Source organism: Enhydra lutris, unplaced genomic scaffold (assembly GCF_002288905.1).
Source record: "Enhydra lutris kenyoni isolate GAN:26980312 unplaced genomic scaffold, ASM228890v2 scaffoldscaffold39, whole genome shotgun sequence".
NCBI classification, from domain to species: domain Eukaryota; kingdom Metazoa; phylum Chordata; class Mammalia; order Carnivora; family Mustelidae; genus Enhydra; species Enhydra lutris.
In genome coordinates this window covers 3,176,288-3,320,466 of record NW_019154123.1, presented here as the reverse complement: position 1 = coordinate 3,320,466, position 144,179 = coordinate 3,176,288, and the positions used below count along the sequence as shown (strand labels likewise).

Genomic DNA, 144,179 nt, shown 5'->3' with positions numbered 1-144,179 from the left:
AAATTAGCTATGGTCTCTAACTTCATCACATGCACAATCTAAGAGTTTACTGTTTTTGCTTTCCAGACCTACCCATTACAGCATCCAAATATCCATCTTTTCCTTAGAGACTCAGTTTTGGACTGCTGTCACTTTACCCCATCTCAAAACTGCTTTATGATAAATGTCTTATAAAAATAGACAAGAACCTGGGAATTTAATGAATAACTACAGCTCAGATCCTTATTTATGAAATCTAGTTTTGCTTTATCTGGGCTTTATAGTGTTATAAGTGAAAGTATTCAAAAAATTGTAGGGCTGGTGGAGCTGGATTTCACAGAGAGCTTCTCAAAGTCAATTCTGGGGCTATCTATAAGGATTATTGTATTTTAAAGAAGGATGCATGCAATATCTTCTTATATTCTAATTTTCCTGTGTTAAATAAGATTTACTAAATGAGAGTAAACACATTATATAAAAACATATAAAGATAACAGAACTAGATTACAGCTGTGAAGAATTTGTACACTGAGCAAAAAAGCAATGCAGATGCGATAACCTTTATTTTTAGCCCCCAAAATATTGTAATGGATTCACTTTGGGTGGCATCTCAGCTCTGAAAAGTCCTTTGATTGAGAAAACTGGAAATCTCCAGCCTTTGATGAGTACTTTTAGACTCTATTTTGCACTATGAAATATACAATTTTGTCATGGTCTTAAATGTAAACTACAACAAAATATATTTATACTTGAGAAAATATCTTAATGAAGGTGTAAATGCTGAGGTCTCTTTGGGTTAGTAATTTCCATTGGCATCAAAATCTCCAACAACAACAAATTTCCAAGAACATGAGCAGGAAATGGGAGAAGTGATTAGGGAGACTTTGTACTCACTACAGAAGGAAAGAAAGGGGGGAAATCTCACAAGGAAAGGGATTAGGCAAAAATTCAACTCAGGATGTAAATGACCAGTATGTTTCCTTTGGCTAATCTAATAGTGAACTCACATAAGAAAATAGGAAATAATAATAAAAAAAGAAAAGAAACACCTATGTTATTAATAAAGGAAGAAAGAAAAAGAAGCAACAATGATGATTTATTCACAAGTTCCCAGGGACTTAATGGAAAATGTTCTTGGGCAATGAGATGATTTTGATTGTGTTTATCTCTCACACTTTCTATTCAAGATGATCTACGGAAAGATATAAGAATAAAAACAATTAGTGAATATTTTTCAGTTTTAAGACTTTATATCTGAAATTTTGAATGATAATTTAAAGTGGGGAACACAGTTTTGGAGGTAGTATTGTTATTTCTTCTTGGTTTAATTCATTGGAAAGTTAAAAATGTGTTCATTTTAGACTAGTCTCTGAAAATACAGAGGCAACATTTAATAATATGTATAAAAATAATATAAATATATTTATATCAATATATCTATTTACAAAATTAGATGGGCCTACCTTAGTTAGGCATAAGGCTAAGTTAGGCTTAGCTAAGTGTAAGGCTTAGTTAGGCATCTGGCTGATATATTTTGCTGCATTTGTACCTTTGCTCTCTCTTTATATTACAAAGCAGAGAAAATTCCATGGAGTTCTGACGTTTTCAGAAATTTCTGTACACCTTTTGTAGTTTTTATGCCCCTGGAACATCAGTATCACCTTATCTGCACAGTTCATATGTTTCCAAGACCCTAGCTAACCCTGTCTCCCTGGTATAAATCACACATGTAACAGCAACGAATGGCTCTCAGTGGTCTGTGAGTCCAACATGGTTTCACACATCTATTTACATAGTCAAAATTTTTTTAAGTGGAGGTACAACATTTTGCTAAATAATACATTTTGTTTTCAACCTAAGATGTTGTTCTCTTCAGACCTCAAAATCCTTACCAAGGAATTCGAATATGGAGGAACTTTCTAAGGGTGAAAGAGCCCCAGGTCATAGCATGGGCCCATGTGAGTCACGTGGCTGAATATGCTCAAAATGAGGCTGCATCACCACCTGGAGACTGTGTGTAGTTAAGGGATGTGTTACTGTGTATGCTGGAACAAGATTAGTAGTTTATTTTATCTTTTTTTTTTTTTAATATATCACAGTTTCAGAGTTTATATTCTTCAATTCACAGCATACAATCATCACCATCCACTCAAGAGTTTATTTTTGTTTTGTTTTGTTTACTGTCCACAGTGTTTGTTAGTTGTTTACTTATAAAGGGAAACTATTCCATAACCCAATATTCATGTTTCATAGTTCAGGAACACAGGTGAGTGACAAACTTCCATAGAACTCAACCCAAAGAAATTCTATACATTGCAAAATCACTTTGACTCTGCAAGATACCGGCCTTCTTCATCTCCTCAAAAATCTTTCATGAGTCATAATTTCTGTAGAAATCTGCATATGCCTTCTTTTTTGGTGCAGTCACAGCACACTTATAGAAAGCTTCAATCCCCAGAGATAAGGGGACTGCTCCAATGGTATGCGATCTCAAATGCTTGACCAGAAGACCTCACATCTGAGGTATCGTCAAAGCACTGGAGGACACGGTAGTTATTCTCCTCAACACCACCCCCAAACCGAGTGTCATTCCTAATTGATACAATGAGGGTTCTTTTTTTCCAAACTTTTTTCATTTGGTCCTCCCTTTCTTCCCCAATCCTTACCTCATTTTATTCCCTCAGATGGGAGTGTAGACTTTATGAGCATCCATGTCTTAAATGCATACAAATGGTGTTATTTAGAAATCTCACTTACTTTCCTAATGTAGATATTTGACAATATTTATTGACAGCTGATTATATCTAGGTCATAACTGCTGATTTTGAAACTTTAGTTCTGGCTTTAGAATCCTTTATTAAAGAAGAATTTTATAGACCATCAGATAGGATGGACAGATGAAAGTAGGGGTGCTTTGTCTAGGGTAGATGTGTGGGGGTCTGGAGCCCACCCTCAATCTGCTCGGTCTTCCCTTGACTCCCTAAAGTGGTCTCTGAAGTATCTCTTCTGAATAGAGGGCCCTTTGGAACACCATATGGCAAATCTTGGACTAGATGCTTTTGAAATCATACTCCTACTCCTTTTCCAAGGTCTATCCTTGCATGAGATGCAGTGTATACATAAGCTTATATGAACCTTCTGTCATGCCAGCTAACCTGTGTAAGCAAGATCTTGTTTTGGTATCTTCAGTGGATCTCCTCAGTGCTCCACACACATTTTAAAGGAGTGGTGGGCACTTATTTCCGTTGACAAGGAGAGATACTTGGTATGTAGACAGTTGATATAACAGAGTACTTTGGAATAGAAAAAATATCACCAGGTTATCTCTTTCTATATATGAAGGCTCCTTCATTCCTTTATCAAATAAATGAGATATGGAAAGTTAGCACCTGACGAGATATCATGTGGAGTGTCACCCTAATAAAACTTCAGCACCAAGCATATATATATGTATATGGTGTATATGTGTGTGTATGTGTGTGTGTGTATGTATATATCTGTATATATACATACCTATATAAAATGACATTCAAGTGAAGGTCTTTTCAAAATGAATTCTACAGTTTTCAGCCTTCATACACAGAGTATAGTGAAGAGAAATATGAACAAATTTTCTCCATGCTGTGAGGCCTCTGAGGCAGTTTGTGTCTGCACTACATGACCCCAAGCTGAAAGGATTTTGAATTAGTGTCTTTGTCCATGGATTTTGGTGGTGGTGGTGGCGTTTCTTTCTTGCACTTCTTGCAAATGTCAGCCTGTCTATCATTAGCAACCAGTCTTTTCCACTTCCTCTTAATTGCCATTTCTAATCTAGTATGAATTGGGAAGCCAGATAAGCAAGACTTTAAAAATTGGCTCCAAACAGCACAAGTTGCCTGAAGGTTTTGCTGCCCCCTGAATAAATTGCACAGTATTTAAAGTTTTGATTTTATAGTAGCTCTTTTGGATGCGCAGAGGTTTTTGTTTTTGTGTTTGTCTTTTTCATCTTACTTTCTGCCTCTTATCTGCCTTTTGGATAGTGGAGGTTGCTAGATGAGTGCAGGAGGGACTCAGTCCGCATTTACCATGTTTGTTTTTTTGTAGAAAAATACATATTCAGGGACATTGCAGCTCCCATTATCCTTCTGCTTTGCTTTGATTGGGATTAATTTGACTTGAGGAGCCAGATATCTTTTTTGGTGTTAGTGAATTATTTTTGGTTTACTGAAAAAAGTTGACTCCTGAGTAGTTCCCAAATTTACTAGTGGGATGCTTCTTAGATAATCTGTGGTTATAATTTATTGCTTCTATCATGATAACTAAAAAATTTCAACCATTAGAAATCTTCTTCCCTCACTGGCCCGAAGACTCTCAGTCCAAAACCATGGTGGTAATTTGTTTTGTTATTTTATCTGTTGTATTAAGTAAACGTCTTTCAGAGACTGCATAAAGACTTTTCTGGTGACTTTGTAATGCTGAGAGATGAATTTACGTATTAGTATTAAAAATGGTGATGTTAGTGAAGTCTAATAGATATTTTATTGACAGGTCTTCTAATAACAAGGATTTGATTGAATGCTATTTGGTTCAATTTTGAAGAACGTAGTTCAGTGTACAGTGCATATCAGAAAGAGAGCACATAATAATTCCTGTATTTAATGGGGTTCCATCATACTCCTTTAAATAACAGCCTGCCATGGTCTAAAAGGAAACATGGTTACATGAGTATTCTCAAGTTCTAGCTAAGACATGATGATGCTAACGTGCCGCTATAAGCATTGACAGAGTCATTCTTTCTGTCTCCTTCTTGACCTGAGTCAACAACCATAGGAGTCACAAAGTCTGTGCCCCCAACTGCTTTGCCATTGCTTTTCCCCCCCATTTTCAAATTATTTGTTGTTCTACTTTGCTGTCCAGCCCTTACTTATTCTGCCCTGAGAAAAGACATTGGTATAAAAAGGCAAGAACCCACTTCTCCAGTAATTCTCCAGAGTTCTCACCAGAAAGAAATGAGACAGTGGAATTTCATGTATTTGTTTAGAAAAGACAAGCTAGATGGACAAACTTCTGTGCCTATGGCAAGGGGCCATAATACATGATTAAGTAAACAATGGTGGTTGCAAAAGAGTATTATGATCTCATATTTGTACAACAACAGTAATACAAAGAAATAACAATGCAGCAATTCATAAGAATGTTTCTGGAATAAAAATCACCCTACTATCAAAAGTACCTTAACCGGGGAAGGGGGACCAAGAGTGACAGATTTGAAGAATGCATGGTTCAGCAGTGTATCTTTTTATAAAACAACCATGTGTTACATTTGTAATAAAATAATGCCATTTGGGGAATTATTTTATAGAAAATACTGGAGAAGCTGAAGGATGGATTTATTCTGGGTGCTTAAAGGAGGATGACATAGAAGGACAGGTTCTCCTGGCCAGAATCATTGATAGATGCTTACTCTGTCCATACTGGAAACACTATATTCTATAGGCTTAGCATTGAGACCGCCTAGCTGCCAGTAGTTAAATGATAGGATTGAAGGATAGACTTTCTGTCACCCTCCAAATCACTGAAAATAATTGGACTGACCCTCTGATTGGCCCAGAAGAATTTCTCACAGAGGTGCATTGACCCAATTCTCTACAGTCATTTTCTGACAGTGGTTATGTTACAAGTATTTAATTGGATTGGAGAGATGAAAGGAGTAGAGTTATATATTTGGAATGATGTCTGTGTGGAGATGAACTCCCTCCAGACATGTGTGGACCTGGGGTTAGCCTCGGACTGACCACTAGGAAACAATCTGGAGTCATTTTCAAACATTACTTTTAAATATCATGGTCTGCAAATGTGTGGTAGATAACCAGACATTACAATTACCATTTGAGCTGTTTTCATATTTTCAGTATAAAAAAATCTCTATTTCATTTGTTTGAGAAAGAAAGAAGAGTCTGACTCTGTCTATCTGTTTGTGGGACACAAGAATAGCAAAACCTCTTTATTACAAATGGAAAACATAAGTGTTTTTTGGCTTTAGAGTCAAAGTGAAAGGTCAGCCAGAGAAAAATGTCCTTTTAGTTTTCTTACTGTAAGAAAAAAAAAATTAATCATAGGTACATAGGAGTTTTCATATATTAGCGGTTGGAGAGTTCCGAATGGTATAGCCATCTTGGAGCTCAAGTGGGAAACACTGATTAACAATGAAAATTAGTATAGCTTCTGGTTCTAATTATTTATAGCTACATCAAAAAAAAAAAAACCCTCAAAATTTAGTGGTTAAAAAAATCACTATGATTTCTTATGGCTCCTATGGATGGTCTGAGCTCAGCTGGGTCATTCTTATTGGGGTATTTCACGTGGTTGCATTCAGAGGACAACTAGGGTTGTACTTACCCAAAAACTCATCTGGGGAGGACCTCCAAGTTACTTTTTCACTCATAGTATATATGGTGCCTCAGCTTAAATATCTGGAATGGATGTGATTTGAGTGGTTTCTCTCTCTTTCTCTATTCATATGGCATTTCCAAATGATTGGCTTGAGCTTCCTCACAGCATGGGAGTTTCAAGGTAGCCATACTTCTGATGTTGTGCCTGAAAAAGCCAACTGCAAGGCTTCTGAAGACCTTGCCTCAGAAATTCAAGGATTTCTGAAGTTCAAGAATTTCAAGAAATTCAAGATAACACTGGCCTCAGAAATTCAAACACACAGCTCCCACTGCATTCTGTTGGTCAAGTAAACAAGTAAGGTCTGCTCATTTTCAAGAAGATGGAAAATTAGATTCTACCCATTGATGTGAGGAGTAGCAGGAGTTTATAGGGACGTGTAAGGAATTGGTGTAACCATCTCCAGAGACCACTTGCCACTCCTATCTATGAATGGGCAGTCTTGTGTCTTTCTAATGGCCCTATAAAAATGAATGCACTTGTACTCAAGAAGACAGGAATAAAAATACTCATTGTAGCATTGTTTATATTCACTCCTCCAAATTAAGTGAAATACTCATCAGTGGGTGGATGCTTAAATAAAATGTAGCATTTATGTTAATGCTAAAAGGAATGTACTAAATCTATGTAAAGTAACATCAACATATATCCAATATACATTACTGAGAGAAAAAGAAGTTGTAAAATTGTTACATAATTTCCATGAAATCTACCTCTATAAAGTTACAGTTGTAGATGTATATTTAAAAGCATATTTAAAAGAATTTAAGTGCTAAAGACCGCTTATACTTAGTGGCATATGTTGGGGAAAATGAACTAATAACTTTCTTTGTAAAAAGTTACTAAAAATGAACCAAGATGGGATTGGGAGGGAGATAAACCATAAGTGACTCTTAATCTCACAAAACAAACTGAGGGTTGCTGGGGGGAGGGGGGTTGGGAGGGGGGTGTTGGGTTATAGACATTGGGGAGGGTATGTGCTATGGTGAGTGCTGAGAAGTGTGTAAACCTGGCAATTCACAGACCTGTACCCCTGGGGATAAAAATACATTATATGTTTATAAAAAATTTAAAAAAATTTAAAGAAAGTTACTGGAAATCTTCGGTAGTTAAATAAAGAGGCAGGAAAAGAATAATGCCCTCCTCATACAGGTAGAAGTGGCTTTTCTATAAACTGATGTCCACTGCTTTGAGAACAGCCTGGTGAATATCTAGTGGAGGATAAGTTAAGACAAAGTGTTTTAAAATGTTTCCACAGCTTAGATCAAGGAACATCTTTTTCAAAGTTACTGGAACTGCCACAGAGAGAGAGTGAGAGAAATTAGCATCTAATTTTCCTCCAATTTTTCTACCTCCAATTGTGTTTTGTCAGCATATTTCACTCAAATCCAAATTTCTATTAATGTTTAGAGGACTAATAATTGGCCTGAAATCTGGAGACCCAATATTCCAGCAAATATAAGTGAAAGGTAAAAGGGTTTTGATTCTGCTTTTCCTTTTCTCTCACTGCCTTTAGACCTTGCCAGGATTTGTACAATGAAATATATTTTCCAAAGTTCAGCTGCTCTGACCCAGTTCCTTTCTTCTCATAGTAACCCTGCTTTGGACCCAGGTTATGCGTCTTCAGATCTATTATCCACTCTTCTCCCCACCTTCTTGTCCCACAGGTTGATATGTGTAGTTTTCATCACAGTGTTCCCAGAGCCTCTGGATTCTGATTGGATTTGGCCAATGAGGAGACTTAGCACAAGGTTAGGAGAGCAGGAGAGGGTGCCTGTGTGGCTCAGCCATTAAGTAGCTGCCTTTGGCTCAGGTCATCCCAGGGTCCTGGGATCAAGGCCCACATTGGGCTCCCAGCTCAGTAGGGAGTCTGCTTCTCCCTCTCCCTCTCCTGCTCCCCCTGCTTGTGTTTCCTCTGTGTGTGGGGGTGTGTGTGTGTGTGTCTGCCAAATAAATAAATAAATAAATCTTAAAAAAAAAAAAAGAAGAAGAACAAAAAGAAAAGAAAAGAAAAGAGAAGGAGAGGTCCAGGCATTAAATCCTTCCATGAAAAATTTCCTTGGGTTGGCTGTGCCCATCCACTGAAGGTTACTTCAAAGTCAGCTTTCTCTAGTTATTTAATTCTCCTCTATATCCTTCTGTCATAGGGTGGTAATGACTTGGCTGCTACTAATCCCAGTTACTGCATTATCCCCTGGTGTCACCCTACTCTTATACTTTGTCATAGTCTCTTATAAATCCTCCACAACGTATCTCATTCTATCTCTATTTCTGAGTGTGCCATTTGTCTTCTGTTGGGATGACTGATCTATGACCTATCTATGGGGTATGCATGATCTATAGGGTATGGGTACTATTCCCCTTTTACCCCCCAAAACTTCATTTTTTTTTTTTTTGCTATCTATCATGATAAGGACATTCAGTGTGTGTGTATGTATATATGTATATATGTATATGTATACACACACACACACACACACACACAGACACTGTAGTGGGTGTTCTAGGGAAGAAGAGTAGGATCAACATTCTAGGTACCTAAAAGTCTGGGAATGGCTGGAGGAGTCTGAAACTTTAACAACCTACTTAGAATGTTAGAAAACAAGAGATGTCAATATAGCTGAAGAAGAATGAGAATTCAAGACATTCTCCCAAAAAGTAGACATCAACCCACCCTGTTTCTATTTCTATCGTTAACCTGCAAACTGTTTATTCTGGGCTGTAAATTCCTGAGATCTAGGGTAGGAGGAGGGGCAAAGCTCACTTGAGTAGGGTCTGAAGAAGAGTTTACTGACTGAGTTGATTCAGTCAGAGTTCAGTTTTGTGAGTTAGGCTTGACACAGGGCATAACCTACCTGTTTCTACTAGGTTCCATAAAATCAATTCAATATTGAAAGATTTTATGAGCCAGACCAATTTTTATTTGCACTATGTTTCCATGGGCTTTTAGAAAGTAAGGAAGTGGGTACCTGGTGCATTTTAACTTATTTTCTAAATATACAAGAAAATCTTGGCTTATGGAGTTCCTATTTTGTAAATAACACTAGGGAATATATTGTATAATTTCCAGCAAGAGCCTGCTTCCTTGTGACAGAAATTGTTCAGAGAGCATTAGTCCCGGCTGAAATGAATAGCTAGCATTCGTTAAGCATCCTGTTATTTAGGATTTTTTTTCCCTTCAAGTAATAGAGTAGTCAATTAAAGTAGCTTAACAATGGGACATTTAATTTTCTGATATACTAAATTGTCTACAGAGAGGTGGTTCCAGAGTTGTTAATACAACAACTCAAATGAGTCAGGTTCCTTGAGTTGGTGTCTTTGTAATTTTCTTAGCTTTCCCCTCATGGTAATGAGATGGAGGTCACACCTCATAAAACAATGTCCACAGAAGGAAAAGGGGACAGTCTTTTTCTTCCCGAGTCTGTTTTCATGAAAAACAAAAAACCCAGGAAACTGCCAGCAGAATCCCCTTAAGTTGTATGAAGTGGGACTACGTGTTAGGCCCACCCCTAAACCTGTCATGATCAAAAGAGTTCCCTTGTCTGAGTGTGAGGGATGGGTTTGCCTTCTCAAAACATACTGCTGCCCTATAGTAGAGTAACAGCTAACATTTATTAATAAGAGGGATGGTTTGGGAGTAGGTAATCAGCCTTCTGCCACCAACTCCTTCTAAAGGCCAGACGTGCTGATAAACATTTTGCATAGTCGCTCTATTCCTGCCCACCATCAATGAGGTTTCTGTTATTAGCCACCTATGAGGAAACTGAGGCACCGAGAGACTACGTAACTCATCCAGGATCACGCAGTGCTTAGTGGAGAATCATTCATTCTACAGATATTTGTGACACCTGCTGTGTGCAAGAAGAATGTGAAGAGAAAGAGAGGACAATCCCTGTACTCAGGTTGCTCCTGGCTGAGTGGGGGAGTTTAGACTAACAAAGTAATCATGGCACTGACAGTGGCGAGGGAAGCTCATGCCATTGTGCATCAAGTCCACCAATAGTACAGGAGAGAGGGTCAGCCCTCCCTGAATGGGTGTGCAGGGGTTTCCCAGGAAGCCGAGTGCTAGCAGGGTGGATTGATGGAAGCCCACACGGAGAGGTGGATTAGGGCAGAGAGGTGGCTTCAGGCCACGGAACAGCATTGGAAAGGTATTGCTCACCATGGGGAAGAATGTTCCTTTTCTATTTGTCAAGCTTTCCAATGTTAATTGGAAATTGTGGCTCTCAGGGAATTAGAGGAGATAGAAGATGCAATGATCCTAAACCAATTTAGAAATGTACTCCTGCACCTTCAATGAAATGACTGCTTATAAATTGCATTAAAGGTAACCTTTCTCATATTCAGATCTAAAAAGAAATTCAAAGAAAAGGAAATTTTCTTTCTTAGATAGACTCTTTAGACAGCTCCAATCTGTTTTCAGAGAACAAAATAATTAGTTGTAAACTCCAAATGGCACAAAATTTTATCATTCCTCCTGGAGTAGATTTCCCCAAAGAGAAAATTTCTGATTTTTTTCCAATTGATTGGAGAGGGATTAGGTGGAATTGTGGTTAGGGAATAGGAATAAAGGTAAAGGAGAGGTGAGAATTAATTTAAGAAGAATCAAGAAGACATGTTTAACTAGGATAGCTTCAAGGGCATTAAATAAACCTTTTTCAGTAGGGCTTAAAAGTTAATTATATTTCTTTCTTATGAAGTAATACACCACAGTGATGAAAGACTAATAAAATATTTACTAAAACAGTAAAAATCACTATAAGGAGTTAATAGCATTTCCCCCATTAGCTTTATGTTCTCTAGAACATTCTGTGTAATAGCCTTTGTATTTTCCATACTAGGGTTAATGACTTCTAAATGACTGCCATATTACTCTGTCCCTCTTGCCAGTCCTTCTTATCATTTTCTTGTCCCAACCCATCCTGTGGATGGGCCAAGGCATCAAGTATATATTGCTTGGTAGTACACACTTGGAGAGTTTGATCTTCAAAAACAAAAAACTGAAAGAGTTTGCCTCCTAGCAGTACATTTCAAAGAAAGGAGCAAGAGGTATATGGGGTGTGTGTGTGTGGAAAACAGATCAGGAAGTAGATCTCTGGCTGGCATTTCATGTTATAATAAACAAAATGCAACCCAGCTGGTAATACATCAATACATCAGCTTTCTGTTTATTTTAAGAGGTTGTTCTTTGTTTTTCAGGATAACAGATTTAGAGCTGGCTAGTAAGAATCGAACCCCCCATCTTTCTTGACTCTATCCTTACTGGAGGCCTAAAGACATCACCAAATGAGTGCCCAGCGGATTTCCTGTAACAAATCTGCCCCAGCACTGTCATAGATCTAGGTGAAATGAACATGCTTTAAATCCAACTGGAAAATGACTGATCATGAAGGAGAGCTTGGAGATGACATAGGAAGCTATAGTCTTAGTACATCCCAACTTCATAACAATGCAAATTATTTAAGGAAACATCCATTATTTAATACAAATATAGCTGGGGATCCTGAGAAAATAAATTCACTTTTCTTCATTAGAAATGACAATGATGTATAATTTTTTTTAAAAATAATTTTTTAATCAGAGAGCTTTTCACTTGGAAATATGGAAACTATGAGATGTAGACATATTTATACTAGTTTATCCTATTTTGTGGATTGAATAAGGGTGATAGATCCTACTGCAAAACTTAATAACCATGACCTTCAATAATGAATATTCCAATCTTTTCTCAATAAAGACTGATGATTTTATTTTTTTTTAATTTTAATTTTTATTTTTTTTATTTGACAGATCACAAGTAGGCAGAGAGGCAGGCAGAGAGAGACAGGAGGAGGCAGGCTCCCTGCTGAGCAGAGAGCCCGATGCGGGACTCGATCCCAGGACCTGAGATCATGACCAGGACCAGGAGATCATGACCTGAGCCGAAGGCAGCGGCTTAACCCACTGAGCCACCCAGGCGCCCTGAAGCTGCTTCTTGAAGAGGGTGTTGGATTATACTTTTAAAGGTGATGGGAGGGATGCCTGGGTGGCTCCGTTGGTTAAGCAGCTGCTTAACTGATCGATATGATCGAGTCCCATATCAGGCTTCTTGCTCGGCAGGGAGCCTACTTCTCCCTCTGCCTCTGCCTGCCTCTCTGCCTACTTGTGATCTCTGTCTGTCAAATAAATAAATAAAATCTTAAAAAAAAAAAAAGGTGATGGGAAATGGGAGTAGAAAGTAGAAACGTGGTGAGGGAAAAGGAAGGTATAGTGTTGAGAAATGTGGTGAAAAGTCAGGTCTGTTGGAGACTGAGCAAAGCCTCTGAATCCCAGGAGCAAAATCTCTGAACCCCCACAACACCTCAGAGCATCCCATTCCAGAGGCTGAATCACTCCGCTGGTATTCCACGTCTCTGGAGTTGTGGCTGTGCCCTCTCATCCTTCTGTTACAGAAAATAAACATCCCTGATCCTCTCACAGGGCAACTCTTCCACTGTGCCTTGGGTTCCATTTCTGTCACATTCTTAGAGTCACTTTCTGAGCTCTACCTGCCTGTTCCCTTCATAACTGGTATTTCCAGCTATAATGAATTCTTGCTATCGGTATTCAAACCTCTCCCATCTCCAGCTGGTATCAATGACAAAGACATCAGTTGACTATGGCCCTCTACCCACCACCCCCTTTTCGTGCTCTTTCACAGAAAAAATTATCAAGTCAGTATTGCCATTGTTCTCTTTTCCTCCCACCTCAGCCTCCTTACCTGACTTCAGTTGAATTCTTTTCTTCCCAGTCCTCTGAAGCTGCTTTTGTGAAGGTCACGATTACCTCTGTATTGCCAAATCCAGTGGGGACTGGCTATATGGATCTTTCTTGACCTCTCAGTGAATTTGGACACAGTTGGCTCTGCCTTTGTGACACACTTTGTTCTCTTGATTTCTGTGATACCATGCACTTGGTTATTTTTCTACTCCTCTGGCTTCCATATTGACTTTCCTTTTCCATCTCCATTTTCTTTACTTTCAGAATGTCTCACAGCAGTTACAGGTTCTGTATTCTTCTTGATCTCTATTCTCAGGTGGCCTCCTCATCAAGTCTTATTACTTTAAATGTGTATATTCTTTACATCTAGCATAACCTTCCTCAAATTCCAGATTCACTTATGAACTACCTGTTGCCTACCTTTACTGACTAATATGCCCTTAAAATTCAACATGACTACATCAGGACTTCTGATGGAGTTTCTCTTCTCTCAACCCTCTTGTCCTGTGTCTCAGTGTAGAGTATCAAGATCTCTTATGTTCGACAAGCCATAGCCTAGGAGTTATTCCTCATTGTTTACTTTCTCTCACATCCATAAGCAATTCCACAAAGTTCCTTTTGCCTCTACCTCCAAAGCATATCTGAAACCCCTACACTCCCTTCTGCCTTTCCACAGCTACCACCCTATTTCAGTCTGTCATTAGCTCTTTCTTCACCTGCTGCAGTGGCCTTCTGACTGGGTTTCATCAGACTGTTCTTTCTCCACAATCATTCTCTATGCAACAGTGATCTTTTAAAATATAGAATAGATCATGCCAGTTTCTCTTTTAAAATGCTCAGGGTGAGTTGCCAATTGTACTCAGAATAAAAGCTCCTGACCATGTCTTAAATGTCTGAGACCACTCTCCAACTCCCCATGGTTCTCCTTTTGCTTACCATGCTACAGCCACAGAAGCCTTCTTTCCGTATCTTAAACACTCCAAGCTATGCCTTCGAACTGGCTGCTGAATATTCCAGACACATGGCTGGCTCCTTCTTATCATGTAGACATCAGCTCATAAGTTACCACCTTGCTGAGACCTTCCCAGATGATTGATTTTTAATTAGCTCTCCACTTTTTTCCATTTCCCAATTACCTAGTTACTGACTCTCAAACCACTTAAAAAATTTCTTCAGACAATAAAACAAGAAAGAGGAAGAAGATTGACAATGGAATAAATAGAAAATAGGAGATTAATCTACCACTTGATTTGGTTTAGTTAATTTGTATTATTTGTCAATAAATAGAGTGAGAATTTTGAGGCACAATCAGATTGGTGACCTCTGAGCTTGGAAGTTACCTTTTGGGGAAAAAATTAGTGTGCTCAGGAGTCCCATTCTTTGGTTTCATCAATAAAGTTCTTCTGAAGCTGTTTGTTTAATCTGCCTCCCTAGTTGGAAACAAAACATGGAGGTATCATGGTGCCTTTTCAAATGGTCAGAAAATATCCACAACAGTCTGCTGGATTCTCCATAATTAAGGAGTGAGCCCGTTGAAGCATTGGGAATTCCCAAATGTTGTGTATTAGGGAAGATGGAAAAATACTGGTTGCAACATCACAAAAATGTTCTTCCACTTGCTTTCATAAATGTAATGGTTTTAGTGGTCCATTTGGTGAGCTCATATCGCCTCACTAGCATGAAATGTCTGTGGCAGCGTCTCTAGATACAGTCTTGCTTAGTAGCTGAGTAAGTTCTTACCTGGTTTGTGAACTGATGGAGCTGAATACTATTTAAATTTGTGCCTTCTATAAATCTGGCCTAACCTCTTTCTTGAGTCCCTAAAGTTGAGTGTTATTCTTGATTGTCAGAAACTTAAGTTTGGTTTACAAATTCCTGGATGTATGTGCATTTATCTGGCAGGATTATATGGAGCGTGGTCTGGGTTGGTGCCACTAGCCACATAGAAAATGTAACTTAACAGATGCTCTCTGTCCACCTTCTGAATCATCAGGGATGACTTCTTTTTGTTTTTTTACTTGAGGAGGCTTAGGGTAGAAGAGACATCAAGCAAACAGTTTGCTCAAGTATGATACTGAAACCATGCTCTTGTTAAAAGACTTATGGTCACCAAGATATTATTAGAAAATATATCACATTCAGATTTATTTTCAATTACCAAGTTTTTAACTATAGAAGTAAATTAAAAAGAGAAAAAAGAAAAAAAAATGTAAAAATCCACCAATAAGTAAATGATTAAATGAATCATGGAATATCCATTCAGAAGTTTCTAGAATCATTAAAGTCTGTTACGAGAATATAGAAACATGGAAAAAGTACTATAAGTATAAAAAGCAAAGGAGTACAGCAAACTATTTATTATAGGAGCATATCTTTATGAGAACTATGCATAGAAAAAATTGGGAGAAAATATATTCATATGTGTGGTAAAGGCAATTATGTATTAATTAGGGTAGTGTAGGCAGTGGTAAGAAATAAACTGCAAAGTGTATAGTAGCTTCAACATCATAGTCCAGAGCAGATAATTGTTAATTAGAGGAAAGCATCACTCTGTATACTGATCCAGGTTCCTTTTATCTCATGGATCTGTCACTACCTAGGACCCAGATTCCTCTCTTGCAAATGCAGATGGGGAAGACAGTAAGAAGAAGGCAACCTGCATCTGAACATTCTTAGCCTGCTGCATGTCATTTGTGAGAACTAGTTAGATGGCCCCACTTAGAATGCAAGAGAGTCTGGGAAATGTAGTCCTTCACTGGGCAGCCACTTCCATTATGCCAAGGCAAAGCACAGATTTGTGCTAGGAGGTTAGCAATTTCTGTTAAACTTAGTAAGAGCAATGGAACTAAATCCGAATCTAGGTCTCTGACTCTGAAATTTATGCTTTTACCTACCATGCTGTTTGGAGGCTAAAAACCTAGTAGTTTCCCTACAGAGTACAAATGATTAATGGGTTTCAGCCAAGCACCTCTGAGCCATTAACTCTAATAACTTAGGGGATTGTGTTGTCGGTTAGAAATTCCATGTTGGTGTCAATGTCTTCTGATGTTCCCACTTCCCCTAGCTCCTGAGCAGTCTCCTATTCCAGGAAAGCCCAGAAATCCTGCCTGGAGCCCCTCCATAGGGAGACTTAGGGAAGAAATTGCTGCCTTGCCAGTGGAATCAGCCCTGCTGCGAGGGTCCCAGGTCTCATGTGAAGGAGAAAGAAGCCATCCTTGAGGGTTGGAATTGATTGAGATGATGACTGCATCTGAGCTCTAAGACCCTGCCCAGTCTCATTAGTTGCACCTTCTACCTTTTCTGAGGGCTACCACGCAGATGTTCCTTCACTCCAGTAGAGAAAGACTCACAGTGTATTTGGTACATGATTCCCAAGCATAAGGGGGTTTCTTCTTCTTAGACTGAACATTGGAATTAAGGCTTTTGACTGGTTTATCATCCAAAGCATCCTCTAGAATGTTGCTATGGAAGTCATGAGTTTTAAAAGAACAATCTGACAATCAGGGAAGAGGTGATTCTAGCAGATATCATCCATGTCTTCTGGAAAAACTGAGAATGATGCCACTATTGCTGCTGATGGTCTATCACTACTTTGTCATAGTTTAAATGCTGAAGATTTTTGTACATGTTGTTTTATCTGCACTTTGGAAGAAATCCACAAAGCAGATGTTATGTTCATCATCATACGCATTATCATCTTATAGATTTAAAGACTGTAATTTGAAGAGAAGACATAATTTGTTCAAGGTCACGCACTAAATAAGTAGAGTCTAAATTCAAAGCCCATGTTCTTTTGCTAGATCACTTGTCATTTTAATTTGTCCAGAATCCATTCTTACTTGTCTTAATATTCCAGTTCCTTTGAGAATTTATCTGTCTTTCATTTTCTTGGAGTGAAGCTGCTCATTTCCCAATACGAACATGAAGAGAGCCAATCTTTCCATTCCTTCCTGTTCTCTGCATTACCCAATGGTAGAATGTGACCCAAGCATGGGCAGCTACATACTGAATCGTGGGTAAGGGAAACAAGAATGAGGAAGGAGCCATCTGAGACTATAAAGTCTGTTATGGCCCTCTTATGGCTTTCTAAATCATGGCCCTGTATTATCTCCTAGATTTCTGCTAGTTTCTAAGCCTGTTCTCTCAGACTTTAATAAGTCCCATGATCTCTCAGGTATCTGCGCAATATACCTTATCTTGGTTAAGTGACCCAGAGTTGGGTTCTGTTGCTTTTCATTAAGAGCAATATATTATATATTTGGATGCTATTTGTTACAAGTAGCAGGAATTCCATCCTTAAACTGGCTTAGACAACAAGGCAGTGTATTGATTCCCATAAAAAGGGCAGAGAAGGTGTCAGGGATTTCTCAATCCTGGGTAGAATGGGCCCATCCACTATCACCCAAACACTGATTATAAAACTCTTCTCCTTGGCTTTCTTACTTTCTTGTCCTAAAACTCCTGGGAATGATGAGTCATAGTTGGACTCAGTGTTGATAATTAGAAGTCATAATGTGGAAAGTATATCACCTTAATGAGAAGCTCACTTAGATTGTTTTTTCTAGTAATAATATGCCCTGTAAAACCTGAATTACACATTTTTACAGTTTTACTTCACAGGGAGAAATAGCATTAGGGTTTAGATTTGGGGATGTTTGAAAGAAGTTTTATACTACTGGTTTTGTAAACCATTAAATTATGAAAATTTACTACAAGGGCATATATTCAAAATGCAGCAAAAGAAAAGAAATAGTCCTATAGATTCAATAACATACAACACTAGCTTCTTAATTAACCAAATATGTGTAAATGACCCTCATTTCCCAGATTCTCCCAGCAAGAGGTACATGGTGACTGTCTGATCTTCTTCTCCCTCAAGTAACTAAATGTGGCTGATTGCATTCCCTCCTGGAGAGGGAGCCTTTTAGGAGGGAGAGGAGTTTCTTTTCTTTTCTTTTCTTTTCTTTTTTCCCCCTCTTTTTCTTTTTATTAAGGGCTTCTAGGAAAGAAATACTTTTCTAAATCATATACATGAAAGTAACTACATTCTTTCTTTCTTTCTTTCTTTCTTCTTCTTCTTTTTTTTTTAAAGAGAGATATAAACCATTCTTTACTTTCCAGACTAAGAGCTAGAAACATAAATACAAAGGTAAGAAATATGATGTTCCCATTTGAAAGTCTCATTAGTTACAGATAGAAGTTATAGAGGAAGAAGAGAGGGAAAGTAACACCAAGAGGAAATGACAACAGAGAAACGTACAAGAGAGGACTTTCTTCTGATCGTTTTTTTCCCCACAGAAACACAAACACACACTGACAATGTCAAGGAACGCAGGTTGCAGAGTAGATGTACCCATTCCAAGGGGCACAACCACAGCGGATAGATAAGAGACGTTCTTTGGAGTAACCTTACTGTCTTGATAATTTTCAGGCTGTCTATATTTACTTGGGAAATTCTGCTTGCATATGCTTGGGAGCAGAGATACCAGATTTCATGCTATCCCCTTTGTAGATATTTAGGTGAAATCTGGAGGAATTCATTCTAAAAATAATGCCTTTTTTTCATCAGCTTCTTTTTTGGGGGGGGGGGTGGTACCAAATTACTTTATTTGAAGGAATGGTACAAATGAAAGAAGTTAAGTAGATGTACTTGGGGTAGAGGTAACCCCAACATGCCACGCATGGCCTCAGGGACCAGGTGGCTCTGGGAAGACAGCCTAAGGCTTAGCTCTCACTATCACTGTTTCCCAAGGTGTGCTTGTCAAAGAGATACTCTGCCATGCCAGATTTGGGGGCCCCTATCTTGCACAGATTGGTTATGTGGCCACCCAATTCTTTGATGGATTTCACCTGCTCATTCAGGTAATGAGTCTCAATAAAGTCACACAAATGGGGGTCATTTTTATCAGTGGCCAGTTTGTGCAGTTCCAGTAGTGACTGATTCACACTCTTTTCCAAGTGTAATGCACACTCCATTGCATTCAGCCCATTCTCCCAATCATCACCGTCTGGTTTCTTGATATCCTGAAGGAAGATTAGGCCACCTCGTTGGTTCTGCAGCTTCATCAGTTTCTCAGCATGTTCCCTCTCCTCATGAGACTTGTGAAGAAAATATTTGCCAAGTTCTTCAAAGCCACATCACCGTGGTGAAAGTAGTAAGACATGGACAGGTAGACGTAGGAGGCGTAGAGCTCCAGGTTGATCTGGAGGTTGATTGCGGCCTCCGAGTCCCGAGTCCCGAGTCCCGATGGCGCACTTGTGAGTGGGACGCGGTTGTCATGGCGGCAGCTGAGGAGAGGCGGCGGTGGGCGGCGAGCGGCGGTGGGCGGTGACTGGGTGGCGACTGCTGGGCGCTGGAGCTGCCACGGGGCGGGATTGGAGCAGTCTGAGGGCACTGAGTGGAGATGGCCAGGGTGAGGGGACGAGCGCCGGGTTCCGCCCAAGCACTGTTGAAGCAGGAACCCGCGGCGACTCTCAGCGGAGACTCTCTTCATCAGCTTCTTGATAAGAGAATTCATCAATGAAGAAGTGAATAATGCCTCCAGTTGACACGTTGACAAGAGTATTTATAAATAATTGAGGCTAAAATGAGTCCCAAAGTCCTACAAAACAAAATTAAAATTGTGTTCTTTGAAGACCAGAAGTTCTAGCTAAACCCACAAAGAAATAAGTTAGAGGCATCTAACAGTGATCCAGGCCAAAGGGGCAGGGGAATAAACTACAACCAAATATTGAGACTACATAATCGCTTACATCTGATTTGCAAGATAAAGCAATTTAACCTTCTTCAATGGGTTTCAAAAACACATCGGAATAGAAATAAAATCTGATAGAGATAGGAATACAATCTGGTAGAGATGTGGCTGAGCTCTGAAAGGTATTCAGTGTCCCAGGAAACTAATGCTACCTTAAAAAAAAATGCAGCCTAAGAAACAAAAGTAGGTAATTCATACAATAACGGAAAGCTCAGGATTATTTCCCATCTGGGTCTTCCCTTTTCTTACTTTTCTATAATTTATGCCAACAAAGATAATTTTCAGATGAGTGACAGAGGACAAATGCTTTTCCTTTTTTTTTTTTTTTTTTTTGGTAAAGCAAGGATAAAGTGCACTATTTCTTAAGCAACAGAATCACTATTTTATAATAAATATAAAGAGAGCTATATCCCATAGCTCTCTTTGCAACAGAAAATGTCCATCTGCTACCACTGGGTTTGCGTTGCACAAAGCTGCTTTGAAAACAACATTGTATTGTTAATTTAGACCTGCTGTGGATGTGAATACTTATGATCGGTTCTTCTTTAATCTACACAATGGAAAAATATCTTAATTAATGGAAAATGCTCAAAGGAGTGACCAGGGCACTGTCAGCCACAGCACTCACAAGACAAATTGTAATGGGAGATGTTTTAATGGAAACTTTTAGTTGGCCCTGACATTTTCTCTAATTATTAGCATTACTTTTCCCTCTGTTCAGCTGTGTTTTTACTTTTATTCCACATTGACCTCTCCTATCCACTTAACCTGATCAAAGTAAAAGAATGTAGAAATCCTAACTTCACAACGACATACCCCAAATGAACAGAGTCATTTTAAGAATATATTGTCTAGAAGGCACACATGATGATTGCTCATTATCAGTGAAATGAATAAGGTATAACCTCATTTTTGGTGTCACTGTTTCCTGGAATGCATCAGAGAGTCAGAAAAGGAAAAGCATAAAGAATTTGATTTACAGGTACCCCCTGCCCCTGAAAGTTCGCAGTACTTTCACTTCATTTTTATGAAAAACCTATGTTAGTACCTTTTTCCAAGAGGTATACGCCTTGCTTTAAGCCATTTCTACTTATGTTTCATAGGAACACTCTTTCTTGCTTTCTTTTTTTGAGAGGGAGAGATTGACAGAGCATGCATGTGCAGGAAGAAGGGGAAGGAGCAAAGAGATAGAGGGAGAGAGAATGTCAAGCAGAATCCCCCAAAACCCAAGGGCCCCACACGGAACTCTACCTCATGACCTGAAATCATGACCTGAGCTGAAATCAGGAGTTGGATCTCAACCCATTGAGCTGCCCAGGCACCCCAGGAACACTCTATTCTCAAATAGCAGGGTGGGGGGGGTGTCTATATTTAGGAAGGACTATGCTAGAGAGGCTCTCATATACCAGGGTATATTGGGAGAGCAAGACAAGCCTTGCAAGGGGCACTAGTCTGATATTATTCCAAAAAAGGTTTGAAAAGGATAATTCATCCAAATATCTTTCTATTGGCCAGGAATTTCTTTGGCTGTTCATCCTTTCGGATTTTGATGCTTTTTAAATCATTTCTTCAGATGTATCTTATTGCTTATCGCTGCAGACATTCTCTATCAGATCATCTTCCTCCTAATATATTTTCTGTATGTAATATGTGCTTTTTTGAAAGTACTTCTTTGTAATTTATTTCTCCCAGAATCCTATAATTTAAGATTATTATGACCATTTTACAGTTGAGAAGACTGAAGTTCAGAGTGGCTGAGAATTGTTTCTTCTCCAAAGCCTGATATTAGAGCCCGGAGTTTCTGGCTTGTGGTGCAGGCTCCTCTCCTTCCATAATTTATGATCAAAACTTCCATGCAGGAGACTTGGGAGAGGCTCACAGGCTAGGAGAGGGCAAGAAGCAAAAAGAGAAGAGCGGAGAATGAAAGAATAAGGGGAACAGAGGTGGGAGGCTGAAGAATATAACACTTTAGTTCCTGTATGAACCCTCAGCCATCCCTTTGCACTCTGGGTGGCTATTGTCCATTCAGGAAAAACTCTTAATTTTTTTTTTCTTTTGTTCATAGCTGTTGATAATTATAGGTTGAACTCTAAGCTCCTTATTCCCTGTTGTGTGACCTTGAGCCAGTCACATAATCTCTCTAAACTCAGATTCCTCATCAATAAATGAGAACAATGCTAAAAACTCCATCCCAGAGTCAATTCAATGAGATAAGGTATATAAGGCAACTCAGTAGCAAGAGTGCCTCGAACACAGTAATGGCTCAATAAACGTTAACCGTCATTAATATATAATAGATGTTTGTCAGTTTCTGACTGCCTAATGCCTGAATCCCCTTTATATATTTGGCAACTCAGCATTAGTGTTGTCCATCAGGTATTTCTGATTCTTTTTCTGAGCACATGGTAGAATTATCTTTCCCTATACCCTACTTCTTCTTGACTTTGGCTGTGGCCATGTTGCTTGCTTAGGCCACTAAAGTTTAAGCAGGGATGACACTGTCACTTCCAGGTAGAAGCTTTAAGCACTGGTATGTGTTTCACCACACTCTCTCTTTGCTATCATGTCCTTTAGCTTTGCACACAGAGGCTGTCCTGTCAGCCTAGGTCCCTTGAGTGAGAATGAGAAGAGGTCTCAGGCAACTAGTTATAGATATGTAGTTTGATTGGGGAAGAGGAAAGGAAAAGAAAGGAAAGGAAAGGGAAGAGAGGAGAAGAGAAGAGAAGACAAGAGAAGAGAAGAGAAGGGAAGAGAAGAAAAGAGAAAAGAAGAGAAGAGAAAAGAAAAAGAAACAAATATTTTGTGTTTAAGCTACTGAAATTTTGGGGGAGTTTAGGAACATAATTTGGCCTCTCCTATCATCCAGCTCTCTGAGTCTTGGCAGAGCCCCATTCACATCCTGGAAGTGCAAAAGGATAGACACTTTTGTCATCTCTCTTATAGGCACTCGTTCCATAGTTGACCAATCAGTACATCCACCTAAGTATATAAACTAGAAGATAGAATTGCAAAGAAGTAGGGATAGTGGATAAATGATTCGCACTTATTCTGGTGGCAATAGCAGTGCAGGAAATGTACATTTCTGGGAAAATCAGGGATAACAGGTAAGGGAATAACATCTGGGATCTGGGGCCATTGGTGGAAATTTTTGTAAACTACTGTGCCTGGTTTTCATGGACATCAGAAGCAGAGTCCCCGCTGGATAAGTCATGTTGTAGGACTCTGGCCCTGGTTGGGGTATGGTATAGTATCCCTGTTCCTGACCAATTTCTGACCTTCGTAGCAACTCAACTCTGCAAGCAGCTGATATAATTTCAATTCATTCATTTCCTGATTAAATCAGCCAGAATGTAATACTTGCAAATAAGATTCCTGAGTAACACAATATATAAAATAATTTTAGAATTTTCTTTGTTTATGTGCAGAGTTATTTTAGTATATTTCTGGCAGTTTGAAATAGTTGCTCTGTGTGCCATTGCTTGTCCATGCCAACAGTATACTTATTTTAGAAATGCCCACACTTTATTTTAGCAATTTCTTTTCAACATATTAAGTTCATGTTTTTTTTAAAGACTCTTAATGGATGAAATTCCACATTTAACTTACAGTATAAATTATGTTAAAAATCTGATAGACCATTTCTTTTACTCTTTCCTTCTGAAAAGTGTAAGGGAGTTAATTGTCCTGTTTGTTCACTGATTGGAACATTGTATGACTAGGAACGACTAAGGAATCTTTGTTTTAGGTGAAGTTCACTTGTTCTCTTTATTTTGAGCTTGGTTTTATCTACACATGAAAATGACCTAGAACAGCTCAGAAGTTTCTTTCCAGCTCCATGATTCCTAAGACCCTGATTTAGTTACAGGAGTCATAATTCCCACTGAGGGAGATATCTTTAGTTTGTTGGGCAAGATGATTACACTTCTAAATGGTTATTAATCTTGCCACGACTTGACAACTAAATGGAACTGGAAACCATGTGCTAAGGGACGGGAGGAGAGAGAATCCTTACAAGTGCCCAGCAGAGATGTCATTTTACGTATCCTGGGTTTACTTTTTGAACTTGGGGAAAAAAATCAGAAGGGCAAGTTTATTCCCAGTGGCTGCACCAATACGTTGTTTCCTTGCTGAGTTCAAATACCAGAATATTTGATGGCCTCTCTGCCACCCCTTTTTGCCTGAGGTTCACCAAGTCTAAAAAAGAAAATTAAAAACAACAACAAAGTCTGGAAATATAAGCAGCCGGAGAGCTAGTCGGCATGACTCAAAGTAGAGGAGACATCAATAAGGATTTCCCCTATTCTGCAGTATGTGTTTCTGGAAAGGTGGAGAAGAAAACAGTGATATGGGGGAGAGGGGTTATCCCAGGATCAGGTCCCTTATATTGAAGGCTTAAACGAGAAAAAGTGAACTCTTGTGACATGATGAGACTTGGAGCCATAAAGTGAGCAGGTTAAATCCAAAAGTGTGAGTTAAGGTAACTGCTATATGTGAAAGCAAAGGCTTTTCATTTCCAGAATTGCCAGTGAATGTGTTTTACAATATTCTGACTCATGGAAAGTGAAGCTAAAGGAAGGAAAAAACCCACAGTAAGCAATACATGGAATGTGAGTATAGAAACTTTAGGTTGATAGAAGGCTCACATGTTAGAGAACACACGTTTCAGAAGCCAATGTTTAAGATCTGATGACTTGTCTAACTTGGCTATCATATTTGTTCTGCACATATAAAGGAGCTGGGTTGAGAGTCAGCAGTTCTCCCAGAGCATTCAGGTAATATGAAAATGGTCAAAGATTTTTTTTTTCCCCTTAGGAAAGACTCTCCCCTTAATTTATAGATAGACTAAAGTCTGGAGACGTCTAATGACTTTCCAGAGGTCCCACAGCTTTTCCAGAGTAGAATCTGGAGTACTGCTCAGGCTCTGAGGATGAGACCCTGATGTCTTCAGTTTATCTTCATTTCATTCACTTGGATCCCTTGTTGGGTACAATGGATGCTCTTCAGATAGCTGTCTGTCTGTTGAGATTCAGCATCAGGACCCACTGCTCTGCCTCAGGGGATGTGCAACAGCCTGTCAGGGGCACTTTAACAGAGAGATAAACAGGTAGATAGACAGGTGTCTTAAAGTTCATTTTTATCCCAAAGTAACAGTTTATAAGGGAAATCTGAGAGATGAGCATCCTAGAGGGTTTCATACTGGCTCTGGACCCAGCTTTTCCAGGATGTAAATTCCAACTCTGCCCCTTACTCTGTGTGTCATCTTGGGAGTGATAATGTCCCTAAACCTCAGTTTGCTGATGGTAAGATGGAGATAAGGATGGTTCTGTTTCCTCACATTGTTGGGAGCATTTATTCATACAAGGGAAGGATGTGCACAGTCTAAAATCAGAGTTTGATGAACAGCAGGGGAAAGGCGAACCAGCTGTAAAAAGAATAAGGAGTATGATACATATTAAGAGAAAGGAGAGAGAATATTTGTCCTCATACTTATTAAACTTTATTTTTATCTTAATATTCATTGACATCTATTGTTTTTCCTTCCTCTACTGCTGAAGTGCTTTTTTTTCCCCCAAATATGCTTACGTTTGGTTACTCTCCTTGTAGGCATCAAATTCACAACCAACTCAAAAACAGAGACTTTGGGAAATAATAATTCTTCTTGTTCTTCTTCTTTTGTTTATTATTATTATTATTATTACTATTATTTTAAATCTGTAGAAGTTTTCCTTTGGGAATATCAGCAGGAAAATGTAGCCAGAGATTAAGTAGTGGTGATTGGACCCATGGTGACCCAGCATAGCTAGGAGAAGAAAGGCACCAACTGTGGTGAGAGATTTATAGTTAGAGAGCTGGAATTGGTCTTGAAGGTCATCTTGTTGACTCATTCATTTTAAAGAAGGGAGAAGGGAAGTCCAGAGAGGTTGTTCGTGTCCCTGAGGTCTCAGATCACTTTCACTCAGAGCACATCACTCTTGACTTTTCAGTTTTCTATTTATCTTCCTTATTTCCATTTCATTACATTCTTTGGAATGTTTCCCATGCTAGATTGGTATAAGCGTTTAGAGCTTCTACATTCATTGGTTCCTACCTTATAAAACTCAACACCCCAAAAATGAATAATCAAATAAAATCCAATAAATAATCCAATTAAAAAACAGGCAAAGGACATGAATAGGCAATTTCTCCAAAGACAAATGACCAACACACACACATGAAAAGATGCTCAGCATCACTCATCATCAGGGAAATGCAAATAAAAACTACAGTAAGATATCACCTCACACCTGTCAAAATGACTAAAAGCAACAACACAAGAACAATGGGTGTGGCGAGGATGTGGAGAAAGGGAACTCTCTTACGCTGTTGTTGGGAATGCAAACTGGTGTAGCCACTCTGGAGAACAGTATGGAGGCTTCTCAAAATGTTAAAATAAAACTACCCTCAAAACAAAACAAAACAAACAAAAAAACCTACCCTCCAATCCAGCATTGTACTACCAGATATTTACCCAGAGGATACAAAAATACTAATTCCAAGGGACACATTCACCCTGATGTTTATAGAAGCCAATACAATAGCCAAATTATGGAAAGAGTCTGTGTCCATTGACTGATGAATGGATAAGGAAGATGTGGTGCAAACACTAGAATATTACTCAGCCCTCAAAATGAATGAAATCTTGCCATTTGCAATGATATGGATGGAGCTGGAGTATAATGCTAAGTGAGATAAGTCAGAGAAAGACAAATGCCATACAATCTCACTCATACGTCAAATTTCAGAAAAAAAAAAAACAAATGAGCTAAGGGGGAAAAAGAGAGAGAAGCAAGCCAAGAAATAGACTCTTAACTCTAGAGAACAAACTGCTGGTAAGGGGAAGGGGATGGGGGCATGGGTGTGAGAGGTGATGAGGATTCAGGATGGCCCTTGTTTTGATGAGCACTGTATGGCAGTATTGAATCACCGCATCATACACCTGAAACTACTATAATAGTGTATGTTAATTAACCAGAATTTAAATAAACTTAGAAGAATTGTTCAATGAAAATTTCTTTGGCATTCTAGGCACCAGCTGACTTGTCCTGGGGCATGGGCAAGTGGGGTGGGCCTTTCATATGCTGAAACCTGTTAGGCATCGGTTCAGGGCTCTTTAAGGCGGCACCTGAATTTTTTTTTTTTAAAGAATTTATTTATTTGTTAGAGTGAGAGAGAAAGAGAGCACAGGCAGGCAGAGTGGCAGGCAAAGGCAGAGGGAGAAGCAGGCTCCCTGCGGAGCAAGGAGCCCGATGTGGGACTTGATCGTAGGACACTGGGATCATGACCTGAGCCGAAGGCAGCTGCTTAACCCACTGAGCCACCCAGGCGTCCCTATTTCATTCTGATGACAATTTATCCCACTTGCCGGGGAAACTGTTTTCATGCATCTCTGAGGTAGAGAGGGTTGTCTGGCTTAGACTCTCCTATGAAGCTCTTTTTCTATTAGTGGTATGGGATGCGTGGCTTGCTTGCTAAGCCCAAGAATCTTTGTGAAGACTGCCAACAAAAGGGTCCTCCAGGCTGAGGTTAGCAGCTAAGCATGTAAATCATCTGGCTGTGCTGTGGGGTTCTTTCTTAGGCAGGGTGCCCGAGGGTGGCATATTTTCTGGGACGGCCTCCCAGCTTCTTCTCATGCTTCCCTCCCCTTATCCAGGGTGGCCAGGAGCCCCCCTAGAGCCGTGGGCTGGGAATCAGACACATCCACAGTCATGAATTTTGCAGCATCATTTGCATGTTTAACCTTCTTCTGCTTCTCTTATTCTCAGACAGATGCAGGCAAAGCCATTTCTGTAGGTGTTTCCGTGCTTCTGAACAAGGTTGGGATGGGGATGAAATAATCATTTGGACTGTCTGAGTCTTCCTCCCCAGGTCTCCTCTAAGAAGAGCATATTGAAATGAAAAAAATAAAAATAAAAAATAAAAAAGAAGGTCATGTTGAGCCATGGTGTTGCAAAGATACCTTATCAGTAAATATATCATGGATTTTTATTTCACCCCTGACTTCAAGACCATATTATGGTTTATCTTCCACATCTGTACAGAAGCACTAACGTTGTGCATTTCTGTTCTGTGGATACAGTACTGATAATGGAATCAGATCTGGCCTTCAGTTGTGGCCTCCCACTTACAAACCGGGTGAGCTCCCCTGTGACATGTGCTAAGATTGGTTTTGCTTACTCAGTATGGTCATTGTGAGGGTCAAATGCAGATAAACCTACTTGTGAGACTGTTAAGGGCCATGCAAAATAAGTGATTTAGAGGATAGAAAACACCACGTAATTGTTGATTATATCAGGCCATTGTGATCACTATCAGCCCATCCAACTAAAAGGGATCACTTTCTGCTCTCCAGGTGATTTTTGTATCTAGATAGACCTAGGATCAAATCCAGATAATTCTCCTTCCAAGCTACCTAATTCTATGAAATGTATTGCAGCCCTCTGGATCTTGGTTTTGGTAAATTTGCCTTTTCAGACGTGGTAAAAATTTAGCTAGCATATACATGGAAGTGTTCCTGCCACCCAAGCAATGATTTTTTATAATCATTTAATTTTTGACTATTGTCAATTACAAAGGAAATCATTGGTACCGTATGGAACAAACTCTTCTGGCAGGAAGTACTATCACTAAGACATGAAATTCAGTTACGAATTTCTGTCACTGTTTTCATTTATTTTTGTTTGTTTGTTTTGTTTTTCTTTTTTTGTATATGAATAGGGTCCATTGTTAGTTTACCTGTTGTTTTGCCCACCTAGACTTAGTTTTCTCCTCCCTCCAGAGCTACCTGCTCCTACCTTAGTCACATTAATAACACAACCTTTGTAACCATATCTACAATAAACAGGACACAACATCATCTCTCCTGTGAGCCCTTCCCTTGGTAACAGCCGGGCCCACGGCTCCTTCTTCCATAATTCACTTTGCAGTTACTGCCTATTACTCAAGAAATTCTTATCTGTAACTCAAGTAGTACCTTATTATTCTTTTCTCGAATTATCTAGAGCACACAGCGCAGTACTATAGACATACACACACAGCTTGAATTTTCTTTCTTTTGTGTTTTAACTTCAGAAGATACATTCCGAGTGCTTTCTGGAGGGGCCATGACTTTCCTAACTCACATAGTTAATGCAGAGTGGGCAGCCCCATGGGGGGCACATAGTAGGCATTTGGTATGAGTTTTTTGTCCGGTGGGAAGGGAACAATGGTTTCTATGGTGAATACCTGTCCATTTCATGCTATAGGGATGCTGTTAGATTGGAGTTTTCTCGGGAGGTAGATAAATTGCTTTGCTCTATTGAAGAGTTTCTAAGGGTCCTTATAGATGTTTGTTTGATAAATGAAAACAAGGAGTACCAGCTGGGCATTGATGTATAAAATTCTTGTTTTGAAGGATGCCAGACACAAAGGAGCACATACAGTATTACTTCATTTAGGGGCACCTGGGTGGCTCAGTCGGTTAAGCATCTACCTTTAGCTCAGGTCATGATCCCAGAGTCCTGGGATCAAGCCCCACATTGGGCCTCCTGCTCAGGAGGAGTCTGCTTCTCCATCTTCCTCTGCCCCTCTCCCCAGACCCTGTCATGCTCTCTCTCTCACTTTCCCAAATAAATAAATAAAATCTTCAAAAAAAATTACTTCATTTAATAAGGGCCCAAATAAGTGAAACCACATCTTTGCGTGATTCCTGGGAGGTGTAGTGACTGGCAGAATATGGGAGGAGGTTTGTGGGATACTGTGATATGTTGTATCTAGGTCTGAAGGATGGTTTAGAGAGGTGTGTTCAACTTTGTGAAAGTTCATGTAGCTGAGTGCTTACAATCTGTGTGCTTTTGTTCCTGTATATTATTAATTGATAGAAGAAAAAAATCTCATTTGTGTTCTCTCATTTATTTTGGTAGCACAAGAGTAAAAGCAATGTCAATTTGGGTTCAAATAGAGATGACGCTATCATGACCTCTATTAAATACTGTCGGCTCCACATATCTTGGGAAAGAGAACTTTTGCTTGTGTGGGATGTCTCTAGGACTTAAAAACACGGTTTACAGAGAAATAGAATAAAAGTCAGTGGTGGACAACCCGCAGTTTGTCTTGCCCGGACACAGCAGAAGTGGCAAGGGCACTCCTCTCGATCATTGATTATGAAAACAGCCATCAGTGGGTCAGACAGCTAGGTCCCCGCTTAGATCTGCAAGGGCTCGGCTGTCTCTCTGGGCTCACAGATGGACAGCTTTTGTGGATAATGTTGGCAAGGCATTCATTCACATATGCAAACCTCATGGTGTATTAAGCGAGACAAAATGACTTGTGGCCTAATTTTCCTTTGAGGAAAGAAATCTTAATTTATACAGAAACTAAAGCTTAACAGTCTAACAGCATATTTTTGCTAAACACATATTTTTTTTGGGTGAATAAGAAGTCATTTAAAATGTTTCTTCTTTCTGGAGAGTTTGCACACAAGCTTTGGTAACACTATTTTCTATTGCTTAAGTGCCAATTCTTTCCTAGGGGAGAAAAGTATTGAATGCCATGATGAAACATATTTTGCACCCACATGACCAGGATTCGGCATCGTGGTTTTCCAGTTTTACCCTAGGCTACCTGGGATGGTGTTTTTCAACTATGCATCAGAACCACCTGTATTATTTATTAAAGAAGTAAGCATTTCTGGGCCCCAGTCCACATAATGAATTTCCAGTGGGCAGGCCCAGGTTACTACATTTGAAATAAGCTCTCCTGTTGATTCTTTTAATTTTTTTTAAAGATTTCATTTTTTTGAGAGAGAGAGAGAGGGAGCACAAGCAGGGGGAGGGGCAGAAGGAGAAGCAGGCTCCCCACTGAGCAGCGAGCCCAATGCAGGGCTCAATTCCAGGACCTTGGGATCATGACCTGCCTGAGACAAAGGCAGATGCTTAACGGACTGAGCCACCGAGGTGCCTGTCTCCTGTTGATTCTTAAGCACACTGAAATTTGAAAAACATTGGCCCAGTAGCTACTGGCATTAGTCAAACATACTCTAGTGGGGTAGGGGGATGTTGACCTAGGAAGCCTCCCAAGAATCTCTTGGAAAGAACTTGTGTTGGGAACACAAATTCTAATTTGTCTCAGAGAACCTCTAACCTTAGGTGAGAAAGATGTGCAAAATGTCCATAGCATGTCTTCTGGGGCAGGGTGAGACAAGAAGTTCTTTGTGCATAGATAAAGAGCCTGGCAGCCTTACCTTTCCAGTGTTTGCACCTCTGTCCTGTATTGGCAGGAATTCTGACTTTTGCATTCTTTTGAATCAGAAAATTGTCCTTTTCTGTTCATTTCTTTCTGCCACAGCAGGCTATTTCTAAAAGAACAGTGCTGCCTTTCTTTTTGTGGATTGTTTTCTTTCTTCCCAAAGACATTTGAAAGTCTCCTCCCCTCTGAGTTTTGCTCAGTTGACTTTATTACAAGGACACATCATTAAAAGTACATTTAGTTGGGGCGCCTGGGTGGCTCAGTGGGTTAAAGCCTCTACCTTCAGCTCGGGTCATGATCTCAGGGTCCTGGGATCGAGCCCCGCATCGGGCTCCCTGCTCAGCGGGGAGCCTGCTTCCTCCTCTCTCTCTCTCTCTCTCTGCCTGCCTCTCTGACTACTTGTAATCTCTATCAAATAAATAAATAAATAATCTTTAAAAAAAAAAGTACATTTAGTTGAGGGTGGGGGGAACTTTGTTGGAAAGAAATTGCTAGAAATAAACTGTGAGGGAAAAAGATTACCTCTGGTATAAATAAACATTTCTTGGAAAGGGCTGCAAAGAATAGCCCAAAGCAAACTCGTTGGTTTCTTCCATTCCCAGAATCAGCATGTGTATTGGGATTAGAAGCATTAAGAACATCAGACTATTGTCTCGTGATTTCACTATTTTCAATCGGAACCTTGCAATCTGAGAAGCTCTGGGAAAAGAAGGTGTTCAACTTTTCTTCAGTGAATTAAAAACTGGCTGATTTGCAAATGAAATAAGGAAGATGTCAGATCTGAGAAATAATTTCTAGAAGCTATAGAGTTGGGAGTTTGGGTCCTCCATGGAAGTTTCATGGTAAAACCACGTATAATCCAACTGCTTGAAAGTATTAATAGCAAATATAAGTGTGACCAGTCTAGAGATGCCAACAGGCACTTGTCAAGGAAGGTTAATTATAATCTAAAAATTTTGATATATGATTTTGAAAATTTCCCAAAACTAGGATGTCAGCTGGGGGCAGTATCTGAAGATACTTTCAAATTATGGTAACTGTGGGGGTAGGAGCTGCATGCTACTGGCATCTTGTGGACAGAGGCCAGGGATGCTGCTGAACATCCTACACGTATAGGACATGCCCTCTACCCTCTAACAAAGAACTCTCTGTCCTCAAATGTCAAATGGTCAAGATTGACTGTGAAAGCAAGCTACAGTACAGTGAAGATTATGTTAGGAAGGGCATTCTCGAATTACAGTGGCTCAGAAGGCTGTTTCAGTGATCTTTATAATAAGTCCCTACCTTGGGGGAAGTATCAAGGCTGCAAACTGGGGGGAAAAAAAGATTTGTTTGTTAACATTACGAAAAGAATAGAGAACTCAAAATTTATATTTGTTTCCATTGTCTCAAAATGGAAAGCATTTCCCAACTGAAAGGAAGAAAACTAAAAACAAAGTAAAGCACATTGTGGCCTAAGAAATCTGACAAGTAAAAGAAGATTCAGTTGATTTAAAAGAATTCAAGTATCTGAGAATGAAAAGAACTGTATTGCTACAATGCTAACACAACTTAGAAATGTGATTTCTGAATGTCAGCATCATTGTTGTAACATCTGAGGGCTCATAAATATGTTCCAAAAAAATGGAGACAGTCAAATAATGCCATTATTCTCACAAAGGCTAGATTCTGGTTGATATAAACTGGCAATCTTGACATTTATAACCATACAACATTTTGAAATAGATCATGAAATTGTTCATGTATCTTCAGAAAAGGCAAGGATCCATAGCCTCCTGTGTGTTTTCATTAAGAGGAAAATATCTCAAGCTGACTTCAGTTCCTTTACAGATACCTTTATGAGGATGGTAGATCCAAGGAGCTCTCCAGTTATAATTTTTTTTGAGGTCAGCAGAGCTAGTTGTAGTTGATTTTGTGGATCTATGCCCACCCCATTTGGAGGTCTCTAGTGGGCTTCCACAGGATCCAAACTTTGTACTGCCTTTTCTTTTTAAAAAAATTTTTTTAATTTTTTAAGCCAAAGGCTGAATGAGATGATGCAAATCAAGAAAGAATAACACATATATCGTTTAAAATAAAAAATTCTACTTATCTCCCCCAACAAATTGGAATGATGATTCCAAAATCTCCAAACGGAACTTTAGGAGTTTTGAATACATGGTCTTTAATTTTCCTAAAAATGTTATACGTAGATGCAAAAATAAGGAAGAGTTGGTTTGCTAGCAGTTTCTGAAGAACATTGGTGGTGGAAATGGACCACAACATGAACAATATGAGATCTTTCTGTTGAAAGATAGAGACTAATAAAATGCTGGACTGCTTAGTGGGAGATCATTAAAGTGATTGTTTATGCTAATCAGGCCACATGCAATATTGTAGTATGTAGAATGTAGTTGTAGAATATAATATGTAAAATGTCATAGTATGAATTTTGAAGAGGAATATTATGATTGAGCTAGTGTTTAAGATGAGGAGCAGATGATGTTGAGTTGGTTTGGAAATGCAGAATGGGTGAAGGTCTTCCTTGAGATTTCAGTAAAATTATGGCATAAGAAAAGTTGTTCCCTGCTAAGAGGTAAGATGAGGGTGTAGAAATTATAGGACTTTTAGGCCTCATAGAAAATGCTATCCAACAATTGAAACACCAGAGAAGATCCTATCTACTTGAGAGCAATGCAGGGCCCTTAAAAGGTTGGAAAATGGATTTTGAAGAAGAGATTCCTTCATTTGTTGGAAAGTTAGAGTACATCAGAAGGTCCCACACATGGTTGCTTACAAGAATCTCCTGGGAGCTATTTTTTAAACATACTAATATCAGGAATCCATCCAGAGAATCAAATGGAATAGATGTAGGGAGAGGCTTAAAATTCTAGATTTTAAAACAGTTGTGCAGATGATTCAGATGTAGAGTCAAATTTGAGAACCACGAGGCCTCTTCAGTTTTGTGATTCTAAGTGAAGACAAGACCATATGGGGAAGATCAAGGTCCCAACAACACCTCTGTGAACTTACACTTGCTTTCTGTCTATCTCAGATTTCAGTAAGGTTTATCAACCTCAGGCACCTTGGTGAAATGTTTACACAGATTATCTCACTTAATCTTCACAATAAACAAATGAGCAAGGTCTTATCTTTAGAACTACACTAGACTTGTGGAAGCTGAGATTCAGAGCAGTTAGATAATGACTTGGTAGCTGAACTGGGATTCAAGCCCAGATTGTCTAATGGTGAAGTTGGTCCTCGCCACTCATTTGGTCTTCTGCCTGCCCCTATGCTATTCTGAAAACAAAGGAGTGTTAGATATGGATCCTGGAAAATGATAAATATCAGAGATACACTTGTTTTTCCTTCCTCATCACCCTCTTTCTGAGACTTACATCCATTCTACAGGTTCCTCATGCTTTTTTTTGACACATTAGTGAAGCCAATGTTTCCTTCATTCTTAAGATAGACTGTATTTCTTAAAATGTCAAAATCTTCCTGGACCTTTGATTTTGTTTTCAGATCAACACTAGCAATATTTTTGTGGCTTATCGAGAGCTTCATTTCTCTGTGCAGAGTTTACCTGAATCGATTGGAAGGAAAGAAACTATTTCAAGAAATAATCCCAACAGACATAACCACCATGCCTTTGTCCTCACAAGCTTCCTATTGTAGGCAACAATCCATAAGAAGTTCCATGTCAAACAAACGCACTTAGGAATATATAGGAAGAAACACCTAGTCAACCACCAATATAATGTGAATATTCTTTGTAAATATTCCCCCACCAATTAAGCACAGCATGTGTGTTGGCATAACCTTTCTCTGAATCTTAGGATAATACATGATCCACATCATTAAGCAATGGCTTAGAGTCATGCCTTTTCAGCTATATCAACTATCTATCTATCTATCTATCATCTACTTATCTGCCTATCTGTCATTTTATCTATATCTATCTATATTCTATCACCTACTTACCTACCTACCTACCTATTTCTACAGACTTGAATTGATTCATTAAGACACTTGAACTGGGATTCTAATTTCCCCAAACACAACTGCTAGAAGAGTGGATATTCTGGAAGTATGTACAAACAATATGTCTTTGAACAAGGTTTCATGAACAAAGAGGGAAAATTGTCCCACTATTTGTCAGCTCTCAACTGCTCTCCTTCCAGGCTCTGAACAACTTTCATATAGCTGATGACCTTTGAAACACAAATCACACAAATCACATGGCTTCTTCCTTCCAAGCCCAGGCTGAATTTTTTTTTAAGCCTTTTAAAAAATACAGTAGATTTAAATAAAATCTCCAGGTAGGCTGTGCAGTCATGTCTGACCTTTTTGTAAATACGATGAATTGAATATTAGTGTAAACACTGTGCCCTGGTAAAGTTCTGCACTGTGGAATGGCAGGTCTCAGGCAGAGGCAGATTGGTTTTACTGAGCTGTTTCAAAAGGAAGAGAAAGGTGCGGGCCAACTGTCAATCCAGGGCAGGCTTGCCAGGGCTTTTTAATAAACCATTATTAGGCTATAGAATTTTTTCCAGGCTTTCGACTCTGCTCACGTTTAACTGGTCACGCTCAGTCTTCACAGCTGCTTCTCACATAACATCCTCGAGCACTTGCTGGAGATAGAGTGGGGTTTGAATTTCATCCAAGCATTGGATTTTCATTAAATTAAACAAAGAGCAAAAGGTGGGAAGGGAAAGGTGTATTTAATGGAGATTAGGCATGCTGTCTGATTTATAGGTTCTCTGAGAAATCCTGCTTCTTTCCAGTCACTTACCAAACGTCTGTTGAGCTGTGACTTGGGGAAGAGCAGAGCACAGCCCAGAGAGTTTGGGGGCAGTCCTAATGCTGCTGGGAAATGGGAGGGGCTTGTCCTTTTCCTTCTCAGGGCATTGTTTTGTTTCTGTTGTTGTTTTTGAATCTTTATAATCAGGATGCTAAGTAAGACATTTTTTTGGCTGCTTTGGGCTCCATAATTCAAGTGCAGGTGTTGATAGATTTTTCTCTAAAAAGATAGCAAATATATTTGGCTTTGTGGATCAAGAAACAAAATAGAGATCTTGTATCAGCGTTTACATAACAAGAGAGAAAAGAAATGTCCATAAACTTTTACTGAGATATTTCAAAATTCATTAATAATAATTAAGTAAAGGTTTTTTGAATTGCAGATCTTTTAATGAGGAGAATGGAATTCTTTTATCATTTTATTTGTTTTCTTTTGTTGAGGTTGGATAACATCTCAGCTGGGATTCAAAGTCATTGTTCCCTATCATTAGATGGATTATAAATGTTCATCTGTAGAAATCATTCTCAGATCATGGGCCATGCAGAAACCAAATTTGGCCCATGGGATATAGTGGGTCAATCCCTGCCTAGTGGTGTAGAAAGAAACTTAAAAGAGGTAACATGGGAATTGAGTTAGAAGAAGGCATAAGACCACCTGAAAAGAAAGGATGTGTCAGGAAGATGGGAAAGCATGAGCAAAAGCATGGTAACAATTCATGGTAAATAGCATAGGTCATAGGGCAGTGGGAACTCGGGAAGGTGAAGGGGATTGATTCTAGGTGAATAAGTTCTCAAGCAAATGTCACAGAAGACAGAAAAATTCATCCTAAAGCCAACCAGTTAAAAATCAGTTTTGCCTAATTTGATTGGAATTTTTCCACCCGTGTCACATTTCCTCTGACTATAATCATTATTTTGATTTTTTGACTATTAGTATCCATGGCAAATTTACTTTTTTAGATCTCTATAGCTTCTAAAATTCTACATACCTGCTGTCAAAATTTAGTCACTGAGTTCTGATGGCTGATATTAACAAGTACCCCTAGGGGCTCAGAGTGCTTCTGAATCCTGATAGGATGAAGTCAGGTAACTTTGATTAGTTTAAATGTCACCAAGTCAGCTAGTGATATACATGCAGGAAGATTTTGATGTGGTCTCTGCAGTGAAGTATTGTTATATGTTTTATTGATTTTCATATCATAGAATAGTTTTACATTTTTGTTGGTAAATATCTATATCCAGTTTAATGATTTATGCTGTTGAGATGTCCCCAAACAAAATCAGATCTTCCCCAAGTGGCCTGAAAATATGTACCCATTTCTATGGTATACTTTATGCAAGCTTCACTAATGGAGCTAAAGCAATAATGTTCTACACTAGATGGAAAAAAAATGACTGGTAGTCCAGAAGGACATGTATCCCATCCTCTCTGTGAGGTCTGTCATAGCCTGAGTTCTAGAAGGCAGAGCCTGAGGCAAGGGTTAAAATGCTTTATTAGGGAGATATAGTCTAGGGTGAGAGGGTGAGGTAGAGAGAAAAGGAAAAAAAAGATATGAAGCAATGTGAAGTACTACATTACCAAGCTGGCTTTGGTCTTACAGTGAGCTATACAAAAAGACACTCCGGAAAGCTTGGTTAGTGCATCTACTGAGCCTAAATGGTATCCCAGACAGTTAGTTTGAAAAGAGTCTGGCTCAGAAAAGTCTATGAGAGAGATAAAGGAGAGGAAGGTTTTGTTTTGTTTTGTTTTTAATCTACCCTGCTCTTTCCTACCTCCTGTTTCTCATTGGTTCAAATTCATCTCATGGGAAATTAATTTCCCTACACTTCTAGATTACATAATGTGGCTCCTTTGGCGTCCTCTTGGAATGCCAGCTCTTTTCACCTCCAGTGTGGGGTTTCACATAAGTCCAGAAATAGTGGAGAGCCTGAAACTCCAGATGTGTTGCCACTGAGGTCAAATGCATGGCCATAACCCACGGGGAGGGTTAAAATTCCCAGAATGAGTGACTGGTCAGCTCCTGGTGGTGGTAGTATAGTCTGAGAGATAGGCAGTCAGTGGAGTTTGTATCACATACAAATTCTTTAGTCAGATGCCAAGTTAGCCTTACATGAGAGCTCCTACTAGAAAGAGAGAGAGATCAATAAGCTAGAGGTTGACCTGAAACTGGTAAAATTTAGATTTCTAGAGAAGTAGCAAATGGCCATTCCTTCCAAAGTAATTAATAATAACGTGATACAAAGACAAAAGTCTGGCAGGCAAATGCTTAGGACCCTTAGTAAGCTTGGCTGGCTGGAGTCATCTTGGACTTGTCTTCCCGATGTTATTTATTTACTCCTGTTGTTTCTTGCCCCCTTTTCCTTTTGCAACTGAAGCAGAGTCACATAAAAGGATATTTTAAAAAAATCCCTAGGTTCTATCCTTTCTTAATGCCATCTTTTCTTTTCCTACCATAGGCAGAAATTAGAAGCCTATTGGAAAGATGCAATGAGGTTTTGTGTATAAAGCCCTCAGGACACTGTGATCAATGAATGTCTTCTTTCCCTTACAGCATGCTTATTGACATTCCTTACACTGATAAAAAAGGACCTTTTCTACCATTGCAGAGATTTTGACTTTTTCTAAATGATCACATGTGAGGGTCTATAAGAAAGATGCTAACTTTTTACTTGGCTTTGACCACACTCAACAATAAGCAATAAGCAATAAGCACTTTCCAATCATGAGAGTCTGTGATTTTTTTTTTTTTTTTTACTCCTAAGCTTAATAAAGGCAATGTTTAATTATCTGAGATCTTTTCCTATTTATGTTATAGAATTTTAGCCACAGAGAAAGGTTAATATCCAGTGTATGAATAAGACATTTTGGGGGTATGTGTACTCATATGATCTGGCTCATTTCTAAAAGCAGAGAACTTTACATAAGCTAATATCCTAGAGTTTGCAATTAGTTATATTTTTCCATCAAAATTTAATTTTAAGACTTGTACCAGACTATATTGACATGGCATAAATAATTTATGTGAAACATAGTTGGTACTTGCTGAATCTTAAGATTCCCTTTGATTAATCAACCTGGCTGGACTTATTCCATATTGGATATGACTTTATAGTAAGGCTCCATAAACTGACTCCTCAACCTAGACTTCATTATCGTCCCCGGAATCCACCATTGCCATTTTCTCGTGTGTTCTCCACTCCAATGGAAGAGCCACATTCGGCTAGCTTATTCACTCATCTTTCCACAGATCCTGCCTCTGTGTAGGCTAGAACAGAGTGGCAGTCAGCTGAAGGCTGTAGCTAGTCTCAGAAAATATTGTGGATGATAATGAGCAACCAGTAATATGCATTTGAAAATAACCTTTAGTACAGAAGTAATAAGTTGTCATTATAGGTCTTTCAGAAAAAGTAAACAAAACAAAACAAAAGAACCACCACAACAAGACACCCCATTTGGAGACAGATATTCTTTATTTAAAAAAAAAATTTTTTTTTTTGAAGATTTATTTATTTGAGAGGAAGAGAAAGAAAGGTAGAGGGAGAGAATGCAGCAGAGAGAAAGGGAGAAGCAGACTCCTTGCTGAGCAGGGAGCCTGATATGGGACTCGATCCCAGGACCCTAGAATCATGACCTGAACCCAGGGCAGACACTTAACCAACTGAGCCACCCAGGAGTCTCTGGAGACAGATAATTTAAACATTTTGTTGTCTTCCTAACTTTCTTCCTTCCTTTCTTCCTTCCTTCCTTACATCCTTCCTCTCTCTCTCTTGCTTCCTTCCTTTCTTTATCCCTTCCTTTCTGTACCCAAAAATATATACACAAAGAGTTCTTTTGTAAGAATGAGGAAATTGTATTAAAATACGTATGCTAGGGCACCTGGCTGGCTCAGTGGGTTAAGCCTCTGCCTTCGGCTCGGGACATGATCTCAGCGTCCTGGGATCGAGTCCTGCATTGGGCTCTCTGCTTGGTGGGGAGCCTGCTTCCTCCTCTCTCTCTCTGCCTGCCTGTCTGCCTACTTGTGATCTCTCTCTGTCAAATAAATAAATAAAATCTTTAAAAGAAAAATATGTATGCTATCTTATATTCTTCTTTTTTCTTTTCATATGTGGATTTCTTTCTATATATGTTTACTTTCAAAGGTTGCATGCACTCTATCATCATTATGCATTATAACTAATTTATTTCTTATTTCTCTATTGATGGAGATTCATATTATTTTCTACTTTTCTTCCATTACAAACAATATTGAAATAAAAATACTGGCACACATATCCCCTGGCAAAGCTAGGGGAATCTATTGAGAAGCTATTAGAAAAAATAAAAGCTCTGAGCAAGGTGGTCAGTTACAAAATGAATATATCAAAATCAATAGCTTTCTTAATACACCAACAGGAACTGGTTAGAAATTTTAATGGAAAAGGAGATACCATTCACAATAGCAACAAAAGCATAAACTACCTAGGAATAAATAATAAGTTTCTAAGACTTATGTGAACAGAATAACCTTCTGTATAGAAAATAAATAGAGAAAGAAATGTTTGTTCATGTATTGGGGAAATTAGTATTACAAGGATATAAATTCTCCTTAATTAAATCTATTCTGCCAACCTAATCCTCATGGAAATCCCAACTGTATTTTTATGTACGTGGGTGCAAGAGAGGATTGGACACAGTGTTTCCACAATCCCTCTGCCAAGATTGGATTATGAGAGTGAGCTGAGCACACACACCTGTCTCCCATTCCCCCTCCAAATTCCTAGAAATAACATGAAACACAGTATTTAAATACACATCCATAACAAGAATGGAAACCAGAAGGAATTCTCTAGACAGACATGTATCACAAGAAATCCCTGAAATAGTTCAGATTGGATTGAAATGGGAAATCCACAGCATACAACGTCAACAGAATGTGGGATCCATTTCAACTGAGGTTTGGAAGTCAGGAGAGACAAGAGAGAAGAGGTGGAAGAGGCCCAGGGAAAACCCTCAGAGTAACTGTGTGAGGTGTCGCAGAAGGAGAAGCCACAAGGCTCAGTGTTATCCCCTCCCCCGAATTGTGTCAAAAGTATATAGCAGAAATATCTAGCTTCCACTCTACTTCCAGCAGAAGTGATGATTAGGGTCACTTGGGCCTGAGGGAAAGGACAGTCTCCAGGGTGACTGCTGACATCTCATGGAGGAGAGGGTCCCAAAGGTAGTAAGAAAGTGAGCCTGCCCTGCCAGGCAGCACAGTCTTCTCTCTTCACAATGAACCATGACAAAAGCACAGTACTCACAGACAGGCTAACAAAGAATCACAAGTCAAGGATGAGCGTACTCCCAGGAATCGCTCAATAGTTTGGGAAAGCTAACATCATGAAAGAAAGCCACCACAATCAACAAATTGAAGAATGAACACAAACAATCAGAATTAATAGAGCAAACAGAAAAAGAAACGTATGTCTTACAATTTTCTTAAGAGTCAATTTCTCTCTACGTAGTTCTTTTAAATATGTGTGTAGTATTCTAAAACGTGCCACACATTAGCTAACCATTATCTTGTTGAAGGCATTGGAATAGTACCTCCAGTTTTCCATTATTATATATAGTATGCAAAAATGATCCTTGCATAAGCCTCTTTGAATGTATATGTGAATATAATGTCTTCAGAGAAATGTGAAAAGATAGTGTCACACTAAAACATCAATTAGCTAAATATGTTTCTTAAAGAGACATATCAACTGTTCTATGATGACTGACATTTTGTGATAACATTCCTTAAATTGTGATTATTTATTACATATCAATCCCATAGAGCAGTGACCTAATTAAATAGCTTTAGGAAGCATTTGGAAATAGGTATATTTTTTCCATTGTAGGAATGAATGTCATTCTAAGCTAAGAATTCTTATTTTATTTTTGAATCTTATTTTGATAAAGGCAAGATTCCTGTTATACATGCCTCAACACTTTTCAAGCAATGAGTATTGTATTCATATTCCATAAAATAATTCAACATGGAGCAGAATTTGGGGCCTCACTCACTTGGTCACCTGTGACATAGAATTGACTCAAAACTGTTTTCTGAGGAAAAACTTGACTGGCCTTGCCTTTGGATTAATGGGAAAAAAGGAAACTCTGTAAGTTACACAATTCTTTCTGAGCAGTTGATTTGCTTCCTTTCTTATGAACACTGCGAATTGTGTAGCTGACCTGGTTTTCCTTTTCCCATTGGCTGCCAGCCACATCGTGGGTCACAGGCTCACACTGTGATGTGCATTTTAAACTCCATTTCTGTTCCTTGTTTATGTCTCTGATGTGTTTTTCTTTTTAATTCTCTTTTCACTTCACTTTTAATTTTGTTATCTCTCAGATTTTAATTTCTTCTCATAAACCCTTTTAAATTATTCTGAAGCAAAGTGTGATAAAGATGAAAAACTAGTATAGGCCTTGACTAAGTAAAAAATAATAAACATGCAACATACAGGCTACAAGTTATACTTCTTAATGATACTGATGCCTTCAAAATATTTATCTTGAGAGAACATAAATTAGTTACAATTGATGATATCACTGACGAAAACATCTTTGAAACTTCTCTTTTAGAATTTCATCCAAAGATGTTGGCACAGAGCATAAGCTTTTCCCATGGTTCATAAGATTTTGTGGGTCATTTCAGTTTTTGGAAAAAGCCCAAAGTGTTCTTCATGGTGAAACCTGCTAACCTAGATGGCTCATTAAGCTGGATAATCATTGGCTCTTTTTGTGTGTTTTTTTTCCTTGTTTTGTTTTGTTTACAGATATGAGATACGATATAAACTGATGAGACTTTTTTTTAATGTAGTTAATAAACTGGCATTAAAAGTGTATCCCAGGGGCACCTGGGTGGCTTAGTGGGCTAAAGCCTCTGCCTTCAGTCAGGTCATGATCTCAGTCAGGGTCCTGGGATCGAGCCCCACATCGGGCTCTCTGCTCAGCAGGGAACCTGTTTCTCCCTCTCTCTCTGCCTGCCTCTCTGCCACTTGTGATCTCTATCTGTCAAATAAATAAATAAATAAAATCTTAAAAAAAAAAGTGTATCCCAAAGAATAGCTTTATGTGAGTTTGCAGTGTTGGAAGGACATGCCCTTTTAGGAAGTGCATTAATTTGAGTGTATTTTTCTTAACTGTTTCTCAAAAGCACTCATCACCCCCCAATCCCAAACCCAATCTCACACCCACCAACTGAAGTAAAAAGAAAAGGTTCAATAAAGTATAATTCATGGTGATGAGTGCATCACAAAGAAAGTCTATATGGATGGATTCCCTTCATATTCTATATGAATACAGAATACTGCTTAGGACCCTGGGCATTTTTCTCATTCTCTAATTTACCTTGATGCCACAGGAGACATAAGAGATTTGTCATATATGCTGGGGACACAGGTCTCATGCCTTTCATTTGACTGCCACTAGTGGAATCATGTAGTTATTTGAGAGTGGGAAAGCTGAAACCATTTTGTCCTAATGAAGGACTGTTTATAAAGTTTTGCTCATGTCCTGTAACTGCTGCTCCTGGGCATAAGCCACTTCTGACATGCGCTCCATGCTTGATGTCACTGCTTTCGTGTCCACGACATTACAGAATATTACATCTAGAAGGGATTAACCAGTCTGTTGGGCTCCAGGTTGGTATAAAACTATTGGGTGCACTGTGGTACGTTGTTGGAAGGTCCTATGCTTTGCATTAAATTTGATGCTTGTATTGAAGTTGCTTCAAGAACTGTGGGGGTAAAAAAGAGAACCATGAAGCATACTCAAAATGAGTAACATTGGAGAAGATTGTTTAAGAGAAGGGGATCCCAATTTAAACATAAACAAGTTTAGGGTGCCAGTGGAAGAGGGAACAGGGACTGGAAGACCAGGAACTGACAAAGTGACAAGAAGGTGCAGTGTGCAATATGGCCCCAGATGATCTCCATGTGTAGTTTGAAGGATAAGATACAGCTATTTAAACATGAGGTTTAAAGTAGGGTCATGCAATACCAACTTTTATTTGAAAAACAGGGTAAAATATCAAAGGGGGGAATGATGAGATATGGAGTAGAGTTCTGCTGGTATAAAACCTCTTCTATGCAGATGGAATGATGAATTATATGTAGAGTTTTGTCTGAGCAGATTGAATTAGAGTTGCCAAAAAAAAAAAAATGCTCAGCATCTCTTTGGATTAGACTAAGTAGGATTAAGAGGTGTCCTTTGGCACCAATACCACAGACTCAACACTGTACTGTAGAATGTACAGGGAAAAGTGATTCAGTGTGTAACATAACCCACAATTTTAGACTTGAAGACCCTAAAACCAAGGAGATGACTGATGAAACTGAATCAGATTGTCAGAGCAGAGTTTGAGTCACCAGCTTGCCTCTCTCTGCTCCCATTTCTGCTCAGGGCTGCCTGTCCAAAGTAGGGAAATCCCCTTTGTAACTATTCTGAGGTTCAAAACATCCTGTCCATGGGCTCATTGATGTTGATGAGTTCTCCTCGTCTCTGCTTTGTTTAGAAATCCCTGTAACACTCTGGAACATGTAGGATCTGCAACTACTATTTCTAATTTCTGAAGAGAATTCTGCCTGTCATAATGTTGATCCCGCTGGATATTATATATCAGAGCAATTATCTAGGGCACTCCTTTGCCCTCTTGCTTCATAAACATCAATTGAAATGGGCTGTAATTGAATAGGAATGAATGCTGGTTAACCCTGCCCTCCCCCTTTGCGGTGTTTAGGTTTTGAGCTAACTGATTGTCTGTACTTATTAGCAATTTACTTTTGAAAAATGTCTCAGTGACTTTTTCTGTATTCCTTAAATAAGGATATGGCAGAGGGGGAGGAGCAGACTGCAGGTGATAAGGAGATAGCAACTAGAGAAAAGGGAAAAGAAGGATCACATTTATGTCTATTGTTCTTTCCATGGTTTTTCAATTTTGAGTCCTACAAAGCCATTTGTAGCGTTTGTGGATAAGCACATCAATTTTAATATTGAACAGACAGAGTTTGAAATCCCAGCTAAATGACCTTGGGCATGTCACTTAACATCCCCAAGACTTTTTCCTTCAGCAAGATAGAGATAGCTGGGTGCCCCAGTCAGTTGAGCACTCGACTCTTGGTGTCAGCTTGGGTTGTGATCTCAAAGTCATGCAATCAGGCTCTGTGCTCAGCAGGGGTCTGCTTCAGATTCTCTCCCTCTCCCTCTGCTCCTCCCTGGCTCATGCATGCTCTCTCTCTGAAATGAATAATTTTTTTTTTTTAAGATAGGGATAGTAATAATGCCTATTTTATAGGGCCATTGTGAACACTAAATGAGATGAATGAAACATGGGTATTATATCCCAAGACTGTAATATTTGAGAGTGATGTTCCTGGGACCACGCCCTTCACCATCTGGAGAAGTCAGTTGAGAGAGGAGAAAAGGAGCCTTGACTTGTTCAAGTCCTTCATTCCAGTCTGCCTAAAAGCCAGTCCCAATTCCTTCCTCTTAGGCTTTGTTTATGGGGTTAAAGAAATTCTCCTATTTTGTTTAAACTAGTTCAGGTTGGACTTCTGTCACTTATTACCTAACAGTTCTCATACATTGGATATGTGTACTGAATACAAGTCTGCGTCCAGTTAAGTGAGGATAATACAGTCAAATTTGAGTCTCTTCTCTTGTGGCAGCATGCCATCGATTAGCTCTTACCCTTCGACTAATCAATCTCTCCAACCTTCAGTTTCCTTCTTGAAAGTGGGCAGAGTAACATCATGGATCACGGATACTGAGATACTTTATCTAATGTGCAGACAATGATGCATAGAATACAGTAAGTGCCTATTAAATGTATGTTCTCTCCCTTTGCATCATTTACATACTAAGGAATAACTCATTTTGAAGGAAATACTTTGGAGCATTTCTTGGATGCTTCTTGTAGGATAATCTTGAAATTTGGGATTTGGGATACTAGTCTTGAGGTTTAGAAAGAAGTCTGCCTTGAGCTGTCAGAAGTTGAGATAAAAGATGCAGAAAATGTTGAAAATGTAAAATATTTGAAATGGTCAGAATACGGAAGTCTACAAAACTTGTCTCCACTCACACCCAAACAAATATGATGAGTTTTTCTTCTGAAGAAAGGAGGGAGAGCGAGTTGGGTAGTAACTTCTAATATTTAATATGTTGATAGAAGCTTCTACTTTCCATGAGGCACATAGTTTTTAGAGTATATAAGGCAGGCAGTTTGATTCATTTTTTGGTTTTTGAGTTTATTTTGCAGACAGTATTCCTATGAGGTTCATATTTAACAGATTACTACATTTTCTTTTTGATGGAACAATGTCTCTTCCCTGGTGCTTCTTTATGAATCTGACAAAAAAACAAGACCAGGTAAGGCCAAATGGCTTCCTAGAAGGGATTCTTAAGTTTTGTCACACTGGAATAAAAAATGAATTTAGATATTCTGGGAAAGACAAATTTAGATGTTCTTTCCTAGAGATCCATTCACTTTGGAGATTTAAAAACTGTAGCCCTAAAATGTGAATTCGCAGCAAGAAGTATCTTGATATAGTACAGTAATTTCAGGAATTTTTTGGTTTTTTTTTTTAATGCCACCAAAGAGTTGTATTTTGAAAGATTTTTTTTTTTCCTAAACTGCACTCTTTTTAATTAGTTTCATCTGTGTTATTACCGGTTTTCCATTTAAACATGAATCCAGATTTAGGCCAATCATCCAAGTTTATCATAATATTATGAAATTGCATAAATCATTCCTTCCATTATAATGCTACTACATAATGAAGGTAAGTAAAAATACAGCACTAAACACCATTCATTGCTATGGGTAACTTTATTTTAGCTGTTTTCTGCATTTGGGTTTGACTGAGTAGGCTCTACTTAGATAGAGGTATCTTCTGGACTTGTGTCAGAGTCAGGTCCATGTCCAGAAAATCCTATGATGAGGCAGTTTGTTATACAGGAATAGTTTCTAGAATCTTTTAAAGAATCTTTTCAGAGTTTCTGGATAGCACGAGGGTATCCTGACCTTATATAAAGCAAAGAAAGTCAATTTTTACATTTTTCTTCCATAAGCTTATGATGAAATCCTCAAATTTCAGATGTCTAGAAATACGGAAACTAACTCATAAGCTTGTGCTTTTTCTCTTTCACTAACCTGAAATCCTCAGCTGAAAATCATTGGTTTAGCATAAAAAGAAAAACAAGAAGAAATTGTTGAAAAGTATAGTTTCATTCCAGCCCAGTTATTAGTAAAGCGGGTGTTCTATGACACCACTTTCTCCCTCTGATCAACTTTAGTGATCCACTGCTGTAACCATGAGGGCCTTGAACTGGGTAATATTATTGGGTCATTCCCAGCAATGAGGAAGTCTCCTTCCTAAAAGAACCTTTGCTACTTGCTAAGCATCTTGCGAGTTGCTTGATATGCTTTACATCCAGTTGGCTCTCCCGGCAGCACTAAGGGACAGGTATTATTAACGTCTACATTTTACAGATGAGGAGACTAAGGCTAATCAAAGTGATTTGTAGGAATCCTCATAGCTAGTGAAGTAGTGGGGACTAAGACTTGTTCCCATAATAGCATCCACACTTGAATTCAGATTCTATTTTGCTATGTAACTTGTACTCTATTCTACCTGTCCATGGTGGGAAGACAAATGCTCATTGTTTCTTCCTACAAAGACTCCTTGTAGAGTTTCCATTGATCATGAGTCAATAGGTCCCACCTTCAGAATCCCCCCACTATAGGCTGATTAGCCTCAAAAACACCACCCTGGTCTTGATCTGTCTGTTTCTCTTGTCGTTCCCATTCTGACTGACATGTGTTTTATATTTCCTATGACCTCAGCATATATCTCCACCAATTCTGCTTCCCTTACCAAAATTTGGGGGGCTGGTCATTTGTTCTTTGAATAATCCTCTCATAAACCCTTTCTTCCTGAGCATTGGTACTAGATGGATTAGGTAGAGGATTAGAAAGGGTGGAATTTTGGAAATCTGGGCAACATAAGTATGATTTTATTTCTGGTCCATAGTAAATTCAGTGGTTCTGATAAAATCTGAAAGTCCGCTTGTAGTATGACTTCAAAGATTGGGGAAAATGATGTTTTGCTTATCTGTCCTTGGTAAAGCCTTCTATTTATATACAACAAGTTCGTGTTCAAATCTATACCTTTCAAATTAAGGCCTGGTTGGAGTTTCATTGGCATCAGTGATGCCCAGGCTAATTTGCCTGGATGGGAGAGCTGTTATTTAATATTTAATGAAAAACTTACAGTATTAATCCTCATCTCAAGTTAAAGACATGAACTTGATTCAGATGAGATGTTTGCTTTGCACTCATTACCCATAACTGCAATGTCCTGGTGCTTTTCTCTTCATAACAAACCTTTCTGGTATTTCGTTGACTTTACTTTAGGAAGTACATGTTTTTTTTAACCTAATACTCCTCCATCTGCTTCCATTTATAGTAGATTCAGTTATTGGTCCCATTTTTCCCCCTTTGCCAGTAACTTTACGATTCCTTCTCCTTGACTTTGGACTTGATCCTGTGACTTGTCTTGGCCAATAGGAAATTACCACATGCAACATAGGGAGGGGCTTTAAATGTACCTATGCACTGGGCACCTGGGTGGCTTAGTCAGTTGAATATCTGCCTTTGGCTCAGGTCATGGTCCCAGGTTCCTGGCTCAAGCCCCACTTTAGGCTCTCTGCTCCTCAGCAGGGCGCTTTCTTCTCCCTCTCCTGCCTGCTGCTCTGCCTGCTTGTGCTCTCTCTCTTTCTCAAATAAATAAATAAATAAAAAGTCTTTATAAACAAAGAAAGAAACAAACAAACCTATGCACTGGGGTGATCCCTTTTGCACCCCTGCCCTCTCCATGAGAAGAACATTCTGTGATGAGCCTGTGATCAAAGGAAGGGGAGAGACAAGTGGAGCAGCTCTTCACATCTGCAGCCTGAAGTAGAGGCAGCCCAGCAAACCCACAGATTTATAAGTACAAATAAGTATTTTAAGAAATTAAATTTTTAAGTGATTCATTCTACAGCAATAGTTAACTGACACAGTATTTTTCTTTCTCTTTTCCTGGTGTGCTCAAGAGAGTACTGGGTAAAGAAAGCAGAGTTTTGAGCTACTATCTTAGTGGTTTGACAAAAGTTGCTCTCCCCTTTGAATGTTAATGTACCCCCTTCCATGAAGAAATTGCACTGAGGTAGGAGCAGAAAGCATAGCTCTATTCAGTTCAGAATACTTCCAATGTGGGAATATCACCAAAGTGGTATTGTAGTGAAATTTTTGGAAATAATGAACTGGCACACGTAAGTCAGTGGACCTGGCCTCCTGGTAAATACGGAATTTGTATATCCTTTCAGCAGGAAAACAGAGGTGTTTGGAAGGTTTTACTGGTGTAAAAGGAGGGATTTGATGTGAAGCTACCATTTTATCAGTCATCACTTTGGCAAGTCAGAGTCATTGAATGACGTCATGATGGAAATCACCAGAGACTAGATGGTATTTCTCTGCATGTCTTATTCCTTTGATTGTTTATGATTTATTCACTTTTAGAAGAGTCTAACTAAAAAGGATTATCAATTTCCCAGTGATGAATAAATGAGCCCCCATCACTATCCTTTATTACTTCAGTTTAGCTAATTCCACATTTCTGTTTTTAAAATCTGAATACTAAAATACATTCAGTTCACACTAACACAAATTAGATTTATGGTTTGCTAATTTAAAATTCCAGTGTGGAGCAGCCTTTGGGTGTAGTTAAACTGAGGTCTTGAATCTGTTTCTCAGCAATTCTCTTTGCTTTATTCTTGCTATGTGTTGAGTTCATCCTCAGGCTGGCTTCCTTATGGTCACAAAATGGCCACCAGCAGGAACTCAGAATATGTGTTTCTATGCTTACATCAGGGATGGGAAGAGAATAGCTTCCCACAATCATTTGGACAAAGGTTTTCATCCCCTCTCTTAACCTCTCCTAATTCAGCCACTTTGGCAAGAGGTATGAGATTCTCTTCAGTGGCTTAGAGCCATTGGGATACATTCCGAAGCGTGGGGATGGGTCAATCTTATGCAAAAATCATTATTGCTACTGCACAATGGGGATGGCATAGAACGAATGCTTGGAGAGATAACCATACCATCCTCTGAAGAGCAAAATATGTGTACCTAATGTAAGGACCTATTTTATATTTTTATATTTTAGCAAGAGGCTTTCATTGAGGTTAAACAAAAACCTTGTTGTTTAACCCTTATACTGTCCCTGCTCCCCTTCCCCCAGGGAATTCACTTAAAAACAAGTCCCAGAAACCAGCTCCAGGTAACAAAGCCCAGATATAAGGGTGGGTAAGGCCAGGTGGAGACATTGATCAGTGGGGGGTTGCATACTGTCTCCCTAGCTACCAAGGAGTATGGGCCCCTGCCCTTTGGGAGCCTTTTTGGCGCCAATCCTAATCAAGGTGTAATAGGCTGGTTCAAATGTCTACTAGGGTAAATTGTAATTCAAGGGTCACCTAGCATCACTGTGGAGTTTCCTGTGTGTCTTACAATCTCATTGGTCACCTGTGCGTGGCCAGGCCCAACCGCATGGCCTTTGCCCTTAAAAGCTAGTCTGTGAAACAGAGAAGGGTCACCCTCTCTTGTAAGAGGTACGTCCCTGAACGTTGGGTTAGATTCTTGATGCTTGGTGCAAAATAAAGCTTTGCTTGGCCCTCGCTTTAGATCAGTCTCGCTCCTTTAATCACGGACCCATTATTGGGGCATAGCACCTAACTTATTTCAATATGTGAAATAGCTAAACATATGTGTTGTAAACATTCATTGAGATAGTTAACTGAGCTAAGCCTTCAGACATTAACATTTTGGAATATAAGGGCTGCCAGAGTTCAAATCTGCAGGATATCCTAGGACTTTATAAAGTTGAACCTTGTCACTGATATGATACAATGGACTTGAAAATGCAGGAGGTCATGAAAAATTGCTAACTTTCAACAAAGTGCAGAATAGAAGCTGTCCTCATTTTTCTTTGCCAAATTGTTTTCAGGGCAAATAAATAGCAGAATTTTGAAGAGTTGAATAGCAGTTTGTTGAAAAAGCAGTCATTGTTTCCAAAGAGATTTATTTATTTAACAAACACTTATATAGCATTTACTATTTGCCAACCACACTTATAAGCACTTTACAAATATTAACTCACAGATTTCTGTTTCTGTAGCTGCTTTAGGCTAAATTATTAAGCCTCTAAATTTAAAAGCACCTGAGCCAAGCATGCCATGCTCACAGAAAAAATGCAATGTCCTTGGAATTTTAGAAACGAGAATTTTGAATCTCAGAATTCATATAAATGTTTTGACAAGGTAGACAAATTTTTAGCCAAGTTTGAGCCCACTTAACACTGTGGAAGTACATTCTTTGTCATAACATCCCTGAGGTGGATAAGAAGAGTTAGCGTCAGTGACATGACCATTGAATTAGAACTGAGATGGCTCCAAGGAATAAATTTCAAGTTTTAGAGAGTAATTTATTCTGCTAAATACTATTATTCTTTATAACTATATACCTTTGTACATATCTTATGTATAATTCCTTTTTTACAAAGATTTTATTTATTTATTTGAGAGAGAGCACAGGCAGAGGGAGGGGCAGAAAGAGAGGGAGAAGCAAACTCCCCACTGAACAAGGAGTCCAAGGTGGAGCTTTGTCTCAGGACCCTGAGATCAGATGCTTAACCAACTGAGCCACCCAGTTGCCCCTCTATAATTCTTTATATATTCTTTAAAATATATTAAATTATATTGATCTAACCTTGTATTTTTTCATTCTAATTGTAATATTTTGGACCTGAAACATTGGATGAATAAAGTACTTAACTGATTACCCACTATCAACATTTAAATATATATAGTGATATTTATTTACGTATTTGTTTAATAAGATAATTAGAATCTACAAGACTGACACTGAACCCAAAAGCTAATTCCATAACAACTTACATCTACCTATGTTTTCCTTTCCCATAAAACTTGAATTACATAAACATTTGAATAAATACATGTGTATAAAAGGTAACTCCAAAGGGAGGCATGTGTTGCCAAAATAAGAGTTTGGCTAATTCACAGGCTGTGTTGGGCCACTGGCCCCTGTTGGGTTTTATGATAACAATCAGCATCAACATTATTAACCATCATTGTAGCAAGTCATTTTTATGGGCACCACAGAAATCCCAAGGTCTGTTTTAAAATGACTTACTTGCGTTTTTTTTACTTCATTCTCCCATCTTATCAGGAAAGGGCTGTTTTTATTCTGGTTTTAAAGATAGCAAAATTATGACTCAGCAATGGTACATGACTTTCCCAAAGCCATGCAACTAGCAAATGGAGGATCTAGGATTCAAGCCTAGGTGGTCTGAACAACACATGGTTCTCAGGATAGATCAACATACAACAGACTATAAGCAAGAACTCACTTTGAGGCATGTCTTATCCATGAATGATGATGATTTGCTAGGGAAACTGTCCCCCTGAAGGCCTATCTGTCATTTGGCTTGGAAAAAGCAGTATAGCCCCAAGTCCTAAATCCTGGATTCCAGTCCCACATCACTAATCAGCCTTAAGAGTATGGGCAAGTAATTTAACCCTTTGAAACACAATTCCATTATCTCTAAAATGGGGTTGAAGACATCTGTCCTGCCCACGTTTACTGGGTAGATATCAGGATCAATTGATATAATGTGTGTGAAACTATGTTAGGCAATATCAGACTTTCTAGAAGTTTCAGGGGAGATGGGCTTAGGGGATAAATTATTAATGTCGAGAGAACTGAACTCTTTAGGACAAAGGAAGATCTTCTGTGACCTTCCCACTACATCTTCTTTTCCATCTATTCTAGTTTTCACTTTCTTGCCTTATGATTTTTTTTCTTTTATTTCTACCAACACATAGTTACGGGATTTATTTATTTATTTATTTATTTATTTATTTATTTATTTAGTGAAGGGAGAGTTCTGAAAACTTTAACAGAAGAAGCAAAGAACTCAGGACTTCGCTAGGATAACTGATTCAGATCAGAATGTATACTGAAAGAGTGTGTAGTCATTCCCGTCTGTATCTTCAGCAATTTTAGCAAAAAGTAAAGACACCTGAAATTCAGAGTGCCTTTTTAGATCCTCAAATGCCTATGGAGGTTTCCAGCTGTCTTCAGATCATATCATGTGGTGTTTGGAATTTCAAGTGCTTTCCGGAATCTCCTACCTGGAAAACTCTGGGCAGCCTCCTCTTGGCACCACATCAGTGTAATTTGTATATGCTGATCTCCTGACACCTGGGGAGTGAATGATGAAATATTCACGCTGGTGACCATTCATTTTCCCTCCACTAAAAGCCTCTGCTATCATCCTCTTGAAAGGGAGTTGGGGAATTTGCCTGCTGCTAAATATGCTTGTGCTTTTGTAAAAAAAAATCCCAGATAGAGTTCACAAAATCAGGTTTCCAGTTTGAATCAGATGCTTGGAGCTAATCCTAGATGAAGCTCTGGGAGGCTTTCCTATAATACTTTTAGTTTTTTCTAACTACACCCCAACCCCCCACCACCCCACCGCCAGATGAAGACATGGTTGACTTTCTGTTTCTGGAGCTTCCCTATGGTTGGTTGGAGATATGTCCTTGTCTCTCAGGTTAATAAGTTTGCCATCTCAATGCAATGCAGATATTTTGTATCTCATGTTCTAACATCATAACATCCAGGTCTGACATCATTTTGAATGTCTTTGAGGGATGATGGGATCTCGAACTTCTAGATTATGCTAGAGGGAGGGGGCTGTCATTTAAAACTGTAAAACCAAAGTGGCAAAAATCAAGAGTCAATGTTAAGTAAGTAAATTTGTCATTCGAATTGAATACAGCCTATTATGTCTTTAGTGATGTAAATGCCACTGTGGTCTCAGGGGGAACTGTCTAATCTGTCTTCTGCAAATCCATTGTTGCTGCAGGCCATTGCTTTTGAAATTACACCACCCGGTCAGACAAGCATTGGAGAACAGCATAGCTAAGACTGTGCTCTATGTTTGCTGGGATGGGAAGGTATCAGTTTGGGTTTCTGAAACAAAGATCTAAATGCAGGTAGTTTATGTGGGATGTGATCCCAGGAAAGAGAGTTGATGTAGGAGTAGAGTGAGAGAGGGGAGGATAAGCCAAGAACAATGATAACTAATGAAGGTTGTGTTATTGACATGGTTTTCATTGTGGCATTTAGGTTTAATTCCATGGTAGACCCTCGGAGGAATCCATCTCCAAAGGACAAGATGCTGGGTAAAGCACCCACTGAATCCTCTCCCCCACTGTTTAATAATGGCCTCCAAGTCTATAAACTGGACTACCCTTCTGGCTGCCATTGCATATATGATGACACAGTTTCTGCACTTTGGAAGACCTAAGATAGAAAGGTAGAAGCTATAGAACATGACTGATGTGGGTCTTAGTCGTGTGCATGGGACCTGGTACTACAGCTGCCCAGAAATAAGAGGTGGGCTAAGTGGGTGGATGGTGGCCCCCCAAACACCTGCCATAGTTCTAGAAGCTCTTCAGATAAGGGATATTCAGATTTTCTAAGGAGGGAAGAAGAGTGAGGGTAGAGAAGGAAGAAATAAGTAATCAGAGGAGAAATAGATGTCTCTAGGAAGTAGAGGAAGGAGAATCAGTAGCAAATCGGCTTCTGGTCGTGAGGCAAGGCTCAAGTAGAGGCTTATGAAATGTCATACATACCCACCTGCTTACCATCCCCATCAGGCGCAGTTCCATTCCCTCCTCTGTGCCTTTGCTATGCTATCCTCTTAGCTTGGAAACTCCTCCAGTCAACCATTTCTCTATAAAAATCTTATTTGACCTTCAAGGCGCAATGTCACTAGGTCCTTGTTTGATCCTTCTTCAAATGGCAAAGCCTATCACGAGAATAAATTCCCGCATTCTATGTCCAGACATACTGTATCCATTCCATTTTTTCATTCATTTATTTATTCATCAACTCAACAACTATTTATTGAGCACTTATTACCTATCGGGTACACAGATGGTCTTATCTCCAGATTAACTGTATCTTATACTAAGCTTTTTGAAGCAAGAGCTAGGTTTTCACCTTCTATGATCGTGGATCTCAAACTGGTTCCTAGACCAGCAGCATTAGCATTCACTGGAAACTTATTAAAAATTTCTGGGTTTCATTCCAAACCTACAGAATCAGAAACTTTGGGAGTAGAACCTAGCACTTTGTGTTTTGACAAAACTTCCAAGTGATTTCTGAAGCACATAGTATTTTGAAAATCAGAATATTCCCAGTATCTGGCCAGAGTAAGAAATCAATACATTTTTGTGGAATTGGATTAAGTTGAATACATTGGGAGGGGAGTCCTGGTCTAAACATGTAGGCTCTTAAGAGTAATGAATTTTTTTAATGTTCAAAGGCTCAATGAAAAAAGGGCCCTTCCATGTACCAAAAGAATGGCATATCATGAAGAAGTTGGCTGTTTGGGCTCTTCTTAGTTAATATGCTATAGAGGCATATAAACAGAGTACAACACTGTTGGTCAAAGCAACATGAACCTTCTCCTCTTACCCCTCTCCCCACCCAGAGGTCTCTAGGACCACATGTTTGTCTAACTTGACTGACAAGGTCTATACAGGGCAGTGCCTTTGCTGAGCTCTTTGGGCCCTGCCAATCATCAGGAGGGAATATCCAGTTCATGCAGGGGAAGGTGTGCCCTCCAGAGGGAGAGAAGCCCTCAGGATGACTCTTAAATTTGCAGTCTAAGTCATTGTCTTGTTGGTGGAGAAGCTCTCTGGGCAACTGCCTCAAAACCGGTGGTTTTTATGCCAATGCTTGTCAAAGTAGTGAGTCCCAAGTCTGTATATGGGCTCCTTGAAAATAAGGTTCTTTAATTAGTGTCTCCTCTTGCCTCTCTTGCTTCACTATCCCTTTGCACTGGGAACTGAGAAATCACATACCCTTTCTGAATCATTTGCAAAGTATTTCAAAGATGCTTTAAAGATAAGAGGTAAATGGAGAAATTCCAACTGACCTTTGTAGTTTAATGGAGCAAAGGTTAGGGAAGGAGGGGAACTTTCTCCCGAGCTACCCCCAGGGAGGCAATTTGCTGTAGCAGAATCTGCCTTGGGTTCGACATTTGTGGCTGCTCTGGAGACATAATGATCCATTTTGGAAATTATACGTGAGCACAGCGGGTAGGAACCCCTGTGGCTAAGAATGTTGCTTTTGGTCACGATTCTTGGCATCTGCCCTTGGGATGTAATCATAGCTATCTGTAATCATTTGCAGAGGCCATTTCCATCTTATGCTTTCCGAGGGGGGTTTTCTATCAAGTGGCGGAAGCCGTTTACCAATAAACACAGGTGGCTCAATCTTGCCTTCTCAAAGAAATGCTGGGGGGGACAGGGGAATGAATAGACAGAATCACTAAGAGGCAAAGCTTGTTTTGCTTTGCTGTCCCACATAAACAAAACAGAACACTTGGGCCTCCTCCTCAAATACTAATCTCTGGGGTCCCTCGCTCTGTCAATTCAACTCACAAGATGTTTTACATCTTCAGAATTGTGATTTTCCTTTTTTTTTCTTTTTTGTTTAAAGATTTTATTTATTTGACAGAGAGAGACCACTGTGAGAGAGGGAACACAAGCAGGGGGAGAGGGAGAGGGACAAACAGGCTTCCCACCAAGCAGGGAGCCTGATGCGGGGCTCCATCCCAGGACCCTGGGATCATGTGAGCCGAAAGCAGATGCCCTACGACTGAGCCACCAGGCGCCCCAGAATTGTGGTTTTCCTAATAAGATAAATGATCTTTCCTAATAGAGGCACCCGAACGTAGTACTCTTTCAAGTCTGTTTGATAAGAATTTAGTTTTGCTAAGTCAATGATTTTCAAACTTCAGTGTATAAAAGAAAACTTAGCAGATGGAAGTTAATTAAAACTGTGAGTGACCAGCATCTCCTTCAACCTTCTGAAACTGAATTTTGATAGGAGGTGGTGGTAGGATTTGGGGAAGAGAGAAACTTGAAGGCCCAGCAGCCTCAACTGTAATTCAGGTGATCCCAATGTAGTCTTTCTATCACACTGTGGGAAACACTGTATTAAGTCATCATCATTTTAATAGTGGTCTTCTGTACCCAAGAGGAAGACTCTACTTAGCATATTCAAACATTGCACCAAGAGAGTAGAAGTATATTATGAGTTTATCCAATTGAGATTCTGTTTATCTGTAAATATTTAGTAAGGGAGACAGACTAGTGTACTACTGAGGAGAATAGCCTGGTTGCTTTTGGTCTTGCTCTGACATTTGCTAGTTGTGTGTCCTTGGACAAATTGCTTCATCTTTTTGAGATTCCATTTCTGCGTCTGTACAATGAAATAATACATGTGAAATGATTGGCACATTACCTACTTAGAAGCTATTATTAGTGTAAACTAGAGAAGAATGAGAGGAGATTTAGAGTCATCCTGGTGTGTGGCTGGTAAAAAAATCACTTCTCATCGCTCATCACACAGAGAAGTCTCAGGGTCAACAGAAGACAACTGAAAGATTGAAGAAAACTGCAAAGCTCCAAATAGAACTGGGCTAAGTTCTTATAGGGGAATTCTAACAGAGATGAAGTAGGACTTCATTCCTTCCATTGTTTTGTTTTGTTTTGTTTTTTGACCCATCCAAAGCTGTCAGAGGTAGGCAGGGGACTTGCTTCACATTATTCTTTGAATTTTAAACCCAACCATATAATAGGAAGAAATGGAATAACCATCCCAGCTTGCACATCATGGTTAATCATTTAAACTCTTTCCTTGCTATCATGTTAAAGTTCCCTGTCTTCTGTCTTTATGTAGTATCAGTCTGGCAAAACCCCATCTCAAGAAGAATCTTCCAATGCATTGTTTCCTTCATCTTACCAAGCAATCGGGCGCTGCTGGGCGAAGCCAGGGCAGATTGGTATCACTAACAATTCCTGATCATCAACATCACATGTGCTTTCAAACTGTCTGGCATTTTCCTAACCAGCTGCTAACCACATGTTTCAAAACTTCCAACCTATCCTCAGATCTCCACCTCCACCATCTCTACCTGCCAGTGACCAAGTTCATTTCCTCCTGCCATAGAAATTTGAAGCCATGTTATGGGCACCCTTATCTTCTGACATCACATCTGCAAAACAAACTGCTTATAATTCTGCCCCTTTTGTCCTAATTCACACCTGCTACATTAGAGAAAGGGCCTTAATCTCTCCACCTGTGCCATGGAGTCCATCCTCTTCCCCTTCCCCTTCTCAGGAGCCACAAACTATCTATGATTCCTTTCCTCGTTTGTATATTCACTTGTTCCTCTTCCAACCAGATACTTTTCGTTGATACTTTTCTTACCGAGGACTTTAACATCCTCAAAACTAAACCCCACCATAAATGTCACTTCTATTCCATAACTCTGTGTCTCCTCCTTTCAAAGCCATGTCACTTCTCACTTATTTCTTAACATCCAGCCTGACCCTTAGCCCACAGCTTTGCAGAACAGGTGACTCATGAAAGTCGTTGATAATTTCCAGGCCACTTTATCCAGTGAACATTTTTGTCAGTCGTCATGCTTTTGGCCTGGTAGCTGCTTTTGGCTTTGTAGACTTCTTTTTCAAAACTGTTTTGTTCTGCATTTGTCTAGACACTAGCTCATCCGATTTCTGCCCCTGTCACTGGTCACCCCTTCTGTTAGCTCATCATCGTCATCTGGGCTTCTGAATATTGGGTTTCCTTAAAGCTGAGTTTTAGGTCCTTTCCTCTGCTTGTATGTAATGCTTCTTCCGGCAGTGTTATCAGTCCTCTTTACATCCATTATCACTAATAATCTGACCTTTAAATAGTCATGTCCAGTACAGAATTCTCTCCTGAAGCCCAGACTCATATATCTCAATTGCCTGCTTACTTTCTTGGTCTGGATTGCTCTAAGGTATTTAACAAGCCTAAAAATAAACTCAGGGGCACCACTTCTCAAACCTTGTCATTGTCCAAAATTCCTCTGCTAAGGGAATTAGCTGAATACGTCAGAAAACTGGCCATCCTCCTTGACATCTTCCTCTTCCTTTTCTTCCCTGATCTCCCTTACCTAACACAACCAATCTTCTCCCATGTCCTGCAGATTGTTACCTTCAGAACAATTCTTGTATATGTCAACATCACTCAAGTCCACTGCCATTATCCCAGGGAAAAATACCATCATCTTTTACTTAGCTTACAGTCATAGCCTACAATCTGGGCTTTCTTCATAATCTCTGGGCTCGCTCCTTCAAAGCTTTCCCAATCTTCAAAGCATTGCTACTTTCATCCTTACTCTGAAAATAAGGACCAAAATCTTTAACATGACCTCTGAAACCTTCCGTGCTTTCTGTGAATTTTGGGTGGTAGTCACTTTCTATCTTTCAACACCCTGCCTGAATGATCCTACTCGTACAGATCTCAGCACAAGTTACTTTTTCAGGAAAGTGCTTCCTAATTCTCTTCTGATCATGATCAGAGTCCTTTACTATATACTCTAATAGAACTGAACTCCAGTATATCATTGAATTTGTCTCAATTTCTGTATCCATTAATGTGATTGCTTGATTATCATTTTTCTCTACTAAACTGTAATCTATACAAGAACAAGGACCATGTCTACTTTTTGTTCACCATTGTTTTTCTGGTGCCAAGCACATAAGGGGCCCATAATAATCATTTTTTAAAATTTATTTATTTATTTTGGGAGAGGGCAGAGGGAGAGAGAGTCTTAAGCAGACTCCACGCTGAGTGTAGAACCTGACTTGGGGCTCAATCCCCAAGATCACAAAGTGAACCAAACCAGAGTCAGATGCTTAATTGACTGTGCCCCCCCAGAGGTCCCCATAATAATCATTTATTGGATAAATGTATGAACATTTGCCTATTAGCCCACTTGTGTGTCAGGACACTGACCCTACCTAATTTTCATTCTAGTCTCCATGTTGCTATAATTCCATGCTTATTCTGTGGCTACAAATATAGTGGGCAGATATAACCTTCTGACTCACAGTCATATCTTTGGTGCACGGGAATTTAGGGGCGTTTATTAAAAAAATTGCTGGAGAAAGTGAATAGCACTATTTGGGAGGGAGAAATAAATAAAGGAAGAAAGTTTAAAAATAGTCACCCTTTGAAAATCCAGTGTCCAGTCCCTGACACTCTGGAGGAGTGTTCAGAGAAAAGCATGTTTTAATATAACTGATAGAAACCCAAATTAAATGTAAAATTTTATATCCTATGAGAAATAAAATGGACGATTACCTGTATTTTAAATTTTCTCTTTGCTTTTGAGGGAAAACCGGTATTCTAACTAGAGGAGATTTGTATGTGTTTTTGACCCATGGCAGGGGAAGTAAAAATTCCCATTTACTGAGCACCTACTATTTTTAAGGCACTGTGCTAGCTATGTTCTTTTGATGAAAGATGGTCCTTGGTTTTGCCTTAGAGAGTAATTTTGGCAGGCCCAAAGTTCCCTTTGCATTCTCAGTAGTGTAAGTGGGCTCGGGGGAAGTAACCGGCTGGGGAAAGGTGTGGCTTGACATTTGGGAAATGTAGCAGTTCTGCTGGGTTGAAAGAATTACCCTGCCCAACGGCCCTCTGCTTCAACACCAGTTTAACGCCCAGCGTTCAAGAGTGTTAGTGCAAACTGGAAGGTTTTTATTGCCAGCTCAGGTTTGATTTTTGACATCTGAGTTCAGTGACCTGGAGGGTGGTCTTCAATGGAAAAGGAACGATGCAGGAAGAACTCCATTAAAGGCCAAATTCAATGACTTAGTTTGGGTTCCTGCCTCTCCAGACACAAGGCAGTATCCGGTGACCTCTGCTAATTGCTTTATCAGACACCTCTCTGTCAGCCGCCCTTTATCACTTGCTACATGATGTGTGTATGGTCTCAGGGATAGTGTTAAGAAAGAAGCTTCCATCAGAGCTTTACAAAAGCACAGGTAACTATTAGTCATTTCAATTTTCAGGGGAGCATTGAATGAAACCACTAATGCTGCATGAAAAATCATAGGTGTCTAGGGGAATCGCCTATGGGTTGGGAGGTACCAAATGGATTTAAAAAATACATGAGGTGCAATGTAACCCTTGGGTCTTTTTTTTTTTTCTTTTAGTCTGACCCTTGCAGTGTCTTTACATTGAGCCATGAATAATTCCCAGGGCATTTTGCACTGATGCTCATAGCTTATGCTTTTAGCCAATGTTTTTAGTATGAATTATGCTTTCTCTTACAGATTCAGAAAATATCCCTAAGGCTCTAAGAGATCCCAAATTTCACTTCATTCATTTCTCCACCTTTTGAAAGGAAATACTACCATCCTGAACGAGTAGGGAATCTGATATTTAAAATCTATCTGCTGAGTATTGGACTAGGTACTTTACTAATATATAGGTGTTTCTTTATAATGTGACTATACAAATTAAAAAAAATATTTTGTTAAATTGTGCTTTAGAAATAACAAAATAATGGGATAACACACTTTGGGAGGACCACTCAGAACCTATTCAACTTTGTAATGAAAGCATTAACAATCTAATAAAAACAAAATACTAGCCTAATTAAAACGAAGACTTCAAGTTTTTAAAAAAAGGTAAAGATAGGGCTATGGGAAGGGGTATAAAAAAGAGCTGCAACTGCTAAGTTTAGTCAAAAGTCAAAAACTTAGCTAAGTTTAGGTCAAAAATCAGAGAAAATTACTCAATAAACACCTTCAAAGCAGAGAACTTGGATAAACTAAGCCAAGAGGCAGAAGATAGGGGTAAATGAGCATAATGTATACACTACTGTATTCCTTGAGGCTCGCGGTATTTAGCCGTGTGGGTGGACTTGGCATATAACCACAGTTACTTGGTGCAAAACAGCATGTGACCAGGAAAAAAAAGGTCTATAAAACAACCTGATTTCTGAATTATACTGGCATAATTCCTCGATTTAATAATCACGTATCAGCTAATTCCCATTATAAAAATAAGCATTGCAGCAGAAAGACTATAATTTTTAGAATAAAGCTTTTTGTTAGGTGGTATATATAACCGCGCGCGCGCGCACACACACGTAAGAGAACTGATGTTCAGAGGGCTTACATAAACTTCCCCAAGGTCATCCACTTCGTAAAGATGCATCTGGGTTTAGAACTGGGTTTTTGCTTTCCTTCTTCTGAGGGCTGTGGGGCATTTCAATGTTGAAATTCCATGACGCTTCCTAGGGAGAAGGTAGAAAACCAATATACAGGGACTGCCCAATGTATGCCAGCCCTGAGTTGCACACACATTCAGATGCACAAATTTCATTAGTTCTTTTGAGGTGAATTACTGTCTATACACAAAGAGCTTATGTAACTACCCACCCACACTCATAGTAAATAGTCGATCTGGAACATGACAGTTTCTTGACCTCCTTCTTTGATCATTGTTATCATTTGGTTCTCCCTGGCAGTCTAAGACAAGAGAGAGGAGGAGGAGTGCCTATTTGCTTGTAATTCTGGGAAAACATATCATTTCACTTCGAGGATCTGCTCGCTTATGTGTCTACTACTATGTCGTCGGGAGGGAAAAAATGTATTACTAGTATGAAAAAAACAACAACCCTTACTTTAATGTCAAAGTTTGACATTGATAGCCAATTCTACACACTCCTCCTTCAAAATGACCTCAAAGAGTAAAATATGGATTACGTCCTGTTCCTTTTTTTAGCCCCGGTTTTTTTTAAGAAACAATGGACACATCACCATATAAGGTTAAAGCATACAGCTTGATGATTCTATTTACATATATTATGAAATGATCACCACGATGTACTCAGCTAACATCCATCCTCTCAGACAGATAAAATGAAAAGGAGAGAGAAAAGCAGGGTAGGAGGAGTGGGGATCCTTCCCGAGAGCTCTTGGGATTTACTCTTAACAACTTTCCTGTATATTATTACAGTGCTGTTAGCAATGTCATTGAATATTGTACATTTCATCCCTACCATTTATTTTCCTTATAATAGGAAGTTTGTACATTTTGACCGCCTTCCTCCGGTTCCCCCTTCCTCACCTCCACTTCTGGCAACCACAAGTCTGCTCCTTTTTTTTTTTTTTTTTTTTCCTATGAGTTTGGAACACCCTGCTTCTTGAACCAAATGATTGGTTCTGGACATAAAACTTGCAAGCTGTGCAGTCTTAGGGAACTAAGAAACAATACTGATATGATAAGGAAGGGAGCTCTTTGTAAATTGCATTGCCTGATTCAAAACTAAAATAGTCATTATCATGATTACTCACCAGACTGCTACCCTTTTGTCTCGGTTTTATCAGTTAGAGGGATGGTGCTGATGGGTCTTTTACAGGGTCAGTACTAAAATGTAAATTATTTTAGCTTAAAGGGATTTTTAAGTGTTGTCACAGAAAATCAAGGCTGCAAGGGATGATAGGAATTACAGAGTCCAGAGGCTTATTGTACAGACACTGAAAAGAAAGCCCAGCAACGTGAAGTGTCTTTCCAAAGGCCACCCAGCTGCTTAATGATTGCTAGATCAGCGTTCATTCTGATCTAAATTATCTTTGATTTCTAGCTGAGTGGAGATTCCATTCTTACACTTGTCAGAGTTATTCTCCATCAAACACACTAACGAAAATCAAACAGAACCCAATAGACATGTCTCTATTCTTTGGCCTCACCTTTTGGAATTGGAAATTTAGCCATAAAATAGATCTAGTTCCAGCTAATTGTCTTTGTTTTAACTTGACATTGTCTTCAGAGACTTGAGACTTGTTAAAGCATCTTGTGAAGTTGAAGTCAGACAGATTGTGTAATTTGCTTTCTACAAAATGGTTTCTAATTTTCAGTAGAAATAAGGTTCATTCTTTCATTTGAGAGCATTTGGAAGCCTAGTATTTGAAACCATATTATATGATATTACACCTTTGTACAAAAACAAGATATGGAGAATTACCTAAATGCCAAAAATGATTAAAAAATAGGATGTTAGTTTAACGCTGGCTTATTTCAGTAAGCCAGTAAGCTTATTTCTGCACTTCTGGCTGAAGCCGAGATAAAGGTGTAGGAACTTTGTTTTGAGCTCTAATTACTTACTTTTGCCTCACTTCATCTTTCCTATCATTTTTGAGAATCAAGGTGACACCAGTGTTTCCTGAATTGTGTCAATGGAAGGACCTCTTTCCCCAGAAAACTCTAATTAGGAAAACTCTTCAGGGAAATAAAAAATAGCTCTGCACAAATTAGTTTAAAATACTCAAACTGAGAATAAAATGACTAGTATACGCTTGTACCCTTGTGTACTAACATGCATTTTCCTCAGGCTTTGGTAATGTCTTGAAGTGACTTTTTCCTGTCATACACAGAACAAAACAATATGGGTTAGAGAGAGAAAAAGAAGTTTCTTGAAAGTCTAGAACTTAAAGTATGAATGCCCTTCTAATACTCAACTGAGAGACAAGATTTGAAACGCTAATGGCTCTAAAAAGAATTGGGACATTTTTTAAAGAAAAAAAAAAAACTAAAAGAACTATCACTAGATATATTTTGACCTCTTCAGTGGGCAAGCAAGTATTCTTTAAATTTCTCAAAACCACTCTTTACTGTGCTTCTAGAAGGATAGACACTACATATAAACCTAGCAAGGGCCTTATGGATCTTCCTTGTCCTTGGTCAGTTGTTTCCGAGTATTTCTATCTTATTCATCTCCACACTCTTACTTATAATCCTCTCAACAGAATGTGTGGTTTCATTATTTGTTATATTAGTTTTAGTTAACTTGGGATCTTAAAGTATTAGATTTGAGAACACTTGGGAGTCTGGATTGCTGAGAAATTATGACCTAGAATATTAAAATTAAGAAATGTACCATCCACTTTGAAACAAAACAAACAAAACAAAATCTAAGCCTTGAGACTTTGTACCACTCACTGACATGGTGTTTTTCAAGCATTAGGAAGTCAAGAATATTTTCTAATGAGAAAGTTATTTGTCTCCCATAACAGCAAGAGGAAAGTACCAATAAAATCAATAAAATAGCTATGGATTGCATTTTTGGTGGGTCTTAAATTGTTTGTTTCTGTTTATCTTATTGGGCTTTCTGAAGAAAAGAAATTCTTTCTTCTGGAAATTCCCAGAGTTCAAGTCTTCTTGTAGATTTGGGCACTTCGTAAATTAGAGGAGGTAGATGATTGATTATAGAAGGGATGTTGTTAATGAGCACTTTTGGAGAATCTGAGTCCCAAGTCTTCCCCACATGAAGTAACCAGTTTCAACAATAGAAAAACAGGAAATGATTTGAACAGGCAGTTGACAAAACAAAACATACGTGAAGGTGCTCAATTTCATTAGGCCCTAGGGGCATGAAAATTGAAACCATAATGTGAAGCTACTATATACCCACAATTGTATTTTATAAATGAAAAAAAAAAAAAATCTTTGTGAGGATGTAGAATAAGTGAAATTCTCATAAACTGTTAGTGGGAGTATATAATAGGCATAACTAATTTGGAAACCGTTTGGGATGTTTGGTATGTAAAACCTGGTTTTGAGCAAGTTACTTAATTAACCTGATGAGTCTCTGCTTCTTGTATATAAATGGGGATAATAATAGTACATTATAGAGTTGCAGTAAGAATTAAGATTATGTGTGCAAAATCAGGAGGGAAGGAGGCCATGTGGACCTAAGTATATGTAGGAGATGGATTAGTAATGGGAATTATAAATAGAAATATGTTTAATAAAATTTTATCCTATGGTAACTTATGCAAATATTATGTTTTTTGGGAAATGTTAAAACTTCTGAGGAAAGTTAGTCTTGTATATTATTTAAAGTGTTTTAATAGTCTTTTTTGGAAGGAAATAACCAATAACTGATTTCAAGTCATTCTGAAATTGCCAAAGGTTTTATAGTGAAATGTCTTTCAAGAATTTTAATTTTTATGTGTAAAGATGCTAAAGGATCTTTCCCATTAGAAAACCCAGACAATATTCCATAAAAGGGTGATAATTCAATAGAATGTATTCTTCACATTAAATATAAAGGTCAGTTCCAGAGAAAAATATTATTTTCTACCGATGTTTTAGTGAGAAATACAGAATAACTCATTAGGTTTATGTAAAGAACTCTCCTTCAGGTTATTTTCTTTATTTATTATATTTGCTAACAAAAATGAAATAACACACAAATACATAAATACACTTAATATTTCCCTATGCCATGATCTGCTACTCCAGCTTCCTCTCCAGAGATAATGACTTTAAAAGATTTTGTGTATATTCTTCCGGTTATTTGCCTGTGTGCTTGCCCCATATATGTGTATGGTGTACATAACTGCACCTATAGAAATACGGAGATTTTTGTATATGTGTTTTCTTTAAAAATAAGAAATTATATCTTAAATATTATTCTTCAACCAATTTGTTCAGTTAGTGATATGTCTTGGAAATCTTCCTGTGCGAATCTACATATAACCACTTATTCTTTGTAACAGATATTTTAGTATTTTAGAGTATAGAAATAATATATTTTGTCTTAAACATTTTTTTTTTTTTTTTTTTTTTGGATGTCACTTAGATTGTGCCCATGTTTTCCTGTTGTTACCAATGCTGTAGTAGCCTCATGCAACAAATCTTATGTGACTCTCCTTGGGCATGCGTGCAAGGGTTTCCCTGGATACATACTGAGGCATGCAATAGCTTAGTCATAGGGCATACCCACTGTTCATCTAATCAGCTAATGCCAGAACACTCTTCAAAATGAATGAGCGAGGGCTCTTCACTTTCATCAGCAATGTAAGTGAAAGTTTCAGTTTCCCCATAGCTTTACCAATATTTAATATCATTCTCCTGAATTTTCTTCAGTGATGGTAAGCAGTAGTACTTCAATATTGCTGTGAATACTACGGGCTGAGCACTTGGGTGTATATCGTTCTTCTGACTTCCTGACTACCATTGCCTACATTATTGCTTCTGATTTTTCTGTCCCTTTTAGTAGGATCTTCATGGTAGTCAAAGTCTACAAGGAGCTTCTGAGTTGGCAGTTTAAGCCTAAGAATAAGTCTCCATACCAGGAGAATAAGCTTTCCTTTCTTCTTGTCCTAGATTTCCTTTCATGAAGCAGGGAAGCAGGGCTCTTTGGTCTTAAATTTTGGTGTGCATAGGAATCACTCGGGGATCTTGGTAAAATGCAAATCTTGATTCAGCAAATATTGCATGGAGCCTGAGAGTCAGCATTTCTAACTAGATTCCTGGTGGTCCTAAAGCTGCAGGTCCATGTAATGGGGAATTACATGACGGCTACATAGAGAGCATTTAATTTATTTATGTAGAATGACCAAGTTATCTGGAGATGTTGCAGATCAGGAGGTAGCTAGGTCAAGCCCCAAAGTGCAGGCTCAGTATACTTTCTCTTATTTACAAACTCAAGATGACCCCTCTGATAACTCACTCTGTAAAACTCACAGATTTACCCACTGTTTATCTCAGCTACGATATTATTGTAATTATGGTAACCAGGAGTAGGAAATGAATCACTTAATCTTTGTGCATATATTTGGCTCACCTGGCCCAGATAGAACATTGACTACGTTTGTGGTCAAAGTACTGAAATTATTCTGTAGCCCCCTTTCTTCTTGTTTTTCTGAATAAAGAATTTCCATGAAGTATGTAAATTCCTATAGTGTTTCTGTGCACGGGATTGCCTCCTTACTCTTGACAAAACATCCTGCCAAAGTTTAAAGTGATCTATCTTCTATCCATCCATCCTTCCATCCATATTTTACTTTTCTTTGTTATACTGCTTATTCTATCATAATGCATTGAACAGATTTTATTCTTTTTTATCAGATTATTTTAATTTCATTTTATCTTCACATTTAATAGCTTCTAATATTCCAAGGTAGTAGGTGGTGGTCATTTTTCAGGTGATGCAAGTGAGATCACTCTCCTGCTGGCTGATGGCAAAGATAGCATGTAGAAGTGGATGTATTTGGATCCAGGTTCTTCTCATCACATTATGTTAGACAATGTAATCATATTTCCCTCCCTCTCTCTCTCTAACACACACACACACACACACACACACACACTATATAATTTATGACTATTTTAAATAATAAAGTTTTCATCTACTACCTCCTTGATTACTAACACTGACCCAGTGTTTTAATGAACCCCTCTTACCTGTTTTTTAATCAACTTATTGAAGCATAATTTAAATAAGCTAAATGCCCTCATTTTGAGTGTATGGTTTGATGAGTTTTTGCATATATTTATACCCATGTAATCAATTAAGATATAGAATGTTTTTATCTTTCCATATGTTTTCTCATGTCCCCTTGAGGTTAATCCTTCACTCTTGATCCAGGTAACCAGAGATCTGTTTTCTGTCACTCTATTGCCTATTCTAGTATTTCATTTAAAGGGAATCATAATGATATGTTGTGTTTTTGGCATGTTTCTTTGTCTAAGAATAATGTTTTTGATATTCATCCATGTTAGTAGATCATTCTCTTCTTTATCATAGAATAATATTCCAGTGTATGGATATATCACAACTTATTTATCCATGGATCTCTTGTTCCACAAATAAAGCTGCTATAAGCATTCTTTTGACAGTCTTTTTTGTGAATATATTATTTTATTGCTCTTGAGTAACTCCTAGGAGTGGAACTATTGGGATATAGAGCAAGTATATTTTACCATTCACTTCAATAAATTCCCATACCTCTTATAATCTGAATTCTCCAATATTACATAGGACTGTATATTGTCTTATATTCTCAAACTTCACATTTATTTTAAGTCTTGACTCTCTGCTAGGTCATAAACTCTCAGATGGTAGGAGTCAGAAATTATAATTTATTTATTTTTTAACTTAAAAAAAACTTTAACATTGGCCCATGGGTTTATCATAACTACTTGTTGGATTATTATTATGTATATTATTAATAATACTCCACTAAACACAATGACCCTATATTTTAGTCCTTTTTGAGATGAATTTGTAAAGTTAAGTTTCACTGGATTGTGTTTCAGGTGGATATAAACAGCAGTAGATTCCCTCTTTTTTTTCTGGGTAGATGTGTGACCTACTGGGACCACCTGGATTATCCTGAGACTCTTGCTGGAACCATCAGAAAGAGGTTCTATTGTGCCATTGGGGTTGCTAAGTTAAGAGAAAGCAAGGGTAGGTCTGCTATTTCTGTCTTTGCCACTTAGAGAGATTTGACCTGAAAATAAAGCCATCACAAACAATCCTGCCTTGTGTACCTGAAAGTTGCTAAAACAGTGAATCTTTTAAGTTTTTATCACACACACATAAGATAGGGAATTTTGTGAGGTGGCAGATGTGTTATCTAATCTTATTGTGGTGATTACTTTGCAATATATGCATATATCAAATGTCCCATTGAATAACTTCAAACTTATACAATATTATATGTCAATTACATCCTAACAAAAATGGGGGAAAATAAAGTAAAATTATCACAGAGGAAGGAAACAAATTTGTGATGACATGTTGAAGCATGGCTCAAAACATGTCATTAGCATCCGGCAGTACCTACCTCTAAGCTTTTCATGGTGTATGCCAGTTTAAAATGAATTTTATAACTTGTTATTGCAATAACCGTGTTAAATACATTTTACCTTAGTAACAGCAGCTCCACACTAGCCATCCACTATAGTAACAGTGAGACAGAATTGAAAGATATTTTCCTTTGAACATATTGCCTTGGCCTCAACATCAAGGGTAATATCTCGCCAATTTTCTTTAGACTCCACTAGAAGTTTAAAAATATATAAATGATAATGGCACTAGGTTTCCATCTTTGTATACCTAAAAATCATTCCTAAAACTGCATTTGAAGTGGCTACTCAATGTTAGAAACTATCAGAAAGTGAGTATTCTCATAAATACCTAAAGTTAAGATGGGTGGGGAAAAGTGTTTAAGCATTGTTGTTACAGGGACACATAATTACGGTTATCTTACTTGAGAGCACCATTAGTGTTGAACAGTGTTATTACTTTAGTATGCTTTTTGGGTTGAATTTGCCAACTAATTGCCTCAATTATCTGCTTCACATTGGCTGTGGAATCTTGGCCAAGACAATTACTCCTGTTTCCTGCTGGATCACAGCTTAGTGATCTCATAGACAAAACTTCATCTCAATGTCAAAGTGTTAGTAAGACTCACATAATTACCTTTCGTCATTATTGTGGCTGAGACATAATTCTACTGTCAGTCTATGCTGAGCAATCCTGTTGAAAATGAGTGGTTTTGAAGTAGCATAACTGTATTGTATTGGTAGAGAGAGGCATTCTCATTTGGGGCAGTTACAATTACATGTTGCCATAGTGACAGTGGATGGGCAGAGATTTTTCCAGGTGTTTATTGCTTTCCCAGAAAATTTCCATTGGAGCTGGTGGTTATCAATGTCAAGCATCTTTCCCAGGATGAAGGAAAACCTGTAACATTATCAGTTATCATGTTCCAATAGAAGGAGAGCCAGTCCCTTTTATATGCAGTAGTAATCTCAGGAACATATCAACAAATCTGATAAAGGCAACAAAATTAGAAGGAGGTCATCCAATGGGAAATGACATTTTACCCCCCCACTCCTAGTACCTGGGAGAGAAAGATGGAAATTTTAGACCCCCAAATGCCCTCAGTTGATTTTCATATTTCAAAGCATGAAAGCATATACTTTTCCATATATCTCATTTCCTTATCAACATTTCAACACAATCCTACTCACACATGCAACAACATGCATGAATCTCAGGACCATTATGTTGAGTGAAGGATGTCAGAGTCAAAGGTGACCAATGGATTAATTCCATCTACATAAAGTTTAACAACAAGCAACAATAATTTATGGTGATGAAAGTCCCATGTGTATACCCTTCCATATTATACCTTAACTTAAAGAAAAGGGTACTATAAAAGATTCACTATCCTAGAATCAATTTACAGGTCTACTACCCACTAGCTATAAGACCTCAAGTAAATTTCAGTTCTTTTGACTCTAAAATAGTTTCCCTCCAGCTCTAATTTCCTGAGTATCATCTTGAAAACTCTCACTATGTGTCCATTTTAGAAGGTAGGATTGACTGAAAGTGGGCTAAGGGAACTTTGTGGGTGGTGGACGTGTTCCATATTTTAATTGATGTGGTAGTAACACAGGTACATATGTTTGTAAAAACTCATTGTGTTGTGCACTTAAAATCTTTACATTTTACTGACTGTAAATGTGCAAAAAAAGTAAACAGAAAAAACACCTTATGAGTTATAAGCCATATTTTGCTCAAAAAGCAAAGTGACAATTTGCCCAGGTTCATTGTGGGAGTTTGGAAATCTATATTGTGCAGTGAGAATTGCAATTTTATCTTTTGAAAAGTGAGAAGATTTTTGTCATGACATTAATTATGAGCCTAAAACCTTTGAACTTAGTACGTTAGAAGAAAGCAAAACAAGAGTGAAAAAATGTTTCCCACATTCTGCTCTGTTTATGGGCACATTTACATTTTACAGAGTTAATGGGCAATGAGTTACTGCTTGTTCACTGGGAAAAGCAAAGAGAAAGTCCACCCAGCGGGTGAAGTCATAATGATGTCACTCAGCCAGTGGTGTTCTGAGACATCTGCTATGTAGAGAATCCTGATGGGGGTTTTTCTTCAGAGAAGTGAAAAATCTGACGTTACAGCTTTCACAGTCTGTGAAGTAGTTCCTGGATAAGCACTCCTTACACACATCACCGAGCCTCTTGTTAAAAACACATATCCTGATTCGGTGGGTCTGAAGTGAAAGCCCATCCATTCACAATTTTAATAAATCCCCAGGTGATGATGATATTGCTGCTCTTTGGACATACTTTGAGTCACAAAGAAGAATTTACCAAAGCTGAAGTGGGATCTGCAACTCACCTAAGGACTCAGACTCAAATAGTGAGCTGAAGCCAGAACCCATGGTTGATAAGTCTCTATATCCTGCACCCTTCCCCACCGCTAATATAAGAAACAAATGACAGGTGTATACATATAAATACAAATGTTTGGCACTAGTGAGAAATTTTGTTGTAGCCATGTATTTCAATTGGTTGTTTTGCATTATTGAATATAAGCAACTTGTCCCATTTTTATTGCTGTGCTTCTACATACAAAGCTTTAGGCCAATGTCTTCCTGAATTTCAATCCAGAAATTACTCTCCTAAACAAGGATACTTTTGTAATCTTGGAAGTTATAGAGTGAAATGGTGACCCACGGATGGGTTCGATGACCACAACCCACATGCACATGGAAGTTAGTTGTTGATGTGGTACCCATTCTCCAAGATGGCCTTCAGTTCAATAGTCTTTGTCCCCTGGTATTCCTGCTATTGTGTGATTTCCTTCCACATTAAGTGACACTGCTCTGTAGAACCAATGGGATGATGGCGTGTGACTTCCAAAGACAGATCATAAAAGACATTCTGTCTTTTGCTTTATTTATTCTTAGATTGTTCATTCTGGCAGAAGCCTGTACCACGTTACGAGGATCTTCAAGCAGATGACTTGCAAATAATTGAGTCCTTCTCTCAATAGCTATGTAAAGGAGTAGGTGATCTTGGAAGTGAATGCTCCAATTCCAGGATTTTGAAGCACTAGATAACTAAAACAGTTCTTGAAAAGAGGGAGAAACTCTGTATTAGGTAGATATAAGACTTCTAATTTAGATAAGTAGATTCTGTAGTAGGCCCCACAAAATGTTATCTAAATATAATTGCATCCTATTTGAACTAACGCTAAGAGGTCTTCATGACTACCAGATCCCAATCCCAAATAAATAGATCTTCTAGTGGAGGAAACAAGACAAAATGTAAAATAATAAACTGGAGCATTTATATTACATTAATGAATAAAACCAATAAGTTATGTGAACTATTATTAGGTTTTAGTCTATGCTCAGGCAGGTCTGAATGAAGTCTTAGGTCAGGACATTGACAGAGGAAATAAGGAAGGATAGAGATGGATTATTTTGAATAATTGATAGGACTTCATGATAAATTGATTTGGTATATAAAAGAGAAGGGAGAATAAAATACCCCTTTAAAAATATGTGCCTATTAGATTGAAAAATAATGACACACCATTGAATGAACTAGATTAGTTGGGAAGATAAGTCAGGATTTTAGAGATGGGGAAGAGGACAGAAGGCTCTCTCTTGAGATACACTGAGTTTCACTTAACAAGAAAACCTGGGAGAAAATGCTTTCTTTTTTATTTTCTTATCTTTAAAGGTTTCAATTTAAATTTTTTTTTAATTTAAAAAAATTAAAAATTAAAATATAATTAATTTGAATCATTAATTATTAAAGTAATTAAATTATCAAGTAATTTACATAATTTAAATTAATTTAAATTTTAAAAATTAATTAATTTTAAAAATAAAAAGAAATTTTAAATTTTTAAATTCTCCTATTCCCTTGTACTACATAACAGTGATTTTTTTTTTCCTTATTCCTAAATCCTACTCCTGAAAGATAGAGATAGCCAATGTAGATATTTTACCTATGAAAAATCTTAGCAAGCAAAAGTGTTAGCAGTACTTCTGATAGTATAGAGTCAGGGATAGTCTAAAATCCAGCTTTCTCCCAAACGAAGCTATGGTTCTTTTCTGCTGGAGCATGCTGTGGTCACTGCACCACTCTCTTCTTTATGTTGGCTGTTGGCCCAGTCCCTTGATGGCTAGAATTAGTCATTGTTTTGAAATGGGAAAGGGTTTGGCTAGATATTTGTGATAGGGTTCTAACAGAGTGCCTGTCCTTTGGCAGATACCTGGTTGGGTTTAGCTTTTAACCCTCAACAGTTAGAAATTTAAAGCTGTAAATTCACCTAGGACTTGTAAAGGCTTTAGGAAATCTACCAATACAGCCAAAGTCACAAGGAGATTGACTTATGAAACTAAATGCCAAGTGTTAATTGACAAATGGGCATTCATAATTTTAATAACTGGAACATTGAGGTTTCCTTTACTGTGTTCCACCTCTGGAAGTGAGTTTTGCCATTAGAAAGTTACTTGATGGGTATAAAGTTGGAAGAGACTCTTCCTAGCTCTATGGTATATATCATATTACCTACTGGTGGCCTTTGTAGAATATTTCTGCTCTGCTACAGAACATCTATTTTTGGCAACTAAAATATTTATGCCTTTAATATCCATTGTTTTCTCTTGCACAGAGCTACTCCAAACAGTGAGTTTTGCAGCAATTATTTATTAAGGATCTACCATGTGCCAGGCACTCTTTTAGGGTTGAAGATACAATGGTAAGTAAGAGGCAAGTTTTTAACCTTCATGGAACTTACATTTTAGTGGACACCTGAATCTTGTTAGTTTCTAGGTCTCCTTCTGAATTCACATTACTTCTCCTAAAGATTTTCATAGTCATAGATTAATTAGCTTTTTAGGGTGTATTCCTAATGAAGTTTTAGGAAGATAATTAGTGTAATAGATAACATATTTGCAAATAATATTTTTGAGCTAAGTTGCTTTGTTGAAGAATGACTTTTTTTTGGCATTTATTCCTCTGTTTCTCTATTTTATCCTCTATTAATGATAGCCTCTTGTTTTTCTTTTTAGTGTAGATTTTTATTCAGTTTTAACAAGAAAGGGAACTAAATGGAGTATATAAATATCCTTTTAAATATATATACTTTTAAATATATGTATACTATATATATTTATGTGTATATAAATATATATTTATATATTTAACCATATATATATATGGTTAAAAAATGCTGAATTATAATTACTCTATAGCATTGGGAATAAATGTTTAGTAGATGCTATTTTAACAAATCAGAGGAATTTTGATTTGACAGTAAACTTCAAACAATTCACTTCACAGATATCTGAGGCTAACAGACTAATTACATGTTGCCTGAGGGAGGAAATATTTCCTTCAGCTGACTTATTGATTTGTTGCCTTTTAACAGAAAACTATGCTGATCTAATTACAAAGAAGGGTTAAAAAGCTAATAGCTTCAAACCTGAAGTTGTCTGTAATGAAGCACAATGATTAATGGTCTAACAGAAGCAACCACCCATGAATCTTTGTCTAGAGACTTGAAATACCATGTTGATAATGGGGGACCTTGAAATACACTGACCAATTTTTCTTTCTATATGAAAGTAAAGTTAAAATGTCTAAATGGTACTGTAATTGGACCTATGGTATAGTGATTACTTACAACTCAGTCTCCAAATGTTTTTTGCTAGTAGTCTTCTGGATTATCCTCAAAAAACAAAACCAAACAAACAAACAAACAAAAACCCAAAGTTCCCGTTATGTTAATATACTCACCAGTGTATACTCAACCTCCTCAACTCAACCTTGAGTGTATACTCAACCTCCCAAAACCAACTAGTTTAGGTCAATTTGAGGGGTGCCTGGATATCTCACTTGGTTGAGCATCTGCCTTCAGCTCAGGTCCTAATCCCAGGGTCCTGGGATGGAGCTCTGTATCGAGCTCCTGGCTCAGCAGGTAGTCTGCTTCTCTCTCATTCTCTGCTGTTCCCCAGCTCATGCTTTCTCTCTCTCTCTCTCTCTCTCTCTCTCTCTGTTGCAAATGAATAAATAAAAAATCTTTAAACAAAAGTCAATTTGAGGTTGTCAAAGAGAACATAATCAATGGATTGACATCAAGGATCCTGGGAAGTCAAGGTAGATCACCAGTTATCCATATACATCCCTCTCCTCAACCCAGTCAGTGCAGGGTTATAAAAGGAATATGGGGGCTTATAACTGGGACCATGTAAATTGGTGTTAAGAACTTTAAGAGGGAAGGTGATATAGCATGGGTACCATTTTGAGACATGAATCCAGAGGAAGTGGGTGAAGCCTATTAATGTTACCATTAGTACCATTATTTTATATATATATATATGCATATATGCATATATATATATATATATATACATATATGCATATATATATATATATATATGTAAATACATAATATTTTCTAATTTAGTTTTAGCCTCAAATGGTCACCATACTCAGAATCTGATTTCTTCACTCTGGGAAGAAAGAGCTGTGATTATGGGTTGAGCTGGGGGAGCTGTGGGGTGATATTGGAGCCCAGGGTTATGAGAGCTTATCAACAGCACCAGCGATTCTATTAACAGTATGGAGGCTGGGTGGCACCATCAGCTCTTGGTGACCGTGCATGTCGCTTGTAGGAGAGGACCAGCAACTTGGGAAAGCTGCAAAGGGCAGCTCAATTATCCCGTGGAAATTGTGAGTAGGACTAAGTAGAGCTTGAGACCTAAATTTCCTCTTTGGAGGAAGAAAGTGGTATTTCGATTATCTTGTTTTTACTAAGAAAAATATAAAAATCACCTACAATTCCACAAAGAATGTTCACTAACCCCAAGGTGTATACATTTTTAAAAGAATTTCTTTCTCGGGGCGCCTGGGTGGCTCAGTGGGTTAGGGCCTCTGCCTTCGGCTCGGGTCGTGGTCCCGGGGTCCTGGGATCGAGCCCCACATCGGGCTCTCTGTTCGGCGGGGAGCCTGCTTCCTCCTCTCTGCCTGCCTCTCTGCCTGCTTGTGATCTCTGTCTGTCAAATAAAAAAAAAAAAAAAAAATTATAAGAAAAAAAAAAAAAGAATTTCTTTCTTCCTCCCTTGCTTATTTACTTCCCCCTTCTATCCACCCTGTTAGATTTTTAAAATGAAAGTTACATCGTGAACTTCCTTCTAGATCATTACTTATTCTTCCATAACGTAAATTTTAGTGGCTGCTTAACATTTAGCTGTAAGATTTCACTATACTTAGTGATTAAGGTCATTGCCAAAAATATTTTTATTATAATCTAAATGCTTGCTTTATTTTTTGTGGATGAAAATGATGCCCCAAATACCCTCAGCTCCTGAGTTCAGTGGTCTTTTCCTTCTTGTTTCCCACTGCCTGTTGTATAGGCTGGGGGTGAACTTGAGGTCTTCTTTTCTTTTCTTTTAAGTTCTTCCAGGCCTATCATCCACTTAGCTCAGAGAGCTGGCCTCGGTGCTTTAATCAGAGGACTGATACTAAAGGCAATTTCTGTATTTGTGGCAACTGGAAGGGGAACTGGGGTAAGTGTGATGGGAATGGCCTGGTCCTCTTCAGTTTCTTGCTTTTCTAAGAATGATTCATAGACCAGTCACATTGGGATCCTGTGGAAGCTGGTCAGAAATATGGACTCCCAAGCCCCACCCCAACCCTGCTAAATCAGAATCTGCTTTTAAGGATGATATTCTAGTGATTCATATGCAGGCAAAATTCTGAAAAGCCCTGCTTTAGTTGATGGCCAATAATTATCCGTCGATTACCTCTACACCAGTGGTTCTCAAATGTGTCTTCGTATTGGAGTCCCCAGGGGAGCTTCCAAAAATGCTAATGTTGCATTCCATTCCTAGTGATTGTGATTTAAAAAAATTTTTTTGTTTTAGATTTATTTATTTGAGAGAGAGCATGAGCACACAGGGGGAGAGGGAGAGGAAAAAGCAGACTCCCCACCTAGGAGGGAGCCCAATGTGGGCTTGATCCCAGGATGTTGGAATCATGACCTGAGCTGAAGACACAGGTTTAACCGACCAAGCCACCTAGGCACCCCGAGATTGTCATTTAATTTGTCTGGGGTGTGGCTTGGGTACTGGCAGCTTTGAAAGATGTTCAAATTTCAATGTGCAGCCAAGTTTAGGAACCACTACCATATACCTTGGTTACAGGTACTATCTGGTTTGAAAAGTTTTCTTAGGGCCCCATCATACCTTATTTGGGGTTGAAGTTTTCTCTATCAATTCTATTCTGTATGCTTCCCATTTTGCAGAAATTCCTACAAATTCTGTCCCATTAATGGTATGAATTCTCTTTATTGTTTAATCCTGTTATATATTTAAATTTTGTGCTTTAATTCTATCCAAAGGAAAATATTATCCCAGTAGTGTAGCTGTATGTTGGTTATAGCTTGGTATTATCTTTTACTCTATTTTTCTCTTTTACTGTCCTTTTGTCTTCCTGGTATGGCCATCTTCCTAAAAATCCAACATGGCTATGCCATTTTTCAACCCCTTATTCTCAGCTCTTGGTCTATCTTTTTGATTCCTCATTATATGTATTGGCATTCCTGAGGACTCATGTTATATCAGGGTTTCTTGGCAATGGCACTATTTACATTTTGGGCCAAAGAATTCTTTGATGTAGGTGCCTGTCAGAGATGTTTAAGTGTCCCTGGCCCTTACCCATGAGGTACCACTAGCAGTCCTCAACCTCCCCCACCCCATCCCCAGCCAGTTTGCGACAAACATATTTCAAGGATTTCCAAATGTTCCATAGCAGGCAAAATTCCTTCCAGGTTGATGACCACTGAGCTATATAGGATTGCCAAACATTCACAATGGCAGCAAGCATATTTAACAAAATACTATTTCACAAGTGAGACAGTCTTCACTATGTTCATGAGTCCTTTTTTAAAATCAATTATATTTCATATGCTGATGTCATGGGATTGTCCTGGGTTCATGAAATTTTATTCTGCACTATTAAGATGGTTTAGCTCTACAAAATGAAATGTGATTTGTTATGAGTTAGTGAGACTTTTCATATGAAGAAATTCACAGACATAGAGAGAGAGATCATAGCCCAGAGGTCCCAGTATTAAAATAAGAAAAAAAAAAAAAAAAGATTGCTCCATAAATGGTCACTATTTGGACTGAACTGTGGCTAAAATTACCTGATCTTGGAAAACAAGAATTTCCCCAACATGCTGATCCCTCACTTCTATTCCAAGGTTAAATATGTGAAGATTCCATCTTTGTAACTCATCCTTTTGAGAAGAAGAAATATACATTAAATATGTCTGCATGAGTAGACTATTTCCTATAAGGGAACCTCTCTGAGCTAGTCCTTTTTTAAATACTCACAGCTTTAATGAACCAAAGACCCCACATGAATACATTATGAATGTTTTCATAATATGATAGAAGGGTAAGCAGATGACAGGAGGATAAGCAGAAACATGCACCCTGAGCTTCCCAGTTCCCCTCTTGCTGATAAAATTAGCTGAAGATAAGATAGATCATAGGTCTGCCAGCCAACCAGGCATGTACAGTGACACTCGTGGAACTGAAAATTCAGTGTTTCCAAAGGGAAATTGCATCGCAGGCCCGCACTTGTATTTCTTTCTTGCTGTATTTGGCATGATTTGTTCACACTTTGGAGATTTCAGTTAATGCAAATAGTCTTCCACTTGGTTGAAGAAGGTTGTGGATTGGCAGGGAGTCCCTGCTGCAGATTTGCAGCTAGAAACTGAATTGTCACCCAGATGGAGGAGGCTTTCGCTCTGTGTCAATGAGTGTTTAGTATCATGCTTTGCATTTCCAAAGCCAACATTTGAACACCAGCTTTTTGTTCCTTGAGCGCTGTGGGGAAGAAGAGCTTTCATCTTTCCAGCCCTGCCCTGGCTCACTGCCTGAGGCCTGGCCCTTCCCGTGGTTTCCCTGGGTTCTGTGGGCCGTTCAGCGGGGTGCTGCTGAGTGTGTGCCAAAGGGGTAGCCAACTCTGATGTGTCCTCGCTGTGACAGAGACACTAAAAGCTCGCTTTGAACGAATACACGTAGGGCAAATTGAAAGAGGAAAGTTTGTGTCAAAACTTACTTTATTTTAGGAAATATTTTCTGTTGCTCTGGGGTTCGAAGGCCATGGATCCTTTATTTCAGTTCAGCTGACCTCTTTCAGCTCGTCCCTCCCATTCACTAAACTGTCGTGAACAGTTTTAGACATTCTAGCAATAAATGGACTTGCCCTTGTCATTTGGCTTGAAGTTCTGCATATAACAAATGTGTCTTCTCTTGTGCATAGCATTCTCTTAACAGCCTGAAAACGTCACTTAGTCCATCTTTGCTTTGGCCCTGAAATAGCCAAAAATAGCCAGACAATTGAGTCAACAGTACACTTGGATGCTGAAGCTTCCAGAAAATGCCTCCACCCTTCATTTCCTCTTTTGTTTCTCGGGTTGTGTTACCTGATGCTTCATGCTGTGGCATGGGCTTTTGGAATGAATGGATGCCTATTTGCTGTTCTTAAAGATAGGACAAATTTAGAAAAATAATAGCCTGATACTTTCTAGGTGCTAAAACAAATGCTTTCCTACATAGTCCCTTTTTATCTTCACAACAACCCTATATTCTAAGGCCATGTTAGAGCCAACCTTTGTCTACCACCTTTTCAAATCCACTTCTGGAAACCATGACAAATGATATGGATCTCAAGGCATTCTTAAAAAAGATAGGAATGATCTTTTGAGCTGGTTTCACCAGCCAACATTATGCAAACACTCCCTAGATGTCTCTCCCTCTCTGTGAAATTCCTTCTGCACCAAATACTGACACCACCAGCCCCCTGCCCTCACCCACACACTCCTCTCCTCTTCCAGAGCCCCACATGACTCTGCCATTCCCCCCTTTTCTTGAGCCATTTTCCTTTCTTCACCTGCCATGCCACCCCGCACCCCGGGGATCACAGTTTGCCTTACGTAAACATCTTCACCAGCATTCTGGTGAAAAAATTCTGCCTTTTGTCTCATGTCTATGAAGAAATAGAGGCAAGGAAACTAATTTGCTCAAGATCCCTCAGCTCACAACAGCAGATCTGGATTTGAACTGGGGTCTTTCTGACACTGACAACTATGTTCTTTTCTTTTAATTAGCTTTCTTTGCAATTCTGTCATCTGTAGATGATCCTGTTTATGTCAAGTCTTAATGTTGGATTTTATAAATTTCTAATCAGCATTATTTGAGCAGAGTGATTACTTGGAACCAGAGTTGACAAGTCCAAGTGTGCCCAGAGGAGTTTAAAAAGGGTTGGAAAAACTTGTTAACTGGGTTGTTTATTTAAAAAGGAAACAAAAATCTCTCAGGTTATAAAGTTGGAGGCAACATAATTAAACAGGTATCCCAAGGTGCATTCTTTAAAAAGACTTCCTAGACTAACAGATTTCTTCTTCATCCGTCCACAGTACCCACACAGCCATTATTACTCTGACTGATCCTCTTATAGGGAAATCAGTATAATTGGTCAACATCTCAGCATCTATAGATGTCACAAGCCCCAGGCCTTAGCTTTTGTTTTGTCCCTACTGAATGAGCAACAGTGAATCAATGAGACTTTATAATTGTTTTTGGTATTGTTTTTCATATAATGGAAATTCCACATGGCAGACTCCTGTAATTCCAAGGCACAGGCATCCACATGGTCTGATGGGGATTTGGTGTCCTTTTGTGTTCCCTTAGCTTGGTCCTTCCAAAAACACAGCTCAGTCTCCACATCCCTAATAGTCAATAGTTGTTCATCCCAGCTGCATATTGGTATCCCCCAGGGGACTTTTGTAAAGTATGGATGGCTAACCTCACTGCTGATCAATTAAATCAGAATCCCAGGGTTGTAGGGAGGAATCCATTGTGCTACCCCTGAGCTACATGACTCTTATGTTAGACTAAGCTACTAAATTCCCATTGGGATATGATTACAAGAGATCACTCAGAAGCCTGCTATAGAGGTTGTATCTTGCAGTTTCAGTAAGAAATTTAGCAATTGCTTCTGATGTTCTGGCTGAAAATGGAGGATACATCAATCAGATTTGCTGTGATGATACTGAGTGACAGATTACTCCTAAATTCAGTGGCTTTCATCAAGGAACATTTATTTCTTGTTCATGGGTCTGTAGGTAACCATGATTTGGCTGGTCTAAGCTGGACTCTGCTGGGTAGTTTTGCATCGGAATGTAGGTAAGCTGTATTTTACTCCACATAAGGGTATGGTTCAGATCTTCTATCTTCCTTGGACCATTGACTTCATGGAGCATGTGCTTCTCATGGCAGAACCTAAAAGACTTCTACCTGGGTTGTGTCCACTAATGTGCTTTTGGACAAAGTCATTCATACAGCCCAGCCCAACACTAGTGGGCTGGGAACAAAACTCCTCTGCCCCACAGTGTAGGGCAGGAGGATAAATTTATTGACAGAAGTCCATACTTTCACAAGAAGAAATATACATTTGTTGACAATTTCTTAGAAGATAAGTAACTAAAGAAGGTCTGGATTTTTAGCTTTTCCATTATTTTAAAAAATACATTTTCATTTATTTATTTATTTATTTAAGATTTTATTCATTTATTTGACAGAGAAAGAGATCACAAGCAGGCAGAACAGCAGGCAGAGAGAGAGAGGGGGAAGCAGGCTCCCTGCTGAGCAGAGAGCCCATGTGGGGCTCAAACCCAGGACCCTGAGATCATGACCTGAGCCAAAGGCAGAGGCCACTGAGCCACCCAGGTGCCCCTTTAAAGGTTCATTTAAAAGGTAACAAAAGACTAGGCTAGCAGGGGAGGTAGGGATGTAGTTCTAGTCACTACCTAGATCATCCTTTGGTAGGAAACGTGTGTGAAGGACTCTGGCATTAGCTGATCATTGAGCATACTGGTTTGGTAAGATTTATGGTTACTCTGCCACAGGAGGAAAAGGAAGGATAGGACATGAAGATTCAACATTCAAATTATCATGAGAGGCCATAATAACAAGAGGAAATTTCAAAGTGATAAAAAAAATGTCACAATATTGTTTACAATTCCATTGTTTACATATATATTTTTTTATTTTATTTTATTTTATTTTGTTTCTTTTCAGTGTTCCAGAATTCATTATTTATGTACCACACCCAGTGCTCCATGCAATACGTGCCCTCCATAATACCCACCACCAGGCTCATCCAACCCCTCAACCACCTCTGCTCCAAAATGCTCAGTTTGTTTCTCAGAGTCCACAGTCATTCATGTTTTGTCTCCCCCTCCGATTTCCCCCAACTCGCTTCTCATCTCCATCTCCCAATGTCCTCCCAATGTTATTCCTTATGCTCCACAAGTAAGTAAAACCATATGATAACTGACTATCTCTGGTTGGCTTGTTTCACTCAGCATAATCTCCTCCAGTCCCGGCCATGTTGATACAAAAGTTGGGTCTTCATCCTTTCTGATGGAGGCATAATACTCCATTGTATATATGGACCACATCTTCCTTATCCATTCGTCTGTTGAAGGGCATCTTTGGTCTTTCCACAGTTTGGCAACTGGTCTTTGCTGCTATGAACATTGGGGTACAGATGGCCCTTTTCACTACATCTGTATCTTTGGAGTAAATACCCAGTAGTACAATTGCAGGGTCATAGGGAAGCTCTATTTTTAATTTCTTAAGGAATCTCCATACTGTTTTCCAAAGTGGCTGCACCAACTTGCATTCCCACCAACAGTGTAAGAGGGTTCCCCTTTCTCCACATCCTCTCCAACACTTGTTATGTCTTGTCTTGTTAATTTTGGCCATTCTAACTGGTATAAGGTTGTATCTCAATGTGGTTTTGATTTGAATCTCCCTGATTGCTAATGATGATGAACATTTTTTCATGTGTCTGTTAGCCATTTGTAGGTCTTCTTTGGAAGAAACTTTTGATCTGATGAAGTCCCAAAAATTCATTTTTGCTTTTGTTCCCTTTGCCTTTGGACACATGTCTTGAAAGAAGTTGCTTGGCTGATGTCGAAGAGGTACTGCCTAGGTTCTCCTCTAGGATTTTGATAGATTCCTGCCTCAGGCTGAGGTCTTTTATCCCTTTCGAGTTTATCTTTGTGTATGGTGTAAGAGAATGGTCGAGTTTCATTCTTCCACACATAGCTGTCGAATTTTCCCAGCACCATTTATTGAAGAGATTGTCTTTTTTTCCACTGTATATATCCAGAATACACCAGCTCTCTTTACACCTTAAAGAACTGGAGAATCAACAACAAATTAAGCCAACTGCACACACAGAAAGGAAATAATCAAGATTAGAGCACAGATCAATGATTTAGAAACTAGAGATACAGTAGAACACATCAACGAAACTAGATGCTGTTTATATATTTTAAATAAAAATCTGTACATAAGAAACCAGTATATGGTTTATATTTTATTGACTGATTAAATGGAGCATTAATTAGAATTCCTAAATTATCTTGGGAATCACCTGTCAGGAATAGTCTGGACGACTAAGGCCATATTTATTTTGAAGTGCCAAGTATAGCTAAGTGCTTTCATGGGTAATTTCATCTTCAGAAAGCTTTGTGAGGTAGGTGCTAATGACAAATCCATTTTACAGATGAAAAACTGAGGCCTGGTGACATAAAGTAATCTGCCCCGCAATTTATGATTGGTGGTATTGAGAGTTCAAGGGAGGGCCTCTGGTCCTATAAAGTGTGGTATGATCAGAATACTTTATTGGCTGCCCATTCAGAATGACATGCCGTTAAGAGTACTAGCACATTCTCCAGTAACCTGCTCTGCCGTGTGACAAACAACAGCCATGACTCTTGGCTGCCACGGCACAGTCTTGGAATTATCTTGAGATGCTGCTGCATCTACTTTGGATAGGTCTTTTCTCTGAGTGCTTCATCTGTTTCTGGAAATCATGTGTTTCCAAAGCTGCCATGAATCAGGATTCCTTCTTCAAATCCAAGGAACCACCCTCACCACAGCTTCAATTCTTTGGAGACACATTCTCTGTTGTTGGAGCTGCTGCCTGCTTTGCTATTATTTCTGACTTGCCAGAGGGAAATGACAGCCAAATGGAAGGCTGGGATTTCCCAGTCAATAGTCATTAGAACTGCGTTTATTATACACAGAATGCCCTTCAGGGCTGGGGTACACCCTTAACTATATAAGGAAAAAAAACCCCACAAAAACCAAGAGTTTATTTTCAGAATGTAAATAGCTCTCTTTGGGGAGCAGCCAGAATCAGCCAGAGAAATGCATTCACAAAGGTCTTTTTCTCTCAGATGGCATTCCTGCCTCATGTATAAGTACTTCTTAGGAAATTTAAGTTCCAAGATGTCTTATAAGAGGAATGTGGCCTTGGACAGGCTCTCTGAGTGTGTGTGTGTGTGTGTGTGTGTGTGTGTGTGTTTTGAACTGAAGGAAGACATTTGAGTCACCATTTTGATTCATCAAACTTGAATGTGAAAAGAGAACAAGGAGAACTAAAAGACCTGACTTGGTAATAAATCTGAAAAAAAAAAAATATATATATATATAGACTATTCTTTTAGTGAGAATGAATGGATGGGGACAGAAAGGTAGAACAAGCCAGACAAAAAGAATCTGTCAGAATGGGAATAAAAATCAACACATGGTGCTTAGCAATTTGTTGTGATAAGCAAGATGTCCCTAAGCAAGTATAGTCCTGCAAGGTATCCAGAGAGTAAGAAAAGGAGAGTAGAACACATTTTATGGAACCAAATGATTGTGATTCATGAGGTAGTGCAGGTGTATTCTCACAAGTCTGCTTTGTTCCCTTTTCCATTATCAACAATCACTCAATCTTCTAGAGTTACCTTTCAGGCTGTAGTAGAGAGCAGGCTATTCCAAGTTTGTTTGGTTAATACATTTTCTGAGATAAAATAGATAAAATGCCTTCACAGAAAGAGAAAAGGCCCCTGGTTTTCTGATCTTTTAGGTCTTCCTGAATTAGCCTTGTACTTCTTATCCCCTTTGCAAACTTATTGGCTTCACATCCTGGGTTTTGAAACCATTTTGTATTCAGTCTAATTTACCTCTTGTGCTCAGAGGCCTTGGGGAGGTGGGGCCTTGGGAAAGGCCTCTACCTTAAAGTTTTCCAATGAGTCCCTTCTTGTTCTCAGGAAAGTATCCGGAGATTGTAATACGAGTCTTGCTTAAAATAGGATCGGAAAATCCAGCCCTTTGCCTCCACTATGATCCTACAAAAATTGCTATCATTGAGCATAGACCATACCTCCAAATGGGATTGGCTTCTAGGTTAATCAGACCAATTCTAGGAAGAGCAGAAGGAGCAAACGTTGAAAGTAAAACACAGACCTTGGGAGAAATGGTGCCTCAAATTAATACCCCAAGACCTGAGCCTGACAGTTATAAACTGGGAACTTTTTGATTCTTCCAACACTTGAAGCATCATCTGTAGATGGTGAGAAATTCTGTCTGTACTTAGGTTATCAATTAGAGTAGGCGAAATATGGTGATACAGCTAAAATGCTTTGACCCCTTGAAGGGCAGATAATATTTGTAGATGAGATATCTTTATTATTATGTATTTTGGTACAGAGCTGTTTCTTTTTGTCTCATTTTTACATTCCATATTGCCAGACCATTAAAAAAGACCCTACACATATACAAAGGTAAAAGATCAGAGAGGTAACTAGATACATAGGTACATAGACAAATGGGTGAAGCCAAATTCCTTAAGTGGTAGTTTTCAAATATAAATCAGGATAAGTTGATGCCTTTAACTCAGAACAGAATTTAGTGTTAGAAAAATGAGTAATAAGATGGAACTAGAAGATCATATCAGGATGAACTAAAACTAGGGATTTGTGATGTAAGAAGTTACACATTAAGTTATGGATTGGTGGGTGATAGATGACCCTGACATTTAAGGCAAAAGAAAGAAAGAAACCTCTATTTAGTATAGGCAGTAGGGAGAGTGAGAGGCTGGGGACATAGTGACGACCATAAATCTGGGAATAAAACTGAACAAGTAGATAGTAGCTCCTTGAGGTAGAGCCTACATCTCATAGTTCCTTGTCTTTCAGAATTTCTTGGCTCTCAGTGGTTGCCTGATAAATGTTCATTGTTTGAATAAAATACAGAGAAGGCAAACATTATATACATTAATCAAGACTGAAACTAGGTGGCGTAACTATTAGTAATGGTGAAATATATAAACAGAAAAAGGAGAGCTGAGTTTTGATGGGAAACTGGATACAATAAGAGATGAAAAAATGGTTGAAAAAAGTCATTCAGTCATGTTTGGGAGAGAGGAAAAGGAATTTGGATCATGGTCTGCATGACAGGATTACAGGTGGTCAAGATAATTGTTTGGAAGAAATGTGCTGTTTGTCTTCAGAGATAACCACCATCTTGAAAGAAAATCTTGTGTTGACCACAGGATAAAAAAAGTCTTTTTCAACACAGGCTCCAATAAAATGAGTGCATTTGTAATATATACGTCACAAAGGAGAGCTGTATGACTGAAATTCAGGAGGAGAATCTGGTTGCTCCAACTGGTATCTCCAAGCTAAGGAAGATATTTCTGGAAACTAGGCAGGTCTAGCCTTAAAGTGAAAGTAACCGCTTCAGTAAAACAAAGATTCACCATCACTGGAGGTGATGCACCATTGTAAAGAGGCTGGAGCACCATTACAGATGGTAGTTATTGAGGGGATTCAAGGAGCACATGGGCACTGGGACACTTAACCTATGATTTCTCTCTTGTCCCTGAGATTTCGTGGCTCAGTGGTCAATAGTGAGGACCTGTTACTGAATAGAAGCTTCTAGGTCCCCACCACTTACTAAGCAGCAGGTGTCTTGGCCCCTTCTTCTGGTGTAGCTGAATAGCAGACCCTACAATTGGTTTAACAGCCGGCTCTCTGTGGAGGGAAAAAGTGATTTCATTTGTAGTGTTTGCTGATTTCTCAAGTGTATGTACTGCCACCGGGCTGACTTCAAGCTTTTAGTGTGATGGCAATTGAACCTGGAGTTGGAAGGGTAGGCTCACAATCGACTCTCATGAAACTGGGGGCACTTCTCTAGCAGTACTCTGAGTCCCTGCTCCAGGATCAAGCATATTGTCTGGGAAAGTGTGGATCCATTCATAAGCTGTTGGTGCCTTCCAGGTCACCCAGGAAGGCTGCCCAGGAGGGAGGAGAAGTTTCCATGGGCTGGTAGGGAAAAACAATCATGCATATATTCCCTGCCCTCTCACCACCAGTAGGACATTTCAAAGCAAAATGGTTGATGTTAATTCTTTGGTCGCCACACTCACTGTTTGGATTCATCTACGGTGACTTTCCTTTGGTCTGCATTTAAAGGATGCAAGTGAGTCTGTGTACGATATCCTTGGTGCAGTTTCCCATTCCTCCTCTCCCTAATGGATCCCTGCCTTCCCTACTTCTTGGGATGGGTCTGACAAACCGTAATGTCATATTGATTTTATTGTCTTTGCCCTTTTGTTATCCTCTTCATGCCTTCCATATGGTGTCCTGTGCTGCCTCCTCTCTCTCCTGTAGAATTATAGGACTTCCTGCCTATTGAGCCCTCACCATGAGTTAAGTGCTGCTCTGAGCACCTTTTCCTATTAATTCCTCAAACCCTCCTAACAACTGGTGGACTAGATGACTAGTAATATCTGTGGTTTGCAAAGATGAGACCGAGACATAGAGAGCATAAGTACCTCGCTATAGGTCACACAGGCAGTACGTGTCAGAGCGCAGATTTGAACTGAGATCATGGGGAGTTTTCTTATCTCTCTGGAAAGCAATGTGGAAATCAAGCAGATTATAGGAAATGTACTGCCCAGCTAGATAAAGCAGAGAAAGTGATTTGCTAGAAAGATGGATCAGGTTCAAAGAGAACATTGCCTCTGCTGGGAGGAGGCCTGTGAGTCAAATGTCTCATATAACCTCATAGAACCCCATGGAAAAGGAACAATTTGTACTTCTCACTTCGTTTGATCACCTCAACTCTCCCCTGGGTATGAGATGAAACCTGCTGGATTCACTTTTTTTTTTTTTTTTTAAATAGGAAAATAGACTGGTATGGAGACTCAGGATTTTAATGGTTAGATCTTTCCAAATTCAATACACATGTAACTGACCAGTTTATTTTATCTATAAGACACTGATGTCAGAAAGAGTGCCTTTAATCATTGTGGTGGTGGAAAAATACCTATTTTTGAAAAATCAAGCAATATCAGTGTTTTTGTGCCAAATCACTGGACATTTCAGGCCAGATTGAGACTCAGGAATGAGCCCGTGATTGATGGCCATTAACTAAAACCGAATCTACTTATATAGGAGTACAAAGAAGAGTAAAAACCTCACTTAGGGGGAGCTCAGATCCCCAGCAGTGGGACTTATCTAAAACTTTGTGGAGAATAGGGAGATTAAACCAGTGTATGAGTTTGGATTAATAGCATATAAAAGAAAACACAGCATAATCATGACTTTAACACAAGGTTAGAAAGAAGGAAGGAAGAAAGGAAAGAAAGAAAGAAAGAAATGGAAGGGAGGAAGGAAGAGGGAGAGAGAGAGAAAAAAGGAGAGAGAGAAAAGGAAGGACGGAAGGGAGGGAGGGACAAAGGAAGGAAGTAAAAGGAAAGAAAGAAAAGAAAAGAAAGAAGGAAAGAAACCACGAGGTTTAATTTGATCTTCCATGAAATGAGTCTGGAGGCGCCCAGTTTCAGGTTGGCAGTGGAAGTCCAGGGTCAGAAGCATCTCAGGCTTCATCCAACTTTCTACTTCATCCTTTTTAGCACATGGTCATTTCAAGGTCCCACCTAGGTTCCCCCCACCTTGTGGTGCTACAGCCATCATATAAAAATACTAGGAAAACAAAGTAGCAGGGAAAGGACCAAAGGGCACATAACTAGCTATCTGTCCTCCCTCTGTCTGGAAAACATTCTAGAAAGATTCATCTAGCACTTCTGCTTCTCTCTCACTGGTAGTCACATGACCTTAGCCAACTAACTACAAGGCAGGCCAGGAAATGTGGTATTTTAGCTGTGTTACCTGAAATCAGACCAGGATGCTGTTTCTCTGGAAGAGGAGAATGGGTACTAGGTAGGGAGTGGACAGTCTCTGCCACAAGACAAAGGACTGGGCTGCCATAATTCATGCGACCAGCCTGTGCACTGTGCTGAGTAAAGAACCCCAAGGTCAAGGCACACAAATGACCACCTGCTTCTTTTACTGAGCTTTAACCACCTTGGCACTTAAATATGTTTAAGGTATACTCATTTACCAGAGGCTAGGGTGAAACCAATGCGGCTTCTTTTTCTTTAAAAGAGAGAAAACAGACTCACAAGATGCAAGAAAACACAAAAGCAGACTTTAACCCTACCTTCCAAGCCTCCCAAGGCCCAGGTAAGAGGAAAGGGGGAAGCTCAAGCCAAGGGGACATACACAGCCTGATGAATTAAATTACTGAGAAAGGGAGCAGGTCTCATTCCCATGGCTTTTGCAAGTTCCCCAGAAAACTGGGTCTTGCCTCTATCTGTCAGGCAGGAAGAGCAGTACCACCTGAGAGTGGCACTGGGGACAATGGCAAGGGCATGACAACCTGGGTACCATTGTGCTTGGTAGCCCCGGAGGAAAAGGGACTGGCTGGTGTGATCTTGGATCTTAGCCAGCCCTGCCTGAAAGGAAGCCTACCAAGTACTTAAAAGCTAAAAAGCTGACATACTCTTAAATGTTAACCACTCATTTGTGTCTAGATTCAAATGACACTATTATATTAAGCTGCACCAGGTTTTCATGTTGAAGGACTATGAGCTTTAATCAACTTGGGACACGCTGTGGTCACCAAAGGAGAATGTTTCATGAAAAATAAGCATGTGTTTGGAGGGGGCAGAGCACCCAAAGAGGTTGTCCCAGACACCTGTATCATTACACAAAGTTGTCTTCTTGCAGGAGTAGATAAGAGTAGAAAATAAGAGAAGAGTTTCTAGTGTTAAGCCCATCCAAAAAGCTAATGTGAACACTGATAACTTGATACCAAAAGATGACTGACAAAGAGACAAAAACCTGTAAAAATGGCAAATGTCTATGTTTGAAAAATTTGATCATCAACTATTGGAAAGACTGGACAAATGATGTAAAAATGAATTTAAGTTTGGGGTTATTTAATATTGAGGTAAATTGTCAGTAGACTTTAAATTATCCTAATAATGACTAAAATTGACATTAATGAAAGCCACTTATGTTGATCAATGAAAGGTTAAATTATATTCAATACATGCTATTAAAGAAGGCAGGAAAGTATTTTAAATAGAAAAATTGTATCCAAAGTTGCTAGAACATATTTTAAATTATTGTTTAAAGGAGTGATAAAATCAATCATGACTCATTCACTAAGAGCTCTGATAAAATTCTATTGCAGCATTAGTTATTTCTTGAGGAGCTTAAAGAAATTTATAATGGTGTTAAGTCACATTACACACTTGACAAATTTTTGACGGATTATGCTACTAGCATTATACTTATTTGGTTGATAGAAACTACTGGCCAATTTTGTTACACAATTTCATTAAAACACGGGACGGTATGATAGTAGAAGCAGAAATCACATCCTTTGAATGACACCTGGGTATGTCCTGAATTTTCTGACCAACTTGCTTTCGAATAGACTTATTTATTCATAAAACTTTAGAGACAGAAATTGAAATGTCTGAAACCAGCATCCTTTATTCTCCTGTGTACATTTTCTTCCCTACCTGAGATAAGGACCTGAGAATCACCCACATCTCATTCCTCCTCTTCCACCCACATGACCAGTCTCCTAGTATCATAAATATGTCATCTGAACAGCTTCGAATGCTCCCCTAACATCTTTCTTCAGTCTTTCGTGTTTCTTTGCCTGCCTATGGCTGGAATCCCTAACTCATGTTCAGGCCTTCCTCTCCTGACCCTCTATTGCCTTCTTCATTTTACCTCTAACATTATTTTCTTTTAAGACTCAAATCTAGGGGTGCCTGCGTGGCGGTGTCAGTTAAGCATCTGTCTTGGGCTCTGGTTATGATATGATCCCAGAACTGAGCTCCACATTGAGCTCCCTGCTTAGTGGAGAGTCTGCTTCTCTCTTTCTGTCCCTCTGCTCCTCCCCACCCCCAACTCATACTCTCTCTAGTGCTCTCTCTTCCTCAAATAAAGAAAACCTTAAAAAAAAAAAAAAAGGATTCAAATATAATCAGTTTACTTTCCCACTTAAAAACTTCCAGGGCTCCTTATAAGGCCGAATCTCTTAACATGATCTAGAAAGCCCTTCACCACATTGCTCCTTCTCTACCTACCAGAGTTTGTCTCCTGTCAGCTTTGCCCATGTGTGCCCTCTACTCCATCCTCCTTCACTCTTTTTTGCTGTGGATTTGCTGCTCTCTCCGCCTGGGAGGCCTGCCCCACATTACTCTTTTCTACTTGATATATTCCCATGAATCTTTTGCTCTTTTCAATTTTGACCCTGCTCAAGCTTATCTTTATTTGTTTAGATTTCCCCAAACCTCCAGGTAAAATTAGTTGTTCTAAATATCTTACTTTCCTAGCATTACCCATCTATTTATCAATAATTTATCTGTATCTATCTACCTACCTATCCATCCATCCATCCATCCACCTAACTTGTGTTCTCCCTTATAGTGACATACTACCTTTTAGATTCTATTTATAAATCTCTCCCTAGACCTTAGACTTTCCTTCATCTCCATATTTCAGCACATTAGTGCAAGAACTTGTACTTGGTGGATTTTTAGTAAAATATCTTTTGAATGAATTTTTTTTTTTCAGTGCTTTTGAATAGGGGAAGAAAATGCTTTCCTTTCTGAAAACTTATTCCTGCCTTACGGGGGCTTGATTTTACTTTAAATTCTATGTTTCAATTAAGAGTAAAAAGCATCCATGTTTCTCTGTTCTCGACTTCCAATTATCATCAAGTGAGCTGATACTGCTGTTCTATTATTAGCTATGCTCCATAATTGGTCAGGAATTTTACATTTTATTAACACAAGTTGCTGTACCTTTCCCAGAAGCATGAATTATTAAGTGTTGAGTATTCGTGACCCACATGGCCAAGAAAATTATATTTGGCATGCTTAGCAAAGTTAGCTTATGATCTTGAAGTAGGTTAGAATAGAGTTTGAATGAGTGAGGGGTATTAAAATATGTAACATATCAGATTTCATTTCCTAAAAGGAATCATGAGGCCCAAAATCTCATCAAGTTGTTCTAAATATAGTACCTAAATAATGTTACCTCTAGGTTTTTAAGCAGCAGGGCAAAATTAGGAACTGCAAATGTTGGACAGTAAAAAAAGTTTCTTTTTAGGTACTCATCCTGAACAAGCTAATTAGATTTACTCCAGGAAATTTCTGGCATGGTTAATGGCATATGAAAGGGAACAAAAAGAAATAGGGCACATTTGCTAGATCTGGAATGATAACAAATATGGGTTTGTTAGACTAGGAAATTTCCATGGTATTTTTTTTAATAATTTCTATGAATTTTTAAATGTCTAGGGAATAGGTTTGTGTAGTTTACATGTAGAAGTTTTGGTTGTCTTTTTAAAAAAATCCTCTCTGATATTCTCAGTCAAATACGTTTTTGTGTATGTTCTGCTCAGACCTTGTTATGTTTATTCCTAGGATGATTGGGTAGTTGGTTGGATGAATGGACAGATATGCTCTAAATGGGATCTTCTCTTTTGTATTTTCAAATTCCTTGCTACAAGTATAGCATATTCATAACGTTTATTCACAGTAAGTCCACTTGTATATAATATAGATTTAGAAAAATATTTATATAACTAATCTGATCACCTTCAAAAGCCTAGATTTGTTTGCTTATCATGGAAAAATAACTTTTAATCTTTTAAATTTATAAATTTGGTATATTCTGCTAGAAATAATAGCACTTTAAATGATGCTCTTAATTTCCAGATCTCTATCCTGGCTTCTTTCTAAAGTGACATCTGGGCCTATTGCCATAGAGGAAAGAAAGATTATAGAGCTCTGTGAAGAGAATGGTCAGGATCTTCAAATGTGTTCTCTTATGGTTTCATGGTTCTCAAGGTGATGTCTCTGTTACATCTGCTTGCTGTTCATCCTCCAGGCATTCCTTACTTAAGTCAGCCACTGGAACTTACCATCTGTTTCTCGCAGCTTAGTGAAGAAAATTGATAACTCTTCCCTAGCAACTGGGCTAACATTTGGCTTGCACTGGCTTTCAAGTCTGTGCAGTATTCACCTCCAGTTTTTATGCCATCTCATCCCCCTCACAATGGCGACTTCCAAACAAGGATAATGCTTTTCAAGATGGCTGCCCCTGATCTTCCTCAGGGGCCTGAGGGAAGTTCTTGATCCTCCTGCTGAAACATAAGAATCAGGAAAGCTAAACATTAGAGATTTTGCCTGTCAAATTTATTTCAATTGTTATGAAGATGGGAGATACTAATTTTGAAATAAGTTTCCTGATTTCAGTGAGAATAATAGGATTCTGAGGATAGAGACAGAGTCAGATTGCTTGCAAAATACCAGACAGGAATAGTTCCAAAAGTAGCAAAGCTGTACCAATAATCAGAATGAATTGACCCTCAGAGAATTTTGAAAGTGAGTAATAGATCATGGAGTCCTCAAGGACAAGATAGGAGTCAGTCCATTCTACTCTTTCTTGGTCTGAATAACTTGAGGATAAATCTGAACTAGAAAAGATGATTTGTTTTTTGAGTATATGATTTGTTTCTATTGAGTATACTCAATTAAGTACCAACTGTGTCCTCTTAAAGAAGGGCCATATTATAGCATCTCAGGTTGGGAATATGATTTTTCAGATATCCCCAAGAACACCTGAGACAATTCACTAGTGTGATTCTGACTTGGGGCTAGGAAGATATTTTGACTTTGGGAAAAATATTGAATATTCATTTTGAATTAATACCAGTTCTCTGGAATTCATAATACTTCTGTGGTCCATCGGTCATTAGGAGGCTCATGAATATTAGATGAAAGGTGGAATTTTTTCCCAAGTCTTCCTCATGGTAGGTTCACCAGTCCTGCAAATAGTGTCCAAGTTTCTGGATATATATTTGGTGGAATTGCCACATTGGTTCTCTGATTTATGAAGTAAGGGTTTTTTTTTTTTTTGAAGATTTCAAAGATTAAGAGGCATGAAAGATACTTCCAATGCTCATTTAAAGTCCAGTTGAAAGTAGATAGATAGATGGATAGATTTCAGTTGAAAGTAGATAGATTTTTTAAGAAAGACAGACTGTTGAAAAGTTAATAGTGATTTTAGTAATTACAGTTGGTCCGGATGTTGTTCTTTCCCTTTTTTTAATCCAGGAGGAAATTAACACATATCCTGGCATATGTGCTTTAGCCTGGATATTCTACTGATTTGTATTCCAGTTAGCTGTGTCAAGCCTGCTGTAAAAACAAAACAAAATAAAAACAAAAAAAAGAAAAAAATGAGTTATTATTTTTAGTTCCTGTATTTTTAATTTCTAGAATTCCCATTTAATTCGTTTAAAAATAAATTTCAGTTGGTTCATAAAATCCTCCAGAATGTATTAATCAGAGATATCTTAAACTTTGTGCCTGATTACTAATAGCTAGGTCACCTGTGGGTGTAGTCTATTGTCTACATTTTTTTTCTCTTGGTCTTATTTCTTGATATGCCTCTTTTAAATCTATATTTTGTGAATGAAAACATGTGGGTACTCTGGGTGATGAAGCAGATCAACTTAGTCCAATATAGGACTGAACTGACTCAGGCTAGATTTTAGGAAGCCTCAGTCTTTCTGATTTCCTCTTATTTTTAAGGTGTAGTCCCTAGGATTTTCAACTGACAGCCTAGTATTGACTCTTCAGGAGGCAAGTTGCAAATTCCACTTTTAATCTGGTTGGTATCATAAGACTGCCAGAAATTGCTCTCTGCATGTCTTGGGCTTTCCGGATGGAATGTTAACCTCGGAATCTGGACAGCTTGAGAATACAGTAAATGTCTTTGAGGGAAGCCAGTAAGTTTTTCTTGTCTGCATTACTTTTCTCTGGGATCTTGGCTTTCTAATGTTGACTGCCTTGCCAGCTCTAAATTCTACTTTTTCCTCCCTGGTCCTATGAGATTGCCAAAGCCTTGCTGATTTTTCTCTTTCTTTGCAGGATTTATTTGTTTATGCTCCTGGTCTTTGTTTCTGCATCATTAATCAGCATATGTCCCAGAAGGAAAAGCAACATACAGCATATCAGCTCAACTCTTGAGGTTTCCTCTTCTCTGGACTCACGTTTAAGGCCTGGTTGCCTCTTAAGCTCTACAGTAACTTCATAAAGCTATACCCTGTGCTGTGGTCTGATCTCTCCCATCTGTACCAGCATCATTTTGTTTTCCCATGCCACTTCATCATAGGGAGTTGCAGAAGTTCTGAGTTAGTCAAAAGTGGGGTTATCAGGGACGCCTGGGTGGCTCAGTTGGTTAAGCAGCTGCCTTCGGCTCAGGTCATGATCCCAGCGTCCTGGGATCGAGTCCCACATCGGGCTCCTTGTTCTGTGGGGAGCCTGCTTCTCCCTCTGCCTCTGCCTGCCACTCTGTCTGCCTGTGCGCTCGCTCTCTCTCTCTCTCTTTAAAAAAAAAAGAAAAAAAAAAAAAGTGGGGTTATCATCTTTTAAAAACACCCTTTATGATTTTCAAGTCCAAGGTGAAATATACATTTTTGTTGTTGTTTTCCCACATTATGTGAGGCCAATTTTAACTATGTATATTTTTATTAAGAAATTAATTTTCATAGACTTTCAAATGAGCATGCATAGTTGAATGGACTTATTCCTTATAATTCATTTACTTTCCTTTTTATCTGCAGTTATTTTCCATTCTCTTATTGCTAATGTTTACATTTGGACTTTCTTTTGTAGCTTAATAGTTATTTAGTCATTTATTTTCCAAATATCATCTCCTAGAATTGTTTATTATTTCTGTTTTTTCTAATTTGTATTTTCTAATTTTAGCTTTGTCAATCCTTTTGCTGTAGTTTTTCTTGTTCTCCATAATTACTTTAATTGAATATTAATTTATTTTTACTACTTATTATTAATTAATATGAGTACTTAAGGCTATGGATTTTCTTCTGAACCTGGATGTAGCTTTGTTCCATAAGTACTGATGTGTACTAGTCATAATTTTCACTATTTTCTCCAAAGTTTGAAATTGTGGTTATTTGGGCCTCAATAATCTGTCCAGCGAGTTTACATTAAGGATAATATTGAATGATTTATGAATAATGTCTTGTTTTACTGGAGTTTTGAACAGGGAATACTTTCCATAATTTTGTGAAACAAAAATTTGTCCAATTTTTGAGTAGACAAGGGATCCAGAATGACCCCGCTAAGAAGATTCTAAGTTTTATTTTAGGTGTCCTTCAAAAATTTGGTTCAGGCCAACATTGAAAAAAATAATTGTGTAATTTTGGTTTTATTTTCTCTTTTGTCACAGCTGTGCTGGGAACTGGTCATGGCCATTCAAGCATTGGCCCCTTGAGGTTAGTCAAGTGAGCTTCAGTGTCTTCTGGAAATATCAATAGCCTTTGTCTTAAAAAATTAGTGATAAATAGGGATTTGAGTTGTAAGTCATATTTGTTTAGGCCTTGTCCCTCAATGACTTATAGTTCCCTGGAGTAAATGTTAATTAACATATTTTTGCAGAAAGGAACACAGATTTCTTTGAAATGAAGGAGTGGAGTTACCAGAGAGACTCTGAGCCCCTGAGATGTTGCTTGATTTCCCGTTAAGTGATTTTCCACTACAATTCTTCACTTTCCTTCTTCCTATCAGATTTTTCCATGTGTTTTTGGTTTTTAGCATCACCCAAGGTAATTCTGGTTGATAACATGTTAAATAACATTATTTTTCTTCTATATTGTCTGCTATGGAGGGCATGGCATTGGAATAAGGAGCAGTTGCCTGAAAGTAAAACAAAAGAAAAAAATAACCTTTCAAATGACTTCTTTTTATCCAGAGGGAAAATGAAAATATTTGTTGCCTTAATGTAATCTGTCTATAATTGACATTGGAGTAAAGGGCATTTGGGGCAAGTCCAAGGTGATTTCATTTTGGACACTTTTCCATTGGGGCAATAATTGATCAATCAATTTCTGAAGCATGTTTGGTCAGAGCCATGGTCAATGCTATCACAAGGAATGAGCCTGAGAACAGAGTCCTTGGAAAAACACATCTTTCTTTTTTAAAGCTATTTGCACATTTAGATAGCCTATCAGTCATTACACTAATTCCCGAGGAAATCAAATAAGACAACCACTCAATTTACTCTTTAATTTACTCATCAAGTCACTCAGGAAGAGGCTGAAGGAGATCACTGGGTCTGCAGGGAACAGGAAATCACAGGGCAAAGGAAGCAAAGTGATTCTACCCATCAGGAACGCATCATTGTTGCAAGATTTTGTAAAAAAAAAAAAAAAAAAGAATTCTGTTGTGAGTTTAGGATTGATGAAAGATCCTGCTGACATAGAAATAACTTCTAGAGGCCCTGGAACAGTAACTAGTTATGCTGCTTTCCTTCCCTTTAATTTCTTGGGGCAGTCCTTATGAAATTATATACTAAGTGTTAAAAAGTTAAGCACACAGGATTATGACATACATAGAGAAGGTTGAAATCGCTTATTGGTAAACAGTGGAGATTGCCTTTCTACTTCTATCTAACATTAAAAATAAAAGAGACTTTAGGAAGGACTGCTAAATTCTGGTAAAGACTCATCGTTTATGCTTTGTTTTTTCCATTTTCTTTTTCTGTCCTTGTCACTCTGGAATTTGACAGATTCCAAATGCAAGAGTGGTAAAGACAGAAGTAAAATGGTTTAAGGTGGAGGTATACAGTTGAAAAGAGTTCTGCTCCAGACTCTTAGAAGGAAAACCTTTTAGTTTGCATGCAATGCAATTTGCTTATCCCCTGTCTCTCTCTTTCCTTGCCCCTGTTCCATTGCCTCTTGTTTGCTGGACAATCTCTTTTCTGCATATGAAATGCCTAGAAATAGAGGGTAAGCTTTTAGAGGGCATGCACTGATGGACTTCATTCTTTCCCATTCTCCTCTCCTCCCTCCACAACACATTATATACCTATCGTGAAGAATGAACATTATTTTTTCAGGTAATGATCAGATAACATATGACTTTTATGTCCAAATGCATATTTTGCCTTTCACTGTGATTTGGGGCAGTACCACAAATATTAGAGTAATGATGGCCATGCTGAAATCCTTTTGAATCCTTCACTTTGTGAACTTTCTTATGCTCGTATAGCAGAGTTTTGTACGATCCTTTTAAGTAGTAAAAATCTTCATTGACTCAATATATATTTATAGTGAGACTACTATGAACATGCACTTATGTAGAATACAGATGTCATCTCCATTGCCAACAGCTACCCTCAAGAAGCTGGGTCATAACTGCAATATACTCAGCACTGTTATTACACTGAAATGGATCAGTTCTCTCCCACATGCCTGTCCTTACAGCTTGTTTAACACAAAGATCTCTTAAAGTTTTTTTGTTTGTTTGTTTGTTTTTTTAAGATTTATTTATTTGACAGAGAGAGAGACAGCAAGAGAGAGAACACAAGCAGGGGGAGTGGGAGTGGGAGAAGCAGGTTTTCTACTGAGCAGGGAGCCCGAGGTGAAGCCCAATCCCAGGATGCTGGGATCATGGTCTGAGCCAAAGGCAGGTGCTTAATGACTGAGCCACCCAGGAGCCCCAACACAGACTTCTCTTAACCTATCTGTTTTTTTTTTTTTAAGATTTTATTTATTTGATAGACATAGATCACAAGTAGGCAGAGAGGCAGGCAGATAGAGAGAGGGGAAGCAGGCTCCCCACTGAGCAGAGAGCCCGATGCAGGGCTTGATCCCAGGACCCTGGGATCATGACCTGAACTGAAGGCAGAGGTTTAACCCATTGAGCCACCCAGGCTCGCCAACATATCTGTTAAAGCGATGTATTCTGTAACACATATCAAGCACCTGATAATGTATAGATGCTAAGAAATCCAGGCAAGCTCAATATGGTGACAATGATTGCCTTTCCTTACCTAAACTTATTCCTGAACCCCTATCTTAGAAAGTGTCAGATTCTTCCTGATTTTACTAAACACTTCCTGTTTTGGTCTTTAAGACTTTTGTGTCATTTTCTTCTTGGGGGATTTTGCCTACTCCCTGGCCACCACCAACAACAACCACAACCACAACCACAACCACAACCACAATAACAACAGAAACCCACACAGATTAATCTCAGCCAAGCCATCACTATTATTTTCTGTAATAGTCACCATAGCCTCAATCTGTCCCCCATTCTCTCTTTCTCTTTTTTCTGTCTCTTTCGCTCTTTTCTCTCTTTCTCTTATTGAAATGTCTGAGAAGAGAAAAATCATTTCTGGTTGTAGAAGAGCTAGTTAGGGATCCAAAGGTGACTCCTTTCCAGAGTCAGGTCCAATGAATCTGTCCTTTGTTCTTCTGGGTTGCACAAAATAATTAATGAGACAGGCTGTCTCCCAGCAAAGGATATTTTTCTAAGATGGATTTGATTTTGGGTACCAATTAAATTTCACTAAAGGCCAAATGTAAAGAATAGTTCAGGTAACCAGGCTGAGCAATTCTGTCACGTAGTTGGTTTGTTTTGTGCCTAAAATGCATTTATTCAAGAATATATGTATATTTTTGACCCAGACTAGGTATAGAGTAGTAAACAAATAAAACCTGATGTCTTTACTTATGGGACTTATAATTAACAGGATATACACTAAATATGCAACTCAAAGTTTCCTACTACCCTCAATGTCTTTTACTTTCCATATGAGGAACATCATGTTTTCCATGTCTTCGGCCCAACATTTACTTACTGAACTAGCGGTTCTGATGTCTTCCAATTCACTTTGATTTATCCACTTCCACCAGTTTTGAAAGGTGATTCAAATAAAACAAGACTCTAAGTAGAATTATTGCTCTGGGGTTAGCTATAGTTAGGCTATTTTCCCTTTGTTGTTTTATTGTCTTTAGTGAGGATAACTGGTAGGAAAGCAGGAAGAGAGGCAGGAATGATTAAATCTCTGCTTGGGGATGTTTGCAAATTGGCATGACTTACCTGAGCACATAGTTGTTCTTTCACTTATAATTTTTAGGGAGAAGTGAGGAAGGGGGAAAAGAGAATATTAGGGGCATTGGGAGTTACATTGACTGTTTGGTTATTTTAATACTCTGCTGTTTGGTAGAGTATTTTTTTTTTTTTTAAGATTTTATTTATTTATTTATGAGAGTGAGAGAGAGCGAGAGCGAGCGCAAGCAAGGGGAACAGCAGGCAGAGGGAGAAGCAGGCTCCCTGCTCAGCAGGAAGCCTGATACAGGACTTGATCCCAGGACCCTGGGATTGTGACCTGAGCCGAAGGCAGATACTGAACTGACTGAGCCACCTATGTGTTCTGAGGTAGAGTATTATTTAATTGCTAAAGTAGATGAATTTTCAGACCTGTGCTAGTTTGGATTCTTTGAGAAGCTGACACTAAGTTAGCAGCATAGGAGGTTTATTTAGGGGGAGAAGGTTGTGCAAAATAAAGAAAAGTCGGGGGGCAGGATGGTGCAGGGAGAGCCTCAGGCCATGATGCAGATCTGACAGTCAGCCAAGTGTCAGCCCAGTGGGGAGAGCTCCATAGCAGAGATTACCCTTAAGAGGAGTCCTCTTTTGAAGAAATAGCCAAGCCCTAACCAGCCACTATGATCAGTCATTGGCTGGAAGGTCTGTAAGAAGACAGCGGTCTTGGCTCAAGATCCTGTAGGCATCAGCGCTGGCGGCTTTCAGCTAAGCTCACTGTTTGAACTGAATGGAAAGTTCTTCCTTGAAGGAGCACGGAGCAGAATGCTCCATGGCTGCCATGGTGCCCAAGCACGTCCTTCAGCCTGTGATCCCACCTCTCCTGGAGCCACCCAACCATGTAGCACCCCCCACCTCAAGTAGAGATATCACAGAGAAATACTGAGGAAAAGAAATTGTCAAGTTGTGGCTTTTGAGTTCTGAATATGCATGGCTGTGCTCATTTACCTCAAGTAAGTACTTGAGTAAAAAATTACTGTGTTTTTCCAAAGGCTGAGTCATAGCCAGTAAAAGATACAATAGGACAGTTCTGTGACTAGAGAATGTTGTTGCCACTTTCAAGATGGAGAGGGAGGAGAGAGCAAATGCAAGAAGTAGAAGAAGCTAAAGGCCCTGGGTTGGATCCTGAGAGAAAAGAGGAAGGAATGAGATAAACCAAACAGAAGAGCGATGTGAGAGCCTGGTCTAGGGACAGCACTCTGTGCTTGCCGACTCAGAGTGCCCTGTCCTCGGTGCCTTGGCTGAGGGGCTGAATGTGGGCCTGCGATTCAGCTTGTACATTGTTCCACAAGCTACTGAGGCAAAAGTTTTCTTCTAATTGGTTTGCCCAGAAGAGGTGCATCTTGGCAATTTGTCCACAAAGATTGGACACTTTTTTTTTGAATTGACAATGTTCCTTGTACACCAGCGGGGAGGCTGCCAATGCATTGCTTTCTGGATAGAGTCTGAGAAAACCACAAGGTCTCAGATGCCTCTGTATGCCAGCCTTGTACGGATGAGGAGAGCATAGTTGTCAGGTGGGGAGTTTGTGATCATGGACCTGAAACTCTTACTAGGTCTCGTACCACAGTGCTGGGAGGTCTAGAATTTTTCCCCTCAATGTCCAGAACAGTACTGAGGTGGCACTGAAGCCAGAAAACCTGGAGTGGTCATAAGGATGAATAAGGAGCTTTTCTGGAGAAATATGGAATGGAGAGTCCAGAGCATATGAGACTTAGCAGATGACAAGTGGATAACATTGTCATCCACGTGGGGACTCAAAGACAGCTCTGGGGGAGAAACAGGAAGTTTCTTATATTGACAGAGAATCTCTTCTATGAGTAGGATTACCTAAATTCCCTGAGATTAAATTCTGATCATCCTGAGAAATAGGGGCCCAAAGTAATTGGTTAAAAAAAAAAAAAAAAAAAAGAGAGAGGGTCTATGCATTGTTTTCACAGCTTAGTTTGTGACCCAAAACATTAGAACCTCCTGCATGTTAATCCATAGCTGAGGTTCTGAGTTGAAATGAATTGTCTTAGATCCCAGAAAGTAGGAAAGCAGGACAGACTTGGGCTTTCTGACACCAGCCCCAGTATTCTTTAACTCACAGCATCCCACTTCCTCTCTGCAACCTGTTAGGAAACTCAGCCAACACTGTGCAGTGTTTGGCACACAGCAGGTGCTAGATAAATGCACGCTACGGAATGTTAATTGACTCATTTGCTGCATCCCTCAAGGTCGAATTAGCTGCACACACAAGGCTGAAAGGCTTAAATCCTGTGTTTTAATTAGCAAACCGTGATGAACCTAAGGGCTTCAGAGAAAGGGAGAGAGGCAGTTGAAACCAGGATTTTAAATGACCAGAACTGCTGATCTGTTTACACTCGTGATGCCAGAATCTGGCTGGTAAATGTTCCAGGAACATTTTAACAGCTGAAGCACTGTGCACAGACCCAGCAACCTGCAAGGACAGAGCTGAGTGTACATCTCTTTCTTGTGAGGTTACCACCTACCGTTGAGCCCAGACAGCAGACTCACAGCTCTTAGTGTTGTAGGGGTCTTTTTGCATCACAACGTTCCTCAGGCTGTCTACTGCACAGCCATGGAGTCTGGGAGCCAGACTGATTTATTTACATTTCGAGTGCAAAGTGTTTAATGTACTTACATTGATTCACAAAATAAATTCTACTTTAGCTAACACACACACACACACACACACACACACACACACACACAGCAAAATGTGTATTTGCTGGCAGATTTCTTTATTTATGGATGCATTTTAAGAGCTTAAAATGTCATCCTAAAATGAAGCTGTACAAAAACACGAACAACTCAAATATTCATTAACAGGGGGATAGATACAGAAACATGCAGAGAATGCTATGCAGTAGTAAAAAAGAGTAAACTAGCTATACCTGCAATAGCAATGATGAATCTCAAACCATTATGCTGAGCTGGGTGCAAAAAAAAAGGTATATTTGTATAAAGTTCTAGAATAGGCAAAACAAGTGTTTGGTGAAAAGTAAGAGAAAAGTGGTTACTTCAGGTTGAGCACTGCCTGGAAAAGTGTACTATGGAACTTTCTGGAATGATTGAATTATACCTTTAGGATCTGTGAATATACTGCATCTAAATGAGACCTCAATGAAAATTGAATGAAAAAGTGTAGCCCTAATAAAGGATTGGAGAAATGGCAGCAGCTGAACACGTCAAGGGATGTCTATAAGGGCAGTTGCCATTATTTGCACTGTCTCAAGAACAAGAGACTACTTTCTTTGGTAACATTGGACTCCATTGAAAGAAGTGTTGGGTAGTTTTCTTAGTGAACAAATACTAGGAACTATAACTCTTTGCATAATTTGTCACTGGTGATATGAATGATATCTTTTTAAAAATGATTTTACTTATTAGAGAGAGAGGGCACCACGGGGAGGGGCAGAGGGAGAGAGAGTCCCATGAGCACAGAGCTCATTGTGGGGCTCGATCTCATGACATTGAGATCACCACCTGAGCTGAAACTTAGAGACAGCCACTTAATGGACAGTGCCACTCAGGCGCCCCTGGATGACATTTTAAGCCATTTCTAAAATAGAGAGCATATTATATACTTAACCAAGAATATCAGATTAGAATAGATATATGTCATAAAAATCAATTAAAAGGTGTTTTTTTTTTAAATCATTCACCATTCTTTTTTTAAAGACACTTGGAGCTGAAGAGGTCAACTGAAGTTAGGATATTCTAGAGGTGAATTAACTCCTGGTTTGGGATTTAATTTTACGGTCTTGCATGTAATAATACCTAGTCTGAATTGTTATAAGGATCAAATCAAGTGTCATATATGACAATGTCTTATAAATTGTAAAGTAATACAGGAATGTACACTTTATTCTTATTATTGCTACTTAAATGAATATGGAAACCACAATCAAAATTTTTACCTGTGAATTAAAAGGTGAGGGATACCATAGTTCTATCATGCTAAAGCAGGCACACTGTGTTCGTTCCTACAGCGACTTTGACTGATTTCATGTAAAAAGTATAAATTGTTTACATTTGAGCATGTATATTTTCCTATCCTGACCCCACATTCCATCACATTTTCCATTCACTTCAATCTTTAGCAATCATCCACAGAAAACACCAATATATTTTCGTTTAAACCATATTTTAACAAGCACTGGGTACTTCATGCAGGGTGGACGCGGGGTTGCAGGATAAAGGGAAGGGATACATTGGCACCTTTAAATTATTGCCTAGGCTTGATTCAATGTAAACTACTTAGGATTTTCATTTTTGCTGAGTCAGCTCATGTGCTCCCCTCCCCCCCCATTATTATCTGATGGCTGCATTTGCTGAGCAAAATTTACTTTAGCTTTATTAAAGTAAGAGGTATCAGGTAAATAAATTTAGCACCATCTGCTTGGAACTTAGTCTTGATGTATTTATGCCTTTTTCTAGATGATAAAAACTGGGAAATGCTAAGTGCACACAGAAAGCAATATTGCAGTAATTTAATGCACAGGTGTCTACAGCTGGCGAGACGGATGAGGGAATTTGGAGGCTACATGTAACTGCCTCAGGCTTTAGCAAATTAAAGAAGCTCCAGTGAGAGAAGTTCTTCCAAGCTTCTGGCTTTTCGTCTGCAATCTATACGAAGTATCCCAGAGTATATTTAGTGCCCATTATTTGTCAAATACTTCCAGCAATTGTAGAATTAATCAAGGAGAACAGATTTTTGTAATGTCCATGTAGGTTTAGCAGCTGTCTTCGTAAGAAAAAAAAGTGTCCACATTCAAATGCCTGCGGAAAGACACGGCTGATGAATTGGGATTAAAATGAGAAGCTGTTTGGCATAGTGCTTTCAAGTGTGGACTCTGGAATTTAACAGAACTCTCTTTAGATATTTATTCTATCACTTTCTTGATGTGTGATCTACAATTAATGAAACTCTCTGAAGCTTTAGTTTCTCTATCTGTAAAATGGGTAGGTGTGTGGTAACAATGTCAGTTATTGATTGCTATGGAACAAGCAACCACAAAACATAGTAGCTCAAAGCAATAATTTGTTACATGGTAGTGCGGGATATCTAGGTGGTTCTTCCGCTTCACATGGTATCAGCCTTGGCCCTAGGTCCAACTGTAAGCTAGACTGGGAATTCAGGGCTGTGCCATTGACTGGGGTCCTTGGTTCATGTCTACATGGCATGGCTTCTGAGTAATAAGGCAGAATGGTTCAAGAGTAAGCGTTCCAAGGAGACAGTGGAAACTCTCAAGCCAGTTAAGGGCTAGGCCCAGAATTATCATAGTGGCATTTCCACTGTGTTCTACTGATTGATTGTAAAGATTAAAGGAAATAAAATTTGAGCATTTTACACCAAAATTAATTCATACTAAGCCTTTATTAAGTTGTTATTAATGTTGATATTACACCTGTGTACTATTTTATTTATTTATTTGGCAGAGCATGCACACCCACAAGCAGGGAAAATGACAGAGGGAGATGGGAGTCTGATGTGGGGCTTAATTCTAGGACCCTGGGATCGTGACCTGAGCCAAAGGCAGATGCTTAACTGACTGAGCCACCCAGGCATCCCACCAGTGTACTATTATCATGGGTTTTAGGAGATGGCATTAGGGCATCTAAGATTCAGGCTGACTGAAATATATACAGGTATCATAAAAATAGGTCTGTAAAGGTTATCTGGTCAACCTCCCACATTTAGCAAAACTGAGACCCAAAGACAAGCATAATTTACTCAAGGACACGCAGTTCATGGTAGAGTTGAGTTTGAAAATAATCTCCTACCTAGTCCATTGTTCTTTACAGCAGGCACATTTCTCCCCTTCTCTGGAGCCGCAGTTCTTCCACTGGTAAGTTAAGGAGAACAATAACACATTCCTTAGAGAGTTATAAGGATTCAGTGATTTAATGAAGATAAAGTGCTTATTGCAATGTCTGACAATAAGCACATTCTCAATAACTGCTTGATTCTACTATAACAATTTTTCTTTCTATTATTATAATTATTACTATAATTACTATTTTCATCATTCCTTTTATTTCGTGCTGTCTTTGGAGGACCTTGAGTGCATATTATTTATATTGATGTTGTTCTAGATTTGGGATTCAAGTTTTGCCTTCTGCTATGTTTCCCCTAAAATAGGAGTTAGGCATTAATTGAGATTGAAATCTTTTTTTTTTTTTCACTCAGCAATCTTACCAAATTTGTATCCTTTCTTTCCTATACTGAAGAGATCACAAGCTATACAGTGCACTCAAGGTCTGGCATTTTATAGGCTGGTTATTATTTTCTGCAACTATGAGGCAAGGCAATGCTATGGTTTATATGTTATCTATATACCAACAACCCCTATGTTATAGATTCTGTCTATAATTAAATATGTTACTGTATATATAATTAAATATGTTACTGTATATTCCATATCATTCTTGGGATATCTAAGACTTATCTCAAAATTAGAATGGCCAAAATTGAACTTCTGATCTTTGCGTTGAAACTCCTCTAGCCTTCCCCATTTCAGTTGATGACAACACAATCTTTCCATTTGCTCAGGTTATAATGTGCAAGGACAAACACCTGAGTGTTATCCTTATTCCTCTCTTTCTCTTGCACTCTGTCCAATTTGTTAAAAAACCTATTGGCTCTATCTCCATAAAATACTCAGGATCTCAATGATTCTCACCTTCCAAATGGATACCACCCAGGGCAGCATCATCACCTCTTTCCAGAGTGTCTGCCCTCACTTGCCTGCTGGTCTCCCATTTTCCATAATTTCTGCTCTAAAACTTATTCTCAACAAAGTAGCTAAGAGATTCATTTAAAAATGTAATTTAGATCTTCTGACACCTCTACTCAAAACTCTGGGATAGTCCTCCCTAGCAAAAGCTTAAGCTCTTTCAGTGTCACAAAGCCCTATAGGATCTACCTTCCTTCCACTTGGCAACTTGACCTCACTGCTCTCTCCTTTCTAGTTGCACCAGCCTCTTTCTGCTCAGCAAACACTCAGGGATACTCCATCCTTGATGCCTTTGTGTATCTGTTCGGGACATTCTTCCATCACATATCCACCTATATAACTCCCTCACTTTTCTTCTTCAAGTCTTTGTTTACATTTCATTTTCCTGATGCTAACTGTCTTGACCATCTTATTTAATGGTGCAACCTCTTCCTACCCTTTACCACCACACTGTTCACTTCCTTTTTCTGTTCTACATTTTTTTTTTTTTACCTAACATAGATCACTTGCTATTCAGTATAATTTACTGATTAATTATGTTTATTTTTTTCCATTTCTCCTAACTTGAATGTAGACTCAATGAAGTCCAGCTTAGTTAGCCAATATATTCCAAGTATCTGGAAGAGTGACTAGAAGGTGGTAATTGCTTAATAAACATTTGCTGCAGAATGAACAATTTCTGAAACTAATTTAAAAGGGTTGCCATCAATCCCAGAAAGCTTCCTCTAGGGCTCTAGGATCTTTGGATGATCTAATTCACTTACATGGCTTTCACCCAAGCCCTACATAGCAACTCCCCAAACTACTTTTTTTTCCAACTTCTCTCTCTCTCTCTTTTGGACCTAACTTTAATACACAAGGCCCTAAGGAATAGTTTTATGTGGATGTCCCGAAGACACATGAAAATCAACATGTTGAAATTTTAATTCTTCATCCCTCTATTTCCTCTTTCTTCTGTGAGCATTATTCCAGAAGCTTGTGCCACTCCTCCAATTCAGAAGCCATTGAGATCTGATATTATTAATGAGATTAAGGCCTCATAGTAATTAGAACTAAGCACAGAAGCAAGGTGGCACTATTTTTCAGTGTCTGTTTTGGTCAAAAAATATGTAGAGATTTGAATTTAAATGTGACTGTAGACAGATACAAAGGAGCAAAATTTGTATGCTCAGGTTTAATTTTAATAATAGACTACCGAATCTTATTTAGATAAAGGAAAAAAGTGATATTAGATGAGTCATATTGGACAGTGAAAAGGGGGTGAAATAACAAGATTGGAGGATGGCAGGATTGATTAATATTAAAATAGAAATTTCAAAAGGAGTGTAAACTGTAAATACAGAAAAAAGTGAAATTTTGATTTTGAAAGTGGTTCAGCTATTGGTAATAAGATGTAGTTATAAGTATATGAATGAATGGGAGAGGAGGCAAGAAAGACAAGAAAACTGGAGGTGAGAAAGTAACATATAGAGGGCCAAGGCACTGAAAGTAGCAAACAGAGGACCAAGGCATTTAATATACTCTCTGTGTGGTTACTGATGTCATCAGGGAGGAGGGCATGCATATTGGTGGAGAATAGTATGGTAAGCTGGATGCCACTTTTCAATGGGTATGAAAGAATGACTGGAATTTAGTGGACAGCTTCAGACTTCCATAAACCAAAAAATTATCCTGAACATTCTAAATCTAAGTCACTTCCCAAGACCTATTGAATTCTATCCAAAATAGCTCTAGAGTCCATTCACTTCTTTCCATCTCCTTTACCACTGCCTTAATTCATAGCCATGTAATTTCCAACTCAGGTTATTGCAATGGCTTCTTAATTGGTCTTCTAAGTCTCTAGGAGTCCTACACAGACTTTTTAAAAAATGTGACTCATATCAATATAAGAGTAAGTGAAAAAATGACATTTGTTTCAGGGTCAGACGATGATAATATAATACAGAAAACATTATCGGTTGGCTAGCCAACATCCATTGACAATTTCTTTCCTTTTAACAGGAAAACCCTTTTTAATTTTGTTCAGATATACACCCTTCCTCTCTGCAGGCAAATGCCTAAGGGAAAACTAAAAGCATTCTCTGGTCCAAAGAATACCTGATTAATTAAGGGGAGTGTTTCTCAAAAAGAGTCCCTTGACATTTTAGGTGGTGCCATTCTTTTTTTGGGCAGTGCTCTTTATATGTTTGTAGACATTTGGCAGTCTTATTTCCTGCTAAATATTCAGAGTCATCCAGTCATTGTGGCAACCAAAAATGCATCATAGTATTATTCTCCAATTTGTGAACCACTAGCCTAAGGGTCCAGAGAAGGCACAGGATTCAATTCTGAATATTAAGAAATAAAATCATATTGAGGAACACCTAGGAAAAGTGTCTTCACATTATTAAGAATACCACAGGAAGACATACTCTTTACCTCTGGATTATGTCACAGATACGTCGTTCACCTTGAACTGCTACCTTGCTACCATCTTGAAAATGAAACTATTCTAGCCTTGGTAGACTGGAGGAACAACAGGACCCTGGGCCCTTGACTTTCTAAATCAAATAACTCTGAGGGCCATACTATCTTGGGGTTTCTTTTTATATGAAAGAACCAAATTTTTCACAGTTGAACCAGCTTGGGGTGGAGTTTCTTTAACTTGTTGCCGAAAGCACCCTAAATAATCTATATACTTGCTCCTTAAACCTACCTGGAAGGAAAAACTGTTCAATCAGCTGGTTCATTGTTTTTGAGACTTAAAACTAAACCTGTATTAAAATGATGAGATCCAGGGCAGGCACCTTATAATATGCTGCTTTGATATAGTAATTATTTTGAATTAAAGTTAGGTTAGTCATAGCCAGTACAAGAAGGACATTCTGAACTTCCTCTATTCGCCTGAAAGCAAGAAGTAAATTACCCATATGAGGGGTATCCTCCCTGCACCTGGAGAGCAGAAGTCATCCTTATTTTGAGAGATAGGAAATTCAGGGCCAAGTAGGTTATATAAACCAACCTTATTATTTAATTAATTTGCTACCTCAGGCCAAACCTCTGTCTGATTCACTATTCACAAATTGATTATTTCTTTGTCTAAAAATAATAGAAGCTGCCTGCTTTTGTCACTTCTTTGACACTTATATTTCTAAGAGCTCTTGGATGTACAAATCAAAACTTGTTTTGCTTTGTTTTGTTTTCTCCTGTCAATCTGTCTTATGTCAATTCAATTATTAGGCCACCCAAAGAACCTAGGAAGGAAGAAAGGAAAAGTTTTCCTCTCAAATTCAAGGCTTCTTTCTTTCTTTCTTTCTCCTCCTAATCCATTCAGAGAATTGATTTAAAAGCAGAGAAAAATCATTTGGAAAAAATATCATGCAGCTTTGTTGGTTCAACCAAATATATATCGATTTCTTGCTAGAGGAAAGGAGAAATAAGCTTCTATCTCCTACAGCTTACTGGTAGGATCAGTCCTTTGCTATTTCTAGATTAACTCATTATTTCCATTATTTCTCCCTTCCTTTTTTTCTTTTAGTGGGAGGTGACTGATTTTTTGGGAAGCTGGACCAAAGAGCCAGCCTCAACGCTTTAGGGGACATACTCAATGGAATAAGTCAAAAGGAACTTTTGGTTATCACAGGAAGGGAAATTTCTATCCAGAGAAAGAGCTCTCTGCATCAATAAGAAGAAGAAAGGAAGCACTAACTATTCTTTATGACCAATTTCACAGTTTAGGTTTGACTTTGAATCACTCACCACAGATAGGAACAATCTGTACAGCAGAGACCAGAGAGAGAGAAGGACAGCAACGGCTGAAATGGAAGAACTTTTGCAAGGTCGGGTCTTTTGTGTAATTCAAGGTGTAACTTACTTGAAAGCCCTGATTATAAAGCTGACTCGTTGTTTCAGAACTTATGCAGAAATAGGAAATACATCCTTTGATGTATTCCTTCTGGATAAGCCTTCATCTAGTAGATCACAGTAGATGGCAGTTTCAATTTTGCAGGTCTTGATTCTGTCCGCTGAAGAGGATAGGAAATTGGGCTGTAAACTTCTTCTTGGAACATGTAGATGAGAGAAAAATCTCCATTCCTTTGAAGACTGTTTGGATATTCATCACACGTGCTTGAAATGCAGTCATTCTGTTTTAACAGCACCTGGACAACTGCAATTGCCCAACAGTGAGAGGAGGAGGCGGAGGGAAAGCATAACGTTGGCTGAAATGGTGGGAATGAGGGCTACAGGGGGATGCTGGAGCATCTGGAATCGTCTTGCATGAGTCTTGCCCACCATCCCTCTCCCTCCAGCCTCACTCACGATGAGTGAGCCCACTCTCCATTTAAGTGGTGACATCTCACCATCTCTAGCAGGCTCATGTATGTAGGGAAAAGACCACCCAGTATTCCAATGCTGTGCCCTCTTAGCTCCTCTCAGCTGCCTTCAATGTTACTCAGTGTAGGAATGAGTTCCTTAATGTGGATTCTTGCAAAAACTATTATCTCCTTCTATTTCTCAAGGACTAATATTGTCTATTATCTCTGGTAAAACAAAAAACAAAACCCTGTAGTGGACATTTGTCTTTTTCTTTTCCCCCACTGTAGAAACATAAGATTGGAGACCCTAGTCACAAATCTTAGGAAGGGCTCAGCCATGTGACGTGCATTTGACAATCAGATGAACTTGCAGCTGACTTCAAATCCAAAGGTAGTTACAGAGGAGGATGGTGGGGGAGAATCCTTTCGGTCGGTCCAACAGTATCCTTTCCCTGGTGCACTGCCAGCCAAAGCATACCAGGGGGCCTGTTCCAGCAAGGGAGTGGGGAGCGTGCTGCATCAGCGGGGGCACCCAGTATGTGAGGGTGGTCACGGCCATGCCCACATTACTGGTCCTGTAGCATGTCCCAGCCAACGAGCCCTGCTGCCTGACTTACCCTATCCCTGCCTGTTTTCTGACTCAGGCTGCTGTGTTAAGGTATTTATTTAACATAATTTTCTACATCTTTTATTATGTACCTTATGATCCATCAAAATTGATTTCCTTACTCTCCTCTGAATTCATGTTCAAAGTCAGCTCATTCTTAGCTTTCTATCATGTGAAGAATTTTAAAATCAATGGCTCTAGACTGGGGACACTTTTATTCCCCGAGGGATACTTGGGAATGTCTCAAGATATTTTTGGTTGTCACAGTGGCGGGGGTGCCGCTGGCATCTAATAGGGGAGCAAGACAGCCCACCACAATGAAGAATTATACACTCCTAAATTTCAATTGTGCAGGGGTTGAGAAACCCTGCTTTAAAGGTGGACATCCCTGGGCTTCTGTCCCGGCCCATTTGTTCACCAGTTGCGTGACCTTGTTCAAGACAGTTAAGCTCTGTGAACCTCAGTTTCCACATTTATGAAATAGGACTGATGACTGTTGTTGGAGTCCAATGAAAATATATAGGAAGTCTGGGCCATGTGCTGTGAGCGTTGGCTCTCTTCTCCTTGCCTGTCTTTCCTTCTTGATCTCCTTCTATGTTATGGAGAGGAGTTTGAAAGTTATTTTAAACTCTCTTGTCCCCAGGATCCTTCTTCCTATTTTAATCTTACCATCCTTTGTAGCTCGGTTTCACTTTCTCAAATATCCACAGGAAAGTTCTTTTTCTATGAGTTCCCTATGAGCCATCCAACAGTACCAAATAGTACATAGCTTTGGTTTTTAATTCCACTATTGATTTGTGTTTGCACATGTCTGACTTAAAGCCAAATTTCCATGAGACTGGGGCTCATATCTTGTGATACCATAGAGCTTAACAATGCAATAGCACATGGTGAGTGTTGATAAATGTTTGCTGATAAATCTATTGAATAGAAGAGTATATTAGCAGTCCTCAGTGCTGGTGCAGCTGTTCAACTATGCAATTTTTCTGGCAAAGGGCACTTCTTTTGGAGGCATTTGTCCCACTTTATACTCCCTTTTGGCAAATGCTTTCCTTTCTCAGGTACCATTCCATCAGACCCTGTTTTGGTAATTAACCTAAGAGGCAAGATAAATTGCTGTATTGGAATGGAATTGCCATTCCTTGCTTCCCTCTTTGCAAAGCCAGCACACTGTCTCTCCAGGTGTAATACACTCAATTTTAACAATGGCCTATTTTATCCAAAATGCCAATTCTAATGGAGATGGTTTTAGGTCACAAGAAGGAGAGTAGGTGGTAGTGTGGTCAATTTATACTGTGGATGCCTACTGGGAACCCTCTTAGGTGAGCTCCATGTGACCTATAACCACAGTTGAATTTACCTGATTCTTCCTACTACCACCTGCCCTCCTCAGTTCCAATCTGTAACCCAAGTTGTTCTGACTTGTCCCATAAATATCTAACTTTTAAATCTATATTTGTATCTCTATCTATGTGTCTGTCCGTCTGTTCATTCATCCTTAGAATCCTTCCATGTAGCTTTGTAGTTTTCAGGGGTTGTGGAAAATGAAGTTAGATTTCTTAGGAGGCCTTCCGAAACTGATCCTGGATTATCTCTCCAACCTAATTTATAGCAATCCCCATCTCAGACTTTCCCCTCCAGAAATACTGTACTTTTTATATTATGCCTCCCACACATGCAACACAGATACCCCCTCCCCCTCATGCTGCTGCACAATCAGTGCTTTACTCATGCTATCTCCTCTCTCTTGAGTATTTTTCTAATTCTTCTGTGCTCTGCTCTTCCCAGCTCATGTATATGATACACACTCTCTAACCTTTCCCCACTGCAGACTAAACTAAGCACCCCACTTTACAGCTTCTGGTACTAAAGACAATGATTTCTTCCATGATGTTATAATGAATTATTTTAGAATCTGTCTTCTTCCCTAGACTGTGATGCCACCGAAGACAGTGACCACATTCTATTCAGCTCTAAATTCCCCAGTGAATATCAAGAAATTCAATTTGTTGAGTGAAGCTGACTGCGCAATGAAAACTAGGGTCCTGTTAGTTGCATGTTTGCTTTGCAATGGGCACTTTGGTCTAACAGTGGGAGGGCACATAGTAACTGTATCAATGACTGGCTGGGATATGGTGCAGAGGAAATTTAATGCCACAATTGATTAGTGATGTCTGCATTGGACAGAACTGTAAGTGGCACATTTGTCAATGCACTTTCCAAATCAAATTCTTTGACTCTAGCTGCTTTGAAAGACTTATACCCTTTCGCCAGATCTCCAACAATTCTTTCTCTTCTTTCATGTTGGTTTCTCAGCCATCACTGTTATGATAGAGGTATAGAAGTTAAACTAATGGACGCTTTCTTTTTGTAGTCAAAAGCATCATGTTTTGTTCCTTCTGGTCTGAAATCCTGTTAAGTATCAAAGAACAGATAGATGTTCAATGCTCATTTTCAGAAGCTCATGGGGGAAAACGTCAGAAAGTTACATTTGTGTTTCAAGATTAGGCATTCTGAACAACAGGATGGTCCTTAAATCTCTACCATAGGCTAGTGGAGAAACACTAGTCGGTCCACGATGGATCTGCCCCTGTCATTTTTGTCCTCAACCTGCACAGTCTTCAATGGACTGGGCTCTAGCTCCATTTTCTTCCCACTATTCCAGGCTGGTTGAATAGTTAATTAATCAGATAAGCAGACAGATAAATAGAGCCCCCAGCTTTTCCCTACTTACTATGGCAAGGGAGAGCTTTATAAATGTTCCATGAAAATTGGTATAAACTAGGATGCTGTGTTCCAAAGTCCTAACTCCCAAGGACAGAAAAAAGAGATATAATTAGTCAGGCTACTACTGCTGTGCTCAAAAATAATATTCAAATGACTGTAAGGAATGCGGCTTCAATTTAAAAGGATCAAATATTGACCAACAAATCTGTGTTTCACATCTGAAGAAATGTTATATTCAAATGACTCTTCAGCAGTTGGAAAGATTCACCCACCAGTTGTGTGCATGAACTCTGCTAGGTGGGGGATGTAAAGAGGAATGATGCTATCTATGAATTCATTGCACTAACATTTTAATCAGGAGGTCAGGGCATGTTTATGATTATCTGTAAGGTAGACTAGAGTGTATTGTACTCACAGTGCAAGTAAAATGCACAGCAAATAGAAACTTTGGATTAGCCTTCAGAAGGAGGTGTCTTCAATATTATCTTCAATAGTCTATGGAGAAGGGATGAGAGAAATGGAATTTTGGATGGACTAAACAGAGTAGGGGTATATAGGAATTTAGGTCCGTTCTTAGACTACTTCCCATGTACTAAATACTGTGCTAGATCCTAGGGATAGAGACATGAGTAAAGTGGTATCTGGAATTTTTAATCTAATGGTGGGAAACTCCATAGCATGTTAATGAAAAAATATTTAGACCAGATTAGGTTAAATTATGGTATAAAAGAATAATAATGGGAAGATAAAGATTGACCAAATAGCAAAAAGCCTTGATTAAATAACCAAGTAGTTGGGTATTATAGAAGTAATTGAAGGTTTGGGGGAGTGGAAATGATTTTTTGTTTGTTTGTTTTAATTGCATGGTATCTCAAAGTTTACCTGAAATCTTTTGATGAGAACTACTCAATCATTTAAAAGTATACCAAGGTGTCATTGATTTGGGTCTTATTATTCTTTTCATGATTCCAACATGGACTGGACTAAAATTTACTTTTGCATTATCTATGAGGAAAGGATTTGATTTTCTAAATAAACAAGTAACATGATTGAGATTCTTGAAGTAATATTTTATTTCAAACTGGTTTTAAGCATTTTAAACAGTTGTTTGCTTGCCCATTATATATAGGGCTCCATTAATGCCAAGTTAGCTATAGATTATTATAATTAATACATTCTAGCAACTACATTCTTAATTATTTAAGACAGGCCCTTAATTATTTAAGGCATTATAATTCTAGCAGAAAATCAATCTGATTGAGAACATTTTTATTTTTATAATATCCTTTGAGATAGGACCATTTTGAGAATTTGGGTCCAGTTTAGAACTAGGATTCTGAAGAAAAGTTCCCATTGTTTCATGGGAAAGCTTTTCCTGGGGCGGGGAGCAGATGAATTTTACCTCAATACTTTTTGATATCCCAACCATCTATAATGTTTTTCCACTATCTTTGACAGTCATGGTCAGCACTTTGTTTTGGGGGTTCAGTGCAATCAATATCACATCCTGGAAATAAAACACTTTACTTAAAAAGGGATCAAGTATCCTGCTATTCCACACTAAAATCCTAAAGATCAAGCATACAAGTGTCACATATATAATTAATATCCTCCACTGATCCAGTGAAATCATTTATTCTCATAATAAAGTATACCTAACATGAGGACAGGAAGTATGTCTCACTCATCTTTATAATCTCACAGTCGGAATGCCATTTGGGATGAGATAGATGCTAAAGAGCAATTATTTGAACTGAATTCATGAGGTGACCAGAATGTCTAATGAGCCCACTGAGCACCATCCATCAACCAAGACATAAATAGTCAAAACCAATTCTCTTCTGAACTCCTAACTTGGATTCCCAGAAGAACAATGATATTAATTTCATTATTTTACATGTGCAAACTACTACAGTAGATGCAATTTTGGAAAATATTTACAGGAGGTTTCTTGCTTTTAATTTGAATGTGAGTTTCCAAAAAACTTTCCCAAGATAAGAAATTCGTTTTCTCAATTTTGCCCCTTAGGCCGACATTTTAGTGGTTGGAAAGACGCTAAGAAATGCCAATCTGTGTAAAATTATGGCTCTCAATGGATTGCCATTGTAAGAAGTGACAATAAATGGTAATAATTGGTGCTGTTAATCTGCTAATAACTAGTAGCGGTGAATACACTAGACCAAATGTCCCCTCCAAGGTTTGGATTATGGCATTTAGACCCGATCATGGTCACTCTCCAAAGAAATGTGCAGAGTTCTTACATGGTAAAATACTGGACAAGTGAATATTATAGGAAATTCAATCACTAATCAAAGATATCAACAGACATATACACTTATTATTAGAGGCTCACAAGAGGGATTCATAAATAGTCTCAAGGTAAGCAGCCTAATAAAAGGAACAAAGAAACATGGTGCCTCTCTCAGCTTGCCCATTTGTTCTGCATTCTTTTCATTTTTATCCCATAAGATAGAATTTTTATTCTGGCTTGTAGTTGGAAGGCCCTCTGCAAAATGGTTCTGATGACATTCTCCATTTCCTTTATAGTTTTCTTTTCTGGTTTTGATCATTTTAAATAGAGTAGAAACTGTTGATTGTCTCCATATTTGCCGTGAAGGAGCTATGTAATTTTTTTTTTAAAGACTTTATTTATTTATTTGACAGAGAGAGAAATCGCAAGTAGGCAGAGAGGCAGGCAGAGAGAGGGGGAAGCAGGCTCCCTGCTGAGCAGAGAGCCCGATGCGGGGCTCGATCCCAGGACCCTGAGATCATGACCTGAGCCGAAGGCAGAGGCTTAACCCACTGAGCCACCCAGGCGCCCCGGACCTATGTAATTTTAATGCATGGATCTGCTCTATGGGAGGATATGAATTATTAAGTGCCATGCCTGCCATCAAGCCATAGGGGCACTACAATGCAGACTGAGGCTCTCAGGACTGGCTTCCTGGGGCTGCATGAGTGGTATTTCAAGGATGCAGGAGAAGAAGATTGGGGTCCCTATATCTGAACACCCCAAGTATAATCCCTGTTGTTTATCATCATTCCCATTATTCAATGAAGACTAATAATAAACATTCAAGTTTTGGAAACTTAACACAAAAACAGAATTGAACAAAGTAGGTAGGCAAATGGGAAAACAGGACTTAACATCTCTAATTAACTGCCAGCCATTTGATGTTTCCTTCAAACAGAATAGACTACATATTTAGAATTCAGAATTAAGACTTTGTTTCTTTCTTGCCTTTATTCCTGTGCATCTACCTCGATCACTTTAAAGATTACCCTTGTTAATTCCTCATATTCTTTTTCACATATAGTCTTTTAGAGTACCTGATCAGAACATATAGCGGTCCCTTGGTAGATAAAAGTGAGGTGTATTGGAATCATCAGAAAGAATTACTAACCTTGGTTCCAACAAGTACAAGATGGTCAGAAACTACTAAAAGTGCATCCTACTTGTCATACAAGATATATGGTTTTGGATACAGACATCAGATGCTCCCTCCTTCCTCAACCTACCCTCAGCTTCTGCCACCACACAGGTGCTATACCAGTGGGAGGAAAAGTCTGTGATCTGTATAAACTGGGTGCAAATGTATTCCTCTGAGATGAATGTTATATTGATCTTTGTCCTAATGAGTCCCTTGGCTTCACAGGGGTAACATTTCTCTCCTGATACTCTACTCTGGCATTTTGACAATGATGATAAGAAGTCCCTGATCTGGGAAGATGGTGAATGCTTCTTAAGATGCTATCACCCTTTACCACCCTGGGTGACAGAGGAGTGCTACTTCATTATTAACTACTTTTCACAGTAGGGGGAGCTGCTAAAGTGATTGGTAAACTTGGTGCATTTGACCCAGTGGGCCCAGCAGGGCTGGAGAGAGGAAACCCTCATTTAACTCTACAAACCTAACTGTAACCCTCCAGCAGTGGATTCTCTAGCACATCCATAAGCCATGGGCAAGGGGGCTGCTCATTGTGTCTTTATTCAGTCCTTAAGAAACTGGTGTCGTTCTAGTATTTATCACCCCATTGGCAGGATCAGGGAAGGGAGGAGTTGTAACTGGTAAAAGTAATAAATTAAAACCCTGATGGCAAAGTAGAGAAGGTTTGTTCCATTTGGAGTTTTAAATCCTTATTTCCTTGAAGCTTCATGGCAACAATACCTTGTCAACTTTCGTCTTGCCAGCAGGCATTCTGAGTTCTATAAAATTTCCTACAATTCAGGAAGCCAGACTAATTTCTGTCTCCGCAATGCTACCCCCTAACCACTGGGTTGGTTCTATTTCTGGTAACACAGACACTCAAAGATGGAAACATGAATAGAATAAGGCTCATATTCTGGATACATTTGCAGTCTATTAGGGGAAAGGAGACAAAAACATGTAAAATGAGTAGAATACAAGACAGAATTCATTAGTTGTCAGATGAGTAGTAAAGAAAAAAATATTGAAAGAGCTCAGAGCAATAGGTGGCTTTTTGTGGACTGGGGAGTGGGTGGGGGGACTGATTCACAGAGGAGGGGCAGTAATTAATAGAATCTGAAATGGCATTTCACACTGTGGGTGGGAGTGTAAATTGGTACAGCCTTTTAGGAGAGTAATTTGGCAAAATCTATTAAATTATATATGGGCACAATTTTCCATCCAGCAAGAGCTCTTCTTAGACGCTACCTTGAAAAATACTCAGACACACAAGAGGGGGAAAGTCTGAGGATATTAGTTCCACCCATGAATTTCACAGTGCAAACTAGAACAACCATAGGGAATGAGCTGACATGTAGCCACACTACAGAATCTTGTGTGGGCATGAAAAATTATCACATCACTTTGGAAACATGGAAAAACACCCACAACCAAATGTTAAATCAACAAAGTCATGTGCCATATGATACCAGTTATGTTTATGCATATACCTGAAAATACATACAAAAAATAGAAGACACCCAGTTGTTGGCAGTGGATCCTTTCAGGTAGACACTTAGGATTGGACATATGTTTGAATGGGATACCAGCCTTAGCTATCTATGTACTTATATTACTCATGTAATGAAATGTTTATAAAATGATATGTTAATGAAGAATTCAAATAGGCAGAAGGAGAAGCTGAGATGAGCTCCTCAGAGCAGGAAACATCAAGACACCTGAGAAAATATGCAAATTTGTACCCAACCCCCAAACTGGTCCTTAACTCCTTGTTGCCCACCCTTCCTTCTGGTCAAGTTTTGCTGTTTAAAATGCCAATGTGATTGTCTGACTCTCTGCTTAAAAGGATTAAATTTGAACTCCTTAATATGCCATCCAAGGGCTTCCAGAATCCGACCTCTTCATGTTTCTCTCCAATCTTTTTCCTGCATCTTCAGTTTCAGTCTTGTGCCCACAGTACACTATCTCCCCTCTCTCGCTTTGACCACACCACTGGAAAGGTCCTTTCTGCCCTGTCCACCTAGAAATCCTCAGAACTGTCCCTTCCTGTGTAATTTCCCGAGAGCACCACCTCTCTCTGTGTGAATTTCCATCTCCTTCTTCACAGGCTGCACTTCCTTGGACTTAATTTTCTATGCCTAAATGTTAATAAAATTTGATAGTTTAAATTCTTTGTGGAGGGGACTACATATGGCAGAAGTGTCCCTACCATGTCTCACTGTTCCTTCTCTGGTGGTTAGTTGATTCTTGATGATTCAGGTATATAAGGAGATCAGGATTTGCAAGGAATTAATTTTGACATAGACTGAATGGACCTATTGGTAACTGTAAAAGGCCACTAATACATGTATCTTTTTTTATAGGTAGGCAAAACCTGAAGTCAGCAAGCTCACTTGGTAAGACTTTTTTAGGTATCTGATGCCTCCAGAATTTTTCTTACCTAAGGAGTATTTTTTTTAAATTGGCTGGTTTATCCACTTGGCCTTGCTGTAAGAGCCAGTCAGTTATTAATCTGGCTTTTAAATGCCTCAAGATTTTGACAAGATGGGAGAAATCCAGATCCCCGACTGACTTCATAGAACAAATTTCTCCCCACTCTCCACTCCTGACGTAACCAAAAGGTCAACCATCCAGTCTTACATTTCCTTTCTTTGCACTTGTACCTGAGGGTGGGACAGTAGTCAAGACTGTATATAAAGAAGTTCACGTTTAATTAAGACTAAACAATCCTTAAATGAATCTTTCAGTTCTTTACTAAGTGTTGATAATCAGTGAGAAAGGAAATGCTTTGTTCTGTAGGTGAACTCCTTTCGAACTGCCCTGTCTCAGACATGATCCATCGAGGCTTGTCTTAAAGAACTTCTCCTCTAGGAAACATTTTCCATTCCTCCTTCTGACCAAGTGTGATGTTTCCTCCTCCTCATTTCCATTCCCAATCCCTCCACTGAATTGTCAAAGCCCTTCGACTGTGTTGGAGTTAGGAGGTCAACTCTGGAGGCAGAGGGACCTGTGTTCAAATCTCTGAGTCTGCCACAGCAGTACCGTGTGACCTGGGAAAACTCTTCATCTCTCTGACTTTCATTTTTGTCCTCAAATCTGGTATACGAACTAGCTCATAGGGACTATTTTAAAGACAAAATTAAAAAAAAAATAGATGTTAAAGGCACGTAGTTGAGCATATAGCAATTTATTGATGGTTGGTTTTGATGATTATTATTTATGTATTCATTGTTAATAATATTTATTAGTGCTCTCTTTCATAGCATTTACCCAAATCTATAATATTCTTGTTTATTTGTTTTCTCCCCCAGGAAAACATAAGAAGCTTCTTTCTTGTGTGCATTTTTTATCATCCTATTCCAAGTGTCCAACACAGAGTAGGGCTAATATTGGTAGAATACATTCTTGCTACTGCTGTGTTCCTATTGTTCTGCCTTATCTTTTTGTTATTCTGGACCATGAGGCCAACATTATTCATATATGCATGCTGAGAACCTAGCACAGTGTTTGGAAGAGTGCAGATACTCCACATCTATTATTAAATGAGTGAACAAAGAAACTAAAGCTGCATTTGTCCCAATTATCCTTCTAAATAGAAACTTTCTTGATGACGGAGACAGTGGCTTATTTTTGTATCCATGGAACCTAATAGGTGTCCAGTAAACATTTGCCGAATTTATTCTGTTAAAGTTGAGAAGAGGGATTTGTGACTTAATTACAGAATTGCAATGAGCTGAGTTCATTTCTGCTAGTCCTTCTATTTTCTGTCTGACTTGGTTTATTTCTAGTCTCTATTGTGGAACCTGGCATGAGAATCTATCAACAGGAAGACAAGAGGGATTAACTCAATAAATACTGAATTATTGTTCTCAATCAGACCCAGCAACAGTCCTTCCTAATTCCTACTCAGCCCCCACAAGTGTATCATGACAGGTGAAGAAGTAAATCGTATTCTGTCCCTGCTCCCTTACCCATCCTGAGTTTGTTTATGCCAGTGAAAATGAGCATCAAGGACAGACTGGGAGGGGAAAATCACTACATAGGCATAATAGGCAGCCTTAGAGAGTGCCTGGAAGGAGGGATTGGCTTTGATTGGGAGTGGTAGTGCTGGAGTGGGCTGATTATGTAAACACATGAGTCATGGGCCCTTTTAAACACGAGTGAGTATAGCTGCCCTCTTTTCCTCCCAAAAGACTTCTTTCTGATTGGCCATGAAGGGTGGAAAAAAAGGGAGAAGTCTGACATTGAAGGGAGTTGACTGCTCCTTTCAGTGTCTAGGATAATTCCTCAGGTTACTTTATCCTTGAAATGGCTCTTCCTCCACCACCGATGATGAGGACCTGGCCAAGGCTCTCTCGCCAGGACAGCCCCCAGAAGTAACCAACTGCATCCACCAGAGTGATCACACAGTCTTTGCAAAATTGAGCTGGCTGGATTCCTCAATTAGTGTCTCACCTATAATAACTGGTTGATTCTCACCCTCACTCCCATGCCCTTGGCCAGACACCCTAGTACAGGGCAATTTGAACAACATAAAACTAGACCGTGATCCCAGCTCCACTAGGCTCTGGGATCACAACAAAGGTCACTTACCAACTCTGTGACTTTGAAAAAGTCTCTAAACCTCTCTGGGTCTTAATCGTAAATATCACATCATACCTGCCTGCAGGTGCCTGGTTTGGCTTGGCCTTGCGATATCTCCTGTGGCTCTCAGACTGTCATATCATAAAAATGCTCCAGATAGTCCCAGGCTTGAATCATTTTGGGGGGTTAAATGGGGACATATTGGTGATATTCTTAGTTGACCCCACTCTCTTTTGAATCCCTCCACCAACCTTGGTTATATATAGGTACAAATAAACATTATGTCAGAGCCACCACATGTGGGTTGATAGAAACTAGAAAATACAGGACCATCAAACAAGCCATTTTATCAGTGTCCCTCTCAGGTGGATAACAGAGAACCTGAAAGGTGCTTGAATGGCAAGTACAGACACATTTGTAGCAGTGCAGTCTTTACTGTGCTAAAAACAAGCCCAAGGTCCATCAATGTAAGAATGGACAGAAAAGTTGTGGTATATTCATACACTGTGGTAGTGAAAAGACTTGGGCTCCTATATATGCAACAGTATGAATTAGTCTAATAGACATTAGACTAATTGTGAAAGAAATCAGACATTTAGTGTGTGATATCATTTATGTGACTGTAAAGAACAGGAAAAATTAATTGATAATGATTGAAGTTAGACTAATAACAACCTGGGTTGGGTGTGGGGAGTTGCAGACATGGACTTGGATGATGACTTGGGCCTCGGGTTATGGAAATGCTCTATAGTCTGGTTTGGTGGTGAGCACTTGAGTGTTCACATGTGTAAAAGATCATCAAGCTGAATGTTTAAGATTAGTGCACAATATATATGTTGTATCCCAATAAAAGTGTGTGCATGTATTTATACATACTCATATAATTATTCAGTGATATGGACCATATATATACATACACATATATACACAGACATATATACATGCACATATATACATACACATATTTATATATTTTTCTTTTCCCCATAAAGGAAAATTTGAAGGGGAATAAAAAGATCTCTTCATCGAGCAAATAGCTGCAAAAAATGAGCTGCCTTGTTGTGCTGGTAGTGTTCCCACCAATAAGAAATGCATTTGGATTTGGATGCCTAGAGGCTAGCTTATATTTATGGTTATTAGGAAATTATTTCTGAGGAAAGCCAAGCCCTAATAAACTACTGATCAGTCTCTGACTGGTGACCCTGAAGGGAGAAAATGAGTCAAATGAAATTTAATTTGACGGGATCAAATTGTATTGACATCTCAGAAACGGTCTCTGTGCCTCATTAGTTAGCACAGGAAAGATTACAGTAAATAAGCAATCACTGATGTTCATTCAGAAACATCTTAAAATGTGGAATCCTTGTGCTACAAAGCACAATGAAGTTTATTAGTTGAAAGGCAGTGGATGCCTCTCTATCTTTTTTAAACTGTATGATTTATCTTTTGGCTCACAAATTAAGGCCAAAGATAGAATTGTTATTCTCAAAGATAAAATATTATTATTATTCAAAGATAAAAGCATTATTTTTTAAAGATAAAATAATTTTTCTCAAACTTTAAATGTATATAAATTTAGAACTTTCCCATCCTCTTCTTCTTTCTAAAGAAGCACAGACGGAAAGAGAAAAAGAATGCTTTTTTCAGGAGGAACACTGTAGAAATGCTGAGAAAGCGATGTGGTTTTCCCATTAAAGAGCCTTTCTGCCATTGGTCAGAAGAGGGTTAAACTCATTGCACGTCCAGAAAGAATGGAAACACAATGCATAAAGTTATGTTGCAAGGAAAGAAACTGGTTTTAAGTTAGTTCTATACTATTCTTTGATAAGAAAAAAAAAAACAAAAAAAAACAAAAACAAAAGCAAAAAAAAAAAAAAAGCCCTTCAATTCAGAAAGGATTAAATCTCACCCTTATTTTGTAAATGGAAAAGCCAAACCTGGGTAGGTAGTTACTTGCCCAAAGTCATGCTATTTCAGTGTTGCTGGAAGCATCCTTTCAGGACCAGCAGAGTCAGCATCCCTAGGGAACTTGTTAGGAATGCAAATTCCCAATCCCCTCCCCAGACCTGCTGAATCAGGAGCTCTAGGGATGGGCCCCAGCAATCTGTGCTTAAACAAACCCTCCGGGTGATTCTGACACAGCCAAAATTGGAGAAACACTCCCAGAATTAGAAGGGAAAATAAAAGTTTAACAGCTAGAACTAACTTCTTCTTGCTGGAAGTCCTATTTTCCATAATATCGAGTGATAAGCTAGGAACAGAGCCGAAACACCTTCTTTTTTTTTTTTAATTTTTAAAATTTTTTTTAATTTTTTACAAACATATAATATATTTTTATCCCCAGGGGTACGGGTCTGTGAATCACCAGATTTCACACTTCACACTTCACAGCACTCACCATAGCACATACCCTCCCAAATGTCCATAACCCCACCCCCCTTCTCCCAACCCCCTTCCCCCAAGCAACCCTAAGTTTTTTGTGAGATTAAGAGTCACTTATGGTTTGTCTCCCTCCCAATCCCATCTGTTTCATTTATTCATCTTTTACCCCCTTAACCCCCCATGTTGCATCTCCACTTCCTCATATCAGGGAGATCATATGATAGTTGTCTTTCTCCGATTGACTTATTTCGCTAAGCATGATACCCTCTAGTTCCCTCCACGTCGTCACAAATGGCAAGATTTCATTTATTTTGATGGCTGCATAGTATTCCATTGTGTATATATACCACCTCTTCTTTATCCATTCATCTGTTGTTGGACATCTAGGTTCTTTCCATAGTTTGGCTATTGTAGACATTGCTGCTATAAACATTCGGGTGCACGTGCCCCTTCGGATCACTACGTTTGTATCTTTAGGGTAAATACCCAGTAGGGCAATTACTGGGTCATAGGGTAGTTCTATTTTCAACATTTTGAGGAACCTCCATGCTGTTTTCCAGAGTGGCTGCACCAGCTTGCATTCCCACCAACAGTGTATGAGGGTTCCCTTTTCTCTGCATCCTCGCCAGCATCTGTCATTTCCTGACTTGTTAATTTTAGCCATTCTGATTGGTGTGAGGTGATATCTCATTGTGGTTTTGATTTGTATTTCCCTGATGCCGAGCGATATGGAGCACTTTTTCATGTGTCTGTTGGCCATCTGGATGTCTTCTTTGCAGAAATGTCTGTTCATGTCTTCTGCCCATTTTTTTTTAAGATTTTATTTATTTATTCAACCGAGAGAGATCATAAGTAGGCAGAGAGGCAGGCAGAGAGAGAGGAGGAAGCAGGCTCCCCATTAAGGAGAGAGCCCGATGTGGGTCTCGATCCCAGGACCCTGGAATCATGACCTGAGCCGAAGGCAGAGACTTTAACCCTCTGAGCCACCCAGGCGCCCCCATTCTGCCCATTTCTTGATTGGATTATTTGTTCTTTGGGTGTTGAGTTTGCTAAGTTCTTTATAGATTTTGGACACTAGCCCTTTATCTGATATGTCGTTTGCAAATATCTTCTCCCATTCTGTCAGTTGTCTTTTGGTTTTGTTAACTATTTCCTTTGCTGTGCAAAAGCTTTTGATCTTGATAAAGGTTGGTTCAACATCCACAAATCAATCAACGTGATACAACACATTAATAAAAGAAAGAACAAGAACCATATGATACTCTCAATAGATGCTGAAAAAGCATTTGACAAAGTACAGCATCCCTTCCTGATCAAAACTCTTCAAAGTGTAGGGATAGAGGGCACATACCTCAATATTACCAAAGCCATCTATGAAAAACCCACCGCAAATATCATTCTCAATGGAGAAAAACTGAAAGCTTTTCTGCTAAGGTCAGGAACACGGCAGAGATGTCCATTATCACCACTGCTATTCAACATAGTACTAGAAGTCCTAGCCTCAGCAATCAGACAACAAAAGGAAATTAAAGGCATCCAAATTGGCAAAGAAGAAGTCAAACTATCCCTCTTCGCAGATGATATGATACTATATGTGGAAAACCAAAAGACTCCACTCCAAAACTTCTAGAACTTGTACAGGAATTCAGTAGTGTCAGGATATAAAATCAATGCACAGAAATCAGTTGCATTTCTCTACACCAACAACAAGACAGAAGAAAGAGAAATTAAGGAGTCAATTCCATTTACAATTGCACCCAAAACTATAAGATACCTAGGAATAAACCTAACCAAAGAGGCTAAGAATCTATACACAGAAAACTATAAAGTACTCATGAAAGAAATTGAGGAAGACACAAAGAAATGGAAAAATGTTCCACGCTCCTGGATTGGAAGAATAAATATTGTGAAAATGTCTATGCTACCTAAAGCAATCTACACATTTAATGCAATTCCTATCAAAGTACCATCCATTTTTTTTCAAAGAAATGGAACAAATAATCCTAAAATTTATATGGAACCAGAAAAGACCTCCAATAGCCAAAGGAATATTGAAAAAGAAAGCCAAAGTTGGTGGCATCACAATTCTGGACTTCAAGCTCTATTACAAAGCTGTCATCATCAAGACAGCATGGTACTGGCACAAAAACAGACACATAGATCAATGGAACAGAATAGAGAGCCCAGAAATAGACCCTCAACTCTATGGTCAACTAATCTTCGACAAAGCAGGAAAGAATGTCCAATGGAAAAAAGACAGCCTCTTCAATAAATGGTGTTGGGAAAATTGGACAGCCACATGCAGAAAAATGAAATTGGATCATTTCCTTACACCACACATGAAAATAGACTCAAAATGGATGAAGGACCTCAATGTGAGAAAGGAATCCATCAAAATCCTTGAGAAGAACACAGGCAGCAACCTCTTCGACCTCAGCCGCAGCAACATCTTCCTAGGAACATTGCCAAAGGCAAGGGAAGCAAGGCCGAAACATCTTCTTGACCACTGCTCAGACAAGTCAGAAAACTCCCATCATCAATATTATATTAAAGTGCCCTTTGAGGGAAGAAGGGCACTACATACTAATGAAGATACAATCATAGGCAAAAAGTAAAATGAGTCAATTTAGCAAAATCTTTTTACATTTGGGAAACGCACCTTTATTTTATGTTTCTAAACTGGGCTACTCAGTATTTATGAGTATTTCTTATGCAATATTGGAAGGCTTCTCTGGTGATCTAAAACGCTTAGGGCCCAGCACCATACATGCTTCAGTGGTTTTCCTTTCAAGAGGGATCTTCGGAAGCCTGCAGGGCAAACCCATTGTCTTTCCCTTGGGTCCCTCTCAGAGTTCATGGACAGGGGCCAAGCAGGTGGCCAGAATGCGTAGAAGACAAGCAGTAAAGCAGTCTTGATAACCAAAGCCGCAGGCCCCATCTAAAGGAGGCAGCTCCTTCTTACCTCTGGCTCCTTGTTGCTGCATTGGAATAGAGACTCAACAGTTGCCAAATCTTCCAGTTTTTCATAAAAATCAGAAATCTGAATTTTTGTGGGGGAGATAATTGGCTTTTCCATATTAGCAATACATTAATATTTTTATTTAAATTTTTTTTGGAAATTCATATTTTTAAATACCATGCCAGCTAATTACAAGTGTGTGGGCCACCAGGTCTCAACCTCCGGCATATAATACACAGCATATTGTGAGTGATTAATGACCAGACTTGCTGAAGGGGCACCATCTACCTGGGATTAAGACAGGGAGTTGTTACCTTTGAGAGTGTGGCCTCGGTTTACTTCAACTTTCCATAGATTTGCTATGGTGTGACTACCGATGGGTTTCATGATGGGTCGGAGAGTATTTTCTTCTGTGACTCTTCCTCTATTAAGCCATCTCTGCTTTTTCAGAGTTCCTTCTTCTTCTTCTTTTTTTTTTTTTTTAAGATTTTATATATTTATTTGACAGAGAGAGATCACAAGTAGGCAGAGAGGCAGGCAGAGAGAGAGAGAGAGGAGGGAGCAGCCTCCCTGCTGAGCAGAGAGCCCAATGTGGGGCTTGATCCCAGAACCCTGAGACCATGACCTGAGCCGAAGGCAGAAGCTTAACCCACTGAGCCACCCAAGTGCCCCCAGAGCTCCTTCTTTTCCAAACTTTCCATATCAGTCTTAGGCCAGTCTGATTATTACTCTCTCTGACACCATTTCTAATGTCATTGTCACAAACACTTAAGGGATCTGGGAGCTGATAGGGACATTTGAGGTAACCTGGGCCAGGGGCCTTACTTCCACGTAAGCACACAGGTGAGGGGAGATCCAATGAGTAGGCTGGGGTCACCAACTGTTTGGGTGGCAGAAGTGGGTATGGAAGTTTGGATCCCTGAGTCTAAGCCCTGGCTCCTTATAGCTGACAATGTCATGCGTCTGCCCTGAAGAGACCATTGAACCTTTGGAGTGAAGGAGGGCTAGGGCCCTGATTCTGAATATCTCTAGACTATGTGTCCATTTTTGATGCACAAAGTAAACAAACAAACAAAAATAGCAATTCAGTAATCCTCACCCCACTGAGCTGTCGAAATAGTTAAGAAGATAATGTTAGCCAAAAAAGAAATGCGTTATTTAAATTATCATCAATTTCCAGCTTATTTATTGTCTTCAAGCTGTTATTTTGTTTGCTAAAACATGGATAAAATGCCACATATTGACGCATGCTGAAACATAGTACCACCACATTGCAATCCTTTTTACGTGGAACTATTTTGGTTCATGTTTATTTCCTAATGGGCTCATTTATGCAGTGAGAGTAGTTGGTCTTATATACTGCATTTTATAATAGTTTCTTTGTTATTTTTTATTTAAAAAATGGATTTTGAATCATGAAATCTTACTTCCCAAGGGGATGTAAGTTACCATCTACCTCAAGGTTTTCCAAACTTTTGACTGGACACCATTCTTCAAGGGAGATGTTATAAGGCTGTCAAATAAATAAACAGAGTTGAAACAAGAGTGAGGGTTCAGGAGCCTCTCCAGAGATGTGTTCTCGTAATGTGCTTTTTTAAGGCAATTTATGCTGCATGTACCCCCACCATCTCAGCACCTTCCACCAATAAGCATTTGTTCTCTTGAAATTCTGATAACGTAGGCTGGGCTAGTCTGGGTGGCTGTCCAGACTGTCATCTGGTCTGGGCTCCAGGTTGTTGGCCGGGCTTAGGTTCATTCTTCTCTGTGTCTTATGTGGGTCCCAGGTTAAAGAGGCAAAGCTATTTTTATGAAAGATTATGAAGTTTAAGAGGGCAAGCTCTACCCCCAGGCACATTTCAAGCCTCCAGTCACATCATGTCTGCTCATATCTCATTAGTCAAAACAATACATGGCCAAACCGAGACTCAAGGTGCAGGGAACACCCCACTCACCATGAGACCAGTGCAAAAGTGAGTATATATAATTCTGTTCCAGGAGAATGAAGAATCTGGACTAGGAACTCAGCCATGTAATCCTACCCCATGGTGATCCCTGAGCCAACCCTGTGTAACTCATAAAACAGCAACTAGCAGTTCAAAAACCACGCACTAAGTCCAGTCATCTCATTTTACAAATGTGCAAAACTGAGATTCAGTGACTTCCTCAAGGCTACACAGTGGAGACATGTCTCCAGAACCCAAGTGAAGGGATTCAAAGTTCAGGATCTCTACCACACCGTCATAGGTCTACCTTCAGAGAACGTCTCAAGTCATTTGACTTGAGTAGCAAATTTGTAAACACAATTTTGAATTTACTGGGCTCTCTTGAGTTTGCCCATGGGTTTAGAAGTCTGTTAAATACAGAGACAGGAAGGTGGCCTGAGCATAGTGCAGGTTATGGAGCCATGTTCCTCCAAGATCTGAAATTTCTCAGCAGTGTAACTTACCCACAGTGTTTGCTTCTTTACTCATCTTTTTTTTTTTTACATTTGTCAAATAGGACAATAATGATGCCCTCAGAGGGTCGTTGTGAGAATTAAGCATCAGATACTCAGTAATCGCGAGATCTTTTTCACTGATTTATCATTCAGAAGACAGGAGCTCTGCCTTCCTTTTCTTGTGCACTGTTAGGAAACCAATAGCCTGGCTTTTAGGAATTTACCCTTCTTACTGGAAACATAAATATTAGAGTAAGAAGACGAACCCACTCTCCATGTAGCAAAGGCAAAAAGGTCAGTCTTCTTTGCTCAATCCTCCAGGTTTTTCTATTATGAAATTTCCTAAGATTCCAAATTGAAATAACTGCTTTGAAGTCAAAATTCAAGGTATAGTCTGTGTTTAGTAATTACTGTAATAGACAGCAAAATTCAAAAGGCTTAAATAATTCATTCTGCAGTGAAATGTTGAAGGCCATTTGGTCAGCAGGGTGCCTATTTTACATGTAGCTCCTGTGCTTTCTCCATTTTTTCTTGATGGTCAGACAGCAAAATCGGAAGCTCAGTGAGATGTATGTCTTGCTTGGCTATTTATTACCTTGCCTTGCTCTTTTATCTTGAAACTAGTACTTGTCCTGCCAAAGAAATGTGTCTATTCATTAGTCTGTCAAAATCTCTACAAACATTAGGTTACTTTTGAGAAGCAAGTGCCTAATTTGTGGAAAGAAAAAAAAACCACATGTTTTTCTCAAAATTTCTCCATGGTTTCTTCCTACAAAAATTTTGATAATATCATTGTATTGATGGGTATATTAACACCAACTACGTAGAGTGACTGGAATGATCTGGTGATTGAAATATTTTATGAAAATCACTCTATTGACTGAAATAGAAGTCATGAAAGAAAGTTCTATAAATGCATTTCCTCAAAATACGAATATGTGTCTCAGTATTTTACAAACAGTCATTTATCCTGGCTGTTTTTAGCATCTGCTACCAGGAGTTATGTCATTAAAATATAGTTACTCTTCTACCTGGAAATTTCCAGAGAATTTTTTTCCTTTCCCTTGAGGTCAATATTGAGTAGAAGTTTAGCCAGCAAGTTGTTGGATTTAGTATAGATAATATTTATAACTATATAGACACTATCTCCCATAGTTTGTGTTCTATTGAAAGTAGAGCTCTGTTAAGAAATTTGAGGAAAAGGGAAGATTGAATCAATTTTCGGTATTGACATTTTCTACTTCACCATATTCACATACCCCCTGCTTTTCCATTCGTTTGCTGCCTTTCATGGCCCTATGGGACACATTTACCAGAATATCCTCTTGATGTTCTGTGATTATGAATAACAAAGGGGCTTCTGCCTTCCAAGCTAATTTTTTAAATTAAAATTTCATCAAAGCGCAACCTACATATAGAAAATTGCACACTTCATAAGTGTAAGTGTATAGCTTAATGAATATTTTTAAATTTTTAAATGTCAACATTTAGACTATTTCAAATAATAGCTTTTAAAATTTTCATTTTCTATTTCTTGTTTCAGGAATATAAATATAATTGTTTTTGCATATTGACATTATATCTAGCCACATTGCTTAATTCATTTACTAATTCAAATCAATTATAGTTTCTTTTGGGTTTTTCTATGCAAATAATAGTTTTAATGTGTTCTTTCTTGTTCTTCCTTTTTCCTCTCTGGCCTAGCAATACTGGCTAGGGCCTTCTGTTCAATAAATAAGTAATAATCTCTCTTTTTCTTAAGGCGATAAGTGAAAATGTTTTGCAGAACTACAAGGGTCATTTAAGATGTTAATAGGAAATCTCTAGAAGGTTCACGGAGGTCAGATAGGCATGTTTGTAAAAAGTGGTTTTTACTCACAGCAGAGGGATTTGGCTTACAATTCCCCCTCTGCCATGGCAAGGATATATGATTTTAAAGATGTTATTTATCTGCCACTGACTTCATTTAACACATGTGTTATGTGTGAAGGCATGTGTAGAATGGTGATCACTAAAACTTTTGTAATGAAATACAAAACATTAAATAATAAGGTGAATCTGTAACATTTTTGTGAATCTGTGATCTCTCCTTTTTATTTTGGGACAAATGCTTCTAATATTACTAAGTATGATGTTTAGTGTAGGATTTTTGCAAATACTCATTACAATTAAGTACCTACCTCTCTTATTGATAGCTATATGTTTGGCTCCATATGGTTATTGTTTGTAAATCTTTTAAATCTATTTTATTTACTCATATATTTTCTTTTTTCATTGTTTTTAATTCTTCAATTTCCATGTTTCCATCTGAGATCATTTCATTTGGCTATAATGGATTTCTGTAGACAACACATTATCTGCATATTTCTATATTTTACTTTTACCTTAAAGAACAATTTCATTTCTTACAGAATTCAAGATTGGCAGTTGTTTTCTACCAATCTTTTCAAGATGCTATTCCACAGTGTTGAATCACTATAGTGTATACCTGAAACTTATACTATATGTTAACTAACTGGGATTTAAATAATTTTTTAAAAGATACCATTCTGTTGTCTTTTTAATTTCCATAATTTCATTGAAAGGTCAATAATATCTTACTAATGTTCCATTGAAGCTTTTATCTGTGACTGCTTTTAAGAACTTCTCTTTGTCTTTGTTTTTTGGTAGTCTTATAAGGACATTCTTGGGTATAGTTTTCTTTGTATTTATTTTGCTTAGAGTTTTAAACACTTTTTAAATATGTAGCATAATGTCTTTCACCAGTTTGGGGAAGTATTTGGACAATGTTTCTTCAGTATTTTCACCATCCCATTATCTCTCTCCTCTGCTTGGTGATCTCCAATTACATATATACTGGACCTTTGCACTGTTTATGGTAGATCTGCACTCTTTGCTGTATTTCCAATTATTTTTGCTCTCCATAATCCAGTGTTGTACCTAGAATCAGCAAATGCTTGATGAGAAAGAACTATATCATAGAATTATGGCTCATTGCTCTACAGTTTTCTTCTCTTTGGACTCTTGATGTCCAAGGGCTGTTGCAGCACTAATTCTCTGAATACCTTCAAACATTTTTTTCTGGTTTTGATTTTTGCTTAACTTTTCTCATTGCTCTCAGCAAGAGGGTTGGACTGTTGAAAGCTACATTACAATTGCCAGAATTTCAAGTTCTGTGTCCTTTTTAACTAAAAAATTCAATTCAGCATGCATTTATTGAGCTATACAATTCTACAATTCAATTATTCTAAGTACAAGAAGTTTCTCTCACTAAGATTATTCTCTTTCTGGGTACATAATAATACTACATCATTCTCTTAGAAACTTGTCAGAGGTAGTGGCACCTCTCCTCTTTGAAGTATGCCTTGCTTTGATTTTTTTTTTAAGTGCAAAAATATGGAAGTATAAGGAAACCAAGGAGACACAGAGGCTAGTCAAATAATCTTTACTGTCCCTCTTTTTTCCTACTCATGACAGTCATGTCACAGACAAAGTGTGTGCAGAGGTGATGACTTGATGATTTTAAAGTGAGGGGGTGTTCTGATCTTTATGATCTCTGTTATGGCAGAAACAAGACGTAATATTGAATTATAACTCTTCTACCTCATTGGCAGCACCAAAGGGCAGTTAGTCCTCTTCAATTCTTTCAGTGAAACATTTAGTAGCTAATAAGCTGCATTTCTGACAGAACTTTGCTTTTCAGCTAATATGTTAAAAAACTATACTTGCTTTTCTCTTTGGCATTATGTATAATTAATTTCTGATATGTGACACATAAAACTGGGTATAACTGCATAATAGTTATAGTTTATTAGTTCTTCCTTTTTCCCTGGAGAAAGGGGACAAATAAGTGATAGATTGTTAAAACCAGGGTCCCATGGAGAGAAATTTTGACTAGCTTATCACATTCAATAATGAAATTCTAAGTCTGAAGCAAATTTGCAGAAAGGGTCTCATAATAATTGATTCCTGGTTTGAATGCTCTTTTTTAAAATTCTCCATTTCCTGGTTTAAAGAATTAGGTCTAGAAATATATTTTCTTGTTTACAAAGAAAAATATCTCCCATGTCTGGCCAAAATGAAGAAAGCAGTCTTTTCTCACAGATTGAATTGTTGCTAATTTGTATCTATGGGTTAAATGATTCAAAGGTTGTTTTTTTTTGTTTTTGTTTTTGTTTTTGTTTTTAAATTGGGGCAATTATCATATAATGGTTTATGGTTTCCTAAGAGAGTGTTTGATTTAATCGATGTTTTCATTATCAGGATAGCACATTGCTTTTAAAATGTATTTCTAATTCTATTTTTTTAAAGTTTTTGTTTACTTATTTGAGAGAGAGAGAGAAAGTGAGCATCAGTAGGAGGGTTGGGGGGAGGGGCTGAGGGAGCCCCATACTCTCTGTTGAGGAGGGAACCAGTTGTGGGGCTTGACTTAAGGACACTGAGATCAAGGCAGATGTTTCACTGACTGAATCACCCAGGTGCCCCAAAATGTATTTTTATTTTTAAACAAATAATGGCAGTTTAACTTCAAATTTAACAGAAAAATATAAAATATTTATTTCATACCTCTGCTTTATTTTAAATGTGTCTTTACTCATGGGATATTTCAAACATAGTGAAAAGTACAGAAAATAATGTGTCAGGAATCCATGAGTCCTTTCTTAAAATAGTAACATTTTGCTATGTTTACTTTAAGCATATGCCAGAAAAAAATATTACACAGCAGAAAATGGAGACAAGACTTGTACCATCGCATGTGTTGAAGCAATCTTGTTAGTAGTGGGAAAGTGGGAGGAGCCCAATTGTTCATCTATCAAGGCATTCATAAACAATGTAAGAGTAGATCAACTTTCCTATATGTGGGAAAGGAGAGGATTAAAATGTGGGGTTATGGGACTACACCTCTATATAACATCTTCTATTTATGCTTGATTGCTTTCTTAAAGGTAAGTTGTTAATACATATTTATTGTAGAATTTTCATAATAAAAATTTAAAAGAATCTCTTATAATCAATGATATCATTCAGAGATAATAGTTAATAGTTTGATTCGTCTCCTATTTTTTCTAAAAGTATACAGTTTGTATATATAATAACTTGGCAAATTAGATAGATATCTTAGTATTAGTTCAGTTCTGTACATCATGATTTCTAATCAGAATTGTTCATAAATATTTGTCCTATCTGTACTTGATTTTCCGATACACAATATTAACTTTAGTGGTCTTACACTTATATCACATGAATATACTATATTTAAACATTTTCCTGTGATTAGACATTTGGTTCAATTCTTCATGAACAACTTTGATCATAAATCTTTGCAATCACCTTGAATCACTCCTTAATATAAACATCCAAATGTATAATGAGTCAGTCAAAGCATATGAGAGTTTAAGGCTTTCAAGATATATTACAAAATTACCCTGTAGAAAGGTTATAATGATAAACAATCTCATTATCGCTTTATGAGAACACCCCTGTCACTCATCTTGGATAACACTGAGCATTTTTTAAATTAATTTTGTCTACATGATGGATGAAAAATTATATTCTTGTTTATTTGAATGAAAAATTAGGCATGTATTATCCTTTAATACATTATGACTGAGGCATTATAAAATTAAGCCTAACTCCATTTTGTAAAGAAAAAACTTGCTATCTATATATCTTTAGGAAAAAGTTTCTTCTTCCCAATGTAGAGGTGAGTAAATGCATGCCACATAAACTTAAGAAAAAGAGTACTGTCAGCTTGAATTTAGAAGGTCCTAGATAATTATTATTTAGAGGGTTCTAGATAGATTATTCCTTATAGTGAGTTACAGCCCAGTTTTCATTTTTCTTTTCTCTATAATCTTAAGGAGGAAAAAAAAAACCAGCTTTATTTAACAACATTCTGCATGGGATAGAGGAATACTTTTTTTTTTTTCTTAATTTAAGTTCAATTAGCCAACATATAGTATATCCTTAGTTTCAGATATAGAGTCCAATAATTCATCAGTTGCATACAACACCTAGTGCTCATCACATCATATGCCTTCCTTAATGCCCATCACCCAATTATCCCATCCTGCACCCACCTTCCCTCCAGCAACCCTCAGTTTATTTCCTAGAATTAAGAGTCTCTTCATGGTTTTTCTCCCACTATGGGAGATTTCCCATTCAGTTTTCCTTCCCTTCCCCTATCATCCTCTGTGCTGTTTCTTATATTCCATATATGAGTGAAACCATATGACAATTGTCTTTCTCTGATTGACTTATTTCATTCAACATAATAACCTTTAGTTCCATCCATGTTGATGTAAATGTAAGTATTCATCATTTCTGTTGCCTGAGTATTATTACATTCTATATATATATATACCTCATCTTCTTTATACATTAATCTGTCCATGGACATCTGGGCTCTTCCCACAGTTTGACTATTATGGCAATTGCTGCTATAAACATTGGGGTGTGGGTACCCATCTGGCTCACTACATTTTTATCATTGGAGTAAATATCTAGTAGTGCAATTGCTAGGTCATAGGGTAGCTCTATTTTTAACTTCTTGAGAAACCTCCATACTGTTTTCCAGAGTGGCTATACCAGCTTGCATTCCCTCAACAGTATAAAAGGGTTCCCCTTTCTCCACATCCTTGCCAACATTTGTTGTTTCCTGACTTATTAATTTTGGCCATTCTAACTGGTGTGAGATGGTATCTCATTGTGGTTTTTATTTCTATTTCTCTGAAGTAAGGGGATGTGGAACATTTTTTCATGTGTCTGTTAGCCATTTGTATGTCTTTGGAGAAATGTCTGTTCATGTCTTCTGCCCATTTCTTGACTGGATTAATTGGTTCTTGGGTTTTGAGTTTGCTAAGTTCTTTATAGATATTGGGTATTAGCCCTTCATCTGATATGTCATTTGCAAATATTTTCTCCCATTCTTTGGTTGCATTTTAGTTTTGTTGACTGTCTCCTTTGCTGTGCAAAAGCTTTTTATCTTGATGCAGTCCCAATAGTTCATTTTTGCTTTTGTTTCCCTTGCCTTTGGAGACCTATCTAGCAAGATGTTGGTACGGCCAAGGTTGAAGAAATTGCTGCCTGTGTTCCCCTCTAGGATTTTTATGGATTCCTCTCTCACAATTAGGTCTTTCATCCATTTTGAGTTTATCTTTGTGTACTGTATAAGAAAATATTACAGTTTCATTCTTCTACATGTGGCTGTCCAATTTTCCCAAAACCATTTGTCCTTTTTCCATTGGATATTCTTTCCTGCTTTGTTTAGGTTTAGTTGACCATAGAGTTCAGGTTCCATTTCTGGGTTCTCTATTCTGTTCCAGTGATCCATGTCGGTTTTTGTACCAGTATCAGTTTTGATAACTATACCTTTGTAATAGAGCTTGAAGTCCAGCATTGTGATGCCAGCAACTTTGGTTTTCTTTTTCAACATTCCTTTGGCTATTCAGGGTCTTTTCTAGTTCCATATAAATTTTAGGATTATTTGTTCCAGCTCTATGAAAAATGTTGATGGTATTTTGATAGAGATTACATTGAAAGAGTAAGTTGTGCTGGGTACCATAGACATTTTATTTTATTTATTTAGTTTTAAAGATTTTATTTATTTATTTATTAGAGGGAGAGAGAGAGAACACAAGCTGGGGAGCAGCAGGCAGAATGAGAAGAAACAGGCTCCACACTGAGCAAGGAGCCTGATGCAGGGCTTGATCCCAGGACTCTGGGTCCATGACCTGACACCCAGGTATCACAGCATTGACATTTTAATATTTATTCTTCCAATCCACAAGCATGGAATGTTTTTCCATTTCTTCATGTCTTCCTCAATTTCTTTCATAAGTGTTTTGTAGTTTTTAGCATAAAGATCCTTTACCTCTTTGGTTAGCTTTATTCTCAGGTGTCTTTCTTTTTCTTTCTTTCTTTTTTTTTTTAAGATTTTATTTGTTTATTTGAGAGAGAGACCACAAGCAGGGGAGCGGCAGGCAGGGTGAGAGGGAGAAGCAGGTTCCCCACTGAGCAGGGAGCCTGATGTGGGGCTCATTCCAGGACCCCGTAATTATGACCTGAGCCGAAGGCAGACACTTAACCAACTGAGCCACCCAGGTGCCCCTATTCCCAGGTATCTTATGGTTTTGGGTGCAGTTCTAAATGGGACTGATTCTTAATTTCTCTTTCTTCTGTCTCATTGTTAGTGTATAGAAATATAACTTATTTCTGTGCATTAACTTTATATCCTGCCATGTGCCTGAAGTCCTGTATGAATTCTAGCAATTTTGGGGTGGAGTTTGTTGGGTTTTTCCACTCTGTGAAGAGCGAGAGTTTAACTTCTTCTTTGCTGCTTCTGATGCCTTTTATTTCTTTTTGTTGTCTGATTACTGAGGTTATGATTTCTAGTACTATGTTGAACAGTGGTGAGAGTGGACATCCCTGTCATGTTCCTGACCTTAGGAGAAAAACTCTCAGTTTATTCCTATTGAGAATAACATTCACTGTAGGCTTTTCATAGAATGGCTTTTACAATATTGAGGTATGTTCCATCTGTCCTTATACTTGGAAGAGTTTTAATCAGGAAAGGATGTTGTATTTTGTCAAATGCTTTTTCTACATCACTTGAGAGGATCGTATAATTCTTTTCCTTTCTTTTATTAATGTGATATATCACATTGATTGATTTGTGACTCTTGAACCAACTTTGGAGCCCAGGAATAAATCCTACATGGTTATGGTGAATAATACTTTTTAATGTACTTTTGGATCCTATTAACTAGTATCTTGGTGAGAATTTTGGCATCCATGTTCATTAGGGATATTGATCTGTAATTCTCCTTTTTGTTGGTTGAGGATCTTTGGCTGATTTGGGGATTAAGGTAATGCCGGCCTCAAAGAATGAGTTTGGAAGTTTTCCTTCCCTTTCTTTCTTTTGAAACAGCTTTAGAACATTAGGTAGTAGTTCTTTAAATGTTTGTAGAATTCCCTTAGGAAGCTATTTGACCCTGGACTCATATTTGTTTGGAGATTTTTGTTTACTGTTCAGTTTCCTTGCTGGTTATGGGTCTGTTCAGGTTTTTTCTATCTCTTTCTGTTTCATTGTTGGTAGTTTCTATTTCTAGAAATCCATCCATTTCTTCCAGATTGCCCAATTTGTTGTCATATAGTTGCTCATAGTATGTTCTTAAAATTGTTTGTATTTCCTTGGTGTTAGTTGTATTCCCTCCTCTTTCATTCATGATTTCAATTTGGGTCCTTTCTCTTTTCTTTTTGATAAGTCTGGCTAGGGGTTTATTGATTTTACTAATTCTTTCAAAGAACCATCTTCTAGTTTTGTTGATATGTTCTACTGTTCTTTTGGTTTCTATTTCATTGATTTCTGCTCTGATCTTTATTATTTCTCATCTCCTGAATGTTTAGGCTTTATTCGCTGTTTTTTTCTGCAGGTCCTTCAGGTTTAAGGTTAGCTTGTGTATTTGAGACTTTTCTAGTTTCTTGAGAAAGGCTTGTATTGCTATGTATTCCCTCTTAGGCCTGCCTTTGCTGCATCCCAAATGTTTTGAAAAGTTTAATTTTCATTTTCATTTGTTTTCATGAATTTTTTTACTTCTTCTTTAATTTCCTGGCCGACCCATTCATTCTTTAGTAGAATGCTCTTTAACCTCCAAGTATTTGAGTGACTTCTAAATTTCCTCTTATGATTAAGTTCCAGTTTCAAAGCATTGTGGTCCAAAAATAGCAGGGAATAATTACAATCTTTTGGTACTAGTTGAGACCTGATTTGTGACCCAGTATGTGCTCTACTCTGGAGAATGTTCTATGTGTACTCAAGAAGAATATGTATTCTTTTGCTTTAGGATGGAATGCTCTGTATATATCTGTGAAGTTCATCTGGTCCAGTGTGTCATTCAGAGCCTTTGTTTCCTTGTTGATCTGTCCACTGCAGTGAGTGGGGTGTTAAAGTCCTCTATTATTATTGTATTATTATCAATTGTGTTTCTTTAATTTTGTTATTAATTGGTTTATAATTGGCTGCTCCCAAGTAAGGAGCATAAATATTTATAATTTAGCCATTTATAATCAGAGTAACTGTTGAAAGATATTAATTTAGTGCCATTGTATTACCTGTAAAGTCCCTGTTTCTGTAGACTGTCTCTGTTTCTTTCTAGTCTATGTTATTTTTGGGCTTTATCTTCACTTACAGGATCACTTTTAATATTTCTTGCAAGGCCAGTTTAGTGATCACAAGTTCTTTTAGTTTCTCTTTGTTCTGGAAGCTTTTTCCCTCTCCTTCCATTCTGAATGACAGTGTTGCTGGATGAAGTATTGTTGGCTGCATGTTTAGTATTGTTGGCTGCATGTTTTTCTCATTTACTACCCTAAATATATCATGTCAGCCCTTTCTGGCCTGCCAGGTCTCCATGGATAGATCTGCTACCAATTTAATGTTCCTACACTTGTATGTTAAGTACTTCTTGTGTCTAGCTGCTTTCAGGATTTTCTCTTTATCTCTGAAATTTGCAAGCTTCATTATTATATGTCAGGATGTTGATCTATTCTTATTGATTTTAAGGGGGTTTCTCTGTGCCTCCTGGATGTGAATGCCTGCTTCCTTCCCCAGAAGGAACTTAAGAAAAAAGTTAAGGAAGTTCTGTTATGATTTTTTCAGACATACCTTCTATCTCTCTCTCTCTGTCTCTTTCCCCGCCTCTCTCTTTCTTCTTCCTCTGGACCCCAATAATTCTAATATTTTTCACTTTATGGTATCATTGATTTCTTGAAGTGTCCCTGTATGGTCAGTTAGTTATTCTTCTCTCTTTTCCACAGCTTCCTTCCTTTCCATCATTTTGTCTTCTATGTTACTGACTCTCTCTTCTGCCTCATTTACCCTAGCTCTTAGAATATCCATTTTAGAGGGCATCTCAGTTAAATCATTTTTAATTTCGGCCTGATAAGACTTTATTTCTGCACTAAGAGATTCTCTTCTCCCTTTTATGCTTTTTTCAAGCCCAGCTAATAACTTTATAATCATTATTCTGAATTCTAGGTCTGACCTGTTACTTATATCTGTATCAATTAGATTTATGACAGAGAGCATTACCTCTGATTCTTTTGTTGTGAATTACTCCTTCTAGTCATTTTGCCCAGACAAGAATAGATGAAGGATAGAACAAAAGCAAAAATATCAACCATGACTCCAGCAAAGTACGCACTAGACAAATCTGAAGATGTCAGAAACCAAAAAAGAAAAGGAGAAAAGGGGAAAAAGAGAAAATGTAATCTCACAGGTAGACAAAACAGGGTGATCCAGTTGGTCCTGGGTGTATTTTGGTCTGTTTGTTAGAAGACACTAAATCCCAAAATTGTAAATAAAGAAAAACTCATGTTTATACAAAAGTAAAGTTGAATAGAGTGTAAGGAAGCCAAAAATGAAGACTATATCAATAAAATGAAATTTAAAAGTTGAAAATTTAAAAAAAGACTTAAAAACAAAGAGCTGATAAAATAAGAAGATAGTTTGAAAAGGAATAAAAAAAAAAGAAAAAGAAAAATTTAAACTGAAAGACTAAAGACTCATGAGGAAAAAGCCCTCTAATTCTATATACTATTTTCCTGTAGCATAAGATTTTTTTGGTTCTGAGTGATCTATACACTTGGTGGTCACCTGAGGATCATGGTGGTTCTCTGGGGGAGGGGTCTGCCGTGCTGAATCTCAGGTGTCTTTACCTGAGTGGAGTTGCACTGTCCCTTGCCAGGGGACCAGGCTCAGTGTAAACTGCTTTGGGTTGCTATTTGTGGCTTTTGTTCCCTGAAGACTTTTCCTGCCACTTTAGAGGATGAAAAAAAATTAAAAATAAAAATGGTGGTGCCCTCATCTCCAGCCCCAGAGCAAAATGATCGCGGCCTCCACTCTTCAGTGCACCTTCAGGGGAAAGCAGTTAGTCCCTTTTGTGTGTGCCAAACTCTGTAGATTCCTGTGGTGCACGCCTGCACCAATCCCGGAAGAGGGGCTCTCACTGTGGCCCCCCACCTCATTAAGCCCTTGCTCAGGGACAAGTTGTCCCATCATGCACGTACCCATGCCACTCATCTTAGGGGAAGGAGCATGGTCTTACAGTTGTCACTTGCTGGGCCCCTGCTTGGAGCACAGTTGTGGGTCGTGCCATGGTTTGCAGTTTATGGCAACATCCAGCTGAGAGACCACTCTGAGGGCTTGCTGATTGCAGCTGGCTTTCCCGCTCCAATGCTTAGTAACTCTGTTTCACTCAGGTACTCCTGTTCTTTCTGTACCCCTGGGGATCCTGAGACCACCCTGTCCTACTTAGGATTCTTCCACATTTTACTACCTGAGCACCTTTCAGGCACAGATGTGCCTCAGCAGAGCAGAACTGTAAAAGTTCCAATTTTGCACTCTGCTACTTTATCACTTGCTGGTTACCAGCTTATGGAGGCTACCTCCCTCCTCAGTTTATCTCCTGATATATCCCCTCAAATTTATATCTCCACACCTCCTATCTGGCAAAAAGTGGAGGCTTTTCTAGTTGTATAATTGCAGCAATTCTTTTCTTAGATCTCAGGTTGAATTCACAGGTATTCAGAATGGTTTGATAGATATCTAGCTGAATTCAAGGAACCTGGTGAAACCTACTCTTCCACCATCTTCCCTCTCTCTGGAATTACTTTCATAATTGCTGTGACTTCTTATGCAAATTTGGTGGCCTCACTGTCTGTGTGTCCATTGGCAAATGTAATCTTCTCCAGAGAGATGTGTTGAGGGATGACACCATGTGGGCTAGAAAGTCAGTTCAGAAGTAGAGTAGGGCCTTTGGGGAAAAGTCCATGGTAGCAGCTAGAATGCTTTATTTTCAAGAGAAAAGAAGTCCTTGGAGGAGGCTAGCTCATTAGAATAAGGAGAGCAGAGATAGATTTGTTTTGAAGCAGTAGCTAGGAATAAATTTTGTGTGTTCACCTGGAGTGTCCTTGCTCCTCCTTTCCTTCAGAAGTGTTGTAGCAACCGTAGCTGGATCACTGAGGATTCCTGCTGTTGCTCCTGGCCTTTGTACTCTGAAGTTCAGAAGCAACACCGACAGTCCCTAAATAGCTTGATGTAAAGAATTCATGTGATGATATTATGACAAATATCTGCACTGCGTGGACTCCATCAGACCACTCAGTAAAGATTATGGTGCCTGGGGGAGCAGAATAGCTTCACAAACCTACTATTACACAGCCCTTGTTTCTAGTGTTGAGGTCCTAT

The 144,179-nt window shown here is 38.5% G+C and overlaps 1 pseudogene; it reads right to left on the bottom strand.

The window, feature by feature from the left end:
- Window positions 1-18,847: 18,847 nt before the first annotated feature.
- On the bottom strand, window positions 18,848-19,426 carry LOC111155097 (annotated as a pseudogene).
- Window positions 19,427-144,179: the final 124,753 nt, after the last annotated feature.